Source organism: Agelaius phoeniceus, chromosome 11 (assembly GCF_051311805.1).
Source record: "Agelaius phoeniceus isolate bAgePho1 chromosome 11, bAgePho1.hap1, whole genome shotgun sequence".
NCBI lineage: Eukaryota > Metazoa > Chordata > Aves > Passeriformes > Icteridae > Agelaius > Agelaius phoeniceus.
The window spans coordinates 4,933,438-5,055,192 of record NC_135275.1 but is presented as its reverse complement, the minus strand read 5'-3'; the positions used below and the strand labels follow the sequence as shown (position 1 = coordinate 5,055,192).

The 121,755-nt window shown below is 41.4% G+C and overlaps 1 protein-coding gene across 11 annotated transcripts; it reads left to right on the top strand.

The window, feature by feature from the left end:
• The first annotated feature begins 1,921 nt into the window (after positions 1-1,921).
• On the top strand, positions 1,922-114,635 carry SLC6A11 (solute carrier family 6 member 11). 11 transcript variants are annotated; one of them, XR_013183814.1, is made up of 17 exons: positions 1,923-2,145; positions 2,573-2,803; positions 5,484-5,618; positions 5,794-5,934; positions 7,372-7,462; positions 29,428-29,560; positions 56,572-56,706; positions 90,702-90,805; positions 97,938-98,062; positions 99,873-99,985; positions 101,596-101,733; positions 105,376-105,478; positions 106,200-106,300; positions 107,558-107,728; positions 110,469-113,438; positions 113,562-113,602; positions 113,668-114,635. XR_013183814.1 is itself a non-coding variant. In XM_077184266.1 (15 exons), exons 2-15 carry the CDS (start codon positions 2,584-2,586, stop codon positions 110,619-110,621), a joined length of 1,863 nt encoding a protein of 620 aa, XP_077040381.1. In that variant the 5' UTR covers positions 1,922-2,253; positions 2,573-2,583; the 3' UTR covers positions 110,622-114,635. The 11 variants fall into 11 exon arrangements, 3 of the variants coding, with proteins under 3 accessions (XP_077040381.1, XP_054496002.1, XP_077040382.1); XR_013183808.1 differs by having other exon boundaries at positions 110,469-113,008; positions 113,270-114,635; XR_013183807.1 differs by having other exon boundaries at positions 110,469-113,008; positions 113,186-114,635.
• The last annotated feature ends 7,120 nt before the right edge of the window (positions 114,636-121,755 follow it).

The following is a 121,755-nucleotide window of genomic DNA, read 5'->3' as shown; positions in this document are numbered from 1 at the left end:
CTGCACAGGTGGCCAGGCAGGGGGAAAGGGCCCTGGAGCTGGAGGGTGAGAGGGAGAGGATTCCCATGGAACAAGACCTGACTGTCTCTGGGACATTTCCAGCAGAGAATCGTGGATTTAGGAGCTGTGAGTTCCAAAGTGCATCCCCTGGAGTCGCAGAGCAAAGCCTTGCTGATCATAACTGCAGCAGAGTGTGGAGCTGAGGAAGTTCTGAAGCAAGAACCTGGCTTGGGTGCTGCCATTTGCCAAGGAGAAGCTGCAGAGATGAAGCAAGAAGAGGTATTTAATTTGACTTTGGAAACTTAGGGTGAAAATGACTGACCTACAAAGAAATTTTAAGAAGGAGTGGGTTAGATAAAAAAAAATCTCTATTTGAAATATTTGATTCAACCTGAAACAAAACCATTTGTAATATTTTTTTCCCTCTTCTTGCCTCTTTTACAGCTTGAATTTTAAGCCAAGCCCCAGCCAGCAATGCCCACATGGGCTCCTTGCCTCTGCATTTCCCTGCTGGAACTCGAAAGCGCCCACATTGTTTCCACACTTCCCAAATGTTCCCCCTCCGTTTATTTTTTCATCCCGTCTGTCCCCCGGCTCTCCCCGCCGCCCTTTCCAGCTGAAGTTTGTGTCATCTGTTCCCACCGGGTTCCTTTTTTAACTTGCAGGGACCGTGCCAGCCCCCGAGTGCGGCAGGTGCGGGGCTGGGCCGGCGGTGCCAGCCCTGCCCGAGGGCTGCGGAGCAGGGATGGGACCGCCGGGGATGGGGATGGGAACACGGCTGCCAACCTGCCGGGCTCGGGGATACCAGGGATGGGACTGCCGGGGATGGGGATGGGAACACGGCTGCCGACCTGCCGGGCTCGGGGATACCAGGGATGGGACCGCCAGGGATGGGACCGCCAGGGATGGGGATGGGAACACGGCTGCCGACCTGCGGGGCTCGGGGATACCAGGGATGGGACCGCCGGGGATGGGGATGGGAACGCAGCTGCCAACCTGCCCGGCTCGGGGATACCAGGGATGGGACACGCTGGGGATGGGACCCGCCGGGGATGGGGATGTGGCTGCCAACCTGCGGGGCTGGCCCTGCCCGCGGTCCCGTCCCTGCGGGATGCAGAGGGATGCGGAGCAGGGATGGGACCGCCAGGGATGGGGATGCAGAGCACGGCTGCCAACCTGCCAGGCTTGGACCTGCCCGCGGCTCCATCCCTGCCCGAGGCTACGGAGCAGGGCTGGGACCGCCGGGGATGGGGATGTGGCTGCCAGCCTGCGGGGCTCGGCCTTGTCCGCGGTGCCAGCCCTGCCCGGGGGCTGCGGAGCAGGGATGGGATTGCCGGGGATGGGGATGCAGAACGCGGCTGCCAACCTGCCGGGCCCGAGGGATGCACAGCGGGGCCGGGACCCGCCGAGGGGGGGTTATGCGGGTGCTAACTTGCCCGGCTCGGCCCTGCCCTGCCCGCGGTCCCATCCCTGCAGAGAGATGCGGGGCAGGGATGGCACCCACCGGGGATGGGGATGTGGCTGCCAACCGGGCAGGCTCGGCCCTGCCCGCGGTCCCATCGCTGCCGAGGGATGCGCAGCAGGGATGGGACCCTCTGGGGAATGGGAATACGGCTGCCAGCCTGCCGGGCCCGCGGGTACCATCCCCGCCCGAGGGGATGGAGCAGGGCTGGGACTGCCGGGGATGGGGATGCAGAACGCGGCTGCCAACCTGGCCCTGGCCGCGGGCGGGGAGCGCAGCCGGGGATGCTCTGCTCTCTGCTCGCTGGTGATGCTCGGTGCTGATGCTGGGTGGAGGAGAAGGAGGAGGAGGAGGAGAAGGAAGAGAAGGAGGGGGGAGCTGGCGGGACAGCCTGAGGTGGGCGGAGGGGGGAGGCGGGTGTTAAACCATCGCTCCTGGGAGGGCTGAGCATTTGCAAATTCCGGCTCCATCCAGAGCGCGGGGAGCATCCTCCAACCCACGCCGGGCCGCCAGCAGCGGCAGGGCAGGACGAGGCTTCCCGGCTCCCGGGGATCCCGAACGCCTCCTCCCCTCCTCGCTGTGCCCTGCCCGCGCTGCCGGAGCCGCAGCATCGCCCGCAGGCAGCGCTCAGCACAGCCCGGCCCCTGTCCCCGGCGCGCAGGCAGGCACGGGCACAGCCCTGGGTGAGTAATCCCGGAGCTCCTGCGGGCAGGCCACAGCCATCCCGGCCCTTCTGCGCCGCCCTGAGCGCCCAGGTGTGCCCGGCAGGTGCGGCACAGCCCTGGCCTCTGGTAGGTCAGGCAGGATGGGATCCTTGCCTGGGGAGGGATTTTTGAAAGGCTTCCCTCTCTGCTAGCAAGTTACCTGTCACCACTTGGAATTGCTCCTTCCCTTGCACAGAACCTTCTCTCTCCCTCCCACCCCTTTCTTTTCCTCCCCCCCCCCGCCTTACAACTTTTCCAGCCTCGTGGAGTTGCCTCCCTCATTTTCAGCCCCAGATTTCCAGAGGTAACAAGGAGCCAGGGCCACCCTGGGCGATCTCAGTCGTTGAAGATCAGTGGCAGCAAGTGTCTTAACACACCTGTGTGCTCTTCTTTTGTTCTCCACTAGGCTGAAAAGTCATGACAGCTGAAAAGACTATTCCTATAATTAATGGCAAGCCAGAAGATGCTTTGGACCCAGAAGCCTCAAGTACCAACCTCGTCCACAGCAACGATAAGAAAGTTCATGAAAGAGGTCACTGGAACAATAAGGTTGAATTTGTGCTTTCTGTGGCAGGGGAGATTATTGGGCTGGGAAACGTCTGGAGATTCCCCTATCTTTGCTACAAGAATGGAGGAGGTAAGATGGCATCACGTGTGGATTTAGATGGGAATTAAACACGGGAATTAAACAGTTAAGAGTGCCTTGCTGTGATTTATTGCACTAGTAAGAGAGACGTGTTCAGGCTTTCAGTGCATGTGCAGACAGGGAAGCATTAACATCTGACAACTGAGAAAAATCGCTGTGTTTCTCTTTCCTTCTCTCCAAACAAACTGAGTGGTTTATTTTTACAAGTTGCTGCTATGTTAGTAATTTGACATATTTTTTGCAGGAGCATTTTTCATGCAGGAGAAGCCAGCGTTCAGTCATAGTAGTACACTCTGTCTTCTGCATGTGAATACACACCCAGGCATACTTAACTAAGTTTGTCTGACACAGAAAAGAAGGCAGCACTTCATTAGTCACAGCAGTGTACTTTGGAAAGGATGAATATTTTTTTTTCTAATAATGCCGCAAAGACTAAATTAATTTTCTTTGTCGCATGAAATTTTTTATACCTCCAAGTTCTTTTTTTTTTTCCCTCAGTACTTCCCCAATTCCTACAGCAAAGTAGGGAAAGATGTAAAACTAGAGATTACTGGGAAAGAGCAAGCCCTTATAAATACAACATATGAATGTTGTTTAGGAGAGAAGAGAGCAGACTCAACTTGTCCAGAGTGTAACATGTGGCACGTACTGGCCACAGCCAACTGTAAACTGTATAAGATCAATGACAGCTGAGAATAAGCACATCAGCTTGGGCAGCAGTGAAGAGAGGAAAGTAAATTACAAACTCAGTTTAGAATTCTGTGGACTGGGTTCAATATTCTTCCCACTTAAGGCCTGAGTCAGTGGCAGTGTAAACACAGAGGCTGGAAGAAAAATAGGATGTTGGGGGCTGATAAGCACTGATCTGCTCCTGGATGGGTTTGTTTGCTGTGCCAAATTTCTATTCCTTGTCCCTCCTTATCTGAACTCAGGGATGGTTTTTAGCCCATTTTGTGTGCTGTTCCTACAAGACAAATCCTGCTGTGCAGATTGTGTTTCTTGTTGGAAGTTCCTTTCTTTATGTCTCTGTATTTTGGCCAAACTTAGGTAACAAGAGTTCAGCTCTTTAGAGAGTGCTGCTACCAGATCCTGAATGTTAACATGCTGCACATCATATACACAAGCCTTTCTTGTTGGTGGTCAAAGTGTTCCCAGAGAACTTTTGGCAGAGGAAATGACAGGAATATATATTTGCTGTGTAGTTTTTTGGTTCCTACAGCTTTAGGTGCCCATTTGTGTGTGCCAGCTTGCTGTCATTTTAAAGGCTGTAACATGAGGTAGAAAGAATTTCCATCATTGTTTTGGGTGATTTGATGAAAAAGTAATTACTTAAATATCATATTTAATCACCACTGTGCTCTTTAAGAATAGAATAAATGGGTGTGCTTTAATTGCTCATGTCCTGGCACCACGGGACATTTGCCAGTGACCAGTTTTAGTCAATGGAGGCTCAGTCTGTGAGCTTGTGTAACCCCCTGCTGGAATTAGACCAGAGTTTGTTTTTAGTGCCTAAATGTGATGCATCCAACTCCTTGGTGCTAGGGGAAGACAGTGGTAAATATCTGAGCTAGTTGTGAAATAAATTGCTTGTTACAGAACAAATTTGGAGGCTGTAGTTTGGGACTCGTGAGGTGTGACCTCTCTGGCACTTACTGCAAGTCATAACAGGGAGTGTAGGAATAATCATCTGGAAGTTTGGGCTGTGGATGTTCAGGTTTTTGAGGAAAATTCATTTCTTTGTGCATTTAGAATGAGGTATTTTGTGGAACATGATCTTTTTGCAAGCTGGCCATCCTGATGTTTTCTAATGTTCCTGATGTATGCCTGTTGAAAAAAACCAAGCTGGTACTTTGGATGTCCACAAGTTGCACTGTTAAACTCGCTGTGATAGTGTGTGTGATGATACTGGCCAGTAAATTATCCAGAGAAGGATTCCATTCTTTGTGGAACCCCTATGGATTGCTTGAGAGGCACCTGGGATTCATCTCTAAGGAAATTTCTGGTTGAGGGAAGAGACTCCTGGTGATGAGATGAAGAAAACTCAGAGCAGGCGGATGCAGTTGTCCCAACTTTGTCACCAGGGTGACTGAAGCACAGCAGCTGTTGCAGGGTGAGGGTGTGCTGTGCTTGGGTTTGCTGTGGTTCACTACCTGGGCTGGAGTTCACTGTCAGCATCCAACCAAAATGTGGATTCTTTGTTATTTTCCTAGAATTTCACACCAATATTTCTGGCTGATAAGGCCAGGCCCTGCTTTCTTGTCCTTGGGAGTAGTTCTGAAGTTGTTTCCTCATTCCCTTTCTGCAATCCTTATCATATAAATAACATGAAAAGGATTTCTCAGATTTAATATCTGTAACACTTTCTCGCCCCTGAGAAAAGCAAGGAGGGTGCTGCTGGGCAGAGCAGAACTTGGAGCTGAGCATGGCTGGGATCTTTTCTGTGTTTGAGAGACTCCTGAGCTGACTTTAGGCTGAGGACCCTTGATCTGCTCTGTTTTAGCCCATGGCCCTGGCTTACAGGTTAACTTTGGATATTTGGGGCAGGATAAACCCTTCCTGCACTGCACTGATGGCTCCCAGCTGAAGATCCTTCCTTTAATGGGAAAATCCTCCCTGTGCTCCTGAGGAGCCCTGTTCATTCTAACCAACACCCCTCAATGTTCACCCCCAGGTGCTTTCCTCATCCCCTACGTGGTGTTTTTTATTTGCTGTGGAATCCCAGTATTTTTCTTGGAGACGGCCTTGGGACAGTTTACAAGTGAAGGAGGCATCACATGCTGGAGGAAAGTTTGCCCTCTCTTTGAAGGTAACAATTCTGTGTTCTACTGCAAAAGAAAGCTTTCAATTTGAAGTGAAATGAAATTATTGTATCAAGATTGAAGTTAAGATACGCTTAAGAGCAAGATTTTGTTTTTAAATTAAATACAGCCTGAAATGCAGAAGTTTTCTTTTGTTTCTCACATTTTCTTTTGCTCCTCCAGGCATTGGCTATGCTACCCAAGTTATAGAAGCACACCTAAATGTATATTACATCATCATTTTAGCATGGGCTATCTTCTATTTGTTCAACTGCTTTACTACAGAGCTTCCCTGGGCTTCCTGTGGCCACGAATGGAATACAGGTATGACCCCAGCAGAGATGACCACTATAAAATCCTCCCAAATGATTGATTATTATATTGAAATGTCCTGAACAAAGCTACTGGTGTAGCAAAATCTGTGCAAATGGGCCAATCTCATCCCACTACAGCAAAAAAAAAAGGAAACCTGGAGTGAAACTGCCTTGGACCTTTTTGGGTTAGGTTATTGTAAAGCATTTTCTCCTCCAGAAGAGAATGTCAGCAGAAAAAGACTATGGATTTGTTAATTCTGTAAGATCTTCTGGCTAAATCCCAAGACTCTCATTTGCAATCATATCTATTCTCCCTGAACACACTGAGTGAATTCTGCAGCACAGAATGACCTGATGACAGGTTGCAATCTTGCTCTTTCACTCTAATGAAGTCAGGAGGAGTCTGAATGGAGAGGGAAAAATATTAAATGTGGATCTTTGGAATTGCTCTTTTAAATGCCAGATGTTGAGGGATAATGTTCATCAAGCTACTTCTGGAAATGTAGTCTCATAAATAATCCTTGCTGCATGTAAAGTAGCCTCCTGCATGCAGGATGAGGTATGGATTCAGGAGGGTTTGCAGGGCAGGGCTCTGCATCTGTCTTCTCATTGATATAAAATATCTGTCATTCTCTGCTCTTTGAGTCTCTGGATCCCAAACATCCATGGGGAGGGTCTCATCCCACTGTCCTTGTTCCTGAAATTTTGCATTTATCCCTTATATACAGTCCAATTTCAAATCAAGTATACCCATCATGTTGTCTTTCATAGTTTTTATTAGCTGGGCATTTTTGGTGTTCTTTGAGCACACCTAGACTGCCTGAAATCTTAGTTTCTGAAATCTCAGGGAGGTAATTTTGGGCCCAGTAGATGTGAAAGGCTTTGGTATCAATTCTGGCAGCCCTGCCAAGGAGCTTGGCCAGTGTTATCAGTGCTCAAATGCTCCACAGTGCTGAGCTGCTTTGGCCTTTGTGTTAGAGATAATAACAATAATAATAATAATAATAATAATAATAATGATGATAATAGTGACAAGCCAGAGGAAATACCCACTTTCCTTACCAGGAAAAAGTGGCAGTTTAGGGCTGGCCATGTTCCCTTTGTAGCCATAAACCACTGAACCAGCAGCTGGAGTAGGAGCACGTTGTAATTTTAATTCCCAATCCATTGCCTCCATGTTTCTTTCTTCTGCCTGAGGTGATTTTTTGGCCCTATTCCTCTGGGAAGTGTTGTAGGAGAGTCCTCATGGATGTTTCTCTGGGTTATCACAACCTGGTGTTGCAGAATTAGCAGCTGTGGCCCTTAGTGCCCCCAAAAACCCTTAAACCCCACCCAGAAACGTGATGCAGAGTGGGGGCTTTCCAAGGTGCACAAAGTGAGACATGAACAATAACTGTACTTGCATACCAACATAGCAAACTCCTCTTTTTTTTTGGTTCTTTTCTAGAAAACTGTGTGGAATTTCAAAAACTCAACATGAGCAACTGCAGTCAGGTCTCTTTACAAAATGCCACCTCTCCAGTGATGGAATTCTGGGAGTAAGTGCACAAAAACTTTATATTTGAGCAGACTGTTCACTACCTTTGTATTTGATCAGACTGTTCACTACCTTTGTATTTGATCAGACTGTTCACTACCTTTATATTTGATCAGACTGTTCACTACCTTTATATTTGATCAGACTGTTCACTACCTTTGTATTTGAGCAGACTGTTCACTACCTTTATATTTGAGCAGACTGTTCACTACCTTTGTATTTGATCAGACTGTTCACTACATTTATATTTGAGCAGACTGTTCACTACCTTTATATTTGATCAGACTGTTCACTACCTTTGTATTTGAGCAGACTGTTCACTACCTTTATATTTGATCAGACTGTTCACTACCTTTATATTTGATCAGACTGTTCACTACCTTTATATTTGATCAGACTGTTCTCTACCTTTATATTAGACTGTTCACTACCTTTGTATTTGATCAGACTGTTCACTACCTTTATATTTGATCAGACTGTTCACTACCTTTATATTTGAGCAGACTGTTCTCTACCTTGCAATGATTTGACCATTTAGACCTCATAACCCTATAGCACTTAGGGATGTGAGTTCAGCTGGAAAGTTTCTTATCCTGCCATGGTTTTTGAGAGTTTTTAACTCTTTTTTAAGAGGATAGAAGGAAAGGAATTCCATATCCTGAAAGGACATAGAACAAAGTGTGCCACTTGCTCGGGAGCTTGGCTCCTGCTGCTGGAGGAAAGAGCCTCCAGCCCATACTAATGAGGAGGCAAAGGTGAAAGAAAGAAGATGATTTACAATATTCCTTTTTCCCCTCTTTTTTTTCCTTTTTTTTTCCCTCCTAAATGTTTCTTCCCTTAGGAGTTGGAGAGCTACATCCTCATCCTTGTTTCAGCTAACTAATACTCTGGCTTCTGGATCTCATTATTTTTTAAAGGACTGTGTAAGTGTTAGTTATTCAGCTAGAATAACAGCAGAGTTTAACTCTCTCCTCTCCCCCTGACTCTGATTTCTTGCTAGACTAAGGGAAGAAAATCAGCTGTTTGCAGAAGATGAGCTGCTTTTGTGGTGACACATTTTTTCTGACTATAAATATTTAATCAGTGCAGTGTAGCCTCCCATTTGTTCCTTGCAGGGTGTAGTGTGTGCTGAGCCAATCAGAGAAATGGAATGTTACTTTGAATTCTGAGTGATTTCACAATTCAAAGCCTGTTACACAATTCTGGGTTACTACCATTTCTTGAGGACCCATTAATTTTATTTTTAAGACAGAGCCTTATTCCGAGGCTGGTTTGTGTTCAGGACAGCAACAGCTACACTTTGAAGAACCAGGAATTAAAACTTCTTGAAGGGAAAACTCCAGATTGACATAATTTCCTTCAATCTTAGGATGTGCTATTGTCTGCCTGAATCTCTTTTTCTTGCTACATCAGTACACTTAGATTTCATGAGTTATTTCAACAAATAAAACTGTTTTATTTAAAAATAAAATACCTCTCCCCCAAATTAAATAAACCTGAATAACATGAGAGATGTATGAACTCTCTGGGTAAAACTGAAATTTTATTTTCTGTTAAAATTTTCAATAATCTGAACACCTGACATCTTAAATCAAAATATAACTACCCACAGATAATATTTCAGAATAAACAAGAGTTTCTCATGTGGCATCACTTAGTGCTACAGCTTTATTTTATTTTAGCAAAAATCTCCTATGGTTCTTTGGGATAATGAGAATTAAGACTTAACATCAGTGGAATAAATGAACAGTATATTTTCTCAAGTATTAGCCAATTTACCCTCTGCATTTAGATGATTTTTCAACAATATTCCCAGCTGTTCCAGTGATGGTAACTCTGGTTATCCAGAGAAGTAGGAAATGTTTAGTTCAATTCTATGGACAGCACAAAGTAAGTTTTGCACTCTCATATTTCTGTGGTTTTACACTCTCATCTTCCTATGGTTTTACACTCCCATATTCTCATATTTCTGTGGTTTTGCACTCTCATATTTCTGTGGTTTTGCACTCTCTTATTCCTATGGTTTTGCACTCCCATATTCTCATATTTCTGTGGTTTTACACTCTCATATTTCTGTGGTTTTGCACTCTCATATTTCTGTGGTTTTGTGGGTTTTGTGTCAGTGCTCATCTCTGGAGAGCCTCAATTCCTTGGTCAGTGTTATTTTGAAGCACACACAAATCCATTTTAAGGTTGTCCCTTCTCAGAGATCTCTGAAAATGAAGCCAAACCAGATTCTCCAGCTCCACTTGCAATCAGGTTGCAGTGGGTTTTAAACCCTTCAACTTCAGGGCATATTTCCCTACCTGATTTTGGCTAAATCAGGAATAAATTATGAAACCAGAAGAAAGAATCAGATTTAGCCTTTTCTCCAGCTGTTTTTACAGTCTTGTCAATAAAAAGTTGAAAATACACATTCCAAACCTTTTAAAATCACAAACACCAAGAAAAAAAAAAGGTAAATTAAATAATCTGTTATTTATTTGGAATGTCTTTCTTTATTGTGTCACACACAAACTTTTTGTAACACCAACAGTTTGCTGGCCAAAATAACTTAAGATATTAAACTTTTCTACTTTCTCTGTCCAAGTAAAACTGGAGTTGCATAGTTTTGCACAAGGAAATAAATGTACTCTCTTCCTGCTAAGGAAGGTGTTTGCCCTGTTTGAAATTTAGGTAGTTATGACGTTGCATGGCTTCAAAATTGAAAAAAAAACCACCATGAAAAACCAGTTTCAAAGTGGAAGAATGAGTTTTAATAAAAAATCAGGATTGATTTTGCCTTGAAATAACTAATTGGAATTAAGATTATAATTAAATTATGGCTTAAATCTCAAAGATAAAAGCAGAGCAGGGTCTTTCTGTATGAAGAGAAGATGACAGAGCAGTTAATATCACTAGAAGAGCTACTTTCTGTGGAGATAAGTGTTATCAGCAATGTTATTTCCCTCAGCTAGAGGTGGTGTTCTCGTGATGCTGCTTTATGATTTTGTAAATTCTGCTGCCAGGAGCCATAAACTCATTGTAAGCCTGTGGAAACAAATAGTGAAAGGGAGATTTGCTGGAGTAGGGAAAGGGGAGGCTCCAGGTTTTTTAGAACCTTCACCCTTTGCTCCCTGCAATGCCAAGGCTGCCATTGAACCTCCTCTGAGCTGTGGCCACATAAAGCCAATTTATTGTGTGAAGGGTTGGCTGTGGGGAGGAAAAATGGGGTTTTGTGGGATTTTTTTTTTAATTTTTATTTTTGGGGTGGCTTTATTTTTTGGTCTGTTGATTCAATCTGTGGATGAGAGTGGTAATTGTTGGGCCCAGTGATCCTGGTTGTTTTTTGTGAGTTTGTTCACATGTGAAATCCAGCCCTGTATTTACAAAGTGTCAGGCTGGTGCTGCAGCTCCCCTTTCCCAGCCATATCCCACAGCTTCTGCCATAATCCCACTCTCTTCAGATGGTTTTAACTAAGCCCAGCCTAACCAGAGGAGACTCAGCAGTTCCCCAGTGGCTTTGCAGTGCTCTGTGCTGCTCTCAAGCCCAGTGCTCCCAGTCTGAGAGCTCCTCATGCTGGGCAGGCCCAGGTTGCTGTTTCACACAGGATTTACGTTCTCTAAGTGCCAGCAGAGGCTGGCAGCAGGGGCACAAGTTGGATTTAAGTGTGTAAATGAATACACCAGGCCCAAACCATCTTCATTTCTGGCTTTGGAAAGGATTTTTTTCCCTTTTACCTGGTGCTGCTAAGTCTTTTCCTCCAGCTAGGCTGTAAGGCTCAGCCCTTATTCACTCATTTACTGGAAGTAAATCCAAATCCTCAGCTGGTTTGAGGACTGCAAACCCAAACTTCAGCCTCTCTGCTGAAATATTTGTAGCTTTTGCTGCTTCTGCAGCCTTGGCAAGCCCTAAAGCTGTGGCTGAAGTGGGCAGGGAGTGCAGGGGTGGCAGAGGACACCTGGCAGTGCCTTGAGGCTTTTCCATTTCCCTTCCTCAGGTGTGCCCAGCAAAGGGGATGCTGCTCCCTTAGCAGGAACACTCTGACTTTGAGAATTCATCTTCTCTCCCTGATTTGATAACTGCCTCACACAGAGGGTGAAAGTTTAATTTTTGTCTTGCATGGATTCTTTCTTTGTTAAAACAAAGCAAAAAAGGATTCAGAGAGAAATCCTGCAGCAGGTGCTAGGTGCTGTTTTCCTCCTGGTACACTCCAAAGAACCTCATTCAACTTCAAAACTTCAAATATTTTTGTGAGACTGTAATTGGTAACCACTTCCCTGGAGCTACACAGTGAAAACAGGCTGATCCTGCTGGAGGTGCAGCAAAACTTGGCAGTTTGGACAATCTTTTCTTTTTTTCCTGCTTAGAAATATCTATTTCTGTCAGTGTTTTAAGGCTTCATTTGAGTGAGCAGACACCACTGACAACTGATCAAAATTAGGGGATTAAAGGATTTGTTACTCCAGAAGGCCTTGCAAGCTGCAGCCTTGAGAAGTTCCAAATTCTGTGTGTACAGGGAAGCAGCTAAACTGATGAAAATTCACTTTTTATTCTTCAAACTCACTGCTGCTGTGTTCCAAAGGACAGACAAGAGCTTGAATTTCCACTTTTCCCTTCATACTTGTGCCAACATTCAGAGACTTGACCTGTTTTCTCCCATCTGTGGCCTTTCCCTCATCCCAGTGGTACAGTTTGTTGAAGGATTTTCTAAGAAAAAGCAATAATCCCACTTTCAAGGCGTGGCACGTAGAATTTTTGACATCCAAAATTAGAATAGTTAATACCGTTAACTGCTAATTACTGCTAAATTAGAGCAGGATATGAGAAATCCCCGTGGCTGTGGGTGAGGGTGCATTTACAGCCTGGCAAACAGAGGGGAGATGCTCTGCCCCATCCTTTTTCTGCTTTCCTAGGAGAGGAAATTGCCTGGCAGGTGTGGGGGCTGCAGCCATGCCCCTGTGCCCTTTTGGCTGCTGCTCCAGTCTGTGCCCAGGGGCAGGAATTGGAGCTTTCCAGAGCCTGGGAAGGAGCTGGACAGAAAGAGGAGCCACGGTTTTGTGGCTGATTCCACCTCAATGGTTTTTTATTGGCTGTGTAGCAACAAGTTGGTGCTCTGTTCAAGGAGGTCTGTCACTCTCTGGAGGGGGTGACACATCCCCAGCCTTTCCAAGTAAAGCCTAGTGAGAAAAAACATCGGTTTTGTCTGGCCTAAAAGAAAAGGGGCTGCTCTCAGCAAAAAGGAAAAGGCACAAACCCTTTCCTTGCAAAGTCAAAAAAGAGGTTTTATCCTGTTTCATTCAGGCTACAGACGAGTGCAGGAGTCACATTGTGGTTAATCCCCAGCACACTGAGAAGTCAGGGGTGAGCTGAGCCTGCTCAGTGCCCAGGGGATCCAGCAGCACCCCAAACCAGCCCCTTTGTGGGTGTTTTGTAGGACATTAAACAGAACCAGCCCCTTTGTGGGTGACTTGTAGGGCATTAAACATTAAACAGAACCAGCCCCTTTGTGGGTGTCTTGTAGGGCATTAAACAGAACCAGCCCCTTTGTGGGTGTCTTGTAAGACATTAAACATTAGACAGAACCAGCCCCTTTGTGGGTGTCTTGTAGGACATTAAACATTAAACAGAACCAGCCCCTTTGTGGGTGTCTTGTAGGACATTAAACATTAAACAGAACCAGCCCCTTTGTGGGTGTCTTGTAGGGCATTAAACAGAACCAGCCCCTTTGTGGGTGTCTTGTAGGGCATTAAACAGAACCAGCCCCTTTGTGGGTGTCTTGTAGGGCATTAAACAGAACCGGCCCCTTTGTGGGTGTCTTGTAGGGCATTAAACAGAACCAGGGCATTAAACAGAACCTTTGTAGGGCATTAAACAGTGGCAGCCCCTTTATGGGTGTCTTGTAGGACATTAAACAGTGCCAGCCCCTTTGTGGGTGTCTTGTAGGGCATTAAACAGAACCAGCCCCTTTGTGGGTGTCTTGTAGGGCATTAAACAGAACCAGCCCCTTTGTGGGTGACTTGTAGGGCATTAAACAGTGCCAGGCCCTTTGTGGGTGTCTTGTAGGGCATTAAACAGTGCCAGGCCCTCCCCTTGCTGCCCAGCTCATGAGGGGCCGTGTGAAAATCCCTTTTTCTTTGGAGCCTCGTGAGCTCTCCATCTGGGTTTGCCTCAAGATCACTGACTTTGCCTGACTTCAGCTGAAAAAAAGCAAATGGGATGGGTATCAAAATCCTGCCAGTTTTTCCTGCATTGAGATGAACTTCCATGGTTTTTGGTTTTTACATTTCCTGTCCAACAGTTATTCCTGTATTGAGGGCTGGACCCTAAACCAGGTGGATAAAGTTTCCATGGTTTTTGATTTTTACATTTCCTGTCCAACAGTTTTTTCTGTATTGAGAGCTGAACCATAAGTCAGGTGGATGAAGTTCTATAGTTTTGATTTTTACATTTCCTGTCCAAATGCTGCCAATTTTGCCTGTATTGAGGGCTGAACCCTAAGTCAGGTGGATGAACTTCTATGGTTTTTGATTTTTACATTTCCTGTCCAAATGCTGCCAATTTTTCCTGTATTGAGGGCTGGACCCTAAACCAGGTGGATAAAGTTTCCATGGTTTTTGATTTTTACATTTCCTGTCCAACAGTTTTTCCTGTATTGAGGGCTGGACCCTAAGTCAGGTGGATGAACTTCCATGGGTTTTGATTTTTACACTTCCTGTTGTACATAACACTTTCGCTGTGGATGATGAAAAAATGACCTTCCAGTTTGCAAATTCTCCTGACTTTGTACTGCTTTGGGAATTTGTAGCATTTGGTTGGTTCTTGTGTTAATGCACAGTCAAGTTTGAGCTTGCAGTGGTGTCAAAACCAGAAATTAAATTTTTGTAGCAAAGGTCATACATGAGCTACTTAAAATATCCCTTAATTGCACAATTGTTAAAGTTCTAAAAATGCTATTATTGCTACTAATGGTTGGTAAACATGCACAAAAACTGAGTGAGGTGCTTAAAGTTATGATCTTTAGAAGCTGCTGGCTTAGATATCCAATTTTACTGAAAAATGGTAAATCTGTTTTATTTGTAAGCAATAAGGGCATTTTCACTGTTGGGGTTAAGATAGGAATGTGTGTTCAGACTTGTACATCTATATATGCACTTGCTGTTGAAGGGAAAGAATTACATGAGAGAAGCACATTTTGCTTGAAGGGGTGAAATTAATATAAAGTGAAAGGTCTAAAACAGCAAAACCTCAGTGGTGCCATGATGGGCTTGGCCAAACCAGCCCAGAGCAGCATGAGCCAAAATAACCAGGAGTGTTTCTTCTGCCTTTGCCAGGGGTTCATTGGTTTCTCATAACTTGTTGGGTTGCTGGTTTTTTGTGTGGGGTTTTTAATTTTTTTTTTGTTCGTTATTTTTAAAAATTTAATTAATTAAATTTAGTATTTTTATTTTTCAAAAATTTTAAATTAGTTTTTTATTAAAGCTCTTCCATTGAAAGGCCTTCCTTCAGCTATATCTGGTTTTATGCAATTATAAAACCAGCTCATCCCATTTTCCTGAGTTATTTTGTACAGCCTCCTACAAATATCTACAGAAACTTTTAAATCTTCTAGGAAAGTGAAAGTAGGAAGTGTTTACACAAACATTTAAATTTGGAAAACTGAAAGTAGGAAGTATCTAGAATTGAAATTAGGAACTGTCTAGGTAAACTTCTAAATTTGAAAAACTGAAAGCAGGATACTTCTTTATTATGTACATTCTTCTTTATTACGTACAGCCTCCTACAAATATCTACAGAAACTTTTCAATCTTCTAGAAAACTGAAAGTAGAAAGTGTCTGCACAAACTTTTAAAATTTGGAAAACTGAAAGTAGGAAGTATCTACACAAACTTTAAAATCTTCTAGAAAACTGACAATAGGAAGTGTCTACACAAACTTTTAAATCTTCTAGAAAACTGAAAGTAGGAAGGGTCTGCACAAAATTTTAAAATTTGGAAAACTGAAAGTAGGAAGTGTCTACACAAACTTAAAAACCTTCTATACAATAGGAAATGTCTACACAAACTTTTAAATCTAGAAAAGTGAAAGTAGGAAGTGTCTACACAAACATTTAAATCTGGAAAACTCAAAGTAGGAAGTATCTAGAACTGAAATTAGGAACTGTCTAGATAAACTTTTAAATCTGAAAAACTGAAAGTAGGCTACTTCTTCTTTATTATGTACAGCCTCCTACAAATATCTACAGAAACTTTTAAATCTTCTAGAAAAGTGAAAGTAGGAAGTGTCTACACAAACTTTTAAATCTAGAAAAGTGAAAGTAGGAAGTGTCTACACAAACATTTAAATTTGGAAAACTAGGAAAATTCAATTTGGAAAGTAGGAAGTATCTAGAACTGAAATTAGGAACTGTCTAGATAAACTTTTAAATTTGAAAAACTGAAAGTAGGATACTGCTGGTGCCATTTGCTGTCTGAAAGAAATTTGTCCCCTCCAGTAGCTCCCCACAGGACAAGCTGAAAAGTCCCATCCATGTTTGACCAAGTTGCCCACTCCAGGAATTATTTTCTTGACTGGTTGACCACAGGAAAGAGATGTTCAGGACTGGAAGTGCCAACAAACCACATGGAGCTCTTCCAAGGCATATTTTTCATATCTCTGTAATCCCTTAAATATCCAAGCAAAGAAGAGACTTTTATTTCCAACTGTTCAGGAATGTGTCCAGTACGTTTATTCCCTGCCTTGGACTTGGGAATGGGCAGGGCTCTGCTGAGAGGGATTTTAGGGATGCACAAGTAACTGAAAACATCATTTAACAGGAGTCACATTCCTCTGGTTTTTTGCTATCTCAGCATGGACACCATGTAAAGGACAGATTTCCATGCAATTCATCAAGCCTCTGTCTGCTTTTGGCTCTTGGAAAAATATCATCATGAGAAAAATCAAATGTTTAGACACTTTTTAAGAGTATTTCCCAAATATGGCTTTGTGGATTCAGGATGTTAACAGAAAGGGTGGTTGCTTGGGATTTTAAATCAAATTAAATGCTCAAAGGAGAGGTGTTTTTACTGTGCAAAAATTATAATGAGCACAGGCTGGAAGAAACAAAACAAATTATTATTATTATTATTATTATTATTATTATTATTATTATTATTTCACTGCTTTGCACTATATTCTTATATGGCAGCAAAATTGCTTTGCTGTGTCAGGAGGACTTTCTGAGGAAGTTCATTAAATATTGCCCTGGAATTCCTGGAAATGCTCCAGGACACCAATCAGTGCAGGTCTTCAAACATCACTATGGGCACTGCTGTCCTCTGGGGGCAAAGGAAATCACTGAAATCCCCCCCAGATCCCTTCAACAGCTCTTCTTTAATTATTCCATAGCTGGTGTCCATAGGTGTTAGTTCATACATGAAAAATTGATCCAGTAGAATGAATCTGGATTTAATCAATAATCTGTAATTTGGGAGTGCTACAGCAGTGATATTTTATGAAGACCCAGCAGCTGCAAATGTGGACAAACCATTGAGACCTGCCCAAAAAAATCATGTTCAATTGCAGCTTTTTTTCCCTTTTGGGCTCTAAGTTATTTTTTATTCCTCATGCCCCTGCTCCTTTTCACATCTTAGGGGTTTTTTTGTGACTAGAGTTTAAGGCCAGTGAGATAAGAAATATGTTGACAGAGGAATTTTTTCAATTTTAAAAATTTTTTTGCCGGTTGGGTAATGGTTTTCTTTTGGCCTGTTCTGTGAGGAAGAGATAAGAGCTTATCACCATTCATTTGTTACATGAATTTGTAGCCAAAAACTCACAGTGAAGGTCTGTTTTACAAGATCATGCAGTACTCAATATTTTGTGCTCAGTAGTTCTCATTTGATGAACATTTAATTAATAGTGAAAAGCTGAGTACAACTGTACAGGTTTTCTAAAAGGCTCCACACAAATCCTGAGAGGCATCAGCTTGACTTGATTTCTTCTGGGTGCTTTCAGTTCACAGCTGGTGCTGTGTGCTGAGCTAATTTACACCACTCAAGGTGAATAAAAAGGGAGATTTTTGTTGCTGGATGACTTCTTCAGAGAGGAGAAGAGGGAAAATTACAAGAAAAAATGCCTGAAGGAGTCATTGGGTACATTGAGCAAAGAGACTGTAGAGCAGAGGTGAGTGGAGCAGCACAAAAAGTGATTTAACAGGATTAAACCCTTGGGGTTGGTTAAGGAGAAGTTGCCATGACTTCAGTGAAAGAAGGGTGAGGAAAATAGGTCAGGAAGGGGATGTTCTGTGTTTATCTCTCACTGTCTCAGTGTGAGAGATACACACATGTAAAAATGAAAAAATTAATATATTTGTACATTATTATTATTATTATACATATATATATACAATTATACATGATATTATTATTTATACAGTCAGCCTGTGCTGACCTTAATGAGCCAGGGGTTCACACAAGAAATGTGTCTCTTTTCATGTTTTGCAAGCTGTAGTAGAAATTTGTAGAAATTTTGCAAGCTGTAGAGAAAATTTATTGTATTTGCTGGGAAATGTCCCAGTGAAGGCAGGAATGATGAATCTGACTCCATGTTCTCAGAAGGCTAATTTATTATTTTATGATACTACATTATATTAAAGAATACTATACTAAACTATACTAAAGATTATACAGTGAGGATACTTATAGAATGCCAAAAGATAATAATGAAAACTGGTGAGTGTTTCCAGAGTCCTGACACAGCTTGGCCCTGATTGGCCAAAGAGTGAAAACAACTCCCAGCAGAATGCAATGGAACAATCACCTGTGGGTGAACAATCTCCAAACACATTCCACATGTGAGCACAACACAGGAGAAGCAAATGAGATCAGAATTGTTTTCCTTTTCCTTGAGGCCTCTCACTGCCTTTCAGCTTCCCAGGAGAAAAACCCTGGGTGAAGGAATCATGTTCAGGGAATGTGAATGCCCCATGAATCCTCCCCACTCAGGTGATTCCTTGTGCAGCACCTCACACCCAGCCAGGAGGGTGTGTAACACCCAGCAAGTGTCTGAGGGGAAAGCTGGAAATTCAGGATAAATTTCCTTCCTAGATATATTCAGGATATATCCTGGAAATTCAGGATAAATTTCCTTCCTGACCTCAGCCTACCTCAAAATTGTATTTGCTGGGAATGTCCTGATGAATGTAGGAATGATGAATCTGACTCTATGCTTTTAGAAGGCTAATTTATTATTTTTTTATACTACATTATATTAAAGAATACTAAACTATACTAAAGAATACAGCAAGAACACTTAGTGAATGCTAAAAAGATAATAATGAAAACTCCTGACTCTCTCCAGAGTCCTGACACAGCTTGGCCCTGATTGGCCAAAGAGTGAAAACAACTCCCAGCAGAATGCAATGGAACAATCACCTGTGGGTGAACAATCTCCAAACACATTCCACAGGAGCACAACACAGGAGAAGCAAATGAGATCAGAATTGTTTTCCTTTTCTCTGAGGGTCCTCAGCTTCCCAGGAGAAAATCCTGGGCCAAGGGATTTGTTCAGAGAATGTGAATGCTCCAAAAATTCTGCAGAGGAAAGCCTAATTTCACTTTTAAACTGGAGGTGTGTAGAAATGGGTAATGAATGGAACAATGTTCAACCCTGGCAGGAATTTAAGGAGAAGGAGCTGGATAGCAGCAAGTGTGGCTCAGCCAGGAAGGATTCATTCTGTTCTGTGTCATTCACACTGGATCTGCTGGCAGAAGTAAATATTTCAGAATAATGCTGTAGCTGAGGGATTCTTGCTAATGTGACCACAGGGAATTGTCTGTCTGCTGCTTTGAGAAACAAGCCAAGTATGGAATTTGATGGATTTCCAGAAATGAAGTCTTACACTTCAAAGAATTTCCAATAAATTTCTCTCAATCTATAACCCATGGATTATCTTCTAGAAGCTGAACTTCTTCTTTCTAATCCTTGAGCGCTGATGGTCGGGGAGTACATGTGGGTATCCAGCAATATCTGTCAAGGGCCTTTTTAAGCTCTTTTAGAAACCTGTGGGTATATTTCCTATTTTAGAGTTTCCAGTAAACCCTCAGAAAAGAGGTTTGGACACTACACAGAGCCTGGAGCTCTTATTCTGGATATTCCAGAAAAGCCATGTTTACCTGCAGGGAGACTTTGTCATCCAGACTCTCTCTCTTGATTTTAAACACTTTTAGTGACGAAATGTGCAAAAAATTCCACTGGGATTTATTTAATTTTACAGTTGTAGCTGTGCTTGTTCTGGAGGTGTTTCAGTGATTACCACAGCACTGCCCTGGGAAAACACCTGGCACAACCAGCCCATGTTTACTTTCCAAAATATCAGACTCTAGAGGGGGAATACAAAGTCTAAAAGGAATAATTTCTTTTTAAGGCATTATCTCTGTCAGATATTTCCCATCTGTAGGGTGTTAATGCTGTCACTGTGCCACTCTTGCCCATGTCACCATCCCTGAGCTCCTCAGGGCAGCAAGACAGAGCAGGGTCAGGCAGTGCCCAGTGTGTCTCTGCTCCTCCTCCTCTCCTGCATTGTAGGATTTGGGTGGAAGGAAGGTCAGAACCGATTGAGTGCAGCCTGAGGGGTGTCCTGCTGAATTCTGAATGCTGACAGTGATTCAGGATGTGCTCTGTGTGGTGTCAAGCCCTGGGGAGGCTCCAGGATGAGCAGAGGATGGAGCAGCTCTGCTGGGAGGAAAGGCTGGCACAGCTGGGAGTGTTCACCTGCACAGGAGAAGCTTTGGGCTCACTGAATTGTGGCCTTGCAGGGCCTGCAGGGGCTGCAGGGAAGATGGAGAGATGTGGGAAATGGATTTATAGCAAAAATTTAAAATTTGATAGAAGGTTTATATAGTGTGTGCTTGTATGTAAACTTTGAGAGAAGAAATGTTGATTTAGAAATGTTATAGAATAGGATAGATATTGTTGGGAGAGAAATGGAACTAGAAACAAGAGAGACTTTGGACAAGGGCATGGAGTGCCAGGAAAAGTGGGAATAGCTCCAGGCTGACAGAGATTGGGGTCGGATGGGATATGGGGAGGGAATTCCTCCCTGGGAGGGTGGGCAGGCCTGGCACAGGTGCCCAGAGCAGCTGGGGCTGCCCCTGCATCCCTGGCAGTGCCCAAGGCCAGGCTGGACAGGGCTGGGAGCCCCCTGGGACAGTAGAAAATGTCCCTGCCCAGGGCAGGGGGGTGGCACTTGGTGATTTTTTGAGGTTCCTCCCAACCCAAACCATTCTCTGGGTCAAAGCTCATAAAGGTTATCACTGCTCAAATATGTGCTCTCCTCCTGGAAAAGGGAGAGATCTCCCACACATTTTTGCTCAAGTCCCTCATCAGAGGTATGTGATCTTCCAGCTGTTACTTTTTGTTTATGCAATGAAACTCAAAAGTCTCTAATCTGACAGTTATCATCTTTTGCAGTCCTGTAATGTACAGAAGAGGATTTAGGTGTTAAAGCTGAGAAATGTTTCCCAGCTTTGATGTTTCCAGGACATAGAATGTTCTATACCTGTTCTCTAAGACAAGACTGCACCATTCTTTACATTTTCAGTGTCAAAAGATAAACCACACCAGAGAAGAGAAACCTTGCAAACCAGCACATGAAATCCACTAATGAATTGACTGAACAATTAAAAACACTCTTTTTAGATTACTTTTATTGAAGGATATATTTTTTTACCTTGATCTATGTAAAACATGTTTATCTTAGCTAAAAAAATCCAAGAATTTCACAAAGTAAGCTGCCAGCCTTTTGGTTTCACAGTTTTATATTTAGCATTCAGCATAGATTTTTTTTAAGTTTATCGGTATCATTTTCCAAAGTTGTCATCTAAGCAGATAAGTCAGTGGAGAATATCTCAAATCTTTAATATCTCGTGTTCTCTGGTTCTTGCAAAACAACTTGTTCCTTCTCAGCTATTTCTTTTCCACCTTGGAGTTCTGCAGTCTGGATGCATGGATCTGCCTCTCTAAATCAGACAGCAATTAGCTCAGATTAGACAGCCACAGGGAAATGTTCCACTTTCCTGACAGGTATTTTGGCAGGGAAAAGCTCCTGGCACTTCAAGATCCACAGAGGATTTTGGTGCCTGGAATTGGAATAGTGAATTTTCAGAGTTCAGTAATATCTGCTCAAGTTTCTGAGTCAGAAACTCTGTATTTGCACAGGATACCTGAATGCATTTGGGCATGAATTATTCAAAGCAATACATTTTCACAGAAATAAATGAATATTAATTGCACGAAGTGCAATGAGAGAAAGAAAGATGTGAGTTAAGGAAATATCTAGATAGAAACTTAGATTTACTTTCACACAGGAATAAAGGGTGTCTAAAAGATCTCAATCTTTTCCCCCTAAACTGGTGAGAAATCTGCACACCCTCAGAGATGTTCTGATTTTTGAAGAAGGAGCTCATTGACAATGTTCACAAGGTAAATATGGGCTGGGTTTGACAGCTGCAGGGATAAAAGTGCACCAAAATATAAAATATATAAAATATAAAAGAAATATAAAATAAGAAGGGTCCTGTAGAGGGGCACTGCATGGTTTTGTTGTTTTTATGCCCCCAGGATGCTCTGAGGGCAGAGGCTGGCCCCGGGTAAGGGGAGCTTTGCCCCTGAGCTCCTGGCTGGGCACATCCCCATGGACGGGGCTCCTCAAGGGGCTCCTCTCCTTGGCTGCTGCTTGCTGTTGGGTTTTTAAAGCCAAGTGCCCTGGAAGCTGCTCCAAATGGAAGTGGGAACATGAAGGGACCCTCCTCAAATAGATTGGAGCTATTCTTCAGCTTCCCAAATCATGAAATGACTCAAGAAGTACCCCAGGACATTCCTTTCAACGCTGTGCTGGCAGCTGTTAATCCTCTTGCTGCTCAAGAGCCTGTTCCAGCTCCTCCAACTTTATTAAAGACATTCTTTCCCAGGAAAATCCAGTGTTCCCACAGCCAATAAACAGTGTGTCAGCTTTCAGAAGGTTTGTTTGCAAATTTGGGTGGAAAGGTTGCTTTCAGTTATCTCATAACCATCCCCTCTCCAGCAATTCCAGCAGAGGAGCCCTTCTTCCTCTCCATGCACTGATGCACCAAATTGAAATGTGTTTTAGTACTTGCTCAAAGAAATTAGTCCCATTTTCAGTAGGTAAAATAATCTTGTTATTTCTTGTTGAAATCACCTCCCAGTGGGATTTTATCTGGGTAAATTTTGTGTAAATTTTGCACATGCAGTGATGTGAAGTGAGGGAACAGAGGTAACCCTTGGCAATGGGGAGCACCAGGTCCTTGTATGAGGTCTAATTTCTTCCTGGGATTATTATTTTATTATTTTATGTGTAATGAAAATAGGCTGAAATTTTTCTTTATATAGTTCTAACCATTTAGATAGTTCCTGACTATCCATTTTTATTTCCTTTTTAATCCACATTTATATTTAGATTCAGATAAGTTTGAAGCCAGGCTTGAAACTCATTGAAATGTGTTTTAGTACTTTCTTAAACAAATTAGTCCCATTTTCAATAGGTACTTGTTGAAATCATCTCCCAGTGGGATTTTATTGGGTAAATTTTGTGTAAATTTTGCACATGCAGTGATGTAAATTGAAGGAACAGAGGTAACCCTTGGCAATGGGGAGCACCAGGTCCTTGTATGAGGTCTAACTTCTTCCTGGGTTTATTATTTTATTCTTTTATGTAGCATAAAAATATGCTGAATTTTTTCTTTATATAGTTCTAACTATTTAGATAGTTCCTAACTATCCATTTTTATTTCCTTTTTAATCCACATTTATATTTACATTCAAGTGAGATTTAAGCCAGGCTTACAATATTTGTTAGTCTAAGTGGAATTAATCTACACTGTAATAATTTTGTCATGATTTTGTTCAGCCCAACTGCACAGACCCTTGTTACCAGACCTCAGCATTTCTGACATTTCGTTACCAGACCTGAGCATTTCTCCCCTTGGAGAGGTGCCCTATTATTCCCCCCAAATTTATCTTTTTATCATCAGATTCCTGGAACTTTTGCTACTTTTATTCTGTTTTATTTCCAGGAAGAAATGTAAGAACCTTCACTAACATTTACCCAATTGAAATGTGTGTGATCAGAGGCAATGAAACCTCCAGGCCCAGTGTGAGACACCCCAAATCCACTCTGCCTGGGGTTTAATATTCTACTTACAAGCAAGATATGCTGGGGAGAATTAATATTTGCTACTGCTGACTGAAATCCTTGCCCTGGTTTGAGTTAACCTTTGATTCCAGGCTCCCCCCAGGCCAGTGGAGAGTGTTTCCCTCAATTTTCTGCCCAAGAAGCTCAAGTGCCACCAATCCCTTGGCCTCTCTCCCAGGCTCTGGGTGGGTTCAAGGGGCTGAAGTGCTGAATATTTTCACACAACAAAACAACACCCCCCTCAAACAGCTACAACAGCAAAACAAGCTCAATACCTACAATAAATACTTTCCAACTCTCATCACTTGCTGTTTTCAATGAGATCCAACAGTAATTAATGATTTGTGTCTTCAGTGCAGGAGAAATCTTTCTCACAGAAAAGTTTCACGCAGCCTGAAGCTGTTGCCAGCAAATTCTGCTTAAACTGGCTTGTACCAAGCTACTCTGGTCTCCCAGGTTCTTGGGCTTTTATCTGTCAAGAAATGTTGTTGATCATAATTTCTTCAAATAAAGAAGTGGCAGCAGTGAATTCTAGTGAGAAAGAGTCCAACAATTGCAATGAAATATCTGTTATTTCTCATTTGATTTGAGAGGGTTTTAAAGATGCTCAGCTTCAACAAATCCTAAATTAAAGAAAAAAAATTAGTAAAAATTTAGGATAAAATTATTTCTTTCTTTTTACCCAAGTGTGATGCAAAGCAGCTGAGCTATAGACTCACTACAGAACTTTTCAAACATTTGCTCCTTCAGATCAGAGGGGAGCACATTGCTGATTTTACTGCTTGTTTCTGTGTTCTGGGCATGAAGAGTTGACAAGAACCAAGCAGTGCAGGGCTCTTGCTGTAAGAGAAGAGGAGGAAGGACTGGAAGAAGCTACACAATCTTTTTATTGTTGTTGTTGTTGTTTTCAGTGATTTATGGCAGGTTTTAGGTAGAAGCTGCACTGGTGACCCCTGAATATCAACCTCATGTCTCAGACACAGGGGGCAACCATATATTTTCAAAATGCTTCCCCTTTTCTGATTATTTCAGTCGAATAATAAAAGAATAGGGGTAGATATGACTGAACTGAGGCTCTGTGAGAAGAATTTAATGCTCTGATTTCTCCCTCCTATCAAAACTTCATCCCCTGCTGCTGTTGAGATGGTTCCAGCAGCAGAATTTAGGGCTGGCTTTAGGGAGAGCTGTGAGGGATTTCCCCTCCTCGGATCCATTCTTTGCATCCATTCCATGTTACAGATTAATTATCACTTCTGGACTTGCTGCTGCTCCCTTTCTGAGGGAAACTCCAACCCTTTGTTCTGCCGGAACAAAGGAAATCCAAAGCCTTGACAGCCTTTTGGGGTAATTAACTCCTCATTATGGCGCTGACAGCTCCCCTTGATTGGCAGCACGCGTCTGTTTTCAATAGGACCGCGGGGATAATTAATTGTGGCGATCCCATTAATTTGCCATTGTGACATTTGACAAAAGCATCTGGCCAGGGTGAAGGAGATGTCTCTGCCCTTTGGGACTTGAGAGCATCCAGAAAACTCTGAGCTCGTTCTGCCCCCAGGAATTGATTGCTTTTAACAATCTTCACCTTAAGCCTTTATTAAAAATTGTAACGCCATCTTTTGGTGGGTGAAATATTTCAAGCAGGAGAGAGAGAGAACATTTATTTATGAAGTTGCTTTGCAGATAGGGAAGAAGAGTGTAGGAATTGAAGTGACTTGCACACCCATCGTGGGAAAGGAACCTTACTCATGTTTATGTTCACATGTACAGAAATAAATCCAAATAGCCATAAAAAGTGTGTTTTGATTAAAACATAAGGATTTTTTTTCATTATTAGTTCACAGTGAAAATATAGCTAAATGAAAAATGTTTCCATTTCACTATTATTGTGGCCCAACCATAAATATTTTCTCTCAGATTTCACCTTAAAAATGTACTGCTTGAAAAGGCCTTTTAGTATTTATTGCCCTACATTATTTATTCCTTTTCTGATCATATTATGCCAATTTTTGTCCTGGTTCTCTTGCAATTAATTCCTCTTCTGAGCGATCTAAAAATTCAAGGACTTCATTTGGGATTTGATGAGAATTTAAGGAGGGTGGACTCCATCCTCGGTAAAATTCCACCTTCATCTGTCAAAAAGCTTAGAAGAATTTGAATTTTAAGGATGCATTTCATCACCTCTCGGTGTAATTATGTCTCAGTGATGTTGTGTGCAGGTATCAATTATGTCCTTCCTCTTCTTGATTAAAATAACCCCTCATTAAAATCCACCTCTCTTCATTTGGGTGCATTTTGATGAGAGAACTTCAGGCACTTTGCAGGTCTTGGCCAACTGAGGGTGCTCCGTGCTGGATCACTTCTCCCCCAAATTAACTGGTCAAGATTTGAATCATCAAGATTTGAATCACCAAGATTTGAATCATAAAGATTTGAATCATAAAGATTTGAATCATAAAGTTTAGGAGAATTAAGATTTAAAGAATAAAGATTTGAAGAATAAAGATTTAAAAAATAAAGATCTGAAGAGTAAAACCAGTTCCTGGATGGGGAGGAGATGTGGATGAGGTGGCAGGAATTTTAATTTAAGTAAATAATTCTCAAAAAGTTCGTGTTGACTTCCTGCCCCTTTCATTTTTGAGTGAGAGGATCTGTCTTTATTGATTGGGAATTACGGAGATAAAATCTGTGATTTTGGGTTTTAATTGTGGGTTTTGTTTACCCTGTTAATTCTGTCATTCCCCAGCTAAAGAGGGAATTTTAAATCATATTTTATGAGTGGCTGCCTCCATCAGGAGCAGCATTTGCAGCTCTGGAGGTGTGGAACCTGCCCAGGCGCTGCTTCAATATTTCCATTTTTCCATCTCCAGCCTCCCACTCTATCACTCCAGGAATTTCCCTTCACAGAATCCTCCTTTTTTTTTCACTTTTAAAATTTCCTTTTATTTCATTTAAATATTTCTATCTGCTATAAATATTATATTTTTCATATAAATATATTCTATATCATTTAACTGTTATGTTTTGTTAGCTTGGAATTACAGGATCAGACTTTATATCCCTAAATTTATTGACTCAGACAATAACTCAACCAAATACAACAGGAAGAATTCTTTTATATATTTAACTGTGGTTTGCTTGGTTTGATTTAATACTTAACCTTTCTACTAAATTGTAATTAAATTATGTGTATTCCTGTGTAGACATTAATTATATAATCAATTGAAACCCGTGGAAATCAATTAATTTCTTTTCACTCACAATGTGGAAGGAGAGGAATACAAGTCTGAGGTTGTAATAATTTGTAATTTATATTTATTTATTAACTTATAACTTTAACTTTATTAATTTAATAACTTATTATTTATTAACTTGAAATATAGATTTTAAAGATTTTATAAATTTTCTTCTCAGGATGGTTTATTTCAGGTTGAGTGTTAAGAAACTTTTGTGTGAATGTCTTTATGTGTGCATTTGTTGCTTTAAGTTGCTTCAAAATGTTGAGGTTTAGAAAAGAAATATTTTAATGTTATAGTTCCAATTACAAAAGGAAATGGATGAAATTTAAGGATAACAGGTAAAAATAAAGGTTAGAAATGGTTTTCAGGAAAAGAAATCAAATTGAAAAACCATTTATTTAGGAAGTGTTTTATTTTTAGCTCATATATGTTGGTAACTAATAAAAATAATTTCTTTTTCTTTGACTTTAAAGAAAAGTTGTTCTAAAGTTAAAATTTTGTCACTGGCTTGAAAAAGTGAAACATTTGTTCATTTATAACCAGATACAAAATACCTGGAATATTCTGTTTTTATCTCTCTTTCTACTGTAGCACAGGGTATTTTCAGTAGTGAGTAAAGAGCAGTCATTTAATCAAATTAATTCAGTTTTAACCCATTGTTTCACAAGTAATGCTGGTTTTCCTCAAATATTATAATCTTTTTTTTTGTAATTAATTCAGTTTTATCCCAGCATTTCGCACATAGTGCTGTGTTACCTCAATATTCTAAATTTTGTAATTATTTCAATTTTATCTTGGGTTTTCATATGTAATGCTATTTTCTTCAATATTATAATCTTCTATTTTGTAATTAATTTCATTTTATCCCAGTATTTCACATGTAGCACCGTTTTACCTCAATATTCTAATGTATTTTTGTAATTAATTCAGTTTTATCCCAGTATTCCATATGCAATGTTGTTTTCTTCAATAGTATAATCTCTTTTATTTTGTAATTAATTCAGTTTTATCCCAGCATTTCACATGTAGTGCTGTTTTACCTCAATATTAGAATTTTTTTTGTAATTAATTCACTTTAATCCCAGCATTTCACATGTAGTGCTGTTTTAGTGCAATGTTAAATTTTTTTAATAAATAATTCAGTTTTATCCCTGCATTCAATATATAAGGTTGTTTTCTTCTGTATTATCATCTTTTTTTGTAATTAATTCACTTTTATCCCAGCATTTCACACGTAGCACCGTTTTAGCTCAATATTACAATTTTTTTTGGTAATTAATGGACTTTTATCCCAGTATTTCCCTTGTAGTGCTGTTTTAGCTCAATATTATATTTTTTTTGTAATTAATTCAGTTTTTTCCCAGTATTCCATATACAATGTTATTTTCTTCGCTGTTATAATCTTTTTTTTGTAATGAATTCAGCTTTATCCCAGCATTTCACATGTAGCACTGTTTTAGCTCAATATTCTAATTTTTTTGTAACTAATTCAGTTTTATCCTGATTTTTCATATGTAATGCTGTTTTCTTCAATATTATAATCTTTTTTTTGTAATTAATTCACTTTTATCCCAATATTTCACATGTAGAGCTGTTTTAGCTCAATATTCTAATTTTTTCATAATTAATTCAGTTTTATCCCAGTATTCCATATACAATGCTGTTTTCTTCAATATTATAATCTTTTTTTGGTAGTGAATTCAGTTTTATCCCAGTATTTCCCATGTAGTGCTGTTTTAGCTCAATATCCTATCTTTTTTGTAATTAATTAGCTTTTTATCCCAGCATTTCACATGTAGCACTGTTTTAGCTCAATATCCTATTTTTTTTTGTAATGAATTAGTTTTTTATCCCAGCATTTCACATGTAGCACTGTTTTAGCTCAATATCCTATTTTTTTTGTAATTAATTCACTTTAATCCCAGTATTTCCCATGCAGTGCTGTTTTAGCTCAATATTCTAATTTTTTTGTAATTAATTCACTTTTATCCCAGTATTCCATATACAATGTTATTTTCTTCAATATTATAATCTTTTTTGGTAGTGAATTCAGTTTTATCCCAGCATTTCCCATGTAGTGCTGTTTTAGCTCAGTATTCTATTTTTTTTTGTAATTAATTATCTTTTTATCCCAGCATTTCACATGTAGCACCGTTTTAGCATAATATTCTAATTTTTTGTAATTAATTAGCTTTTTATCCCAGCATTTCACACGTAGCACCGTTTTAGCTCAATATTCTATTTTTTTTCTAATTAATTCACTATTATCCCACCATATTTCCCATGTAGTGCTGTTTTAGCTCAATATTCTGATTTTTTTTTGTAATTAATTCACTTCTATCCCATTGTATTTCCCATGTAGTGCTGTTTTAGCTCAATATTCTAATTTTTTTTGTAATTAATTCACTTCTATCCCATTGTATTTCCCATGTAGTGCTGTTTTAGCTCAATATTCTAATTTTTTTTTTTGTAATTAATTCACTTCTATCCCAGTATTTCCCATGTGGTGCTTTTTTAGCTCAATATTCTGATTTTTTCCCCCTCTTTTTTCCCCATGGAAGACGGAGGGTGCTGGCAATTTCCGATGGGATTGAGCACATTGGGAACCTGCGCTGGGAGCTCGCCCTGTGCCTCCTGGCTGCTTGGACTATTTGCTATTTCTGCATCTGGAAAGGCACCAAATCCACTGGAAAGGTGAGCCTGAAATATTTATTTCCACCAGAACAGGAGAATTTCACACGTGTGAAGATCTGAAATTAAGATTTGTTTGCAGTTTTTTGTTCCTTTTGGTTTCGTTATTTGCTTTTTTCTCTAATTCTCTTAGGTGAGGCTGGGTGGTTTTGTTTTCTTGTTGTTAATTTAGCAATGAGATTTATTGGAAAGAAACCAGATTGTGTTGATTTCTGTGCAAAAATTCTGCAAAATTTGGATTTTGCCCCAAACTGTCAGGATTCGAAACTCTCAGTCCCACGAGAGAGTCACTGAGAGTTTTAATGCACATAAAAAGAGAATTTAAAAATACAGATTGAACACAAAAAGCAGAAATAATGAAAGCACTCAGAGAGGGACCAAGACAGGAATATTATGGGGAAAAATAAAAATATTTAGCAGTTTTTGAGTGAATTCCACTCAGTCCTGGGAGCAGGGAGAGGGAGAAGCTGCTCCTGGAGTGGTGTCAGCCTCAGCTCTGAGTAGAATCTGGGAATAATCAGCTACACTGAGAGAGAAAAAGAGACACAGATCTGGAGGGAGGATCTAAAAAAATCACTGGTTTCTTATGTTGGAACCAAAGGAAACCAGGAACAAAATTGCTGCATTGAAATATCTGATTTTCAATTGTTTCTTACGTAGTTTGGGTTGTGGGTGAGGATATTTTTATTTCTGTTTTAGTGACCTCTGTTTATAAATGAAATATTTGACACGTAGGGGAGTTTTGAAATTGAAAAAACACCAGAGTGAAATTTTTCAGCTGTGCCAACTGCACACATCCTTGATACAGCAACATTTTGGCTGTTCCCAGTTGCTGATTCTGGGTGTGTTTGCCAACTGTGCCACTCAAGCTGCTGCTGCATTTCCCAAGAAATTTCCACATGCATAAGAAGAATTTCCACACACACACACACAGAGATTCCTGCAGCCCCACCTTCATCAGTGCAGGGAAAATCACTGCTGAGAAACCCTGACAGGGACAGGGAGTGATGCCTTGTGCAGGCTGACCTGCAACAGAGGCTGGGCAGAGCTAAAATAAAGCAGGGATTGATTCAAAGGATCTCCTCAATGGATGCACCTTGGGCAGCACAAGAGCCCTGACAGGGCTGCAGCCAAAATGAACCAAAATGGTCCCAAAATGAACCCAAGGTGGACCAAAATGGTCACAAAATGAACCCAAGGTGGACCAAAATGGTCACAAAATGAACCCAAGATGAACCAAAATGGTCCCAAAATGAACCCAAGGGGACCAAAATGGTCATAAAATGAACCCAAGGTGGACCAAAATGGTCCCAAAATGAACCCAAGGTGGACTAAAATGGTCACAAAATGAACCCAAGATGAACCAAAATGGTCCCAAAATGAACCCAAGGGGACCAAAATGGTCCCAAAATGAACCCAAGGTCAACCAAAATGGCCCCAAAATGCACAGCCAGGCACGGGGTCTCTCCCTTGGATCAGTTCTGCTCCATTTGCACCTTGCAGTTCATTGTCCCATCCCAGCTTTAGCCCCTGCAGTCCCATCCTTGTTTTTCTCTCTCCAGCCCACGGGGTTTGTGCTCCTGGGCTGAGATTTGGATCATTTGTCCTTGGTGCCCAGCTGGAGCAGGAATTGTTTTGTGTCCCTGCTCTGTGCCCAGAGCTCAGCATCCCCTGATGTGAACCCAGACCCACACACTAAAGCAGCACAGAACCTGAAAATATAAAAGCCAAAACCTGAGGCATGAGGATGAGAATGAATGGTTTAGAGGCAGGGGAAACATCCTAAAGAGAGGAATCTGGAGAAGCCAAAGTGATCCAAGGGAGTGACAAGATAAATGTCCTCACGCCTTTGACGTGGGCTCAGGGAGGTGCACGAGCACTTTGGAGTTTCCTGAGGGGCTGCAGCTGAGAGGAAGAAATGAAACTGAGCAGAACTGGGGTTTTTTTCCATCAGAAGGAATTTCTGAGGATGGAAATGTATTCTAGCATGGTCTAATCTGCCCCAGGGGGCAGGGAATCGCTCTGTGGCTGCAGGTGTGTGCACGCACGCGAGGCTGGCCCAGAGGCACTCACAGGCAGAGCAGTGGGAGCAGCCCTGGGCTCAGACACGACTGAAGTGACTTTAGAAAGGATTTATTTTACATTTCTGGAGTTTACCTCTAGGATTTTATTGTTCTTCCATTCTTTCAGTTTATCCCATTTCCCCAGAAGCAGATCTTGTGCTTTGGAGGTGGATAACCTGTCTGACCTTTCCTTTTTTCTTTTTCTGATGGCGTAGCTAAACCCTCAGCTTTAGCTAGGTGGAATAAATTGATTTTATTTCAGTGTGATTTGGATAACCACCTCTCTGATGAGGTCAGCCTGGGAGAGAACAGCCTATCTTGGGCACAAGAAAGGGATAATAAACTCTTCAACAAGCAGAAATAACTTCTAGTCTTGCAACAGAGGTGCAAAGGGAAGGGAATTCATGCCCAATATTCAGCTTTATATTATAGGTCTCAAGCTTAAAACATTTAGGCCAGGGTTCTGTAAGAGGCAGACTCATGGTGTACTTGCAGTATTTAAATCAGTTTGCCATGAGCAGCTGTTCTGTTTCCAGAATCCTGAGGAATTCCTTAGGACTGGTGAATTCCCACATTTCTCAGGACACCCTGTGGTACCCATGAACTCTGCCCTTCCACAGAGTCCCTGACTCTCAGGAGGGATCTGTCCTAGCCAATATTGCTATTGATAATTCAGTATCATACTGATAATCAATATGATATAATATTGATAATTCCTTTTTCCAGCTCTATTTCTGCAGGGCAGGTTTTCCCCCTGGGCATACATTTACTATTTTTAATTTTTTTTAATGCACTGTTTATTCAATATTCTTCCACTTGCCACTTTTTCCAGCCTAATCTCTGGAAATCTGAGCTGTGGCATTGTCTTCCCAGAGCAGCAAAATTCCCAGTTTAAAAACAAAGGCAGCACTCAGGTGTTGGGGGTGCTATAAATGGATTAAATATAAATTCTGAAATATAAATGATGTAATAGATTTCTCAGCTGAAGTTTCCATTTCAAATCTAATGCCATTTCTAAAATTCATATTCAAGCTCATCCATAAGCCTTCCCACTAAATTGAATTTATTATATGCTCATTTCCAGGAAACATTTAAAATTGATTTCTGGGTTTTTCATGATAATGATATAACAGTCTGTTAAATTTATGACATACTTTAATTGGATTGGATAATTTCAACGAAAAAATACATTTATTCAAAGCAAAAACCTGCCTAAAGTTTTATCACCTTTGAAACTGTTTCAAAGGGAGCTGTGTGTGGGACAGGAGAGTGGAGAGAAAAAGGACAGGGGAACAGAGGTGAGGTGGAGAAGGTGTGTCCTCTGCACACTCTTGTGCTCTGTGAAATATTCAGGAGGTTGGTTCACCCTTTTCCTCTTTTTTACTCTGCATTCTAATGCATGGTGGAAAAAGAATCCAAGCCTTAAAAGCTGTTATAAAATAACCCCATCATTCTCCAACCAGCACTACCACAGATCATGAATATTTAATATTTCAGGATATTAAATATATTAAGACTAACATCAAGTTTAACTCCAGAGGAAGTGCCTCTTACACTGTTAACAGGATGTTCCAAACTTTCCCATTACTGTTCTTGAAATTCATCACTTTCTCACAAAGCATTCCCATTTTCCCTTCCAACATTTATGAAATGGCAAAATAAATCCAGGTGGTTCTGACAGCTCTCAGGTGAAATAGATTTGTGCCCTTTCAGGGCTCCTTGGCCTTAATTATTCAAGATTTTCTTGCCCTGAATTATCCAGTCTTAGATCTGAAGGTATTTGTGTGCCAGCTTTCACATTTTAAACGTTGCAAATATGCAAAATGTAGGATCCTTCAATGAGAAACTCAAAATCAGGAGAAAAATTTGCCTGTGCAGTTAATTTGATGTGTATTTTGAAACTTGCTTGTTAATCTCTGATCTCCACCTCATGGAGAGGACCTTTCAGTACCTGAGATCAAATGCTTCCAAAGATGAGGTAAGAACTATCTAGAAGACTGAAGAAAGTTAATTTTTTTCACATTTAAATTATCATTCCAGTGTCTGATCATTAGGTTTGGTTTAGTATCTGATTTTTACAAAATACTTTTGATTTCTGTTTATAGCAATTCTGAGTTTTTCTATATTGTACACAGAGCTGCTGAGTCTCCCTAAGTTTTTTTTATCTTCCTATTTCATTAATGAAATCTTGAGGAAGAAGGGAACCTGTTCTTTTATGGATCTTGATTATCCATTTATTAATTTAACTCAATATCCTCGTGCTTTAAGCTTTGAAAGAGCCACACCAGTAGCTGCCAATGTACTTTTCCTATATTGCTGAAGGCAGTACCCCTAATATTTTCCTTTTTATTTTCTATTTTCATGGCAATTTTTGCAAACAAAGCCTTCCACTGAGCTCAGTTGTGTCTCTCTGCAACTTCTGCCCAATTCCTTTTGAAGGGTGGAGCCTGCTGGACTCAAAGTTACAAAAAGCATTTTAAGTTTTCTTTCCTGCTCTTGGTTAATTTTTGGGTGCATCAACACATCCCTGTCCTGTGCTGATACCCCTGGTCTGAAACCCTGGCTGGGACGTGGAGTTATAAAAATGGAAAAGTTGGGAGGGACCTTGGAATGTCTCTGGTGAAACTTCTTGGTCCAAGAAGGTTGGAACTGTTGTCTTGGTGTTTGGCTGCTTCTTAAAAACCTTTAAGGTTTTTAAGGGATTGCTCATGTCTTGGTAAAACCTCTTCCAATTCTTAATTTCCCTCCATTAATCAATTGTTCCCTACATGTTGCTTCAGTACAATATTTAATTTTGTTTAAAAATGATTTCGTTTTTATTACCTTGTTACATTTCTGTTATCCAGCCCAAATCAAAGCTTATTTTTTTGTATCATCTGTGTCACTACAGAGCGTGGGTTTGAGTGTCTCCAATTACTGATTTGAAAAGACTTCTGTATTAATAATCTAAATTAATAGACTCAAAAAACAATCCAGCTTTCCTGCCTGGATCACTTGAGTGGGAATGAGAGCAAACCAGCGCTGAGGTCCTTCAGGATTTTGCGCTGTAGATGAGGAGAAGCTGAATCAAAAGTATTAAAACCCCCACAGCCTTTCTATCATTTTTAATTTATTGATATCAGAACATTTTACCCCACCTGCAGCACATTAATTAAACTGTGGATGAGCTTTTGTAATGTATGACTCAACACCAAGGCAGCATTTTCTGATGGGAAGTGTTACAGTATTCTCCCTCCAGGATTTTACTGAATATTAGAATATCACACTGATTGTATGAACACTGAATTCTCATATATTTGGGGTCTTTTTCAATGGGTTCTTGTTAAAAGAATGCAAATATTCTTTTGCCAGAGCTAAATTCAAATAGTTCTTGCTCAGTGATTTTTACTTCTGCACTAGTTACTGGTTAATAAGTGATGAGAAATCCTTCTCATTGTGCAGAACCAGCTGCAAGAGAGAAAAATCTCCCAGGAATCCTTTCTTCAACATTTCCTGGAACTCCTCTACATGCCATAATCACTGAATATTATTCTGTCGGATTCTGACTTCTGAATATTTTGATCCTTCCCTTCTCTTTGTGCTCAGTTCCCTGAATTTCCACTTCCTGCTGATGTTAGAAGGTGCTGAATTTAAGCTGCCTCTCAGTATTTTATATTTGAAATACAGAGAGCTGGGAGCAGGGATGCTGTAGCCCCAGAGCCAAGAGGGTCTAAATTAAATTTGCTTGGCTTTTCAGGTCATAATTCAATTTGCAGGCTCTCATCAAGCCTTGGATAATACTGGGGCTCTGTCAGACACTTTTTACCCCTTTCCACCCTGCAGAATCTGCTCCCCACAGCCCAGAGAGCTGTGCTGGGAGGGTTTGCTGTGCCACAGGAGTAAACTCTGATGTGGCTCCTCTCTCTGCAGAAACACGAGCGAAGATGCTGCATTAAATACTCCTGTGAGCCAAAAAAATAGCAGATTCATGAGTGCACAGGATTCTTATCTGATTTATCCCTGGGAATGCACTGCTCACTTTGCAGCTCACTGTTGGAAACCCTGAGAAATGACCTGGCAGCATTTGGAGCTGTTGAGTATAAACATAAAAGGACAAAGGGCTCTGATACCGTCCTTGCCCCCTCATTATTCATTAAAATCTTCCACTTTCTACACAACCCCACTGGAAAAGCTACAAGCACCAGAGCAAAGCAGAGAAGTTTTTATTTTCTCAAAGGAGCAGCTCTGCTGCTGTAGGTACCACAAGAAGCAGAATTTGGGGTTGAATATGTGCAAATGAGGGCATCATTTCTTGTTTTGCTCTTTTGCTTGTGATTTTTTTTTCTCTTTTCCCTGTGACTGTGCTTATTGTAATGTTCTCCAAAAGTTCCATTTAGAAAAATTAGTTACATTCCATTCCAAGCCCCAGATATTTCCTGCTTTTGAGCATTTAATTTCACCTTTACACACAAAACTGAGACCTGAGTCCTGCAGAGGCTGCTGAGTGCATTTTCAAGCTCTGATCAGTTTGAGGGGTTTAAGATGAATTTCTGAGGGATCTGGGCATGTCCAGCCTGGAGAAAAGGAGGCTTAGGGAAGACCTTATTGCTCTAAAATGATCTGGCAGGAGGGGTCAGGCTCTGCCCCCAGGGAACAAGGGACAGCATGAGAGGAGGTGGCCTTGGGTTCCAACAGGTTTGGGTTGGATATTGGGAAAAATTTCTCCTGAAGGAACAAGAGGAACAAAAAGTAAGAAAAGGAACAAAAAGGAACAAAAGGAATGTCCAGCCTGGAGAAGGGGAGGCTCAAGGAGGACATTATTGCTCTAAAATGAAGGTGCAGCCAGGTGGGGTCAGGCTCTGCCCCCAGGGAGATATTGAGATATTGCGTTGGATATTGGGAAAAATTTCTCCCAAAGGAACAAAAAGTAACAAAAAGAATGTGCAGCCTGGAGAAAAGGAGGCTCAAGGAGGACATTATTGCTCTAAAATGATCTGGCAGGAGGGGTCAGGCTCTGCCCCCAGGGAACAAGGGACAGCATGAGAGGAGCTGGCCTTGGGTTCCAGCAGGTTTGGGTTGGATATTGGGAAAAATGTCTCCAAAAGGAACAAAAGGAATGTTCAGCTTGGAGAAAAGGAGGCTCAGGGAGGACCTTATTGCTCTAAAATGATCCAGCAGGAGGGTCAGGCTCTGCCCCCAGGGAACAAGGGACAGCATGAGAGGAGCTGGCCTTGATTTCCAGCAGGTTTGGGTTGGATATTGGGAAAAATATCTCTAAAAGGAACAATGGGAACAAAAAGGAACAAAAGGAATGTCCAGCCTGGAGAAGGGAAGGCTCAAGGAGGACATTATTGCTCTAAAATGAAGGTGCAGCCAGGTGGGGTCAGGCTCTGCCCCCAGGGAACAAGGGACAGCATGAGAGGATGTGACCTCGGGTTGAAGCAAGTTTGGGTTGGATATTGGGAAAAATTTCTCCAAAAGGAAAAAAAGGAATGTTCAGCTTGGAGAAAAGGAGGCTCAGGGAGGACATTATTGCTCTAAGATGATCCAGCAGGAGGGTCAGGCTCTCCCCCCAGGGAACAAGGGACAACATGAGAGGAGCTGGCCTTGGGTTCCAGCAGGTTTGGGTTGGATATTGGGATATTGGGAAAACTTTCTCCTGAAGGAACAAGAGGAACAAAAAGTAAGAAAAGGAATGTCCAGCCTGAAGAAAAGGAGGCTCAAGGAGGACATTATTGCTCTAAAATGATCTGGCAGGTGGGTCAGGCTCTGCCCCCAGGGAACAAGGGACAGGATGGATAAGAGGAGGTGGCCTCGGCTTCCAGCAAGTTTAGGTTGGATATTGGGAAAAATTTCTGCCCTGGGAAGGTGCTGAGGCACAGGAAGAGGCTCCCAGGGCATGGTTTAATCACCATCCCTGGGAGCATTCACAGGACACGTGGATGTGGCACCTGGGGACAGTGGTGGCTTTGGCAGAGCTGGGTTTAGGGTTGGTTTTTCCAGCCTTAATTATTCTGTGATTCCCTGATATTCATTTTCTGACTGCACAGGTGCTGTCCTTTGCAGTGCTGCACTGCTCCTCACGGGGTAATTAGTGCCATGGATCCCTTGGTAATTAGTGCCAGGGATCCCTTGGTAATTAGTGCCATGGATCCCTTGGTAATTAGTGCCAGGGCTCCCTTGGTAATTAGTGCCATGGATCCCTCGGTAATTAGTGCCATGGACCCCTTGGTAATTAGTGCCATGGATCATTTGGTAATTAGTGCCATGGACCCCTTGGTAATTAGTGCCATGGATCCCTTGGTAATTAGTGCCATGGATCCCTTGGTAATTAGTGCCATGGATCCCTTGGTAATTAGTGCCAGGGCTCCCTTGGTAATTAGTGCCATGGATCCCTTGGTAATTAGTGCCATGGATCCCTTGGTAATTAGTGCTATGGATCCCTTGGTAATTAGTGCCAGGGCTCCCTTGGTAATTAGTGCCATGGATCCCTTGGTAATTAGTGCCAGGGATCCCTTGGTAATTAGTGCCATGGATCCCTTGGTAATTAGTGCCAGGGCTCCCTTGGTAATTAGTGCCATGGATCCCTTGGTAATTAGTGCCATGGACCCCTTGGTAATTAGTGCCATGGATCCCTCGGTAATTAGTGCCATGGATCCCTTGGTAATTAGTACCATGGACCCCTTGGTAATTAGTACCATAGATAATTTGTTAATTAGTGCCATGGATCCCTTTGATTTGCTGGGCTGGAGCCCCTGAAGGGCTGGTGAAGTGTCAGGGCGTTTTTGCAAGTCTGTGTTAATGAAATCTGTCCAAAGCCCAGAGCTGAAAGAGAACAGGTACAGCCTGTTTGCAGGGACATCTTGACACAGAATCCTGTTAACAACAACTGAAAAATGTCCTGAAAAGGGTTTTGACATTATTGTTAATCTGTGAAGGGCAGGAAATAGAAAACTGGAATGAATCATTGAGGTGGCCAAGGAAATGTAATAAAAGATCCTTAATTCACACCCACATTTTAACATTTTAACATTTTAGGTGTTACTAAAGGTAGAGATCTCTGGTTTTTTTTATTTTATGATGGTTTTGTGTGGTGGTGTTCACAGGGGTCCCAGGACGAGGGAAGAGATGAGAATCTTGACTCCATGGTTCAGAAGGCTGATTTATTATTGTATGATATATTATTATTATTTTATAATTATTATTTTATGATATATTAAAAACTATACTAAAAGAATTTCATCAGAAGGCTGGCAAGGAATAGAAAGAAATGATAAATAAAATCTTGTGACTAAAAGAATTTCATCAGAAGGCTGGCAAGGAATAGAAAGAAATGATAAATAAAATCTTGGACCAGAGAGTCCAAGCCAGCTGACTGTGATTGGCCATTAATTAGAAACAACCCCATGAGCCCAATCCCAGATGCACCTGTTGCATTCCACAGCAGCAGATAACCATTGGGTACATTTTGTTCCTGAGCCCTCTCAGCTTCTCAGGAGAAAAAAATCCTAAGGAAAGGATTTTCCATAAAATATCATGGCTACAGTTTTGAGGACCACCTGTCCTAGGCTGCAGTTCTGAATAATTCAATATAAAATAGACACCTGACCTGTTGGGAATTTATTCCAACAAATTAGGCTCTACACTGTGCACTACTAAATTAAATATATAAAATAAAGCTGCAACTGTAGTTAACTTTTGGTTATAATTTATTTTTCATTTTACTGTTGGGGAAAATACCCAGAATTTTTGTGAACAATTTAAAATAGGATCTCCCAGGCCCTGCTGGCTGAGTGTGGTGTCACCTCTCACTACTGAACTTCAAATATTCCCCCTTAGCTCTGTTTTTATGGTTCTGCTCCCTCTTCCACCTGGAGGGAGCAGGGGATGGCTCATGGATGCACATCCCCAGAAAACTTCGTTATCCAAAGATAATAAGTTATTTTTGCACCCCCCACACACACTTCCAGCTCATATTTCTTTTTGGTTTGTGAATGATTTCTGTCACTCTCAGAACTTTGAAGGGTTTTTTTTTCCCAAGGTTTTTTGTCCTGGTTCTGAGGTGAATTTTAGCTCTCTTGGCTGAACTGAGCTTTGGTGGCTTTGAAATAATCTATGTAACAACATAATGTGCCCCCCAATTATGTTCAATCTTATTGTTATTAATAATATTTTGATAATAAAAAACCCCTATAAAATGTAATGAGAACAAAATAACTCAGCCCTATATCTGTTCTTTCCAAATGTGATCTTTTATTCCTGCCTAAGACAAAAAATTTCAAATACAAAGCAGTAAGTTTCAGTGGTTTCTCTAGAGAACAGCATCTTTTTGAAGCTTAAAGCTGGTTAATTTTAATTGTTTACCTCTCTGCAAGGCTTGGAGTCTCTCTATTCTGCCCAAAGGTTTGCAGCCAGGCTGAAACAGCAGCCAGAAAAAGTCACAGAATTTCTGGAGCTGTCTCCAGTCCCTGTGTCACAAAGCAGAAAAAACCCCTAATAAGGGGGGCTAATATGTCTTTGGCTACTTCTGGGATATAAGCTGAGGAAGAAAATCAAGTGAGATTTGGATTTCTGTTTCTGCATGCACAAGCACTAGATTTACACTTATGGAGCTGGGCTAACAATTCAGTGATGGAAAACAATAAAAAAAAATTAAAATATTTTTTAAAAATAGGCTTGACCAAAAAATATTTGCCTGGGGGTAATTTTGTGTTAATTGAGGACCTCTCTTATAGCAGAGCCTCTCTTGAGGCCTTGTCATTTCCAGTGCACAAAAATCACTCACTAAAATAAGAGAATATATTCATCTGCTGGGAAATACCAGCAGAAAGGGAGCTCAGTGTGTCAAGATTAATGCATGAGAGAAGTGGGAAAATTCCTGGCATGAGGTGATTCCTTTTCCTTGAGGAGCAAGGCTCTGCTGGGTCACCAGTGTGCTTGAAGAGCCCAGACTCTCAGAAATAGTTTTTTCTATATTTTACCCATCATTTTCCCTCCCCTCAGGAGTTAAAGCCTTGCATGCCAGCAGTTAAGACTCAGTCACTAGTCCCAAAGAAAATTTATTTCTCAATAGCAGCCCATCTAAAGGCCTTAATGGATTCAATGAGGCAGAAAGAAGGAGCAAAAGGACAGAAACAAAAAAATTAAAAAAAAAAAAAAAGAGAGAAAGATGTGTGGAAGGAAAAAAAAAATAAATAAAAAGAAAAAAAAGAAAGAACTAGGGCCCATTGTAAGAGCCCAGGAAAAGGAACTGGGCAGCAAGGATTGTATCTGCTGAAGTGTCTTTTGTCTCAGGCTGAAGTAACAGCAAAGAATGGCCCTTCATGGTGAGGCTTTGGCCAAGGCTGATGTCTGCATTCAAAGGGGGAAAGTAGAACATTCATGAGATGCATGCAGAGTTCCTGCTCTCCTCCTCCTCTCCCTGAGGTTTCTAAACTCATTTTTTCTCCACTCTCCTGTGCTCTGAGCATTTAAGGACACCTTGGGTTTGTTAAAAAAAAAAAAAAATTGATTTTTGTGCTTTTTGTTGGTTTTCCCGACCTGTTTGGCTGCTGGGGAAGGTTTCAAGTATAGGAAACGTCAATAAAAATTGTGTTTTTATGATTTCAGTCCTTCCCAGCTGCACCCTAGGGGGGAAATCCACTTTTATATGAATATTTAGGGTGGGTCTAAGCCCTGCTCCACAGCTGAAGAGAATAAAAAGTGTTTGAGGGCACTGAGGGGCAGCTCAGGGCACAGGCAGGTGGGACAGGTTTTGGGCAGAGAAATCACCTGGGCTGTGAACTTAAAGCAGAAGGGGCAGGGGGTGGAAAGCCAGCTGGGATATTTGCTGTGGCAATGCAGGGAAAGTTCAAGGGAAAGCCACAGATGAGCACAGCAATCCCTGGAGGAAAAATGCCCTGGTTGGCTAAAGGGAACACATTCAGCTTCTTTTACCATTGAGGCTCCTTATCCAAATTACACTGACCCAGCAAAGAGGCTTTAGAAATGTGACAGTTGCACTCATTTATTCAGAGCATATATTTATTATATTGATTTAAACAAATATAGAAATAATTAATAAATAAATATAGATTATTAATATATACTTGTTAATATATATTTATTCAGAGTATGATGTCTTCATGGTTCAGAACCTGCCCTTCCTTACCCATCCTCTTCCCCAAAATTTATAGCCAAAATAGAACATTTCTGTTTATTATCATTGTTGATGCACATGTCAGGGTTCAAATATTATTCCTCCACTGCTGCTGGCTGGGATTTACAACTGAGAGGTTTCCAAAGCTGCCCTTCCCAAAATTGTGGTTGCCACATCCTGGTCTGTATGAGTGCACAGAAATTGCAATGAATATTGCTTCTCTTCAGTCTTGCTTTGTGTATTTGGAATATTATTTGCACCTTTTCTTCTGCAGGAGCACACACAGGGATACACAAACATTTACAGCTCTGACTTTGCTAATGCTGCTCCAATTTCATATTTTTCCCCATGAAACAGAAGAGCTCCAATTCCCTATTCCCACACAGGTTGTTTGTCCTCAGCTCCTGCTGATCTCTCCAGCTTTAGGGCTGGCTCCTTAACTGCAATTTTAGCTCTCCATTCCCATACCCTGTATGCCAGGGCTATATTAACCCAAATTCCTGCCAGGCTCTGCTTGCTGCAGCCAGCCAAGCCCACATTTCTGGCTCTATCTGCAGTGTGAAGATGTCTTTGTAGTACAAGTTTTGTTTACAAGGCTGTTCTTGTGAGATTTACAAACTCAAGTCCTGTATCCCACCCCAGTGTCAGCTCCTGTGGCTCGGATCCAAACTCACTCCCAAGAATGGCAAAGCTTAATGAAATAAATAAATGAATAAAGTGCCTCAGGAGCAGCAAAGGCAGCTTCAGGCAGCTGCTGGTGCTGGGCTGGGAACTCAAACACATCCCCAGGAGGGAGCTGGCTGCTGTGCACCTGCTATTCACTCTGCTGATGGAAAAAAACCTGTGAGCTCCAAAAAAAGAGAGGAAGAAACTCAAAACATCCTGTGCAAGCTGGATTGGGTCATGGAAAGCAGACACTTTGGACAATTAGTAGATAGGGGTGGTGTGGAAAGTGTAAGGCACTGCTCTTAATTAAGTTAATTTAAAAAAAACTAGGCCTGAACAGTGCTTTTATTTCTGACATGGGTAACTCTGTGTTTGTTGAGGACCTCTCTCATTGTAGAGCCTCTCTTGAGGCCTTGGCATTTCCAGTTGTGCAAAAATCCCTGGCATGTGGCCCTAAAATAAGAGAATATGTTCATCTGCTGGGAAATAGAAGCAGAAAGAGTAAAAAATTCTGGGTTCTTTCCTGTGGGTGTAAAATGTGGTTGGGGGAATTGCAGCGCTCGAGGTCAGGGGGGATTTTTGTGCTTTGGTTTGTGTGTCCCTTGCTCAGGGTGGAATCTCAGTGCTCCAAGTGTGGGATTGTCAGGAAAATTAACCCACAAACACCAGAGATTTGTGTCCAAAAAAGAAGAAAGAGGAGTTCTTTTTTGGCTTTATTCCAATAAAGGGAGAGGCCATGGGGCATCCCCTGGGGTCTCTCACATTTTTGGAGGACACAGCCTCCTTTCAATCCCAATTTTCCATTTCCCTTCTCTCTTTCCCCCTTGGCTGAGGTACTTGAGAGGTTCAGACTTCCCAGAACACCTGATACCAGAGATTTCTCTCTAATGTATAACCCTCCCTTTTCATTTTTAATTTTTGTGGAATTTAGGGGGTTTTCTTCCCCGTTGTTTCTTTCATTTTTCAATTTTTCATTTATCAGCAAACCTACAGTTTATTTGTTAAGGCAAATATCTTTTTCCATTCATCAATCAGTGAAATCCTTCCTATTGTTTCTTTTATCTCTCAGTGCTGGTTTTATCCCCCAGCAGACCCACAGCTGGTTTGGAAAGACAAATCCACTATTCCTGTGAGGGTGAGCACAGGGAGAGTTCTGTGCTCCCCAGGGAGAGCCCCTTACATCCCCAGAGCAGCCACTTGGGGATCTCTGCTGAGCTGAGGGCTTGAAGGGAGAGCTGAGAGATCAAAGCCTTTCCTTGAGAGAGAAAATCAGGAGAAAATCAGACTGTGGCAGTCACAGACCCCTCACTCAGCCTCTCTTCAGGGTTTTATGGTGTGATCCCTCATTTTCCCTATGCATCACATCACCTTTTCTTCTCCAACCCACAAATTAATCGCAGCACTGCCAGACTGGTGTCCTACAAGGCAGCCTTGAGGTGATTGAGCAGCAGCACTGAGAGGCTGCTTGGAGGGGAAGCTTTAGAGAGCAATAAACCCTCAGCAAGGTGTGACTAACTGCTTTAGGGGGTGGAGTACCCACAGGGAAGGGAAATGTGGAGAATCAGGGTCAGGATGATAAGGATGCTTGTTAGTCTGAGTGCTGAGGCTCTTTATTGTACTTTTACCAATTGTTATTATATTTAATGCACAAGGAGTGCTGTAAATGCTTCGTGGTGCATCCATCTCCCAGCTGTCACCATGGAGATAGGAGCTCCTGTGGCTCAGGGGCTGGCAGGAGCTGGGCTGTCGTGCTGGGGGCACACAAACACACCTGTCCCCAAAGAAATGGGAGCTCTTTCTTCTCCTGCAAAAGTCCTGGACTCCCAATAGGATCACAGAATCACTTTTTCACTCTGAGGATGCTCAGATGCTGGAACAGGTGCCCAGAGAGGTTACAGAGTTTTTGTATTTGGAGATACTCCAAATTCAGCCAGTCCTGATCTTTTCCTTCTGATTTGAGCAGTGAAATGCTCTATATGCCATTCAAATGCCTTTCCTATAATTCACAACCTGAATTATACTAAATTTCCATGCCCTATAATCATTACAGAGAAATAGAACATTCCAAGACAGGCCCTGTCAGTTTAACAGATTTATTGGCACAGACACATTTTATGAAAAATCCTTTCCTTAGGATTTTCTATCCTGAGAAGCTGAGAGGCCTCAGGAACAGAATGTAACCAATGGTTATCTGCTGCTGTGGAATGCCACAGGTGGATCAAGTAGATCTTTGATGTTGGTTGTTTCTAATTAATGGCCAATCACAGTCTAATTAATGGCCAATCTAATTAATGGCCCATGTTGGTTGTTTCTAATTAATGGCCATCACAGTCAGCTGGCTTGGACAGAGAGTCTGAACCACAAGCCTTTGTTATCATTCTTTCTTTTTCTATTCTTAGCCAGCCTTCTGATGAAATCATTTCTTCTATTCCTTTAGTATAGTTTTAATATAATATATATCATAAAATAATAAATCAGCCTTTGAAACATGGAGTCAGATCCTCGTCTCTCCCCTCATCCTGGGACCCCTGTGAGCACTGTCCCAATTTATCACCCAGGAAAAGATCAAGGTCTGCCAGGTATGGTTTTTGTGGCTTGGTTGGAGGGGACAGGACAGTCCATGGAATCAGGGAATATCCTGAGTTAGGAGAGGCCCCCAGGGATCATCCAGCCCCACTCCTGGCCCTGCACAGACCCCCAGCAATCCCACCCTGGGCAGCCCTGGCAGCGCTGGCCAAACTCTCCTGGAGCTCTGGCAGCCTGGGCAATGTCACCATTCCCTGGGGACCTGGGCAGTGCCAGCACCCTCTAGGGCAGAACCTTCCCCTGAGTGCCACCCTGACCCCCCAGGCCAGCCCCAGCCCCTCCCTGGCTCCTGTCCCATTCCCAGAGAGCAGAAACCAGAGCAGAAATCTCCCCTAACCCTAACCCTGACCCTAACCCTGACCCTGACCCTAACCCTAACCATAACCCTAACCCTGACCCTTTTCCTTCAACATCTTGATTACAAAAACCATCAAAAGACAAAAAAGTGAGGCTGTGCTATAAAATATCTTCGCCTGTCAGTTTACAAATCTTTTTTTCCCCCAGCTTTTACTGCACAAATAAATAAATAGTTTACATTATTTACAGTGTAACACATTAAATAGTGCTGTGGTGCCCAGAAAACTGCAGAAGTGACTGCTAGATTTAGAGATGGCCATTACCAAACCTGCTGGAGTTCTTGGAGGATTGATAGGATCATTTTCAAACAAAATCTCACCTATGATTCATTTTGGTGCAAAATTCTAGGGAAAAATGTTCTTACTATTGAATTAATGTTCTGTATTTTTAATATTTGCAATTATTTGAAATGTCATGCATTTATTTGGTGACAGCAGAGTCTGGCTGACATATTGATCTTTTCCAGCTGGCACCTTTTCCCTTTTGAGGTCACCTTTTTTACCTTTCTCTGGCTGGAAAACCTCCCCTACCACCCTTTGGTCATAGCATTGCCTCCACTTCCCAGATTTCATCCAGCATTATTTTTTACCTCAGTGCTAATTTTCATTTGGGAGTGTGGTTTTGTGCTGTTTGTTTTGGGTTTTTTTGAATTTTTTTTTTTAAAGAAGGTGAGGAAATCAAGCAGAAATCTAAGCTGGAGATGATAAGGAATGCTCAGGGAAATCCTGATTTTATTGGAAAATGTGGATTCACTGAAACAAATCATTTAAGGGAACCCATGATATAATATAATAATATTATATATATTTATATATATATATAAAATATTATATATTTTTATATATAATATAATATATATACTTATATATATAATATATATACTTATATATAAGATATATATATCTTTATATCTTTATATATAATTATATCTACTATATATAATTATATATAAAAATATATTATAAAATACATAAATTATAATTTATAAATTTATAGACTTTATAATTTATAATTTAATAAATTATATCTTATTAATATATTAATTAGATATAATGTATTATATCTAATTAATATGTTGATTAGATATAATGTATTATAAATTATATTATAAACATATATAAATATGTATTATATATAAATATATATTATATACATAATTGAATCTATATAATTATATATACAATTACATATAATTATATATAATTATATATATAAAATCATATATATAAAATTTATATATATATAAATTTTATATATATATAAAATTATCATATAAAATCCATGATATAATCCATAATAATTCCATGAGGAGGACAACACTCCTTCAGGAAACTCAGTTTTATGTTTTGCAGGAAGAGTCAGAGAGCAAACAAATCCTGAATCAGGAGAAGGAGTTGGACAAAAATCTTGAGTCCATTCCAATGCACATTTAAGATCTTACAGATTTTGAAGTGACAGGAAAAATCACCTCCTGCTCTGCATCTCTAGCTAAAGGTTAAACATTTCAGCTGAAGGTTAAACAATTTTATGATGGGTCAGGACCTGAGGAGTGAGAACTGGCAGGTCTGTCTAGAATAAGTCAAAATTCCAATTCATTTAATGCCTTATTGACTCCCTATTTCTGCCTGTGTAAAATCAATTACACAGCTGGAAATTCAGGTGCTGCTGTGGGATAATTCTGAATTATTTTCATAGAAATGGGGGTGCTATGAGGAATAGTCATCCCATAGTACATATTTTTTTTAAGCAAAATGCAAACTTCTGGGTATATGTGTAAGTCACAGTATCAGGTTTGTCTGCAAAGGTAAACTAGGTGGCATTGAGAGCTCTGAAAATCCTAGAAGGTTCTGGAAAGGAGCAGCTTTGTTTTAGAAAAGCTTGTACATTTTAAACACCTTTACAAAATGGGAAAAAAACCACCCAACCCTCAGTTGATTAATTAGTCCTAATTTATATTTAAAATTCTTCCTGATTGATTCTTAAAGCTGACTTTTACTTGATTAAACAGAAGTCTTTAATTCTGAGATATTTGTGGCTCTGCAAATTCCCTCCTTGATGGGAGCTCTACATAAACACTTGGCTTGCAGTGATGAGCTCAGCCAAGATGCTGAAATTTGCTTCCTCCCCATCAGTCTTCCTCTCCCTGCCCACAACCAGAGCAGGGGGCAGCTCTTCCTCTTTGTGCCCCTGAATGTTGAACAAAAAAATCACATTATAGCTATAGGATGCCATTATTCCATTGGCTTATCAGCACCATTAATGCTGGAGATAAAATAATAAACTTCAGTCAAGAGTTAAAGTAATAAACGTCAATCAGTCTTCTTGTCTGGGTAAAAACCCCACAAAACCCAAAACATCCATGGCTTTTAAAGAAAGATATGCCCTTGAATTAAAACAAAAAATGAATATACACTTATAGAATGTTGTTATTGCACTGGTTTATCAGAACCAGTTATGGTGGAGATAAAATAATAAACTTCAATCAGTTTTCTTTTCTGGGTAAAAACCCCACAAAACCCAAAACATCCACTGCTTTTAGAGAAAGATGTGCCCTTGAATTAAAACAAAAAATGCATATACACTTATAGGATGCTGTTATTGCACTGGTTTATCAGAACCAGTTATGGTGGAGATAAAATAATAAACTTCAATCAGTTTTCCTGTCTGGGTAAAAACCTCACAAAACCCAAAACATCCACTGCTTTTAAAGAAAAAACCTCCACCAAGGATATTCCAGGTGCCAGGGACAATAACAGCACGATTTTAGCACTGGGATTCTGCTTTTGTATTTCCACTGGGAGAGCTGGGTCTGCTGGCCAGATTGTAGTGCTTGTTTTGTGTTTGAGAAATTCCAGCACAGACCTTCCCCACAAGCAGGGGGCAGGTGTTCCTCTTTGTGCCCTTGAATGTTGCACAAAAAAATCCCATTATAGCTATAGGATGCCATTATTTCACTGGTTTATCATTTATGGTGGAGATAAAATAATAAACTTCAGTCAAGAGCTAAAGTAATAAACTTCAATCAATCTTCTTTTCTGGGTAAAAACCCCACAAAACTCAAAACATCCACGGCTTTTAAAGATGTGCCCTTGAATTAAAACAAAAAATGAATATACACTTATAGGATGCTGTTATTGCACTGGTTTAGCAGAACCAGTTATGGTGGAGATAAAATAATAAACTTCAATCAATCTTCTTGTCTGGGTAAAAACCCCACAAAACCCAAAACATCCAGGGCTTTTAAAGAAAGATGTGCCCTTGAATTAAAACTAAAAATGAATAGGATGCTGTTATTGCACTGGTTTACCAGAACCACTTATGGTGGAGATAAAATAATAAACTTCAGTCAAGAGCTAAGTAATAAACTTCTTCAATCAATCTTCTTTTCTGGGTAAAAACCCCACAAAACCCAAACATCCACTGCTTTTAAAGAAAGATGTGCCCTTGAATTAAAACAAAAAATGAATATACACTTATAGGATGCTGTTATTGCACTGGTTTACCAGAACCAGTTATGGCGGAGATAAAATAATAAACTTCAATCAGTTTTCTTTTCTGGGTAAAAACCTCACAAAACCCAAAACATCCACTGCTTTTAAAGAAAAAACCTCCACCAAGGATATTCCAGGTGCCAGAGACAATAACAGCACGATTTTAGCACTGGGATTCTGCTTTTGTATTTCCACTGGGAGAGCTGTGTCTGCTGGCCAGATTGTAGTGCTTGTTTTGTGTTTGAGAAATTCCAGCACAGACCTCCCCCACAACCTGGGGGCAGGTGTTCCTCTTTGTGCCCTTGAATGTTGCACAAAAAAATCCCATTATAGCTATAGGATGCCATTATTTCACTGGTTTATCATTTATGGTGGAGATAAAATAATAAACTTCAGTCAAGAGTTAAAGTAATAAACTTCAATCAATCTTCTTTTCTGGGTAAAAACCTCACAAAACCCAAAACATCCAGGGCTTTTAAAGAAAGATGTGCCCTTGAATTAAAACAAAAAATGAATATACACTTATAGGGTGCTGTTATTGCACTGGTTTATCATAACCAGTTATGGTGGAGATAAAATAATAAACTTCAATCAATCTTCTTGTCTGGGTAAAAACCCCACAAAACCCAAAACATCCACTGCTTTTAAAGCAAGCTATTCCAGGTGCCAGGGACAATAACACCACGGTTTCAGCAATGGAATCTGCTTTTGTATTTCCACTGGGAGAGCTGGGTCTGCTTGCCAAGTGGAAGGGCTCGTTTTGCTCAAGGTTTTCTGCAACTTTCTGCCTTTGAGAAATTCCAGCACAGCACCTCCCCACAACCAGAGGGCAGCTCTTCCTCTTTGTGCCCCTGAACGTTAAGGAAAAAATCAAATTACAGTTAGAGGATGCCATTGTTTCACTGATTTATCAGCACCATTAATGGTGGAGATAAAATAATAAACTTCAATCAAGAATTTTTTTCTGGGTAAATACTCCTCCAACCCCAAAACAGCCACTGCTTTTTTTAAGAAAAAACCCACTCTAACAAAGACATTCTAGGTCTTTGGAAAATATTAGGGACAATAACACCACCATTTTAGCATTGGGATTCTGCTTTTGTATTTCCACTGGGAAATTGCCAAATGGTAGAGCTCCTTTATGCTCACGGATTTCTGCCTTTGAGAAATTCCAGGCCAGCCCTTCCCCTGCTTCCCAGAGCTATTTTGGGCAGGGTTTACAACTGTTGGGGTTTTTGTCACAGCACTGTGCTGACAGCACGTTCTCAACGTGAGGAACACGCTTCCCAACACATGGAGAGAACAGTTTTGGGACTGTTGGTGTTGAGGCTTGCTGCAGCCTTCAGTTTTTTCATCATAACTCTTCTAAGAACAGTTGGTGAGTGGAGGATTAATGTTGAATGTGGGAAATGTAATTTTGGAGCTTGAGGAAGCACTGGGAGAGGGCACCGAGCTCCTGAGTTGTATTTACTGTAGATATCGATCCATGAAACAGATAAATGCTTTTCTTTCTCGAATTTAATGGCAGCAAAAATGCAATAACATGAAAGAAACATTTTCATCTCGTTTGAAATTCCATTTCAAATGAAACATTTAGTGCAGGCTGATCCTTTTTAGTGTGGATTCACTAGTGAACGTGTAAAAACCCTTCAGAGCAGTCACCACAATCTGAACTGATTTGTTCAATGTGTAAATTTTAATTCTATGAACTTGCCCAAGGCTTATTCAGGCTGGAATGAATCCTTGAAATAAAAGGAATTGTGACTTCAAGTCATTTTTTCAGGATCCAGCCCATTATTTATGATCACTCCCCCTTTTTTTGAAGTGGTTGGCACATTATTTGTCACTGATTAGGCTGTGCATATATCAAGAATTAATCTGGTTATCTGCATGTGCCATTATTTATTTATTTATTTATTTATTCTTAATAATTTATTATTAATAAACTTATTTGCCGTTACTATTTATTTATTTTAAAATTCAATTTATTACGGTGTTTAAATGCAGGTGCTCATATAAATGATTCCAATAATGGGATAAAGTTCACTGCTTCTACATTTTCTATGGGTACTTTTGTGTGTCCTGCTGTCCATGACTGGGATTTTTGACTGCATATTCTGTTCTTGGTAGTCTTAAAAATGACTGTTTTGAGGCAGAATCTGGTAATAAGAGAATTTTTACTCAAATAGCAGGAAATCTGATATTTTTTCTTATTAAGTAGGAGATCTGTAGACCTCATCAAAAGAACTACCAAGCCTGAAGAGCAACTTTAGCAGAAAGAAGACAGATCTTGATTTTAATGCTCCTGGGCAAGCTGGAAGCAAACCCAGCTGTTGGAAGGAGCTGGGAAATTACACATATTTAGAAAACTTGCTGCTGCTTTAGGAATATTTATGGGGAGCAGGAGCTCATCATGGAAGAGAATTGTTCACTCAATTCAGCTGGGAAAATGAGCTGCTGCTGTGCATGGATATTGTCTGCCCTTGGTTCCCAATTTTAGCTGCATGCCTGGGTTTCCAATCGAGCATTTTGGATTCAGCCTTCCACCATAACTTCTCTTTCTTTGGGAACTTTGGGCCACAGGCAGGCGGTTTCATGAAAACAGAATATTTGAAATGGAATTTGGGAAGCGCTGAAAAGTCTCTAAAGTCAGACCCAATGTAAAGAATAATTTGTGCTGTAAAATATATGGAAAATAGGTTTTTTCACCCATTTTTTAATGTGGGATTAAGGCTTTTAAATAACAACTTGGGCTTGTTAAAGCATTTTTAATTCAAGAGAGAACTTCCTTCTGCCCATTCAGTTAAAAGAATGCCAAAGCAAAATTAAGCAGAACATTTTGATTTGGTTTTTTGCTTTTTGGTTGTTTGGTTTTTTTTATTGACTCAATGAATTTTGGAGTGAAGTTTTCATTTAATTGTGAAGGAAACCATTCCAGCAGGGCTCAGACTTTCATTTATTTATTTATTGCCTTCACCACCGTGTGGGAAAAAATATCTGGGCTTGCACAGCTCTGCCAGGTAGTGATTTTTCTGTGTCCCAGGCAATGACCTCAGTGTGCTGTGGTGCTGGAATTATTCCTTTCTGCACTTATTATTTCATGTGGAAACTTCTGCTTCCTGTGATCACTCAGCTTCTCCCATCCCTTCACCCCGTGTCCTCTCCTGGCCCCTCTTTTCTCATCTCGTTGAATTTTCATTCCCAATGGATTTTGACTTTTGGATCCTTATTTCTCAGACCTCAAACCTCATTACATTTTCTTAGCTGTTGGGGTTTGAATTTATTCCTGCTCTCACACATGATTCAGGGGTAATTTAGAAGGAATTCTGCAGTTCATAGGCAATCTGGTTAAGGTCGGTTTACCAGAATGATTCTGGTGCAAGATTCCCTCTGTGGATAAACCAAGATGACAAACAGAAGATAATCCTGAATAAATCCATGAAACACACAGGGAAAATGGAAAAATCAGCCATTGTGCTGATTCTAACCCCTCCCCTCATTCCACTTACTCAAATCCACTTACCTGCTGTTCTTTTGGGTTTTTGGGGGTGTTTCTTTGAAATGAAATATATGAAATTTTACCTTTAAAATGTCGGTGGACGTCGAATGTTTTCTCCCTTTTGACATCCTTTTAAAAACCTTGTGAATCTGCTGTCATTCCTTTATGCCATTTTACTTGTAAATCCAATTAATGTGGAAAATCTCCCTTTTCAGTTGTAGCTCTATAGATGCTGTACAGTCAGATGAACAAAAGCCTTTTTTCCCAACAATGCTGCATGAAATATTTCACACTATCCCATGGCAGTTGAAAAAGAGAATCTTTTATCTTGTTTATCATCTAGGTATGCTGGTACCATCCAGGAAATCAGAATTTGTGAAACTGGCAAATATCAGTGAGGCCAATTCTGGTTTGACTTGTGGCTTGTGGGACCATTTAAAAACTTTTTTTAAAAAATCTTTTGATGGAATTCCTGCCCAAATTGCTGGTTCCTGGGTGTGGCTACTCAGCAGAGCTGCCAGACAGGGGTATGATAATTATATTTCTCTATTTGTGCCAATTTGTTCCCCTGGATAAAAAATGACTCTTTTCCTTCTTGCATCACTGGGTGAAATTTTGGATCCTGAGCAGTTTCTCCACTCAGGGGTGTAGGGCAGTGTGGGCACAGTTGGGGTTTCACTCTGGTTCTCCATGCTCATGGTTTCAAATAAATAAATGAATAAATAAAGTTAAATTACACCAGAATTAAAACACTCTGTGAAAAATAAGGATGAGCAGGGCATGGGGGCAGATCTGGTTTTCCATAAACATTTAAATGGCAAGTTCTGGCAAATCTCTGGCAATTCCTGCATTGATATTCTTCATGTTTCTTCATGTTTCTTCATTACTAGCAAGCCAGTAATCTCCTGCAGCATCAAGATAAATTTCATCCCATTTATAAAACACTTGCAGTTCCTTATAGTGCAAACAAGAACATTGCAGCGTGCAGGGGAGAATTCCATCACCTTCCTGGCCTCCAATGATATTTAGTTCAGGAATTCTGGTGATGTGTCCTTAACAAGAGCCCAGCAAAGGGGGAAGGTTCACAGCTTCAGGCTGCTGTGGTCTGCAGGAGTTTTGGCCAAAGAAATCTGATTTGGGGCTTGGAGATCTCCACTGGGGCTCCACCATTTCACTGCATGGAAATCTTCCTCCTTATTCTCAGCAGGGTTATCCTCAATGTCTCCTACTTATCCTCAACATCTCCTACTTATCCTCAAATCCAGATCCCCTCACCCTGCAGCATGGTGTGCCTGCAGTGCTCCCAAAAACACCTTTTCATTTAGGACAAGAAGTTCAGCAGTCCCAGGGACAAATTGGAGCACAGGCACACATCTGTGCTGTTGAGATATTCGGGTATGAAAAGATAAAACTGAAATCCAGCTCAGTTCTCAAAATCTTTATGGTGCCTCACTCATGAAATGATTTCATAGGTACCTGACTATCTATATATTAACCTTGAGTGACATCTAAACCTCTTTAAGGTTTTGGTATTTAAATTTCCAGTCCTTGCTACTCAATTTATTTCCTATTCTTTGATACTTAAAGCTCGTGGCAGCCAATAAAATATCAATTTTCAGGATCTTTGGTTCCAATGTACTTTCAGTTAAGCACCCAAGGGTAGTTCAGAGTTATTGGGTGCATCTCCACCTACTTGTATGTCTAAATATCATTGTCAATTTTTCTTTCAAGCACATTGTGAGAGGAGAACTTGGTGCAAAAACTCGCCTGCCAGAAATTTTTATTTTGTTTCCAACTGCTTAAACATTGGCATGGCTCTGACAAGGGTTTAAAAAAAGCATTTTGAGCATTGGGATGCAAATTAACATCGCAAGCAATTAAAGTCAATTAAAACAGGATGTGGTGTAATTAGAAACAGTTGTGTTCACATTGATATTCAGAGAGGTTCGATGTGTTGAAAGAAAAGAAAACAATTTGGGAAACTTTTAATGCCCCACAGATGTGATGATGATGCTAATAGTGGCACTGATTCCTAAATTCCCCATCCTGCCTCACCTCAGGAGCTCCTGGGGAAGGGCACAAAATGGGAATTAATGGCTCTCTCTGGGCACAGTGCACTCCCTGCTGAAGTAAAGGAGTTCCTCCATTTTTGAGGGTACCTGATAAGGCACATGAGATCAGTGCATGTTTGGAGTTAAATAGGCTGAAAATCCAATTTCTGTTCATTAATTACAAAAATAAGTCTGAGAATCCTTTCACGGGTCATTCTTTGATGTCTCCCTTTCATTTCCATAGGAGACAGACATTGGACTCCTCAGTTTAAAACACACATTTTTGGATGTTGTATTTTTTCACCAAATGATTTTTTTCCCATTCAGCAGCTGAACTGATTTTGACAGATGTGTTGATGATGATGATGCCAATAGTGGAATCAACTGATTCCTAAATTCCCCATCCTGCCTCACCTCAGGAGCTCCTGGGGAAGGGCACAAAATGGGAATTAATGGCTCTCTCTGGGCACAGTGCACTCCCTGCTGAAGTAAAGGAGTTCCTCCATTTTTGAGGGTACCTGATAAGGCACATGAGGTCAGTTCATGTTTGGAGTTAAATAGGCTGAAAATCCAATTTCTGTTCATTAATTACAAAAATAAGTCTGAGAATCCTGTCACAGGTCATTCTTTGATGTCTCCCTTTCATTTCCATAGGAGACAAATATTGGACTCCTCAGTTTAAAACACACATTTTTTGAGGTTGTATTTTTCACCAAATGATTTTTTTCCCATTCTTGCAGCTGAACTGATTTTGACTGATGCATGGCAGGTGTAAGAGGAACACAGGTGGAAATGGCCACAGGAAATTATGTAGAGTTAAATATATAGAGAGATGGTTATCACATAAGGAAAATATTGATAGTGGAATGGAATTTATGATTTAATCCTTCTCTGAGTTTGAGGAGCCATGTGCTGCTCTCAGGTTGAGATTGTGGAACAGGACCAATTCTGCTCCATTTTTCCTTTGGAAAATGTGACTTCTTGCAGATTTCCTGTTTCCCCCCATGCAGAGAACAAATTGGTTTCTGGAAAAAAGAATGTGTGGCCATGTATGTGAAAACAGAAATTGCGGGGGTTCAGCACCTCAGACATTTTGCCTGAAGGTTCTTTGTAAGATAAGGGTTGTCTATCAAATCCCAAGGAGATATGGATAGAATTTAACCTTTGGGTTTGATGAAATGCTTATTCCTGAAACCCAGACATGCAGGCAGAGCAGTCTGAAGGGAAATCAGTTTAGTAATTCTGGGGTGACTGATAACCCATTGCTTGTATTGTTATAAAAGATGTAATTAATTACTTGTTATCATGTGTTTGGAAATACACTTACAGAGAACTTAATTCTCTACAAAAAAGTGCTGACATCTCCCACAAACCCTGAGGAGTTTAGAAGGGAATGTGGTTGGGGGACAAAAATTGTCAGGACCCAGGACATCCCCCCTCTGGCTGTCCTGGAGGGCTCAAACCCTGCCAGGGGTCCCAGAGACCCTGGCAAAGAGCTCAAAATGCCCCTGTGGGTTTGATTGTGACCCGTGGAGCAAATTACCAACCTTAGATGAAGATCTGCAAGCCATGACAAATTCGGTAGAATGACAGTGAATTTATCACAAGATGAAAAAGTAGATTTTGGGGTTTTTAGAATGGGGGTTCAGGGGAGCAAGATGGAGGGATCTGGGTGTGTCCAGCCTTTCTCCTTCTCCTTCTTCTTGGCCTCCATCTTCTGCTGTGATGGTGGCACTTTGGGATTGGTTTAGATTAGAAGCTCACTGTCTAACATAGATGACAGGTATTGGGAAGTTATTGTAAATATTGTATGTGTAATTTTTAGTGTAAAAAGATAACACCACCCCAGGGGCAGGCAGAGTGCCTCTGTCTGTCCTGCTGAATGGACCTCGTCAGGGCAGGAGAAAGAATTTTATAGATAAGAAACAATAAACAACCTTGAGACCGAGAACTGAAGAGCTCTGACTCCTTCTTCAAGGGAAGAAGGGAAAAGAGACTTTTAACATCTCTTGGGGTCACTGTGAGCAGCTGGAGACCCCGACACGACACCACCTGCACAAAGGCACCCAAAGCACTTTTCCTCCCGTGGATGTGAAAAGAAGCTGGTTTTGCTGCAGCTGGAAGAAACTTCACAGAGCTGCCAGAATTCACACCATCCTTTTGTGCTGTTTGTTCCCTCCCCAGGTGGTGTATGTGACAGCCACGTTCCCCTACATCATGCTGATGATCCTCCTGATCCGGGGCGTGACGTTACCCGGCGCCTCCGAGGGCATCAAGTTCTACCTTTACCCCGACATCTCCCGGCTCTCCGACCCACAGGTAGGACATGGCTGCATCTCTGTCTGCCTTTCTGCCTGGGAAAATCTGCAGGAGCCCTTGGGTTTGAAGTCTGAACACAGGGGAGTGCCGGGGGATTGCACAGATCCCTTTGGGAAATGAATTTGTTGGGGATTCTCCAAGCCTGGCAGAATGTGTGCACAGTGTGTGCATCTGTGTGCAAACCTGGAGATAAGAGATGCTGACTGAGAAGTGCCATGGAGCAGGACAGATAGTGCTGAGAGACAAATGGAACTAGAAACAAGTTTCAAAGAATGGCCTTGCAAATTAAACTGGATACTTTGGAGAAATAGAACTGTGAAAGATGCATTGTAGTGGGACCCAATGGGGCAATTTTAGATTATTGGCTTTAAGGCATCTACAGCATGGTGTGGCAAAAAGCTGATAGCCAAGAAATGCTTACAGTGTTTTGTAACTAAGAAATAGCTTCTGATTGTGATGGTGTGGATTATAACACCTGTATTATAATATCTGTACTATAATATCTGCCTCACCCTTCTCATAAGACTGACAATGGAATAAAAGTTCTTTAAACACCTCTCAGTTTCTGGCTCAGAAAAGAGCTTAATCCAACCCCTCTCTTAGCCTGGCCTCCCTTGGCTGCAGAAATGAATGGTGTTGGCTGTTATTTGATGGAGATGAGGGAGGAAATGCTCCCAGCACAGCCTGGGAAGGAATCTGCCTCTGCCACATCCCAGTGTCTGCTCAGGTAGAACGTTCCAGACACGTGGGATGTGCAGGAAGCAGTGGGTGTGCTGCACAGCAGTGTACAGAAGGAAGGAAATGCAAGGAGATATTGCAGATACTCAGGTGCAAGGCCTTCAGTGCCATCACATGGATGTGTCTGCTGACTGCCCTCTGCTAAATGCAACTTTTGATTTGAAAAAAGGAGGAAAAAATAGCTGGCAAAGAATAAAATAAATGACAACCATTAGCTGGCTACTCCATCCTTTCCACCCAATTTAAGGCTCAGAGCAGGACCGTGTCCATCCCATGAGTTTATTTTTTTAATTGATTAGAACAAGGAGGAAAAAATAGTTGGCAAAGAAGTAAATCAATGAAAGTTACCCAGCTCCTCACTGGAGATGTGGAATTTGGGATAGGGCTGTAAAGCCATGCTGTGTGCTGGAACAGATCAGTTTTTAAATTGGAAATACTTTGGTTGAGAAATGAGGATTTGCAGAGCCTGTTGCAGTTGCCACTGAGGGACAAGAGCGTTGTCACCAGTTCAGGGGGAATGAATTTAACTGGGATTTAGCCATTTTTTGGTTCTTTGCTCCTTCCAAATCTAAATCTCAGGCAGAATTGACAGAGAAATTATTCATTCAGATGATTGCTGTCTTTACAGCAGAATATGTAACCAAGGAGGAATGAAGTGCTCAAACCAGGAAATCTGCCTGGTTTGTTGTTTCCAACGTAGAGCAGAACATGGAAATCATGGATTAAGTTTGTGCTTTTTTAAAAAAAAAATTCCAGTGACAGAGGATTACAATAGAACAGTTATTGTCCATCATTTGTGTGATGTTGAAGGGGCAAAGTGACACAATCTCTGTAGAACCTGACAGGTTGCAGACAGCATTTTACTGATCTGCTTTGGCACTGTAAAAGACATTGTACAGTGTTTCTCCTGAGGCTATTACATTATTAAATGGATCCTGAGAAGCAGACAGAAAGGAATTTGGGAATATTTGTCAAAATGAATTTTTTTAAATCTGCTTACTGAAGATGTGGCAGCATAATTTTTTAAAATCTCTGCTTACTTAAGACATGTTTTTGTTTAAATAAAAAATAAAATAAAATTAAATATAAGACAATAGAGGGGCTCCTTCAGGGAATTTCCTCGGGGCATCTGAAATATTTGTGATGTTTGCTTTAAAAAAGTAATATTTCTACAGGAAAAAAAAACTCAAAAAAACCAAAAAACAAACAAACAAAACCCCAAAAAACAAAAAAAAGCAAAAGAAAAAAACCCAAACCAACCAACCAACCAAAAAAAAACACACCATAAAGAAACCAAAAAAACTCCATTAAAAAACCCAAACAGGCAGAAAACCAAACCAAACAAAAAAAAAAAAAAAAGAAAAATATTCTTTTAAAAGATTGAAAATTTTAGATGACAATTTGATCATGTGGTGTCTTCAATGTTTGTGTTGTGTGTCAGCAGGGGTGGAAGTGGAAGGGCTGTGGCAGTGCTGGCAGTGCTGGCTGCAGGATTCCACCTGCACCTGCAGCAGGGCTGGCCCCAGGTCAGCAGAGAAATGAGCCCTGGCACTGAGGGAAGGGCAGGATTCTCCCAGAGGTTTGTTAGCACCTCCCAACAGGCCCAGCCTGCAGTGAATCCAGAATCCAGCCTGGCTCCAGCCTAAGCCCCCGGTGCCCAAACTCATCTGGCCAGCACAGGGAATTGTGTGCTGTGTTTATTGTGCCATTGCTTTGTTCTGCCCGGTTTGAGCTGGTGTTTCACCCCTGGCTGTGGGGCTGCAGCTGCAGGTGCCCCCTGCCTGCCCCAGCAGTGCCCTGGTGCTGTGGCACCTGCAGTGTCTGCATGGAGCATGGGGTGCTTGGGATCTGCAGATCACCCAGTGCCACCCCTGCCATGGCAGGGACACCTCCCACTGTCCTGGGGTGCTCCGAGCCCTGTCCAGCTGATGTCCTCCTGCCAAAGGTGCACATAAAAATTTCATGTTGTCCTTCTCGTATTTCCTGAGCATTTGTAATTTTAAACTTATTGGTTTCACAGTCAATGGATCCAGATCCCCCTTCTGGTTTTTCTTCCCATAGCAGAAAAAAAAACCCTGAACTGATGCCTTGTGCAGGCTGATCTATAACAGAGGCTGGGCAGAGTTACAGAATAAAGCAGGGATTTATTCAAAGCATCTCCTCAATGGGTGCACCTTGGGCAGCACAAGAGCCCAGCCAGGGCTGCACCCAAGATGAACCAAAATGGCCCCAAAATGGCCCCAAAATGCACAACCAGGCACGGGGTCTGTCCCTGGGATCAGTTCTGCTCCATTTGCATCTTGCAGTTCATTGTCCCATCCCAGCTTTAGCCCCTGCAGTCCCATCCTTGTTTTTCTCTCTCCAGCCCACAGTGTTTGTGCTCCTGGGCTGAGATTTGGATCATTTGTCCTTGGTGCCCAGCTGGAGCAGGAATTGTTTTGTGTCCCTGCTCTGTGCACAGAGCTCAGCATCCCCTGATATGAACCCAGACCCACAGACTAAAGCAGCACAGAACCTGAAAATATAAAAGCCAAAACCTGAGGCATCACAACCTGACCTTGGACACTTCCAAAGGTGGGGCAGCCACAGCTGCTCTGGACACCCTGTGCCAGGGCTCACCTCCCTCACAGGCAAGAATTCCTCCCCAATATCCCATCCAACCCTGCCTCCTGTCTATGTGAATCCATCTCCTCTGCTCCTGTCTCTCCATCTCTTGGCAAAAGTCTCTCTCCATATTTTCTGCAGCCCCTCCAGGCCCTGCAAGGCCACAATTCAGTCACCCCAAACTTCTCCTGTGCATGGGAGCAATGCCAGCTGTGCCAGCAGAGCTGAGCTCTCTCTGTATGAGCAGGGCTCAGTGCTGCTCTTCAGGAACTGCTTCCTTCCCTTGCCCAGTGCTTTTCTAGAGGCTCCTAACAGGATTTTGCCCTGCCTGTGGATTTCCCACGTGCCACTGACACCCTCGCTAGTGTTCCTCATTGAGGGAGGGCACGCCAGCTTAAGGGACATTATTGCCAGTTTAAGGGACATTATTGCCAGTTTAAGGGACATTATTGCCAGCTTTAGGGACATGATTGCCAGCTCCAGGGAGAGTTTACATGCTCATTTACTCTCCTGGTGCCACTTGTAAAGAAATTCGTGTTGCCATGACAATCTGCAAAGCTCATGGGTTGGTGGGAGCAGCCTGGGAAGCACTGAGGGCTTGGGCTGTGTCTGTCTGTCCCTCATATCTGGGGCTGGAATTCCTTTTGGGAATGCTTCAAGGAGACAATTCCTCCTCAGGCTCAGGGAGACTTTCCCTGACAAGTTCTTGTTCTTCAGTTGGATTTTAAACACCTTTTAGTAGGAAAAAATGTGCCATAAAAGAGATGGTGAACACCAAAGCAGGGAATTGAAATGTAGTGTTTGTTGGTTTTAGAAAATTAGCTTTGTCTTGGAAAAAACTGTCATTCCACCCAAATTGAAATATGTTGAAAATTGAAAAAATGCACCATAACAGAGATGGTGAACACCAAAGCAGGTAATTGAAATGTAATGTTTGTTGGTTTTAGAAAATTAGCTTTGTCTTGGAAAAAACTGTCATTCCACCCAAATTGAAATATGTTGAAAATTGAAAAAATGCACCATAACAGAGATGGTGAACACCAAAGCAGGTAATTGAAATGTAGTGTTTGTTGGTTTTAGAAAATTAGCTTTGTGTTGGAAAAAACTTTCATTCCACCAAAATTGAAATAGGTTGAAAATTGAAAAAATGCACCATAACAGAGATGGTGAACACCAATGCAGGTAATTCAAATATAGTGTTTGTTGGTTTTAGAAAATTATTTTTGTGTTGGAAAAAAATGTCATTCCACCCAAATTGAAATAGGTTGTTGAGAATTATTAATTCAATACTTGAAGAAAGCTTTCAGACTAATAGGTGCAATCTTTAGTCCCTTCTCAAGAAACAGAGGAAGCTTAGTTCTTCAGACTTAAAACTAGAATTTGGCACAACTAGTTTTATTTAAAAATAGATTTTGGTCCAGCTTTAGTGCAACTTTTAATGGTAATAAGATGGATTTAGAGGCACTTCTGATTGTGATGGTGTGGATTATAATATCTGTATTATAATATCTGTATTATAATGTATATATATATATATATATAGATATAGATAATGCATCTCCATTTTATGGAAATGCATAATATATATAATATATATAATATATATTATATATATTATTTTATTATATATATATTTTTTTTTATATATATATATATAATATATATTATGCCTCTCCATTTTATGGAAATGCAGAATTCAGTGTTCAAACCCATAGATATCAGGAGAATCTCCCCCACTCCATAAACCTCTTGCAAATTGGTTCTGGAGCTTTTTGCCAAGGAGCACAACTGACACTACCTGGAGATTCCTGTTCCCAGTTTCCATGTTTACTCATTTCAGTGGATTTACTCCCTAATGCCAGAACATAAATCATGTTGACCAGCAGAATTTGTTTTCCTCTTTAGTTGCAGGCCTGTTTCAATAATATTTCAGGGAGGGTGCAGGGTCTGCATGAGGAGAGAGGGAGGTATTTGAGCCCCACAGCCAGCTATGTTTACTGGGCATTAAATAAATGAAATTTCTCTTCAAGGCTCACTTCAGCCCAAAGTTCTGGACTCTTTTGTCTTTGTGCAATTTGCATTCCATGGTGGGTTAAAGCTTTGTGAGCAGCTATTCATCTTTGCAGCCCCCTTCAGCTTCCAAGGCCTTTGGTCTCCATTTCATTTTTATTTTCTGTCTTTCCAGCAGACCCAATCCTCTCACTCTGAAAATGCCATTTTTTTGTCATGTGTACAGCTCATTCCAATCACTTTGTGCTGCAGCAGTGGAAGCTGCAGCAGTCTGGAGCTCTGTTTAAGCCTCAGAAATGTTTTCCTTCATCAACAGAAAGGTCTCAATAATCTTCATGCTCAAATTGGCTTGAAATAGATCCCTGTGTCCTAATCTGGGGGATACAGGTGCTGGTTATAGCTGAAATAAGGGATCTTTGCTGGGTTATAACTCACACAAAAGCAGTGCTTCAGCAAGTTAATGGGATTGTTATGGGCTCTGTGTGCAAGCCTGACTCAGAATATGGTTCTGCTTGTCCCTGCACAGATTTAAGGTGATTGTCATTGTGTGTGCTGCTCACTGAGCCCTTCTGGGCTAAACATTTGGGGTTTTGTAAGAGGATTTTGCAAACATTTGTGCCTGGAAGAAGTTTAGGGAGGGGCAGATGTGGCAGTTTGATGGGTCAGGCAGTACCAGGATGGATAATTTTATGGAAAATCCCATCAATTTAACCCCTGCAGTAACAGTAGGTTGTTAAAAAGGGGAGGAAAATAAGAATAAAGCTGTCTTCTCCATTGTATGCATGCTAAAAATTGGCCAAGTTGCTGCCTTGTTTTATTGTTTTTAATTTTAAAGTTGAGAATTGTTTAAATGAACATATTCATGAGGGCATCTATCAACACAGCCACAATTGCACTGAACAGCTGATTTCCAAAATCTTGGAGAAATTTCCATTTCTCTGTGGGAACAATACAGGTTGTAGCTCATCTCTCATAAACTCCTGTGAATGTTGAGCTTGAGGAACAAAGCCAAAATAATCAGGAAAATCAGAGCCATGACAGGTAAATCAGTTTTAGCTTTCTCAGGTCTTTTATTTGCAGTGGGGGGAAAAAAAAATTGCAATAAACTTTGTGGTGGCAGAAATATTCCTGCAATTCTTTGGTAGCTCAGCCAGGAGAATTCCCTCTTAGGCAGCTGGGATGGGCAGGTGATGACTGGGAGGTGCCTTCCAGGAGGATTTGCCCATCAATTTCCTTGGCATTGAGTCTTGGCTGGCTGGCTTGAAGCCCACTGGATTTTCCTGCTTGAAAATGAGCACCAAAATATGAGTGCAGAGCAATGAGCATCAGCTTAATAACCTGATAACCAACTTACTCTGGGTAGATTTTACACTGCTGACATCCCTCTCTTCCTTCCATTGCCCTCTGGATCAAAAAATGCTCTTTCCTTTGTGGCATTTATGCTGTTTTCGTGTATAGTTGTAGAGAAATCAAGCATTTTATTACATCTCTTTCAGAGAAAACCCTTTTTTTCTGCTAGAAAGTCACTCTAAAATAAATGCACATTGTTTATTTTCCCCCCTGGGAATCGTAATTTTTCATTAGATTTCCTTAATTTTTATATTAGCATGAGTTAATTGTGGTGGTTTTTTTCCCTCCTTAACATGATATTAATCTGTTTCAGCAAATAAATAACGATATTATTTTAAAAAGGTGCTGCTCACCAAAACTGCCAACAATTGCTTTCCAATCAGTCTAATTATATTATACATCCAGATGAGAGAAATTTGGGAATACTGGATCAGTGTGGAGGTGATATTTCCTTAAATCCTGATCTGAAAACCCAAACTGCAAAAGCATTTGAGAATTTCTCTTCCCTTAACTTTTTATTTCCAAGATTTAGGGGGGCTGAGTTGCTCTAGGAAGAAGAAATGAGGAGATTGAATCAATTTTAGGATTTGCAGCCCTGGAATCCACAATTCTGTCGCCACCTCGAGGCCAGGGAAGCCTTTTTGCCAGGCAGAGGAAAATCCTCATTTTTGCCTCTGAGATTTGAGCAAACTGCTGCATTCAAACCTCAAAGTTAGAGCTCTGCTTTCCTTCAAAAAGAAAAGGTTGCAAAAGAAATTTGGATTTCATTTTTTGGGTGCTTTCATGCTCAGAAAATCCGGGTTGCTGAGCAGTGATTTCAGACCTGTCCTGCATTTAAACCTTAAACAATGGAAACTTTGGGATTTTTCAGATGTTGGCAATGAAATCATCTCTGATTGCTGAAGAATTTTTGGATGCTTTTTAAATTTTTTTTGAAATGTGACAGATAACAACCTTAGAGGTCTTTTCCAAACTTAATAATTCCATGATTCCCTAAGGGAAAAACTTGCAGTGGAATGAGAAACTGCTCCATAGGATATCTTCAGTACTGGTTGGTGAGTTTTTAAGTGTAGTGCTTGGAAAGATGCTTCAGAGACAGGTCAGGCATCCTGAATCTTACCAGAATTTTGGAACCAATAAGTTAGAAAACCCTTCAGTGATTTACTGCATTTTTTGCTTTTATAAGAGCTTTTATAAGAGTCTCGGCAGCAATTAAAAAAAAAAAAAATAAATTAACTGGGAAAAAAGGCAAAATTAGTAGCAATGAGAGGAGGAAGATGTCCAGCTCCCATTGCACTTGTGCAGTTCTGCTGAGGGGGTGGAATTTACTCTTTTCCTCCCACTTTCTTCCCATTCTCTGGATTGTTCCCCTCAGCAGGTATTCACAGTCTGAACCAGGTGTGAGTTGCAGTAAATTAAAACAAGAGTGGAAGTCAGGAATCCATGCAAAGGCTGCAAGGATGGAAAACCTCAGCCAAATTTATTATCTGTATAACTGCAACTCCCCATTTAGCTGGACCTTTGAACAAGCAATAATCTGAATTTCAAAGTCTTCTCTCAGTGGAAGGAGGAAGCCTTGCTGCTGGAGGTGAGGTTCTTGTGATGCTCTTAGGTAGGAATCCCCTATCAAATTTAAACTTTAAATTTTCAAATTTTAATCTGGGAAAAGAACGAATTCTTCTCCAGGACTGCTGTTTGCACATTACAAATTCCTGATGTTTGAAATTGTAAGGAATTAAATTCAAGGCTACAGCCCAGTGTGATGCTCAGAGATATTTTCCCTACAGTGCAGTTTATAACCTCCCCAATGAGGAATAATTTCATTTAATATGTCCTGCAGATTTTGCACTATGGATTATGTGGCTTTAAAGAGTAGAGAGAGCAACAACTCCCACATGCAGAGAAAGGGCAGAGGTGTTGAGAAGGGCAGAAATCCCTCCTGGGGTGGATTCCCCATTTCCCCAAATCAAGGGAATGAATTTCCCCAAATGAAGGGCCAGCCTGGGAGCACATTGCATTTGCCCTGCTCCAAGGCAGCTGCATCCCATTCTCTGCCCACATCCCAAAAGGATGGGATGGAGACACCCAGGGGCTTCTCCTGGGGCAGAAAAGAACTCCCTGTGCTGCCTGGGGTGTTGGTTTGCTCACCACGTTAGGTTTTATGTGGGGCAAATGCTTTGGGAATGCTTAAGTGCTAAAGTTTTGTGTACATTGAAGTGGGAGAGTTTTTTGTGCATTTAAGTGCAAAGGTTTTGGGTAAATTTCAGCATTCTGTGGGAAGGGCTCAGTATAAATTCCACCCACAAAACTTTTGGGGTGTGTCAGTGAATATAAATCTCCTTTTGACAGCTCCCCACACAACTCTGGTTTATTCAGCAGCATCATGTTGTGACTGTTCATTTTATGTGCCAGATGTGCTTTCTGCACTCCAGTAATGGCTCTGGGCTGTTGTTTCAAGCCCTGAACAAATGATTTGCCTCCTTCTCCCCATAGTTTCTCCCTGTGGTTTTTGTTCTTGCTGCTCAAGCTGAGCAGGTTTGGGCAGTGGGAAGAGGCTTGTTGGAAGAATGGGCTCATTTTGGGATTTCTCTGGGATTTCTGGGCCACGTGGAAACTCCTCCAGCTGTCCCTGCAGCCCCTTAGCAAGCTTGGCAGTGGGGAGGCATCATCTGAGTGTCAGAGAGGCTTGAATTGCAATTTAATATCAGAATTTATGGCTGGTGCAGTTGCCACTGGAGGGAGACAGGATCCACACATTAACTCAGAGTATGGGCATGACAGCCAGATTTCCCTCTGCTTTCATGATGGAACCTGAGAAGAAATACAAGAGAAACTTGGAGGGCCTTTTTTTGCATAAATTTGAACATTTAAAGGATTACAAATAACATCAATGACTTCACTCTTTCAGCTACTTTAGAAGTCCAGCCTTGTAGCAGAGAAAAGCTGTTAAAAGTACAAATTTCAGATGAAGTTCAGAATTGGTAAAATAAAATGCTGAATGACAGATGGATATTAATGAGGAAATAATAACAAGGGAGCTTGCACACAATGGGGGGGTCAGGAAGTGAAGCAGATGAATATTCCATGTTATTTCTGTGCTGCAAGTGGATTTATGATACCATATAAATAGAGGCACTGGAAATACAGAGCTATTTTAAGGATTGCTAGTAGGATTCTTAATCCCATTATTCCAGAGGAATGAGAGAAAAAAGGAAAAGATAAGATGACTGCACTGGTGGAATGATGTGCTGCTTGCAGAAAATCTGGAATTTGCTCTTTACAAAGTTGTGTGCTCCTGAAGATTATTCTTTCAAGACCTGTACAACAAAATGCTTTCTAATCCCCCTGGCTTTTCTGAAACTCTTTTGGTTTCTACCCTGGAACTGGAGTAACAGCCGAACTCTCAAAATAAATCAACTAAAAAAGGGCTGGGTAAAAATGCAGAAAAGTGGAGTGTGCACCCCAAAGGTGCCCTGGGAGAGGAGCCTGCTCTGGGGTGGCTGTGGGGCTGCAAGTGCTTCCCTCCCCATCCTCTGCCAAGGTTTTGGTGTCCTCTGAGATCTGTGGGACATTTCTGATAAATGTGGGATTTACTGCATTGCTGCCTCTTCCTTCCTTATGGATGAAGTTACTGTGTTGGTGTAGGGTTGGCTTAGGCTTGTTGGAATTCAGGACATTCCTCTGGCTGGCCTGGATTGCCAGGACCCTGCCAGGGGGCTCAGAGACCCTGGCACAGAGCCCAAGGCCCCTGTGCCTGTGATTGTGACCCATGGAAAAAGTTACCAACCTTATGTGAGGATCTGCAAGCCATGAAAGTCTAAGTAGAATAATAATCAGTTTGTCACAGGGTGAAAAATAGATTTTTGGGGTTTTTAGAATGGGGGTTCAGGGGGCAAGATGGAGGGATCTGGGTGTGTCCAGCCTTTCTCCTTCTTCTTCTTGGCCTCCATCTTCTGCTGTGATGGTGGCACTTTTAGATTGGTTTAGAGTAGAAGCTCACTGTCTAACAGAGGTGATGGGTATTGGGAAGTAATTGTAAATATTGTACAGGTAGTTTTTAGTATAAAAGGATAACACCACCCTGAGGGCGGTCAGTGTGCCTCTGTCTGTCCTGACCTCAGCAGGCCAGAGAAAGAATTTTATAGATAAGAAACAATAAACAACCTTGAGACTGAGAACTGAAGAGCTCTGACTCCTCCTTTGACCACCAGGCTGGGAAAAGAGACTTTAACACATGTCAGAGTCACTGTGAGCAGCAGAAGTCCCAAGGAGACTGTTGAATTATCTGTTGGATTATTGTCCCAAATTTAATCTTTACCTCCCATTGCAGAGTTGTTTCTCCCTCTGCTTGATAACACACACAGCCACACATTCACACTGATGTGGTATCACCAAAGTGCCTGTGAGGGTGAGTGACAGCATGGGAAATCAGCATTTCCCCATTTCCCATTTGGCTGTGGTGCACTCTGTGACTTCATGGTCTCTCCTCTGAGAGGAGTCTTTAAAGAGATAAATTGTCATGTGTTAACATTAAATCCCAGAAAACTTTGTAATACAGGAATTCCCATAAAGATCATGGATATTTTAAGGAAAACCTTCCTTAGCTGTGTGCACAGTCTCAGTTTCCACATGTAAATGGACTTTCCAATGTGGATTTTTATAGGCAGCTGCTTTAAAAACTGAGGCTCAATAAAATGAGTTTTCCCCAGAATTCTCTCCAGAACCCTGGCCGCAGGAACAGCTTCTGATGCCACTGGGGAACAGAAATAAATAAAAGAATAAAATGGGCTTTGTCCCAGCAGGACCGACCCCACCGTGCTGCTGCAATTAAGGAAAAATTGTAAAATTGCAATAATTGTAAAATTGTTTGTAAATAAGGAAAAGAGAAGAAAATTTTGGGGTGTTACAAGCAGAGAGGGATTGAAATGCAGAGAGGGAATGAAATGCATTGAGAAAATGTGTTACAAATTTGGCAGGAAATCTGCAGATATTGCTGCAGTTTGGGGTAAGGGTTCACTGATTTCTCACTTGTTTTTGGTCAATTCCAGAGAATACTTGAATCAAAAAGTGCAGCTGAATCCCTGAAAATGGGAAATGGGATCCTGTTTTTGGTGATTCTGCATTCAAGTTCTGTTTGCACACTGATATTTTAGCAGAATAAACAGAAAACATTTCACACAGACCAGAGCTTTAAAAATTATTTTTATTTTAAACATTTGAATTCTTTACTTTTACTTATTACTACATTTTGAAACAAAATCTTGTTTAGGAATTAAAAAGCAAATGCTTAATTAAAAAAATGGAGCAACAACATTTGGCTTCTCAAATAACCTTCCAGTTTTTGGCTTTTATGTTTCATACAAATTTGCAAATAAAATTAAATTGAAGATTCATTTTTATGCAAAATTAACCATTTGATCAAAGTCAGTACTACATTTAATAGGCCAAATGTCAAGAAGTAAGGTCCTGAATATGGTTTCTAAATGGCATTTTTTTATCCTAGCACTTTTTTTTTTGTCCTTATCTGAGTTTTACTTTATGTTTCTGCCAGCTCTGTGGCATAAATGCAAGGTTTTCCACTGCCCAGCTCTCTTGAAAAAGGCCCAGGCTCACAGCAGAATTCCAGTGAAGGTTGAGTGGCTTGTTTACTAAAATTCACCACTTGGGTACACAGCTCCTGCCACTCTAAAAACAACTCAGGCTTTTAAAATGCTCCAAATCCCTCTGTGCAAAATAATAAAACAACATGGGCGCTCTGGGGGATGCTCACAAAAAGCTCCTGGTACTTTCCCAGCCCGGGGGGCTCAGGGAATTTGTTTATCCAGCCATGAAAGGGAGCACAACAGAGGTGGGGAATGATGGCAGCACCAAAAAATCCACTGGGGAGAAGCAGCCCTCGGTGAGCTCCTGGTTATGAGGGCAGGAAAAGCGCCAGAGGAGGATGGATCCCAAATTTAAATTGGCTGTTTGGTAATTTGATCTTGGCAACAAAGTGGGTGAGGTGGTTCAGGGTCATGGTATTGAACAGGGGAGGGGAAAGTGTGGTTTGGCTCTATAAATCATCAATCCCAGAAATTCCTCTTTGCCCTGGTCCTGTGGAGCCCTTGGAATGCCCAAGAGCCAGAGCAGAGATGCCTCAGCTTGAGTGAATCAGGCAGAAATTAAATAACACAGGGCTTAATTGACTGCCTTGTGCATTTTGAAACTGAGCAGACAGTGATTTCCAGTACAGGTATATTGCTGGTAAATGTATTTTTGTATTTCTAGAACTCCACTTACCTGCAGATTGTTGTTTAGTTTTTAAGTAGTTTAGATGGTTCTTTAGGGTTTTTTTTGTTTGGGTTTGTTTTGGGGTTGTTTTTTTTTTTATTTTGTTTCTGTTTTCGTTTTGTTTGTTTGGTGATTTGTTTGTTTGTTTTTTAAATTTTATGCTCTGGCTTACATTTTTACTTCAGTTCCATGGTCAAGTAAAAGTAAGAGCTGAGTGCATATTTCCAAAATATAGAGTTGAAGAAGGCAACACGAAATGAGCTGGCAGCAAGTGAGAAAGGGAAAGAGAGAAACCAAGCCAAGGTCCCTTTTTGTCTTTTTCCACTCTGTGTAGGGAGTGCTGTAGGTTGGAGGGACCAGAGGGAAGCCAAAGGTCCTTCCCATGCAGGGGGAGCATGCAAGGAGTGATTCTGAGGGACAGACACTGCACCAGGGATGGTTTTGGGGTGGAACCACCCCTAAGCCACTCTTTGAACACTTCAGATGAGCCTTTACACCAAGCCCAGGACATCGGCAGTGCTTTGTTTGTTTGCTTAATTAACTTCACCCAGACAAATCTGTCACAGGGCAGAGAACACAAGCTTGTGCCTGAAGGTCTAAAAACCAAATTTGCTTTATTGTTTTGTCTTTTTTGATCCCTCCCTGTATTTATTTATAAAATTACTTGGGGAGCTCATTCTGATTTTTCTGCCTGGGTGCTGTCAGTAGCTCCTTAAATTCCCAAAATTGGCAGGGGGACTCTCAGTGCCTTGTAACTGAGAGAAACCACAAATCCCAAACGCCCCTTTAAAAAAGAAATTAGTTCTTAAAATCAGAGATTGGTTGGACAAATTGTTGCTCTGAGCTGGCTGGAGTAATCTCAGAGATTCTTGGCACATAATCCTGGGTGGGTGCCAAGCTCTTGGTTTGGTTCCAAGCAAATTCCAGCCACCATTCAGCAGCAATTAACTCTGAGGCAGAGGCAGCTGGGCCACCCTGAGTTATCATCTCTGCCCTGGCAGTCCCAGAGCTGGGCTCGTGCTCATTCAGCTGCAGAATCTGAGCTTCTCCTCAGTGCCACCCCAAATTCCTTCCTGGGGTTTGTGGTCCCACACCCTCTGTAGCTGTGCTTGTGGAATTCCCACCCTAAAAGCTGGGGAGAGATGGATCTAAACTTAATTTAGTTATTCTACAATTCTGTATAATGACAAAGTTAGTGACTGTTGCTTGCTCAGCACTTTAATTGGTGGAATTTGAGGGTGAGGCTATAGGGAAAAAAAAAAAAAGAGAGCAGAGTGTGTGTTTGTATCAATTCAGGATGACCCCAATGTAGGGAATGATGTGCTCTGACTCCATGATTCAGGAGGCTGAACAAAGGCTTTATTAAGCTATACCATTTTACACTAATACTATATTAAATTGCATACTAGAGAAACATTCTACTAAAAAAACTTAAGAATACTAAAGAAAAACCCATGTCTGAGACAGGCAGGACACAGTTTTGACCCAATTGGCCAAGGAAGCAAAACAACCTTTACTGGTGTCCAATTGCCAAATCACTTTGGGTGAACAATCTCCATAACACATTCCACATGTGCCAAACAGCAGGAGCAGTGAACAGAGATAAGAATTGAATTCTCTTCTTCTCTCTGTGCTTCTCCAGGAACAATCCTGGGAGAGAGAATGATGTCTCTCTCTGTTCAGAGAATGGGAATACCGCACGGTGGTGACTGTGGAGTTTTGAGGCTGCAGTAAATAAATTTATGAGGTTTTGTGACCGACATTTCAGAGGAGGTCACTGCAATGGATTCTGGCAACAATAAAAAAAGGACAGTGTGTGACCTCTGCGCTGGCTGAACACATTTTTCTGTATTTATAGCTAATGAGTATCCCTTGCAAAAGTGAAACCAGCAAGTGACAATAGTTTCATTTTTGCCAGTTTTGCTACTTTTGCTAGTATCACTAGCAAAGGTGAAAAAACAGTTTTATTTCCATGTCTTGATAGTGATTTCCATCCTTTCCATTCTATTAAATCTTGTTAAACAGAAAATGATGGCTCTCAAATGAAAAAGGATGTTTTAATAAAGTGGTTAATGCTCTAGGTTAGCTTTATGGATTTTCACAGATTTCTGGGCCAATTTTTGCTGAGTTAGCATGGGATTATCCACATCAGTAGCTCTGAGTGACTGAAATGGCATTAAATTAGAATAAAATTAAATACTTCCTTGTCTGTCCTTTTGGATTGTTGACCCATATTGTCACTGCCAGTATTTAAAGCAATGTATTGCCCCAGATTTAATTTCTTTGTTTTGAGGTTACTTTGGAAAACATAATTAACTTTTAATTGTCTCTTTAGTATTTATTCTGCCTAAGCACTCAGTTTTTATTCTGCTTATGAAGGGCAATATTTAGACTGTTCTGTGGGCAGCAGGAAATCAATGCTGTCTTCAATTAAGTTTTTCTTTGTGTGACACAATGGTGGGTCAGAAGTTGTCACTTGGCCTTTTTAATGGGTTTATTAAACACTGAGTTTAGCTGAGGGATTTGCTAGAGACATTTCTGTTGAATTAAAAACATTTTCCCTTTTTTCCTTTTGGTCTTTAGGCAATAAATCTGTTGTTTTTTTTTTTTTAATAAATCAAATTATAATAGAGTTACTTAGTGGATAATAACTGGAAGCCAGGCCACGGTTTTGGTGTTATTGTAGAAAATTGAGTATTTGGAGTGGCTGTTCAGAGATTTGTATTTATTTGTGATGCTCATTAAATAGCAGTGTAGGACACTATACACCCAGCAGTCACTGGTGGCTTTTTTCTGTGAAAAGGCAAAAAAAAAGAAAAAAAAAAAAGAGAAAAAGCTTTTACACACTGTCAAACCTGGAAATGGAGCTCAGCCCTCCTGGTTCCACAGCCAAGGCACCATTCCCTCTTTGGGTGGCACCCAGCCAGGAACTCAGGAGGTCCTCCTGGAGCCCTGCCTTGGCTTTGGCAAAAGTCTATAAAAATGGAGATGTAGTGGGTTTAGAAAAATACAAAAGAATGTGCTTTTTCACACAATGAATGACTAAATGGTGGAACTCCCTGCTGGAGGATGTGGGAGGCTGAAAGTATCAATTAATTCAATTAATTACAGATGGGCCAATTGTGAACTGTTAAACACAAGAGTCCAGATTTAGCTCGGGGTCCTGGCTGGTTTCTGTGCAGCTTTTATTGGGAGGTTCCCTGTCCTGGGGAGTCCACCCTGCTGGGGCAGTCTCAGTGTCCCTGCTGCAAAAAAAAAAGTGTAAATTAAAGTGAAGCAAAATGGCAGCAGGTCAGAAAATTCCTGTTTGAATAGAGCCCCCCAAAGCAGGTTCAACCAGAACAAGCCCAGGATCACTTGGGTTGGAAAAGACCTTTAAATCCATCAAATCCAACCCTAAACCCAGCACTGCAAACCCCAGCAAAGTCCACACCTGTGGTTTTCTCATGTCCTCTAAACAGAGAGAGACAGAATTCTCTCCCTCAAGTTTTTTCCTGGAGAAGCACAGAGAGAAAACAACTTTTATCTCTACTTGCTGCTCCTAATGTTTTGCAGATGTAGAATGTGTTAAAAGATTGTTTATCTGAATGAATTGAGTAATTAGATTCCAGTAGAGATTGTTTCTATTAATTAACCTATCAAGTCCAAGCTGTGTAGACTGTCAGTCTACAGAGAGTACAAGTTTTTCAATAGTTAATAGTAAGTATTCTTTAGTATTCTTAATAATATAAATAGAGTATAGATAAATATAATGTATATTTATATTATATATATACTATATATATACCATAGTATATATATTATATATACACTATATTTATAAATCTAGTATATGTAAATATAATGTAATATAATACAGTTCTAATAAAATGAGTATTCAACATTCCAAAACCTTAAAGTCAGATCCCAATCATTCCCTGGACCTGAGAGCCTCAATTTCCAACCCACATCCAGTCAGGTTCTGGGCTCTCCAAGGGTGTTCCCTCAGGGCACCCTCTTCCACGGTTTTCCCACTCTCTCCACAAGTTTTTCTTAAATTTAAGTGGGATTTGCTGTGTTTCAGTTTGTGCCTCTTGTCCCTCTGTCAGCACCTCTGAGAAGGCACTGATTCCCTGTCCTTTACTCCCTGCCAGGGGTTTATCACTTGGTTCCATTCCCCATGAACTGGGATCCCAGCACTGAATTTGTGGTGTCTGGCAGAGGAAAGGGATCACCCACCTCCCTCAGGGTGCTGGTAACTCCTCCTCATCCTCATCCTCATCATCCTCAGCCCAGGGGCTGCTGTTCTTTGCTCCAGGGCACACTGCTGGCTCATGATCAGCCCGTCCCCTGGCACCTTCCAGGGGGTTGTTCCCCAGAGATTTCTCCAGCAGTGACTTTCTTAAACCACAATTGCTCAAGTTTCTAAAGAGCTTTTAGTGACAGATTTTTCCAAAGTGATTTTGAATATAAACCCAGGCTTCCTTCACCTTCAACCACATGGTTGCTGACCACTTAAAAAAACCCTTTAGGAACAATAATTTCTCCTGGGGGGGAGTTTATCTTTTTTGTTTGCACTTTCTAAGCTTTACCAGCAGCTTCTGTGCTGGTTCCAATTCCAAGTATAGAAGGCACAGAAGGTGCAGGCTGTGCAGAGAGAGCGAGGTGAATTCTGCTCTGGTGGTGCTATAGAAACCCCATGGGTTTCTTCATTTTCAGAATGCAGCTGCCAGTGGCACCATTCCAGCAGCTGGGCCAGGCTCCAGCGTGGAGGTGCCCACCCAGGGCACTGTGCCAGCCTAGCTGAGAATGGAAATCTGTTCTTGCCCTCCAGGCAGGGCCACGCTGCCAAATCCAGCTCTGTTTGCCTCTGGGCTTGGGTTGCTCTTGGTGCTCTGGGGAGGGTTCCTGTGCTCTGGGGAGGGCTCCTGTGCTTTGGGGAGGGTTCCTGTGCTCTGGGGAGGGTTCCTGTGCTCTGGGGAGGGTTCCTGTGCTTTGGGGAGGGTCCCTGTGTTCTGGGGAGGGTCCCTGTGTTCTGGGGAGGGTTCCTGTGCTCTGGGGAGGGCTCCCGTGCTCTGGGGAGGGTTCCTGTGCTTTGGGGAGGGCTCCTGTGCTCTGGGGAGGGTTCCTGTGCTTTGGGGAGGGCTCCTGTGCTCTGGGGAGGGTTCCTGTGCTCTGGGGAGGGCTCCTGTGCTCTGGGGAGGGTTCCTGTGCTCTGGGGAGGGCTCCTGTGCTCTGGGGAGGGCTCCTCTGCTTTCCAGGGAGGCAGGAGGAAGAGATTTCCTCACCATCACCTGCTGGCTGCAGGCTCTGGCAGCAGAGGTGTGAGAGCACAAACCGCAGGCAGGAAAAGCAGAACTCAGCATCAATGACATCTTCCCCAACATGGAGGAATCACAGAATGACCAGGTTGGAAGAGACCTTCAAGATCATGGAGTCCAACCTAGCCCCAACACCTCAACCAAACCCTGGCACCCAGTGCCACATCCAGGCTGTGTTAAACACACCCAGGGATGGGGACTCCACCACCTCCCTGGGCAGCCATTCCAGAACTTTATCACCCTTTCTATAAAAAAACCTTTTTCCTGCTCTCCAGCCTGTATTATCCTTGGTGCAGCTTGGTTTTTTCCTGATATTCAACTTGTATTTCCCTTGGTGCACTTTGAGGCTCTGTCCTCTCATTCTCAGTTTCTGTCTGAAGAAGGAGACCAACACCCCCTGGCTACAGCCACCTTTCAGGGAGCTGTAGAGTGACAAGGTCACCTCTGAGTTTCCTTTTCTCCAGGCAAAACAACCCCAGTGCCCCCAAACCCTATGAGGAGCTACTGAAGGGAGGGTTTTGATCTGATCTGAGAAAGTGGGAATGGAATTTTTCCTGCCCCAAACAGCCTTTAGTGCTGGAGCTGCTGCTGTAGAACATGTGAGGACAAACAAACAAGAAAAAAAATGTATAACCATGCAGGGTGATGCCTCAGGTTTTAGCTTTGTAGTTTTTTTTTTCAGATTCTGTGCTGCTTTAGTGTGTAGGTCTAAGCTTCAAAGAATACATTTCCATCCTCAGAGATTCCTTCTGATGGAGAAAAAACCCCAGTTCTGCTCAGTTTCATTTCTCCCTCTCAGCTGCAGCCCCTCAGGAAACTCCAAAGTGCTCGTGCACCTCCCTGAGCCCACGTCAAAGGTGTGGGGACATTTATCTTGTCACTCCCTTGGATCACTTTGGCTTCTCCAGATTCCTCTCTTTAGGATGTTTCCCCTGCCTCTAAACCATTCATTCTCATCCTCATGCCTCAGGTTTTGGCTTTATATTTTCAGGTTCTGTGCTGCTTTAGTGTGTGGGTCTGGGCTTTGTATCAGGGGATGCTGAGCTCTGTGCACAGAGCAGGGAGACAAAACAATTCCTGCTCCAGCTGGGCACCAAGGACAAATGATCCAAATCTCAGCCCAGGAGCACAAACCCCGTGGGCTGGAGAGAGAAAAACAAGGATGGGACTGCAGGGGCTAAAGCTGGAATGGGACAATGAACTGCAAGATGCAAATGGAGCAGAACTGATCCCAGGGACAGACCCCGTGCCTGGTTGTGCATTTTGGGACCATTTTGGTTCATCTTGGGTTCATTTTGTGACCATTTTGGTCCACCTTGGGTTCATTTCGTGACCATTTTGGTTCACCTTGGGTTCATTTTGTGACCATTTTGGTCCATCTTAGGTTCATTTTGTGACCATTTTTGTCCATCTTGGGTGCAGCCCTGGCTGGGCTCTTGTGCTGCCCAAGGTGCATCCATGGAGGAGATGCTTTGAATCAATCCCTGCTTTATTCTTTATCTCTGCCCAGCCTCTGTTCCAGGTCAGCCTGCACAAGGCATCCAGGGCACATTTTAGGGGAGCTGTTTCCACCAGGACTGGGCTCCCCCTGGATTGCTGGTGCCTGTCACATCCTCATCCCAGGAATTAAGCAGAATTGTCAGAGCTCACTGCAGGATCCAACCCAGGAAAATAAACCTGTATTATTGGTATGCAAAACCAACCCACTCTCAGCTAGCCCTTGACAAATCTGTCCAGTTGAAGAAAGTTCTTTATATCAGGAGTTATGAGGGGTTTGTTAAAGTCACAATTGACACCTTGGGTGACCCAAGGTCATGCAGGGACCTTGGCAGGGAAGTTCTCTGTCTTTGGGACAGTTTATCCAAGGGGACAGTCTCTGGATAAGTTTATTTTTCCCTATTTTCTCCAACTGGCCTCATACCCCACTGCCACCTTCAGGGCTCCTTTGAAGTTTTGTCCTCTAAGGGATTTCTGAGGGAAACAAAGCTCCAATGAACACAGTTAAACTTAGGTGAGACAAACTTTGATTTACTGCTTAGAAAATTAGAATATATTCCTGCAGGCTGTTTTTTTAATTTAGATGAGTATTTATAGCACACATTGATTATTCCAACCCAGCTCAATTTTAAGGTCTTTATAATGTAAGGGATGAGCTTTTGTTTTTTTCATTTTTACTCTGCATATTGTGTCCTCAAGCCCATCATTTGCCAAATGCTACACTGGAGTAGTAGAATATATTTATATATTAACTCTTCACACATTTAATTTAGCTTAAGAAATATTTCTGCAAGAAAAAGAAGCTGATAAATCAGACTTTTAATTGCATTTCTTGTTTTCATGGATTCTAATTCTGCAGAATCCAGCAAGGTAAAATCCAGGCTCCTGGAAACTGATGAGAAAATTTCCTTCGAATTTTGTGCCCTAACATGGCAGAAGCTTCACCTACTTGAGATGCAAAAATGCACAATTTTCAAGCATTCAGTGGTGAGGCAGCAGATTCTTTATTTTCTGAGCACCCTTTTTCTCTATTTTTTAAAACTGCACAGTGCTAAATGTAAATTCACCTTACACAGAGACATTTGCATGTGATGAATTATGGAAAGAGGTGAAATATGGACCTGGAAGTGCTCTGGGATCTTCAGGGCTCCCTGAAAATCCTTGGGGATTCCTGAAGAGCAGGAAAAACCCCAGTGGAGTGGTTTTCATTCCTCATACAAGAAACAGAGAAAATGGGCTCCTCTGAAGGAGGGAACTGCAGAGTTTTGGGGAAAAACAATGATTTTGGTGTCTGACCTTCTGTGGGGGCGCATGGGCTTTGTTCTGCAGGCAGCAGTTCTGTCTTCCCAACAGAAACTGAACCCACTCTGGGAGGATCTTTTGGGGTCAGATATTTACACAAGGCTTAGGCTGCTTTCAAGAAAAAGAAAAAAATAAGATCAAACTCTCCACAGCTTTTGTAACTGCATTTTCTTCTGTTTTGAACAGGGTTTTTAGATCCTTTGTGAGGAGTTCAGTTTATAGAGGAGTATTCTTCAGGTGGCTTAAAAAGAATCCTTGAGAATTATTATTTTTAAAGAAGTTGGATTAAAAACATTTCACCTGAAGTTACATAACCCAAGTACAGCTCCCTCCTCATTTCTGAATGAAGATGAACTCTGTGAATAATGATCAGAACCAAAATATCAATTCTGTGAATAATGATCATAACCAAAATATCAATTCTGTGAATAATGATCATAACCAAAAGTATCAATTCTGTGAATAATGATCACGACCAAAGCATTTCCCCTTTGCAAATACTTCAAATATCAGGGCTGGATGCTGTGGTTGGCATCTCCAGTATTCCTCAGGATGCTTCAAGGATGGTAAAAACCTAAAGAGAGTATGAGAAATTAATAAAAAACCCCTGGAAAAGGTTTTTTGTCAATGGGATATTGTAATTGAGCAGATCTGTAATAAAAATTGGATATTTTGAAGTGATCAGCATGGTGAGAGGAGATGAACCCCACTGCCTTTGCTGAATCTCCTGCATCCCCCTGAAAAGCCAAAAGCCAAACCCACCCCAGAGCTCTGCTTTCTGGTCAATGTAACACAAATAGAATATTTGAATAAAAAACACCTTAAAACCATCTTGGTTTGGATTCAGAGCGGTGCAGAAATTACTCAGGGTCACCTCTCCCATCAATGCCTCAGCTGAATTAAGGGTAAATATTTTGAAACCCCTGTGAGTGCATTCTGGTGGGTGTGGGAGCTGCCAAATCTCTCATCCTGAGAGCACTTGTTGGTATTTTTTCAGTAAAGTGGATCTCTAATCAACACCCTCATTTTAAAAAATTACTTGACTGCACTTCCTGCATTTATTTTAAAAAATTGAGCATCTTTATTTATCATTTATAGGAAATGACATTAACAGGCTGCCTAAAAGACCTGGTAAATTCTGGTGTCTCTGGGGCTGAAAAGATATGAAATATACACGGAAATATATGAAATATGAAAAGAGAAAGAAAGGCAATGATTATTCTTTGTGCTTTTTCCATACCATCTACAGAATGAAAAAAAATTCTTTTATTTCCAAATGCCTGAAGCTTTATAGAGTGTAGAAGGGAGAACTTTTGATGCTCTTAAGGCAAGAGGGCTCCCCATGGGGATGCTCAGCAGTCAGGGATTTTACCTTCCCCAGGGTGGGATGGTTTTCCATACCCAAAACAGCCCAGAACAATAATGCAGAGCATCCTCCTGCCCTGACCCTTTGCACTTCAGAGAAATGAAGAAGTGAAGAAAAAGGTGCTGCTCCCAAGAGATATTGGGATTTAATGATCCTCTTATCCATCCCTTTTAAAAGGAGATATTGTGATTAAATATCAATACCTTTCTACAAATGTTTCCAGCTTGCCATTTTCTCAAAAATAATGTTATCATAAAGATATCAATGATTTTTATGAATAATATCTCTGGGATATTCTGTGTACTTAACACTGGAAGGTATCTGCTTCCATATCTGCTTCAAACAATTATTCTCTCTCTTTCTGTAGCCATTGTTTATAGATGTGGTTCTCTAAAATGTGATATTCATCGTTGTAGTGTGAGAGAAGATTGCTAAAGGCCAATCAGGTTTTAGTCCACCATTTTTTCTATCAGAACAAAATTGTTCCAGGTACCTTTTCCCCCCCCCCCCCCAAAATCATGTTATCATAAGGATATCAATGATTTTTATGAATAATATCTCTGGGATATTCTGTGTACTTAACACTGGCAGGTATCTGCTTCCATATGCTCCAGAATTAAAGTAATGGAAAGCTGATTTATATTTCAAGGGATTTGAATCCTGTCCTCAGAAAATGCTGACAGGGAAATGAATTCAAAGCCTTTGGATTTCCCTGTCTCCTGTTGTGCCAGGCTGAGGGAGGGAACTTTGAGGATGAAAATGAATCAAAGAGAATGCCAGGCTCAGGAGAGTGAAAGTGGAAATCAAAGACGCTTCAGATCCCTCAGGATGCTGCTCTGGGTTGGGTTCTGCCCTTCCCACAGGCACTCACTCACCCCTGCTCTCTGGAGGGAGCATTCCAGCCCCTCTTTGCTCAGCCAGCACTCTGTACCAGAGAGGGACCTTTGGATAAATATATTCATTCTTTTCTAAATTTATTGATTCTTTTTTTAACCTAGGCCCAGTCACAGAAGGGTTTGGGTTGGAAAGGATCTTACAGATCATCCAGTGCCACCCCCTGTCATGGGCAAGACACTTTCCACTGTCCCAGGCTGCTCCAAAACTCCATCCAGCCTGGCCTTGGGCACTTCCAGGGATCCAGGGGCAGCTCTGGGCACCTGTGCCAGGATTTTCTGCCCCCTCCTCTCTGTGAACACCTGTAATAATTACATATCCTCTGAACAGAGAGAGACAGGCTTCTCCCAGGAAAATCCTGGCAAGCTGTGTAAAAGTTGTAAGAAACTCAGAGGAAAGAATTCAAACAATTATTCTCTCTCTTTCTGTAAGCATAGTTTATAGGTATGGTTCTCTAAAGTGTGATATTCATAGTTGTAGTGTGAGAGAAGATTGCTAAATCAGGTTTTAGTCCACCAGTTTTTCTATCAGAACTTTCTATAAGGGATCTTAGCAGGGAAGTTCTCTGTCTTTGGGACAGTTTATCTGTAGATTTCTAATAACAAGGTGTCTTTTCACACCTTCTGGTGATGGAGTCGCTGTGTCACCTTTGGCTGTCCCCTAAAGGTGGACAGCTTTAGTAACTGCATTACAAAAGCTAAAGGGGACAGCTAAAGGTGTCTAATGAGGGTAGACAGTGATAAACTTCAGTGATAAACTTCAGTGATAAACTTCAGTGATAAACTTCAGTGACAAACACCCTCATGGTTTCCTCAGGGGAGTACAACTGCACCTTGGGGCTGTTCCTCCTGCAATCACACCAAGCCAACCAAGATACCCCGAAATTTTAGATTAAGGAGTGTAGGAATATTTTACTCATGAAAAGCAATGAGAGGAACGAAAAGAGTTGCTTTTCCTCAAAGTCTGCTTTGCTCCAGCACTCGATTTTCCAAATTGGATGCTGCCACAGGAACATGCAACTGGTGTGGCTCCAGTATGGAGGAAGGTGCTGCCCCATTTGAACTGGGTGCTCCCTGGCTGACAACACCCCCCGGGAAATTAGCATTTCAATGGCTGGAAAGTGATCCCAGCTATAGTGCTGGCCTCCAAAGGCAGTGATGAATAAACAAAACTCCGAGTATTTAGGTCCTTCTTCTCCCGAGTTTCCATTCTCCCAATGAATTTGCTGTATTCAGCCCTCTGGAAGTGACATTAGCAGAAGGTAGCAGAGAGAGTGCCTAGCAACCCACAGAAACCCCAAAGAGAGGTGGAAAGGAAGTGATTTTCATGTAATTATTCACCCCTACAAAAGCTGCTGTCAGGTAGACACTAGAAACATAGCTGTCTTATTCTTCCCCTAACCTACTTTGGATCTTTTGAGAATCACTACCATTAAAGAGAGGGAAAAAAGAGCTTAATTCAGCCATTTTCTGCCTGGCCGTTTAAGTGCTGTTTTCCTGCTCTAATGAAGGCTCTGCTTTCAGAAGCTGTGTTGTTTAGAAAGCCCTGGGTAGTAAACTTCAGCCACAAACTCACTCCTGCATCCAAAACTCACCATTTCTGTTGCTGCTTCCCCACAATGCACAGCTCATATTTTGTTTGGGTTTAATTCCCCATTTAATGGCATTTCCCACTGAGTTGGGAGAGATAAATTAATTTTTTTTTTTTTCCAAGAAGGCATTTGGGGACAGGAGGCAGGGGCTAAAGAGTTTAATTTATTTTAGGTAACGTGGCTGGTGCCAGGCTGCTTGGATGGATCCAGTGGGTTTTTAAACTTTATTTTCTCCAGCCAGGCACCCCAGCTTTGCCCTCAGCCACAACTCCTTGGAGCTGAGGCTGCTTGCAGATAACTGAGGGATATTTTTGTGCTTTTCTTGCCATCTGGAGGAGCCTGGAGGAGCTGAGCTTCACTTGGCCAACATGACAGCAAACACTCCTGCGTGGATGGCTCTCACAATGCTGCCACTTCCAGCAGCCCCAGGCACATCTTCGGTGGATAGTCTGATTTACAGCCTCACTTTTCCACATTCACACTCCTAGCAGAGGTTCAATAAATGCAGAGAGGGTAAAAGATGTTGAAAGCTGACTTTTCAAGGGCTATATCCATTGGAAAAGAAATATATCAGAAGTAAGTTTTGTCAGAGATTGTGTTTGTTGAGGCAGTGACATCCAGAGTTGTTTATGGTGAAGAGCATCCTAAAAATTCTCAGGGCTTTAACCTGTGTCTGTAGCTGAAGTAATATTCTGCTTTGAAATTGTATTATAACAGTCTGTTTTACTGACTGTGTGTTTCAAGATTCTAGTTCTGTGTTTTCATACTCAGCAAAAAGCTTTTCATTGGGACCCCAGGGATTAACTGGTTTAATTTTATGAAATAACTTCTTTTGTCCGATTTTTAAAAACAAAATGTCTCTGAAATTAACTCTGTTCAGAAGATTTGTGGTATTTTTTTTTTTAATTAAACATATATTAAAGCTATTTTATAGTCAAATCATAGATAATTTTTTAGTCAAATATAATAAACTATAACTAAACTATACAGGTACAACAACTGTGCTGACAATGTGGGAAAATGAAGATAATAAAGTTTCTTCTTCCCTGTTGGATTTTGCCTGCAGGATTGGTAGGAATGAGATAAAATCAGTGTGCTGCTAGTCAGGGAACAGAGGATGCATGCAAGGAATGGATTCATTCCCTCTGAATGTCTGCATCCCCCGAGTGTTTGGGTTCTTTTGTGAATAGAACAGAGCCTTGACCTCTGCATTCTGAATTTTGGCAGCTGCACAGCCCAGACACTCAGCTGATTTCTGTGTTCGCTGCTATTTAAGAAGAAATTTCCCCTGATGGCAGGAGAGTGACTGGAGAGTAAATGCAAACTGCTCGGGTTCCTTTCCCTGCCTCTGCCCAGGGATTGGTGTTGCTGGCAGGGAATCGTGGTTTGAATGCACAGGTGCTGCACCCTCCTGCTCAGCTGGGCAGATGTGGTGCCCCAGCCTCTCCTCCTTCCCTTTCACCAGCACTGAAAACACCCAGGCTGCGTCTCTGCCTGCCTTCCTGGGGCTGTCCTGGCAATACAGAACATTTTCCAGCCTGAGGAACAGGGAAGTGTTAAAGGCAGCAGCCAGGTGTAGATCTGTGCTCTCCCTCCCAGTGTGGGCAGCTCCCTCTCTGCACACCAGGCCCAACAGAGGAGGCTGGGATGTGGTTGGGTGTGAAAAAGCCAAAAAAAAAAATCACTTTATTGGAAAAAAAAAAAACAGAGGTAAAATGCTGATTCATCCTCTGCTATCTATTTTAGTATTATTCCTGAAAATATATTGATATATATACATAAATGTATTTATATATATGCATAAAGATGGGACTTGTAGCAGAGGAGTGTAATAAAAGGCAATTTAGGGAATGGTTCTTTTCCTTGCACATTACAGCAGAACAACTCTGAGTTCCCTGGTGTCACCAAAAGTTCAGCTTGGGGATAAAATTGTCCTTTATTGGAGAGCCCTGGGATGTAAGACTGGAAAAAGGAGTGCTGTAAATAGGAAATATTAAAGCTCACTGTGGGGGCAATTTCAGCAAGGGCAGAACTGCTTCTCCATGTGAGTGAACTCTGAATTTTTGGGGAGGTTCTCAGCACAAGCAGCCCATGTTTTCTGTGGGGTGACAACAGCAATTCATAAAAAACCCTGGTTTTTAATGCCAGCTTCACAGTCAGGTGCTCCAGCTGGGCACTGAAAGCAGCTCCAATGATCCACGGATGGAAAAGAACTTCCCAGGATGCTGCAGATGAAAGCACAGGCTGGAATTGGAATTTTGTCTTCTTCCCAAAGCTATTAGAAATTGCTTTTTATTTTTCCTAATTTTTTTTTTTTTTTAGCATTTACTTTGGGGGTTTCCTATGGTTTATGTCAGAAATTGTTCTGAGCTCTTCCAGCAGTGCTTGGAGCTGAACTTCTCCCACCTCATTCCAGAGGAGGGGAAGGAAGCTTTTGTTAGGGAGAGCTTTAGCAGGCACTTTTGAAATGCTGTGATTCTCCAAAAGCTTCTGTTAGTGCTCTTAATTAACACTGTGCTAATTGCCCCGTGTCTGCTGGGGTCACTCTTTAGGTGCAGGTGATACCTCAAGGTCAAAACTTCACATTTTGCTGGTTTCCTACAGTTCTGCCACACTTCAACCTATCTGGCAACAGGTTGTTTTATTCAGGCATTTGTGATAAAATTCTGCAGTTATTCCATGCCCTAACCTTGAAATTTCATTTATTATCTCCTGACAGCCACGGCTTTATTTTTAAAATTCTCCTTTGAAACTGAAGGCAAATTGCTTTTTAAAATACAAACATTGCAGAGGTTCATCAAAAAGTAATGAATAATTTAAATGAAAAGAAAACCTGGAGTGATTGCTTGTTCTCTGATAACAAAATGGGAAATAAATGACTGTCAACATTTGGAACATCATGTTTTAAAGAGAAAGCACAGGTTTTAACTGGTCTGTGAGCTCTCCCATGTTCTCAGGCAGTGCTTCGTGATGGGATTGCCATTTACACTCTGGAATTAAGGATACTTTCAGCTTTGGTGTTCAACCTCACTGTTAAGAATGAGGGGGAAAAAAAGTGGATATTTGTGCAGATAAATAGTGCTTGGGCTTCAATGTGAAATGAATACCTTTGATTTTGACAGGAATTCTCAAGGGAGCAAACAGAGCTGTGTGGGCTGTAGGAAAGGCCAGGGGCAGAGAGAAAACCCAAATATTGATTTTATTTACTGGGAGAAGCCTCCTGTTGCTGTCCACATGGGGACCCTTGGGTGTGGCAGCTCCCTCAGCCCAGCCCTGGAACCCCAGATTTCACCTGAGCAGCGTCCCAGGCATCTCTGAAAGGGAATTTCCCAGAAACCTGGGAACTGGAATTTGAAATGCTGCCAAAAGAGAAGGGGGATGTGTGTGCTGCTGTACCCCCACGGGAGCAGCTGCACATCAGCCCCTGGGCTGTAAAATGAACCTTCTCAGGTGACCACAGAATGCATTTTAGTTTATTAAAAAAGCCCTGCCTATCTTTTGGGAGGATCAGACTGAAAGCAGCTGCCTGATTTGCCCGTGTTGCCCAGACATGGAACAATTTTACACAAATTTTTTTCGACACAAGTACAAAAAAATGGAGTTATTGAGCTGTTTGTCATGGAGGAAGAGCCAGTTACAGTCAGAGTGTCCTGGGAGATGCTTCCTGCATCCACACAGAGATTTCAGAACAGCTGCACTGCAGCTTCCTTAAAATATATCCAGAGAGCACAGAAAATAAAGGGAAGGTACAAAGTTGGAGAAAACCCTGGAATTTGAGATATTGTGGTTTTTATTCCATGATTTTGGGTTTTTTTCCAAAACAAACAACAATTCCATAAATTGTTTTTTATTCCATCTGAAGGAATTGCTTTTTATTCCATGATTTGGGGTTTTTTTCCAAAAGAAACAACAATTCCATGAATTGTATTTTATTCCACCTGAAGGAATTGCTTTTTATTCCACTATTTTGTTTTTTTCCAGAAGAAACAACAATTCCATCGATTGTATTTTATTCCATCTGAAGGAATTGCTTTTTATTCCATGATTTTGGTTTTTTTTCCAGAAGAAGCAACAATTCCATTGATTGTATTTTATTCCATCTGAAGGAATTGCTTTTTATTCCATGATTTTGTTTTTTTCCAGAATAAACAACAATTCCATGAACTGTTTTTTATTCCACCTGAAGTAATTGCTTTTTATTCCATGATTTTAGGTTTTTTTTCCAAAAGAAACAACAATTCCATGAATTGTTTTTTATTCCATCTGAAGGAATTGCTTTTTATTCTATGGTTTTGGTTTTTTTCTCCAAAAGAAACAACAATTCCATGAATTGCTTTTTATTCCATGATTTTGTTTTTTTCCAAAAGAAACAACAATTCCATGAACTGTTTTTTATTCCACCTGAAGGAATTGCTTTTTATTCCATGATTTTCTTTTTTTTCCAAAAGAAACAACAATTCCATGAATTGTATTTTATTCCACCTGAAGGAATTGCTTTTTATTCCATGCATGATGGAAATAATCAACACCAACACGTCCCAGGCTGTCCCTGAGGTCTCTGCTTTGCTCAGGCACTGAGCTCAGCTCAGGACAGTTATGCAATATTTTGTTTTATCCCTCTCACCCCTTGCTTGGCCCTCTAAATTCACTGCATAAGGCTTGATCATCACAAAAAAACCGGCTCAGCCTTGCAAAGGGAATTATTTCTGCACTGCCCATGTGCTTCAGACACCTCATTTATTTTATTTTCAGTGTATGGCATGACCCCATCTTAGTGACAGAAAGACATTTATATTGAGGCTAAAATGAGGGGCTGTCACTCTTCTGGGGATTTTCAGTTTGCTTTGTTAAACTGGGGGGTTTTTTAGTTGTTCCAAAAGTGACTTTAATTCACTTTATCTGCAGCAATAACTTTCTCCTTTGCTTTGGACACCCTTTAGGGCACAGCCAAGTCAAGGAGCATGTGAGAAAAGCTTGCTTGGAGTGATTTATGGACATAACATCCCATAGAAGCTTTATGGCAGGGACATGAAAAGAGCCCAATTCTCCAGAGCAGGGCTCTGTTGTCTGCACTACAGCACATCCCCCTCCTTTCTTCCTTCTCCTGCTTTCATGGCAGGAGCTGCAGAGGAGGCAGGGCATCCTCAGACAGCAGCATCCTGTGTTTGGCCAGCCCCATTCATCTCCCTGGGCACAGGAAACACCCATGCAAATGGAGATTGTGTCCCAGACCTGCCACAAGAAGGCCAAACTGAGGTTACCCACACAGATTTAAAATGGGGGCCTTGCCAGACTCAAGGGTTGGATGTTGCACAGCAGCACGTTCCATTTTTAGTAGAAAATGCTCCTGTTTATTGTTTTGTAAGGTTCTGTCCTTTGAAATTGGGATTTTTTAAATATTAGGGTTAGTTATCAAAGTTTTTGAGTTTAATTTTAATCTTGTTTGGGCATGGCAACTTTTAATATGACTTGAATAAAGCTAAAAAAGTTATTTACTTCCCTTAAGGTAGGAGCTGATGGAAACTAGAAAACTGTTCCAATCCCAAGTTTGTGAGGGCTAAATTGAATTTATTATCACTGACCTAAGGGTGTTCAAGGTCCAAATTCCATGAAGAACCCACAGGGTGTTCTCTGGTGTTCTCAGGTCCTTTCCTCATGGCAGAGAAGCATTGAGCTGTGTCACCTTTCAGACAAACGCCCTCTTTGGTCTGCCCCAGGTCCTCCTCTGGGTCCCTGCCCTTCAGAATGTCATTGCTCTGCATGGAAAAGAGAACAGCTCCTGGTTTAAGGCAGGCTCAGCACTCAGAAATATCCCATCGTGGTTTTGTGGCTGTGGGCTGGGTGGGTGGCACCTGGATTTGGGATTGGTGTCTGCAGGAGCCCATCAAGCTGGAATGGGAACAACTTCCCTGAGGTGCCTTTGGGAAGGGACACAGGCTAATGAACAATCAGACTAATGAACAATCAGACTAATGAACAATCACACTAATGAACAATTGGAGACCTCACCAAATCCTCCTGCCACGAACTGAGCGCTGCAGCCTGAGGCTAAATGTCAGCTGGTCCCTGCTGTAGGGGAAGGAGATGGAGAACTGATCTGAAATGTCATTTTCAGGGCTTTGAAGGGCTGGTGTGTCTGGCAGTTTACACCAGGGTTACTCCAGCTCTTGTGGGTTTTCAGCCACAGAAAATCTACCTGTGGGTTCTAAATGGATGTTCCTGTTTGCCACTTTTCTGATCACTTCTGGCCATTTTAGAAAGCTGAAAGGGTTAAATGACACTTGTCCTCTGAGCATCCAACCCAAAAGAAGCCATACAGATTCTGTTATTCCATTCAGTAAATAAAACTGCTTCTCCATTCCTATTTAAACATCAGCTCTAAGTTCGGAGGGAATTTCTAGACTGATGTCAAAGAGTGCAACAAAACCTCTCCTCAGTCTGATCCCAGCTTTAGAGAATATGTGAATGTTTCCTTGCAGAAGGGGTTTCTCAGAGTGTTTGCCACTTTTTAGGCTGACTCCCTGTGGGATGTGATGGTTTTTTTTTTTCCTTTGAAGGACAGAGCAGCACTTGTGATGCTCCTCTCAGTGCCCTGCCCTGCAGCTGGGGGAGGGCAGGGAGGGAAGGGAAAAGGGAAAAGGGAAAAGGGAAAAGGGAAAAGGGAAAAGGGAAAGGAAAAGGGAAAAGGGAAAGGAAAAAGGGAAAAGGGAAAAGGGAAAAGGGAAAAGGGAAAAGGGAAAAGAAAAGGGAAAGGGAAAAGGGAAAAGGGAAAAGGGAAAAGGGAAAGGGAAAAGGGAAAGGAAAAAGGGAAAAGGGAAAAGGGAAAGGGAAAAGGGAAAGGGAAAAGGGAAAAGGGAAAAGGGAAAAGGGAAAATGGAAAGGGAAAAGGGAAAAGGGAAAGGAAAAAGGGAAAAGGGAAAGGGAAAAGGGAAAAGGGAAAAGGGAAAGGAAAAAGGGAAAAGGGAAAGGGAAAAGGGAAAGGAAAAAGGGAAGGGAAAGGAGAAAGAAGAAAGGGGAAAGGGAAAGGGGAAAGGGAAAGGGAAAGGGAAAAGGGAATGGAAAGGGGAAGTGGAAAAGGTTAGGGTTAGGGAAAGGGGAAAGGGAAAGGGAAAGGGAAAGGGAAAGGGGAAAGGGAAAGGGGAAAGGGGAAGGGGAAAGGGGAAGGGGAAAGGGAAAGGGGAAAGAGAAAGGAAGGATCCGTGTGCTGATCCAGTTTCCCAGCTTTTGTGTGGGCCCCAGCAGAAGGAGCATTTCAGCTGACCCACGCTCCTCACAGCTTTTTGGGAGCTTCCACTCTTGTTGAAGAGCCTGTCTGTCAGAGGGCTCTCTGTGTGCAGCTTCTCCTGCTGAGGCTCTGGGATGTAACCAGCTGTGTCTTATTCGGGGTGACAGCAACGAAACCCTTTAAGCCTCTGATGTAAATCAAATGTGATCTTAATGTTATTTCTAAACAGAAACACTCAACAGCTCCAGAGAGCGAGGTCTCACTTGATCACTGTAAAACAAACACATCCCCTTTGTGTGTTCAGGAGGATTTGATGGCTGTTATTAGTACTGAAATCATTCCTGTGCTCCCCCTTCCCTGGCTCCAGCTCCAGCAGGGCATGGCTGCACAGCCACTGCCTCTGAGCACCACTCAGGCTTTGGTGTTCTGGTTGCTCTGATGTAATGAAGAATTTAAAGAGATCATTTATCCCAGGAAAACAGGATTTTTATTGGATGGCAGCTCTGTGGGTTTGGGTTCTCCATATCTCCATATCCAGGACTTCAAGGGGTACCTTCACCTCCAGTGGGAGCACACCCACACTGCTCAGGGGGAATAAATGGCTTTATTGCAATACTGTTAAAGCAAAATGAACCTGCTCAACAATGTTCTGAGGTTGCTCTGAGGAGAAGAACCTCACTGTGGCAACTCAGGCTTCCTTTGCTCTGATTTCAAATTGTTTGCATCACTTTAGGATACAAATGTTCCCACAATGGCATTACAGAGCTACTGACTCGTTCAGCTCTGCAGAACATTTATTTGTTGATTGTACAGTGACCAGAGCTGTAATTTTGTGCCTGTTGGATCCATTAAATTTTGCTGAAAACATCCTTTTTCTGGAAAAGACATCCCTTCTTTCCCCAGCTTAATTTATGTCTTATCTGTATTTATGAATTATATTATTATAACTAATATAGATAAAAATACATATTAATATATAATCTATATATATTAATTATAATAATATAATTAATTGGAATAATATAATTAATTATAATAATAAATATAATTATATATAAATATATATAAATAAATATATTTAAATATATAATAATAAATATATAATATTTATATAAATTATATATTAATATATAATTTATATATATTAATTATAATAATATAATTAATTCTAATAATAAATATAAATTTTATATATTAATTATAATAGTATAATTCATAAATATAGATAATAGATAAATATTATATATTTATGTATTATCTGTATTATATTATTATATAATACAGATAATATATTTATGTGCTACAGGAATAGCACATTAATGTATTATCTGTATTATAATAATTTATTATTATATAGTATTATAATATATAATTATTATATATTTATTATATATAATAAAAATATATTATTGTATATTATATATACAACATATTATATATTTATGTGCCTTAGGAATAGCACATTTTGTCTTTAGAGCAATTATTCACACTAAAGTTTTAAATTTGAGTAAATAACTGTCCAACAGGAGTGAGATAAATGCAGGTGATTCCATCTAGGCTGCAATTACTAAAACTATCTAAAAGCAATTAATGAATGTAATGGGTGAGGTTCTTCTCTAGGAATTCTGTCTCCCTTTCCACTTCAGGCTGAGCCTGTAAAGACCAGCAGGGATGGGGAGGGGAATTTCCCTCTCACCACGTTATTTTTTTTTCAATTTATGATTTGTAAAAGCTTTGCCAGACCCTCTCCACCTGCAGAGCCGCGTGTGCAGGTTTGCAGGCCGCGTTTGGCAGGAGGGGGATTTCTCCTGGCTGCTCTCTGAAGCTCTCCCTGCTCTGTGTCTCCAGGTGTGGGTGGATGCTGGCACCCAGATCTTCTTCTCCTACGCCATCTGCTTGGGGTGCCTGACAGCCCTGGGGAGTTACAACAACTACAACAACAACTGCTACAGGTAACAGCCTGCAGCCTGCAGCTCTGCTCTTGGGGGGACACCTGGAGCCACTGCCCTTCCCCTTTTATTCCATGGATAACCAGAAGCACACATGGTTTTGTGGGACAGAGATCTGTAATGTTCCTTGGAATGGCTCCAGAGGAACTCTGCTCTAAAATGTGGTGTTTTCATCCCTTTTGGTCAAATCTGAGCCTTCCACAACCCCTCAGCACACACAGAGATAGGAATTTCATGTAAAAATGCAGGATTTCAGGCAGGTATCATTGAATAACTCACTTCCTCTCAAACCACGACACTGTGTGCATTACTTCAGCTGCTTTTTGAAAAGGGCTACCAGAAATTGTCATTAAAAATCACCTCAGTTTGGTCCATGCTCTGACTGCCACTTTTCTCCATTTTTGGGAAGTTTGCAGCCCCCAACCCAGAGGGAATGGGGGGCATTTCATGGTTTATCTCTGTATTCCCATAACCACACATGGTTTTGTGGGGCAGAGATCTGTAATGTTCCTTGGAATGGCTCCAGAGGAACTCTGCTCTAAAATGTGGTGTTTTCATCCCTTTTGGTCAAATCTGAGCTTTCCACAGCCCCTCAGCACACACAGAGATAGAAATTTCATGTAAAAATGCAGCATTTCAGGCAGGTATCACTGAATGCATGTTCATTACTTCAGCTGCTCTTTGCAAAGTGCTACCAGAAATTGTCATTAAAAACCACCTCAGTTTGGTCCATGCTCTGAGTGCCACTTTTCCCCATTTTTTTGGGAAGTTTTCTGCCCCCAACCCAAAGGGAATGGGGGGCATTTCATGGTTTATCTCTGTATTCCCATAAGCACACATGGTTTTGTAGAACAGAGATCTGGAACTGCCCCAGAGGAACTCTGCTCTAAAATGTGGTGTTTTCATCCCTTTTGGTCAAATCTGAGCTTTCCACAGCCCCTCAGCACACACAGAGATAGGAATTTCATGTAAAAATACAGGATATCATTGAATGTGTGTGCATTACTTCAGCTGCTTTTTGCAAAGTGCTACCAGAAATTGTCATTAAAAACCACCTCAGTTTGGTCCATGCTCTGACTGCCACTTTTCCCCATTTTTGGGAAGTTTGCAGTCCCCAACCCAAAGGGAATGGGGGGCATTTCATGGTTTATCTCTGTATTCCCATAAGCACACACAGGTGGTTTTGTAGGACAGAGATCTGTAATGCTCCTTGGAACTGCCCCAGAGGAACCCTGATACAAAATGTGGTGTTTTCATCCCTTTTGGTCAAATCTGAGCCTTCCACAGCCCCTCAGCACACACAGAGATAGGAATTTCATGTAAAAATGCAGGATTTCATTGAATGCGTGTGCATTACTTCAGCTGCTTCTTGAAAAGTGCTACCAGAAATTGTCATTAAAAATCACCTCAGTTTGGTCCATGCTCTGACTGCCACTTTTCCCCATTTTTGGGAAGTTTTCTGTCCCCAACAAAGAGGGAATGGGGGGCATTTCATGCTTTATCTCTGTATTCCTAAGGAGGGAATTCTCAATGACTTCAGGAGGTTTTTCATCTCTCCTGAGTCAATGGCCAAAGGATTGATTTGCACAAAATCCCCCCTGTTCCACATTTCTGGCATGGGCAGCACTATGAGCACTGGTCTTTTCTTCTGGAATTCATGGTTATTGAATTAGTTCTCCTAAAATTCCTACAAGGACAGTTTGGTTATAGTGACTCCATTGAGATCTCCAGACAGAGAATTAATATTTCATTTTTCCATGAGGGAAATAACACAGTCCAAAAGTGAAAGGATCCTAAACAAACCACCCCCAAACCCCCAAATTTATTTAAATTCTTCATTATTCAGTTTTATTTGGAGACCTCAGGAGGCAGTTTTAAGAAATCCTCCTTCTTTCCATGTCTTAGCAAGACAAAATGTTTTGCTGCAGGAAGTGGTGTGAGTCCCCTAAAACCTCCAGAACTGCTGCTAATGAACATTTCCCCTAATTAGCACAAGCTTTAGCAAAGACATCACTCCACTCCTATCTTATTCAGTTTTATTTATATTTATTTATATTTCTTTCCAGTTGTACCCCAGCTAGAAACAGTCAGTGCCTCAAGGAGTGCAGGAAAGCTTCTCCTGAGTTTTTTGGGGTTTTTTTTACAAAAAGCAGGAGTTTTTGGATTTATGGAATTTTCTTTCCTTCTCCCTGACCCTGGGGCTCAGCTGGTAAAACTCTGTCTGAAGCTCCAGAGCAGGATGCTGCAGCCAAACACCTTTTACTCCATCCAGGCTCCAAAATTCCCCTCACAAAACATTTCCCAAATTTCCCAGCTAGGGAATAGATGTTAATGTGTCCTGACATGTGATTTTTAATGAGTCTGAGGAAAGGGGGAGGGCAGCAGTGAAGAGCAGAACGTGGCCAAGCTGGGCAGGGCAAGACATAAACAGAGCTCTGATGTGAAAATGACAATTTTGTATCCTAACCAGCACTTTAAAATAATAAAATCAAGCTGGGGGGTTTTTCTCCTGCAATTCTCACAGTCTGATTGTAACATCAACATTTTCTGTCATTTTTTACTCCATTTTATTTTTTCCCTAAGGAAAATAATGGCAAGAGGTATTTCAGTGGGAAATGGGAAAGTCTGAACTGCACGAGGGCCTTGTGAATGTAAAGATTTTAATTTAAATAATTTAAAGATAGAAACCTGATTGAATTCATTCACATGGTAAATGAATTGCAAAAATCACTTTGTGTCTTTAAATGGGAAATGAATTTTGATCATCTTTAGGTATCTTTGATTGAAAAACATTGAAACTGCTCCTTCCTGGGTGTCCCAGAGTGTGGATCCCAAGGGACCCCTCTGAGAAGGTGAAACCCTGGCAGAGTTTCCCCACAGGGATCACACACAGGTGTTCTGGTGTTTCCTCTGATCTGTATCCACCTCAAAATCCCAAATCCATGCCCAGGTATGAGTCCAGGGTCAGCTCCCCTGTTCCCACTGTGGAGCAGGAGATAAAGGAGGGATTTCACACATGGACAAAACTTTTAGGACCTGAAAATTTGTCCTTTGTCCAGCTTCTGGTCTAGGAGGAAAAGAGAAATGGGAATTTCTCCATTGGGTCTTGAGGAACCCATAAAGGCAAGGAAGGGACTGGAGGGATGCCAGGGGCTCTGTGGGCTCAGAGAGGCTCCTCAGGAAGGCAGGATGAATTTTCAGAATTCAGAATTTTCCTGTCAGGCAGGGAGAGGAGAAGTGATGCACATCTTGAATTATTCAGGTGATTGCCAGGAGTTTAATTTGGAAGAATGTGAAGTTTTCATAAAAATTTGAAGTTTTCCTTTCACTTGAAATCAGTCTGGGCTTCAGTCAGGCTCTGATGTCCTCCTGCCAAGGGTGCACATAAAAAATTCATGTTGCCCTTCCCATGGTTCCTGAGCATTTGTGTTTTAAAACTCATTGGTTTCACAATCAGTGGATCCAGATCCCCCTTCTGGTTTTTCTTCCCATAGCAGAAAAGAATCCCTGAACTACAGGGTCCTTCTGCCTATGGGATAAAATCCAGGAGCTGAGGGGTTGGTGGAACTGCTGCAAAGCCAAGGGAAGGGAAACTGGAGGTTGTATTTTTATGAGAGAAGCTGTGCTCAGTCTGTAACTGCCTCCCTGGCATGGAACCTTTCAGCTGGGGTGGTGTTATCTGAAATGAACAGGAACTCACTGCCTGGGGAGGATGAAAATCCCCTTTTTCCCATTTTCTTGGAGAATTATCCTGCAGATAATTGGTACCATGCTGCTGTGGTTTGCCAGAGTTCCCTGAGAGAGGAGATCCCTGGGATCCTCTTGTTCTGTGGGGTTGTCCAGCTGGACTCTGCCCCACTTTAGGGGCTGATGCTTTGAGAAGGCTGCCCTAGAACAGAATAAAGAGAATAAAGCAGGGTGTGATGGTGTTCACAGGGGTCTTAGGATGAGGGAAGAGATGAGGATTTGACTCCATTTGACTCCATGTTTCAGAAGGCTGATTTATTATTTTATGATATATATTACATTAAAACTATACTAAAATAATAGAAGAAAGGATTTCATCAGAAGGCTGGCTAAGAATAGAAAAAGAAAGAATGGTAACAAAGGCTTGTGGCTCAGACTCTCTGTCCAAGTTAGCTGGGCTTTGATTGGCCATTAATTAGAAACAACCCCATGAGCCCAATCCCAGATGCACCTGTAGCATTCCACAGCAGCAGATAACCATTGCCTACATTTTGTTCCTGAGGCCTCTCAGCTTCTCAGGAGGAAAAATCCTAAGGAAAGGATTTTCCATAAAATGTGTCTGTGACAGCAGGGATTTATTCAAAGCATCTCCTCCATGGGTGCACCTTGGGCAGCACAAGAGCCCAGCCAGGGCTGCGCCCAAGATGAACCAAAATGGCTCCAAAATGAACCCAAGGTGAACCAAAATGGTAACAAAATGAACCCAAGGTGAACCAAAATGGTCACAAAATGAACCCAAAATGAACCAAAATGGTCACAAAATGAACCCAAGATGAACCAAAATGGCCCCAAAATGGCCCCAAAATGCACAACCAGGCACGGGGTCTCTCCCTGGGATCAGTTCTGCTCCATTTGCATCTTGCACTTCATTGTCCCATTCCAGCTTTAGCCCCTGCAGTCCCATCCTTGTTTTTCTCTCTCCAGCCCACGGGGTTTGTGCTCTTGGGCTGAGATTTGGATCATTTGTCCTTGGTGCCCAGCTGGAGCAGGAATTGTTTTGTCTCCCTGCTCTGTGCACAGAGCTCAGCATCCCCTGATATGAACCCAGACCCACACACTAAAGCAGCACAGAACCTGAAAATATAAAAGCCAAAACCTGAGGCATCGTTGCCAGGGGCTTCAGCCTTTATCTCCCACTGAGGAACCAGCAGCTCTCCAGTACCCTGTGCCACAGCATTCCTCAGCAGGAAATATCTTGTTCAGACTGCATTTGAAGCAGGGAATTATCTAAAGCAAATCTTATCTGAAGGAAACAGCCCGTGCCCAGTGGAGGCATCATCTGGCTGCATCCCCCCAAAGCAGGAGCTCGCTTTTTCCTCCAAAGGATTGTAAAATTCATCTTTCTGACCTCTCTTATCATCAGGGTTTCATCACACTCAGCTGCAATTTCTTGGTGTTGAACTCACCAGGTCCTGAGGTGAGAGAGGTGGGGTGAGAGTCCCTCCAGAGCTCTTCAGAGCTGAAATTCGCTGAGAAGGTCAAGAAGGGGCTGATTTTCCTTTTTTTTTCTTTTTTTTTTTTTGTATCTCTGCTAAACACAACGGCCTCTGTGCTCCTCAGTCCTTTATTTTGTATTGCTATTTTGCTTAAAATGTCCAAAGTGTAGAACTGGCCTGGCTGGGCATAACTACAGGGAGAATTTCATATGAAAAGCAAATAAATAAAGGTTAGAATTGTATTTTCAGCAAGTATTTCACTGCAAATGAACAGTGTGAGAGTGTCCAGGCATGAAGGAAGTGTGAACATCACTTGTCCATGTCTGACTCTCCAGTACAAATAGGAATATTCATTCTTTTTTATTGCTGGGCACATTTTAACAATTTCTAGATGTTGTGCCACGGAGATTATTTTTACTCTGAAATTGTTGTGAAAACATAAAACCTTCCCAAAATAATAATTCAATGAAGTGTAGGTGAGGTGATGAGAGGGAAGGCAAAGCCTCCATGGCCCAGAGGCTGAGCTGGTCCTTGGCTTTGCAGCTCAGGGATGTGCAGGTGCTCCCTGCCAGGGGAATGGTTGTGCCTGGTGCCTCAGAAGAGCTTTGGGCACATCTGGGAGCCACTGCAGGGCTCATCAGTGAAGGAACAAGCTGCTGGAACTGCTCACCTCACTTTGAGCTCCAAAAATGGATGAGATGTTGTTAAAAATACTAAATGAGACAAATATTTAGTAGGGAGATCAGCAGAGAAGTTTGGAGGAAAGAATTGCCAAGACTTTGAAGGAGGAATGGTCTCTCATTCTCAACAGCAAATCTGTGACAAAGATGTGATCCTGTACTGAATTATTGAAGCTGTGAATTAGGAATCTGCTGGATTTTACAGGGTGCTTTCTTCTTATTGATAACTTGCACAAAAATTTGCTTCAGAGCCACAGTGGGATGGGGATGAAGCAGATTAGGGGTGGGCTTGAGACAGCCCTGGGCTTGCCTTGTGTTTCAGGGGGTTAGAACCCTAACTGACCCCAGACATGCAGGGTGGATTGTGACTTTCTCAGCACACAGCTGTCTCTGCAAGCAGCCTCCAAGGAGGGACTGTCAGCATCAGTCATCTGCCCCTCCTGGAGAGCTGTCAGAGCAGCAGGAGCAGCAAGATTTCCCTGGGCTCTGGGGGAAATCACACTTTTCTGCAGGAGGATCTTCCTTTTCTGTCAAGTGATTTACTCTGGTGACATTTGCAGCCCAGGTGAATTCTCCTTCACCTTGGCCTTGTCCTTGTCGTGGTTTGAAGTGTGGGATGTGTTTGTCTGAGACATCTCTGGCCCTGCACTGCCTTTGCCTCTTTTTAGACACCTCTGTAGGCATGCACACACTTCCAGATTATGCACAGCGCTTTTCATTTCTTAAATTTGTCCAGCAACCAAGCTGCATGGATATATTTTGCCAATATATTGCATGGATATATTTTTCCAATGTTCTTTAACAGGGATAGAAGGAGCTAAGATCTGACCACAAGGTTTTGGTTTTTTTCCCCAGCAAACAAACATTACCATTTAATAGAGTTTATTCATGAGTTCATACCCTCTGGAATCTATTGGTATAATTATTATGGAGAAATTGTTCTTAACAATTATTACAATTGTTCTTAACAATTAATATTATGTTTGACATAGGTTTTACATGTTTTTTAAAGATTTTACTGGAATACTGCGAATGACTTGCAACAAGTCAACTGCAGCAGTTACAACACAAGCAAGGATATTCTGATGGTGTTCTCCTAATTCATGATTGCTCTCAGGAATCATCTGAGTTGGGACCTGACTGTTAATGAACAACACTGTTAATGAACTTTCCATTCCTGCAGCCCAGGGTTCTGTCAGTCCTCTGGCTGAGTGGATGGGAGGAACCCCAGCTCTGGAGATCAACTGCAGTGTTTTTTATTTATATTTTCAGAGACTGCATCATGCTCTGCTGCTTGAACAGTGGCACAAGCTTTGTTGCTGGTTTTGCTATCTTTTCAGTTCTTGGATTTATGGCTTATGAACAAGGCGTGCCCATTGCAGAAGTTGCAGAATCAGGTGAGTTCCAAAGCAGATTTCTGAGTTAACAAGAAATGCCCAGAGGCTGAGGCCAGAGTTCACAGTCTGTGCCATGGCCTGTGGAGGAGATGACTCAATGGAAGAACTGCTGCAGGAAGAGTTCTGATCTATTTTTGTGGCCATACATTTGTGTGTGAAAAAGATGAATGTTGCTGTGCATAGAACCAAATTCAGGAATTCAGGGAGTCACAAACTACACAAACTTTCTCCAGCTGAGCATCCAGAATGTTGTTTAGCAGACATAAACTCAGTTGAGAGTGTTAATCCTCCTCATTTGCATTCCACCCTCTTTCAATGAGACAGACTGAAATCCACAAATATTTATTCCTTCTGGAAAAAAAAAAATAAATGTAAAAGGATATTAAAGAAAAGAAGCTGCAGCTGTTAAAAGAAATCAGAAGGGCACACAAAACCAGATTTATGAAAAATTAACCATCCACAACCATCATTGGAGCTGGGCATGCAATGGAAGTTACTCCACACCTTTGTGGCTGTAACATCTTCAAGCAGAAGGAAAAGAACAGGAGGCTGCATCCCCAAAAAAACCCCACCCAAAACAAAAACCTCCAAAAAACCAAAAAAACAAACAAAAAACCCAAAAAAACCCAACCAACCAAAAAAAAAAAAAACCAACAAAAAACCCCAAACAAACCAATGTAATGCTGAGCTGTTGAGGAGGAAAAATTACAGAGGAAAAATGACTCTCATGGAGTTAATCCCAGGAAAACTGCAAAACAAGCAGGGCTTCACTGATGCTCTCATGGAAAACATTTATCTTTTCCTCAAATCCATACAACTGGTTTCCACTTCATTATAGGAGCTTGTAAATGCTGCTTTAATTGAAGAAGCAGCAGAGTGTGACAGATCTGCACTGAAGTTACTGCAGCAGGAGCACAGAGTTCTCCTGTAGTGGCTGGGCTCATAAAAAGCAGCTGATAAATAAAACCAGAAAAACATGAGCAGGGTGAGAAGCTATCTTAGCAGATATGAGAAGTTATCAGTTACAAAAATGTTCTATTTTGAAGATTTCTCTAAATATGTAGCCAATGTCACACAGCAGCAGCACCCCAAACCACAGAGCAGGATGGCAACCAACCTTTGCATGCACCAGGTTAGGAGAAAACTAATAATATATGTTTATTGTGAAAACATAAAACCTTCCCAAAATAAAGACTCCAGGAGATGTTCCTAAGTTATAGATGAAGACTCCAGGAGATGTTCCTAAGTTATAGATGAAGACTCCAGGAGATGTTCCTAGGTTATGTAAGGCAATCACAGGAGCACAGCTATGATTTATTCAGGGATGTTTGCAGAGCTGCACAGCCACACAAGAAAGAGGAACAGAAAGCACTGGGATGTCTGAAGAGAAGCTGAGCATCCTTTGGCCAGGATGCAGCCTTTGTGCCATTTCTGATAAGCCTCATCAGCAGTTGTTTAGACTGTGAGAGATGCAGAGTTTGTCGAGGAGTTCAGCCTTGGTTTAGCTCCTGTTATCTGCCATGGCAGAAGAATGAGGTTCTCATGGGCTGACCCTGAGCAGCAGCTGGGCATCCTCACTGCTGCTCACTCTTCCACAGGGGATGGGGAAGGCAGCAGGAAGAGTGACCAAATGGGTGTATCCAGATAAAACAGTCTGAAAAGTGATGCTGAGTGAGGCCTGCTCAGCCAGAGCCACACTTGTGGTGTCAGCAGTGCTGTTCTCCCACAGCTCAGGCTGCTCTGGAGGAGCTGAACTCCATCCCAAACACCCACACAAGAATAAACTTTTCATTTCTTTTCTCCTTTTCAGGACCAGGGCTTGCATTCATTGCTTACCCTAAAGCTGTCACCATGATGCCTCTGTCTCCTCTGTGGGCAGCTCTGTTCTTCATGATGCTCATTTTCCTGGGTCTGGACAGTCAGGTATGAAACAAACCCCACTGCAATGAGCTTCAGCTTTTTGGTCCACCTAAATCACCCCTAAACAGCATCAGCCTGATCAAAGACTGAACCCTAACTTGATTCTCTGCTATTTTAAATCTTGGTTGTGATGCTGGATATTCCTTCATGATTCCCTGCAAAGGCTGGTTCAGCCTTACTCCAGCTCTCATTATTAACAGAGAAATCAGTCTGAACATCAACAGGGCTGATTAAAATTCACGCTTCAGTAAAATACCAGCCCATTCTTAAAGCACTTGGCAATGAATTTTGAAGCTGAATATCAGATAGGGATAATGTAATTTTCCATGGTGTATTTTTACTGCAAGATACCACGGCAAGGAATGTGCAGTCATATCCTGCAGCAAAGGGGCAGCACAGAAGTCGTTGTCCTTGTGTGACTGTAAAAATTACAGGAGCTGCTCAAAGAAAAATGTGAAGTGCCTGAGATTTTTAGCATGCAGCTCAGCCCTTGGCATGACTGGGTGCAGAAAGTTTATGATTCTACAGCTCAGCAGTGCTCATTCTGCATGACATTTCCAATCCTTAAATTTAATATTTTAATAACTGCTCTTTTAAATGCTCTAACAAGTTCTTTAAAGTCTTTTTTTTTTTTTTTTAAGAGAGCAGTTCCTGGATTTTGCTCTTGACTATTCCAATGTCTATTTTGGGGAGTTAATTTGGTTTTTTTCAGGCATATATGTTTAAAAGCTGATGTAAATTCATACATATATATATATATATATATATATATATATATATATATAGTAAATTTCCAGGTGGTGATACTAAGAGGGCTTCTATTTTAAGGATACTGTTACTGTCTATATGATGATTAATGGGAATAATTCTTTATAAGGGAATAAGTTTCAGGGATATGTTGCTAGTAACCAGATAGGTTGTTCTGGTTCCATTTCCATTGTCTAAGAAGAACACTGTATTTTTTGACTTTTCATAGACCTCTGACTAGGTCAGAATTAGCCTGTTTTAGAAACCTGGCTCCAGAGCCCTGAGTCAGAGGCTCAGGCCTTTTGCTCTTTTTGATGTTTAAAGACACTGAACGTGTTCCTGCCCTCCTTTGTTAGGGGTGCCTGCCTTGGGCACTCAACTTTTCTCTTCTGGTAAATGCAGAGTACTTCCCCCAAACCCTGCTGCTCCTTTAGCAGGTTGGAGCATGCATGGCAAAATGGGCAAAAGTGCCAGTTTTTGGCACATGATCCCAATGAAGGCTTTGTACATTATTTATTCCATTCAAGCCACTAATTTTCATTTAGTCCACCTGCTACAGAGCAAATGCAGTCTGAGATAATATTAGAGGATATATTATATTATATATATTATAATATTAGAGGATATATTATATTATATATATTATAGTATTAGAGAATCCAACTGTTTGAATTTGGTGGAAATCCATAACTTTGGACTCTTTAATTTGGAGATGTTCCTCTCAGCTTGAGCTTGGAGCATGGCCAGGGATCACCCACCCTGTGTGATGAAAACACAGGAGGATATTTAAAGTGTTAGGTGGTAAATCCCAGTGCCAGCAGCAGAGGAGACAGATGTGACTGGACCTTGGCTGTCCTTTGTTGCAGTTTGTGTGTGTGGAAAGCATCGTGACAGCCGTGGTGGACATGTACCCCAAGGTGTTCCGCAGGGGCTACAGGAGGGAGCTGCTCATCCTCGGCCTCTCCGTCGTCTCCTACTTCCTCGGCCTCATCATGTTAACTGAGGTGAGAGCTGCCCTGCCCAGAGGGATGCACAGCCTCTGAACCTGAGAGGAGCACAGAAAAGAGTGATCAAAACAATCCTTGTCTCGTTTGCTGTGCCTGTGTTGTGCCAAAGTGGAATGCAGTGTGGAGGTTGCTTACCGAAAGTGATGGGGTTTGGTTTGCTTGGCCTCTCGGGGCCAGGTCTGTGTGTGTGTGTTGGGATTGTTGGCTCACAGTCACAGGATTCTGTGCAGTTGAGATGAGCTGGGTGCTTGTGCAAACTGAGTTTAGATGTAGTGTAATATAATATGGAATAATATAGTGTATATAAAAACTCAGTTTAGATGTAGTGTAATATAATATAGAATAATATAGTGTACATAAAAACTCAGTTTAGATGTAGTGTAATATAATATAGAATAATATAGCGTACATAAAAACTCAGTTTAGATGTAGTGTAATATAATATGGAATAATATAGCGTACATAAGAACTCAGTTTAGATGTAGTGTAATATAATATGGAATAATATAGTGTATATAAAAACTCAGTTTAGATGTAGTGTAATATAATATAGAATAATATAGTGTATATAAAACCTCAGTTTAGATGTAGTGTAATATAATATAGAATAATATAGTGTATATAAAAACTCAGTTTAGATGTAGTGTAATATAATATGGAATAATATAGTGTACATAAAAACTCAGTTTAGATGTAGTGTAATATAATATGGAATAATATAGTGTATATAAAAACTCAGTTTAGATGTAGTGTAATATAATATGGAATAATATAGTGTATATAAAAACTCAGTTTAGATATAGTGTAATATAATATAGAATAATATAGTGTATATAAAAACTCAGTTTAGATGTAGTGTAATATAATATAGAATAATATAGTGTATATAAAAACTCAGTTTAGATGTAGTGTAATATAATATAGAATAATATAGTGTATATAAAAACTCAGTTTAGATGTAGTGTAATATAATATGGAATAATATAGTGTACATAAAAACTCAGTTTAGATGTAGTGTAATATAATATGGAATAATATAGTGTACATAAAAACTCAGTTTAGATGTAGTGTAATATAATATGGAATAATATAGTGTATATAAAAACTCAGTTTAGATGTGGTGTAATATAATATGGAATAATATAGTGTACATAAAAACTCAGTTTAGATGTAGTGTAATATAATATAGAATAATATAGCGTACATAAAAACTCAGTTTAGATGTAGTGTAATATAATATAGAATAATATAGCGTATATAAAAACTCAGTTTAGATGTAGTGTAATATAATATAGAATAATATAGTCTAATAAAGTGTGGTGGTGTTCACAGGGGTCCCAGGACGAGGGAAGAGATGAGGATCTGACTCCATGTTTCAGAAGGCTGATTTATTAGTTTATGATATATATTATATTAAAAGAAAATTATATATTAAAACTGTACTAAAAGAATAGAAGAAAGGATTTCATCAGAAGGCTAGCAAGGAATGGAATGGCATGATAATAAAATCTTGTGATTCTGAGAGAGTCTGAGCCAGCTGACTGTGATTGGCCATTAATTAGAAGCAACCAACATGGGCCACCCAAAAAGATGCACCTGTTGCATTCCACAGCAGCAGATAATTATTGATTTTTTTTTTCCTCTGAGGCTTCTCAGGAGAAAATCCTGGCAAAGGGATTTTTCAGAAAATATCATGGTGACAATAAAGTAATTAATTAGCCTTTTGATATCACTGGAATCAGATGCAGCCCTTTCTCCCCATCACTTTCTCCCCCACTTTTTCCCCTGCTTTTCCTGTACTGCTCAGAGGGAAAGAACTTGTGATTATAACCACCACAGATAAAGCACAAAAACCTTTGCCACAGACACAATTCCCTGTCAGGAATGTGGCAACAAAATACTTGAGAGACTGTTCTCAGCTCCTGTGTGACAACTGAAAGGGGAGAAGTGGCCTTGTTTTATCAGCTGAGCTCAGGAGATGTTTTAATCAGAAACACAGAGCCCAGCCAAGGAAATTCCATCTCCAAGGAAATTCCATCTGCTTTGCACCAGCCAGCCACACACACTGATTGTGGCTCCTGCTTGCTCACCCTGGGCAGGAACAGCCACATTTTGGATGGAAAGAGCAATAAAGATGAAGTGAAAAGAGAAAATGAAACCATCCTTGTTTTCCAGATCACCAGGCCATGTCAATCAGTGCAGCTGACTGACACATTGATCATGGGTTCTGCTTGCTCACCCTGGGCAGGAACAGCCACATTTTGGGTGGAAAGAGCAATAAAGATGAAGTGAAAAGAGAAAATCAAACTATCTTTGGTTTCCAGATCATCAGCCATGTCAATCAGTGCAGCCAATCTCTGAGCAGAAATTTTGTGTCCCTTCCAACTTGGAATCATCTGTAATTTGCAACATTAATATTTAATTACCCTAATCAAAAATCTCCCTCTCTGATAAGAGATATGATGCTCTGTGTGGAATAATGCATTGAACAGCAATTTTATCTACTTATTGATTTTATATTTACCTGTAAATCATTCTTATTGTCAGTGAAATAAATCATCTTTGCTATGCAAAATAGGAAATCTTGGAATAACCTCTCCACAGGGCACATGCTGAACAGAGCACTGAGAGATACGAAGATACACAGGCTAAAAGAAATATGAACTTGAGGAGTGAAAGGGAAGCAAGTTGTGCAAACTGCAGGAATATCCATGCAGGGGTTTTGTTTTACTGTCTTAGTTGGTTGATTTCTAAATTTGCATTTTGCTCAGGGATTTGCTGAGCCTCACCATGATGACTTTGCTGAAGAAATTTCATTTTTTCCCCTCTTTTTAGGATTCTCTTCCACCTGCAGAAAGTTGTCTGATGTAATGGATCACATGAGCTCCCCAAAAAATATTTCATTCCAGCTGAGGAGCTCATCAATTCCCTCTTTCATTCCTTGGAATTCCTTTCCCTTGAAATGCTCTCTTGTGAATTCCTCCTTCTCATTTTTTCAATATTAAATACAGATGTGATAAATGATTGTGTCTCACATAAAAAGTGTAATATTATCCATATAATTTTAATTCTTTTAACCCTAATGTTATTGATTGGATGATTCTTATTTCTTTTTCTTTGTGACAAATCATAAAGACTTGTTTCAGTCATGTGGCTTCAAGTCTGTGAGCTGCATTCACACTTTTTAGGTCACTTTACTCCTTTTCTAGTCCCTACACCATCAGAGAAGGATTTTGGTAGCTACAGATTTTACCTTCTTTCCCCACATTTTAATTAATTATTTTACATATTAATAACACAGACACAGAACCAGGGTCTGGAGGTCAGAATCACCTGGGAATTTCTACAGCTTGATGTGATAAAAAAACCACAGAGGTAAAAGTAGGGAGGTGGGAGAGCATTTTTGGAAAAAAAAAATCAAATTTACTTCTCTCACTCCAAATTTACCACTCTGAAAGAAGTGCAGAGTAAAAAAACAAACCAAGAAATGAATATTCTTTCTTCAAGAAGGAACCAACTTGAACAGGAAGCTTGCCAGGGAGCCAACAGCTTGACAGTGTAATTAAAAGAGATTTGCTATGGAATATTCCCCCTGCTGCCAACCCAAGTTTTCTTTCCCTTTCCTATTTTCTCTTCCAGGGTGGGATGTATGTGTTCCAGCTCTTTGACTCCTATGCAGCCAGTGGGATGTGCCTGCTCTTTGTGGCCATATTTGAGTGTGTCTGCATAGGCTGGGTGTATGGTGAGTGATGAAAATTGCTCTGCTTTTCTTATCAACATTTTCTATTTGCATAAAAGCAAAGTGAGAGCCTTGCACCCTTATGGAATGGGATCTTCCACATTCCCATTCCCCAAAAAAAAAAATCATAAATGGCTTTTTGTCCACAAAAATGCTCACTCTGGATAATTTCAATTTGTAAAGCACCATAGAACTGCAGATCACATGTGCTCAGCTATCCTTGGGTTCACACATGAGCATCTAAATATATTTACACATATAAATTATATTTATATTTATGTATAAAATAGATACTCTTTGACTGGGGTTGTTTACAGCCTGATCCCACAACAAAGAGAATAAACCAACTAAGCAGAATATATTAGGTTTATACTTGCTCTGAAGGAAAGCCAAACTCAAGGTGTGGAGGAAAAAGGAGAGTAATACCAAACAAAATGTTCATATTTTTGTGACAGCTTGTGCCACACTAATGAAATCTCCCTCTCTCATAAGAGATACAATGATCTGTGTGAAATAAAACTTTTACAGCACCAGAAGTTTTATGGCAGCAGGAATTGCAGATCAACCCCTGCCATGAGCACAGGGCAGATGGCAGGGAGGAGTTTTCCAGGGAAAGAGGAGCAGCTTCAGCCTTCCCCTGTCTGTCTTTCCCTGCTTTACATCCTGACCTGGACAACCCCTTCCATGTGCACTCTACATCTGCTTTTCCTTTGGTTTTGGGCAGGCAGCAATCGCTTTTATGAGAACATTGAAGACATGATTGGGTACAAGCCTGTGTCGTTGATTAAGTGGTGCTGGATGGTCCTAACTCCAGGTATTTGTGCAGTAAGTACAGAATGTCCAAAACACTTGTTTTAGATATAAAGAGGGGGTTCTGGATTTTTTTTTTCTATTTTTGCTGCTGCCAATAATTGAGAGAAATGCTTATTGATTTGTAGCATGTATTTCAAATAAAAAACGCTCTGCAGGACCTGTAAAATTGTTAAAGATCTGTAAAATTGTTCAATATTCAGTGAAAAACCTTCGTATGTACAATCATAGGGACAAAAATAATGCCAGGGCCCTAAATGAACATTTGCCAGAACAAGAGATGTTTTTCTCTGTACTTGGTGCACTTTGTGTGCCAACACACAGCCCAAGCTCCTCCAGGCTTGTGCTGGGTCCTTTGCTGCTTTCTCCTCCCTTCTCCTTTCTCTTTGGGGGCAGTGGACATTTTTTACTTTTAAAAGTGCTAGGAGAGGCCAAAAGCCCATCCCATGGGCATAAAGGAGGGCAAGGAAGCTGGTGCCAGCTCTGCAGAGCTGTGGCAGCGTCACAGGGACAAAGTTCCAAAAGCAGCATGAGCTGATTGCCCTTAAAATTGAGGATGAGATGCCAAAAGCCCTTCCAGCTGTGTAACCCTCCAGTGATGGCAACTGCAAACCACAGCAGCTGGGGCACCTCGAGACCCAGGCTCCCATTTGCAAACTTAGGAACGTTTCTGACCCATTTGCACCAAATCTGAAATGACCTCTGTACCAGTTGCTCTTGTGCACTCGTTTCACCACTTTGGAGAAAATTACATGGTAACTTTTCTCTATTTCATACATTGAAATGGTCCAAGCTGCTTGATTAGAGATTGAGACAGATTTTTTAGGGGTTTTTGGCAGGATGAAAGCATTGGAACTGCAGATACACACACTGGATTAAAGCAACTTCAAAAATTTTGGCTTTCATTTTTCATCCTGACAGGTTGGAGAGAACCCAGCTCATGTTATTTAATCACAGCTGGTTCACTGTAGCAAAACTTAATCTTTCCTGCCCAGGTGCTGTTTGCCATCAAAGTGCTGGGTTTATTGTCATCAAGAGGTAAATAGGATTAAACTTGAAAGGTTGCTCGTTTCTGCAGGGGCCTCTGAGATGTGTTATTTAAGCTGTACAGAAAAGAGGATGTTGCTGGTGGGTTTTTTGCTGTGAGTGAAGAGCTTCCCTCTGCTCTCCCTCCTTAGGGAGCCTGGCCTGGCCTAAAAACTCAGCCAAATCCTTGTTACACACGCAGGGTTTGCCCAAATACCTCTGACAAAATATCTCTGCCTGTTTCAGGGAATCTTCATCTTTTTCCTGGTGAAATACAAGCCCCTGAAGTACAACAATGTGTACATCTACCCTGACTGGGGCTACGGCATCGGGTGGATGATGGCGCTCTCCTCCATGGTCTGCATCCCGCTGTGGATCTGCATCAAGCTCTGGAAGACAGAGGGCACCTTCATGGAGGTGAGAGAGAGCTGCAGAGCAGTGATGCTGCAGAAGGAGCTGGGAAGGGGCTGGGACTCCTCACCTCTCAGAAGTTCTGCTGCTCACAGTGACTCTGAGATGTGTTAAAGTCTCTTTTCCCAGCCCGGCGGTCAAAGGAGTCAGAACTCTTCATTTCTTGGTCTCAAGGTTGTTTATGGTTTCTTATCTATAAAATTCTTTCAGCAGGTCAGACAGAGGCACACAGATCACCCTCAGGGCAGTGTTATCTTTTTATACTTTATACTTTTTATGTACAATGACTTCCCAATACCTGTCACCTATGTTAGACACTGAGCTTCTACTCTAAACCAATCCCAAAGTGCCACCATCACAACAGAAGATGGAGGCCAAGAAGAAGAAGGAGAAAGGCTGGACACACCCAGATCCCTCCATCTTGCCCCCTGAACCCCCATTCTAAAAACCCCAAAAATCTATTTTTCACCCTGTGACAAACTGATTATTATTCTACTTAGACTTTTGTGGCTTGTAATCCTTCATATAAGGTTGGTAATTTTTTCCATGGGTCAAGATCAAAGGCACAGGGGTCTTGGGCTCTGTGCCAGGGTCTCTGAGCCCCCTGGCAGGGCTTTGAGCCACCCAGGCCAGCCAGAGGAATGTCCTGAGTTCCAACACTCACCTGCATCCTTTAATCACAACAGCAGTGCCACATCCCTGTTCCCTGCCTTAGGGCTCTCAGCCACTGCTGGAAAGAGAATTCTAAACATTCTCTGCTTTGTTCTGAATTCCTGTTGGGTTTTTGCTGCCATTGGTAAACCAACCAATTTAAGGTGCTCTGTCCCAGCACAATTTGTAGCTTAAAATGTCTGTAACACCACCCAAATCCCTCAAGGTTTGTACCAGCCATTCTCTTTTTCCATGGTTTTCATTTGTGCTGCCAGGATTTTCTCCAAGAGCTGCATTGCCCACATTCCCATTTTCTGGACTGTTTTCCTAATTTCAGCTCTCTAGATGAGAAACTCAGGCAAATAAAGAGATTCAGTGGAATTTTATGACATTTGGTGTCAGGTTAGCTCAGGTCTAGGCTGAGGTTATTATCAAATATAAGCTTGGATGTTGCTCATTTCTGTGGGAGCTCCAAAGAAAGGCAGTGAAGGAAGCAATAGTGGAAGAAACAAAACTACAAAGCTTTTCCAGCCATTTGGGATTCCAACATTGCAGAAAAGCTTCATTTTGTCCACACTGCAGACTCTGCTCAGCTGATTAAACACAGCCTGGAGACTGCCTATCACCCAAATCCCTCAAGGTTTGTACCAGCCATTCCCTTTTTCCATGGTTTTCATTTGTGCTGCCAGGATTTTTTCCAAGAGCTGCATTGCCCACATTCCCATTTTCTGGACAGTTTTCCTAATTTCAGCTCTCTAAATGAGAAACTCAGGCAAATAAAGAGATTTGGTGGAATTTTCTGACATTTGGTGTCAGGTTAGCTCAGGTCTAGGCTGAGGTTATTATCAAATGTAAGCTTGGATGTTGCTTATTTCTGTGGGAGCTCCAAAGAAAGGCAGTGAAGGAAGCAATAGTGGCTACAAACCTTTTTCAGCCATTTGGGATTCCAACATTGCCAGAAAAGCCTTGTTTTGTCCACATTGCAGACTCTGCTCAGCTGATTAAACACAGCCTGGAGACTGCCCATCACCCAAATCCCTCAAGGTTTGTACCAGCCATTCCCTTTTTCCATGGTTTTCATTTGTGCTACCAGGATTTTCTCCAAGAGCTGCGTTGCCCACATTCCCATTTTCTGGACAGTTTTCCTAATTTCAGTTCTCTAAATGAGAAACTCAAGCAAATAAAGAGATTCAGTGGAATTTTCTGACATTTGGTGTCAAGTTAGCTCAGGTCTAGGCTGAGGTTATTATCAAATTTAAGCTTGGAAGTTGCTCGTTTTTGTGGGAGCTCCAAAGAAAGGCAGTGAAGGAGGCAATAGTGGAAGAAACAAAACTACAAACCTTTTCCAGCCATTTGGGATTCCAACATTGCAGAAAAGCTTCATTTTGTCCACACTGCAGACTCTGCTCAGCTGATTAAACACAGCCTGGAGAGCCTAGGAAATCTTCACTGGGTATATAAACTAAAACTGAATTGTCCATCATTAAGTTGTCTCAGAGAGGCAAAAAAGGAAGTCTGCACAAATCTAAACATTCAATATTTCCTCAATTCACCTGTCCCTGCTGGTGAGCAGACTCTGCTGGAGCTGCAGCACTGCAGACAGGTCGTTATCTTTTCCCTGCCAGGATGACAAGAGGATTCTTTGAATCACAGCTGGAAGCTTCTTGAGGAGCCAACTTCCTGCTGTGAGCAGCAACCTTGCTGTGGATGTCATTGCTAGAAAAGTGAAAGGAGATTTTGCTCCAGCACAGCTCAATACACCATAGCTGTCTCAGGTCTATTTGTTTTTCCCAGCGGACATCATTGATGACAAAATGAGAAGGAAAATGTACCTGTAGAACAGACACAGTGCTGAGAGTCTTCATGAAAGGGGATTGTTAAATCAGCATAAAAATTCACTTTGGTTTGAGCTTTGCCTTCTTTGCTCTGTCAGGATTTATCCAGAATTGTGCAGCCTGCAGGTGTGAGGGTGTGCCCACAGCAGGGAAATAAATGAGAAAAGCAGGAGAAAAGACTTTTGGAATGGATCTGTTAAAGAGAGGTGGGTCTGTGGCCAAGAAAAACATAATGATTTCCAATTTCTCCAATTTTCTAGAAATTCAGGAAGCTGATTACACCCAGCTCAGACCTGAAAATGCGGGGCAAGCTCGGAGGAGGAGCCTACATTGCAGCAATAAATGACTGCGATGCCAAACTGAAAGGAGATGGCACCATTTCCACCATCACAGAAAAGGAGACACATTTCTGAAAGAACTTTTTTTTTTCCTTGTTTTATTTTTTTTTGTATAAAGAAATAAATAAATTCACTTAATTATAGAGGCTGGCTTGTTTTGCACAGAATTTTATTAACCAGTTAATTTTAAAGTGAAAATTGTATACTTGTTTAAAAAGTGATTTTTTTAAATTACTCTATCCATAATGATTCTGTAAAAGAAAAAGAAATAGTATTATATGGTCTGTTAGTGATGACTTCTTGTAATATGGTGATTCCAGTCAATGGTTTTTTTTTTTTTAGACTTTAGAGGGACCTGTATAATGTGCTGTAAAACTTTTCTACTTTGATTTGTGGCAGGTGTAATGTTGTATAGACCTTCTAACCTGTAAGCATTTCAGCCCATTTCAGCTGTCCATGTGTGTATATAAAGGGGACCAGCCTGTCCTGTGGTTTGCTTGGGAAGAAATCTCCTTTTCAGGGCGAGTTTGGTGATGCTGACAGCGCCTCAGCTGCTCCCATCTCCTTCCCTCCACCCTCCACTGGCTTCAGCAGGGCTGGAATGTGGAATGGGCCCATCCTGAGCCACTGTTTTCCTGAAGATTGGATAGAGGCTGGTTCTGAAGGGCTCTGAATTTTGCTGCTGTAAGTTCCTGGTCTCTGTCAGGGTGTGCTCCCAAACATTTTCCATTTTCCTCCATGGGTGGCTCCTCCTGAAGTTTGGCCAGCACTTCCCACTCCTTGGAGTGACCTGTGTTTGTGCGTGTGCTCCTCCAACAGGAGATCAAGGTTATTTCAAAGAGCTGCAGATGTCCTGAGGGGAAAAGAACAGGTTTAGGGGCAGGTTTAGGGCTCTCTCTGTCTGTACAACTCATTCCCCTGCACAGGAATCCAGGATCCTACAGTGCAGCCCTACCCAGCTCCTCTGCTGGCACAGGGTGGGCTTTGGGGTGTCCTGTGCAGGGCCAGCAGCTGGGCTGGACAATCCTTGCAATTCAGGGGGTTCTCATTCCTCTTCAAGGCCCTTCCCAGGTCCCCTCAGATCAAGCACTGCTTCCTCTGCCCTGCTGGGATGGAGATTGAAGTCAGAGCAGGGATTTCTTTAGCAGGAGTTGGGGTGATGTCCTGGATGCATGGAGGAGCCCCAGGAGGGGTCATTCCTGTGTGGTGCAGGGAGGGGACTCACCCAGGGCTCCTGTGAGCCCTCGGTGGCACAGAGGGAGCAGCACTGGGTGTGTCAGTCAGGCCCTGCTCTGGGCTGACTCCCTGGCTTTGAAGCTGGTTTTGTACGTGGATCCAGCTGCTGGATGGTTGTTCCAGGAGGTGTGCAGATGCCCCAGTATGAAAACTCCTCAACTCTGTCTTAGGATGTGGGGTTTTTTTACCTGATAATATTCCAAACATGGTTATTTGTTCTGGACTATTTTTTCTTGGCTTGTTTTTGTTGTTTGATGGTTGTGTGAGAAACCTGTGGAGGAACAGCATCCTGCACTGCACAGGATTTGGGAACAGAGACAAGAGACAGCCCAGAAGAAATGTCATAAAACCTGCTGCCTTCTCTGCAACTCCAACCCACTGGAGCTCAGACACAGCACCTGGAGTTGCAAGCAACAGAAATGGCTCCTGACCTTCTCCCAAGGAAATATTTCCCTAGAAATCACTAAATATCTCTTAATATTGGCTAGAACTGTACCTGCAGTCAGCACTTCTCTGAGCTCTTGCTGTTACTTCTTAAAAAAAAAGCATTTTTATGGAACTGCTTTGTCTCAAGTCACTTCATTAAACCTAATAGAGCCATTTCATTTTTACTTTATCTTATTTGTAGGGGTTTATTTTGTGTGTGGCAAGGTGGAAGCCTAGCAGAGGACTTCAAATCCTCTAAGTCTTGTTTGCATGTCTCCATTGTGAGGTGCTTGGGGCAGGACATTTGGAAGAAACCTGCATTTAGGAAGGCACAGAACCATCATTTTGTGCCTCCCTCAGAGGGAGCTAAAACTCAGTCCCATGGGAAAACTGGGCGAGAAACGTTCCCAGAATTGAACTCACACATTGATTTATATCCAATGAAAAAACTGAATTGACATTGACACTCTAAAATCTAGGAATTCACATTTTTGGAAGTCCCAACAAGTCAGGAATATTTGTGACCCAGTCTCTCTTCCTGGGCTTTCTCTCCACCCACCCAGGCTGCAGAACCAAGGCCCCAAAGCCACACCTGGGCCCTGGGGTGGGTCATGGTCCTTCCCAGGGAGAATGTGAAGATATTTTCTGATCAGTGAAGGGAGATGCACCTTTGGGTAGTGCTCAGCCTGAATTTCAGAACTCCTGAGAAGCTTTAGGTTGTGCTTAGCCTGGATTTCAGGACTCCTGAACACCTTTAGGTTGTGTTTGACCTGGATTTTGGGACTCCTGAACACCTTTAGGTTGTGCTCAGGCCTGGATTTCAGACTCCTGAGAACCTTTAGGTTATGCTGGGCCTTGATTTTGGGACTCCTCAGAACATTTACATTGTTTTTAGGACTCCTGAACATCTTTAGGTTGTGCTCGGCCTGGATTTCAGGCCAAGAAATGAGAACCTGAGAGAACTTGAGAAGCTTTAGGTTGTGTTTGGCCTGGATTTCAGGACTCCTGAACACCTTTAGGTTGTGCTCAGCCTGGATTTCAGGAGACCTGAACACCTTTAGGTTGTGTTTGGCCTGGATTTGGGACTCCTAAGAACCTTTAGGTTGTGCTCAGCCTGGATTTCAGGCTCCTGAGGACCTTTGGGTGGATTCTGCTCAGCCTGGATTTCAGACTCCTGAACACCTTTAGGTTGTGCTCAGCCTGGATTTCAGGAGACCTGAACACCTTTAGGTTGTGTTTAGCCTGGATTTGGGACTCCTGAGAACCTTCAGGTTGTGCTGGGCCTGGATTTGGGACTCCTGAGAACCTTTAGGTTGTGTTTGGCGTGGATTTCAGACTCCTGAACACCTTTAGGTTGTGTTTGGCCTGGATTTGGGACTCCTGAGAACCTTTAAGTTATGCTGGGCCTGGACTTCAGGACAAGAAATGAGAACCTGAGAGAGAACCTGAGAACCTTTAGGTTGTGCTCAGCCTGGATTTCAGGCTCCTGAGAACCTTTAGGCTGTGTTTGGCCTGGATTTCAGGACTCCTAAGAATCTTTATTAAAGCCTTTATTAAAGGGGATTGATGAAAGCCTTCAGCAGGCACAGCTGGGGCAGCCACAGCCTCCAGAGGCTGCAGCCAAGGGGGGCCATGGGCACGAGTTTGTCCCACCATGATCAGTTTGGCCATTCACACATCAGGGGTTAATGCTCCAATTAGAACTACAGGTAATGAAGGCATTCACCCTCAGTTTGCTCCTCCCAGCTCATTTTTATTTCTCCTTTTTGGGGCCTGAGACAGTGAGGTGTCCTTGAGTTCCAGGCCCAGAGAGGAATTGTTGGGTCTGACCAAAATGTGGAGGCAGTAACCAGCCCTCTGTATGGAGTTTAGATCATGCACTAATGCAGCACAGGAATTGAAAAATAAAAAAGCTAAAACCCTAAAGGATGGCTGGGATCAGGATAAACACTGCTGTGGGACAAAAAGGGTTCCCTGTGCTTTGTGTGAGTGCAGGAGGTTTGTGCTGTGCCCAGGAGCCGCTGTGAACATTTCACCTGTGCTCTAAAGCATCCCTGGTGTTACTGCTGTGCTCTGTGTGCTCCTAAGTGCTGATTTGTTTAACACTTTACTGATTTAAAAAAAAAACCAACAGATTTTTTTTTCTTTTTGTGGGGAGGGAAGTGGGAGGGTAAACTTCCTAATTTTTGAAATTATATGAGGGGGAAATGTAAAACACCCAGCTCTGTGTTTACCCAGCTCTTTTTTATCTGCCCTTTTCTGAAATATCTGCAGAATTGTTGAAAATAATACAATAAAAATGAACAACCACTAAGGTTTATGTAACATTTTACAAAAAGAAATTTGTGTTTCTGTTTGGTTTCGAAGGGCACAAGATTTTGTCTACTGACTTTGTTCTCAAAAATTAAAGGAAATGGGCAAACCCCATTCTGTGTATTTTAGTTTATATCCATGTACTGGACATGACACTCCCCTGATGAATTAAACAATCTCAGCTACCCTGGCAAAGCAAACAAATGTCCCTTGATGTGAACTGGGGAAAGGAGAAACAAGAGGAGATTTAGCAACTTGTTATATTTATTTATATAAATAGATATATATATTTAGATTTAAACATATATATATATTTAGATAGCTATATAAATATCTAAATATGTAATCAATATATAAAATAGTTATATCTATACATAAATAGATATATTAATATAGACATATCTAAATATCTATATAAAATATAGATATAAATAAATATAGATATAGAGGGAACTTCAGTTTCTCTCAGCCATATATATTATATTATATATATTATTATATATATTTATACATTATTATACATGATTATATATTATTATATTATATTATATTATATTATATTATATTATATTATATTATATTTTTATTAATAAATCTAGCTATAAAATATATCTATATTTATTTATATCTAAATATAGAAAATATAGATATAAATAAATATGGATAAAAATAAAGCAAAAGTAAATATAAATAGGAAGATTATACATATAAATTATAATATAGAATATAAATTTAAAAATTAAAAAAATATTTTTAAATTTGTAAAAATTTAAAATATAAATTATAAATGTGTATAATAAGTGTAAATATAAATGATATAAATATAAAATATATAAATATGAATATACTATAAATAAAAATATAAATATATCTAAAATATAAAAATTATATAAATATATAAATATAAAATTATAATTATAAATAGAAATATAACTACAGCTATAAATATATAGTGGGAGGGGTCCCTGCCATGGCAGGGGTGGCACTGAGTGAGTTTTAAGGTCCCCTCCAAGCCAAATTTTTCTATGACCCTTTCATATATCTCTGGCCCACATGTAGGGAGAAATTCTTACTTTAACACACAACACACTCATGAAAAATTCTGCTCTTGCCCCTGAGGCACCCTCTTATACAGCCTGCAAGACAGGAAATGAAATTCTTTTCTTAAAGGCTCTTTCTCATCTTGACTACCCAAGCCTGGCTCTAATAAGGAAAATGTGCTATGGATTTTGACATAAACTTTCCACTCCTCTCTGACTGTGCCACTCCTGTGCTTCTGTGCTGTTTTGCTCTGTGCCAGAAGACACAGCCAGGCCCCTGTTTCTCTCAAGGTGCTGCTATCAGCTGCTAGAGAGGCTCCTTTCACACTGTGATGAGCTCCATGGCTTTACATTTCTATTTATTTATATTTCTATATATTTATATTTATATTTATATTTATAGGTATATTTATATTTGTATTTATAGATATATTTCTATTTATAGGTGTATTTCTATTTATATTTATATGAGCTCCATGGCTTTGAGAATTATGGAATACCATCCTTGTGTTATTCCAATTAAACAAGAAGAGAATCCTAAGGATAGTCAAGAATTCCTTGCTAGCAGTGGTTCATGACAAAGTATTGCAGTGTGCTGGTTAATCCAGCCCCTCAATCCCCCCTCCATTCCACTCTGGAAGAGGCACAGCACTTTTCCTTCAATATTGCTGTAAAACATCTTCTGAGGAGCACTGAGAGCTGGGGCTGACACCATCCCCTTCCCTCCCCTGCTCTCCAGGATGAATCATCCCTGCCCTCTTGCCACAGGGTGGAATCTGTCTGCAGCTGAGGCATGCCATGCTCAGGGGAGCAAACAGCAGCTATTTGGGCAGACAGCTCCAGGGCCAGGGCTAAGTTTGGCAGCAGCAGTGACGTGGGACTGCTCAGCACTGGTGTCACAGGGCAGGGGACAGGGGCACAGCCAAGCCACGGCCCCTCGTGCCTTCAGCAGGGCTCAGGAGGGAAGGGATGAGAGAGATCTGGCTTTGAAAACAAGCTGGTAAATAAAACTGGGGACTGAGAAGTGGAAGAAACAATGGGAAAGATTCCACAGATCCATGAAAGGAATGAGAGAGATCTGGCTGTACAAACAAACTGGGGGTCTGGTAAATAAAACTGGGGACTGAGAGGTGGAAGAAACAATGGGAAAGATTCCACAGATCCATGAAAGGAATGAGAGAGATCTGGCTTTAAAAACAAGCTGGGGGTCTGCTGGTAAATAAAGCTGGGTACTGAGAGGTGGAAGAAACAATGGGGAGGATTCCACTGATCAGTGAAAGGAATGAGAGAGATCTGTCTGTACAAACAAGCTGGGGATCTGGTAAATAAAACTGGGGACTGAGAGGTGAAAGAAACAATGGGAAAGATTCCACAGATCCATGAAAGGAATGAGAGAGATCTGGCTGTACAAACAAACTGGGGGTCTGGTAAATAAAACTGGGGACTGAGAAGTGGAAGAAACAATGGGAAAGATTCCACAGATCCATGAAAGGAATGAGAGAGATCTGGCTTTAAAAACAAGCTGGGGGTCTGCTGGTAAATAAAATTAGGTATTGAGAGGTGGAAGAAACAATGGGGAGGATTCCACTGATCCATGAAAGGAATGAGAGAGATCTGGCTGTACAAACAAACTGGGGGTCTGCTGGTAAATAAAGCTGGGTACTGAGAGGTGGAAGAAACAATGGGAAGGATTCCACTGATCAATGAAAGGAATGAGAGAGATCTGGCTTTAAAAACAAACTGGGGGTCTGGTAAATAAAACTGAGTACTGAGAGGTGGAAGAAACAATGGGGAGGATTCCACAGATCCATGAAAGGAATGAGAGAGATCTGTCTGTACAAACAAGCTGGGGGTCTGCTAGTAAATAAAATTAGGTACTGAGAGGTGGAAGAAACAGTGGGAAGGATTCCACTGATCAATGGAAGGAATGAGAGAGATCTGGCTGTACAAACAAACTGTGGGCAAAGCTGGCTGCTGAGAGATGAATGAAGCAATGGGAGGAAGCAGAAATTCCTTAGGGAAAGAAAAAGGGGGGATACATTGGAAGGGGTCTGTATTAGGTGATTTGGGAAGTCTGTACCTGTCACGTGTGTCAGCCAATGTGGAAAGAGAGAGGGAAATGCAGCCAGGAAATTGGGATGTAAAGGAGGCTGCATCCTTTAACAAATGGAGAGACCCCATAGGAAATGCTCCATGGCCTCTCCCTTTATTAACATCAAGTTGCTGGACTCCTCTGCCTCCTTTTTGGACACAAACCTCTGGTGGTTGAGGATTAATTTTCCTGACAAGAGCAGGCTTTCTGTGGGTTATTCCCTGGTGCCAGGGGGGTCAGGCTGTGTTTGTGCTCCCAGCCCTCTGTGGAGCAGCAGGAGCTGAGCTCTGCCTGCTCTGGAGACACCCAGGTCTCCTCCCAGCCTGTGCCCCCATCACTTTTGAACAACAAATATGTAAACTCCAACAGAAACCTGCCCAGGAATTCTTCTGATGCCTGATTTTGGTTTCCTTTCCCAGTGAAATCAGCTTTTTTGGCTGGGTTGAAATGCAGGCAAAAATCACAGGTTAAAGACCTTGGAAACTAAAATTCAGCCCAGAAAACCAGAAAAAAACAACTCAGAAAACAGTAATAAGAGCAGAATAGGCCATTAAGATCAACCAGGAACAGGATGTTTGTGGGGATGAAAGCATGATGTGGTACAAGGGACACTCAAATCAGCTTTTCATTTCTCCCACTTATCCTTAGATTCCCAGAAAACCAGCCCAGGTTATACTTAAAAGTCTCTGCATGTTTTCCAAGCTCTTTCCTGAGACTTCACAGAAAACTTTTTGGGTTCCTGGGGCACAGATTCCTCCTTTCCACCTCCTGTAGGCACCACTTTTGTCCTTCTGTACATCTGAGCTTCACTTTGAACATCTTCAGCTGCCCCTGCAGCCTCTGCTCCTGGAGCAAAGGGGAAGGGTTGTTGGAGCTATTTGCTAACTGGATTAATTAAAATTAATTAATTAACTGGATGACCATGACTGGGGAAGGAGAGTGAAGTGATAGGGAGAGAAGGCAGGAGGAAGTTGGATTTTTGGGATGAAGTGTGGTCTCTCCTTTCCTTGATCACGCACCAAGGAGGGGTGGCAGCTTTGTTTTTCAGCTAGTTTTCTAGGGTTGTTACTTCTGGAGTTTTTGGGGTTTTTCATGTGTTTCTGGGTGTTTTCAGAGGCCTTTTTGTGATCCAAATTGAGGGTTTTTTTCAGGTTTTAGATTCATTGAATGTGCAAGTTTTTCCTTAATTATTCCTGCTCTTGGCAAGCTCAGCCTCCTCAAACCCCTGTTTTATCCACCCCACCCCTGCAGGTTGAATTGTAACCCTGCTCTGTGTAGTACAGTGCTGTTGCTAATTAAAAAATCCTAATTATTTGTCTAATTCATGGAAAGTGGTTTAAAATTGTTGGAATTAAAGGTTTTTCGGTTTTTTTTCAGCAGATATTGACAAAGCCATGTTTGGTGTTTTTGGGAAATGTAACACATGGTCTGGACTAATCCTATTGTGTATCCTAAGTGTCCTTTGAGTTGTTGTAGCAAGGTGAAATAAATTTTTATCTATTCAGCTGCAGGAGTTGAATTTACCTGTGTTTTTATAGAGTTTGGGGGTTTTTTGTGAAATGATCCAATCTGTGGGATGCTGTGTTGGTGGCTCTGTTTTGGGGAGGAGTCTGCAGGCAGGATGGAGTGAAGAGGCAGCACTGGGGGCTGGAAATGTGGTTCTGCTTCTCTGGGCTTGTTATTAAATAAATGTGGATATTTCATGGGCTGCTAGAACTGTCTGAGGAACCCTGAAACTCAGGGAACTCTGCACACTGGGATTCTGCATCCTGCAGCAGCCACCACTCTGCATCCACGTGCAATTATCCAAGACTGATTATTTCTTCTTATCAAGGACATAGTGAGTGAGATCTGACTCAAAAATCGCAGCTGGGAGTCCCATTTCAGAACAGGAATTGTAGGAAGTCCCATTTCAGAACAGGGAAGGGGTTGTAGGAAGTCCCATTTCAGAACAGGGAAGGGGTTGTAGGAAGTCCCATTTCAGAACAGGGAAGGGGTTGTAGGAAGTCCCATTTCAGAACAGGAATTGTAGGAAGCTGCTGGTTCAGTGTGCCCTGTGCAGTGCAGGAGGCAGCAGCTGCCTGGGGAAGGTTCCTGTGCTGCTCTGAGGGGCAGGGTGACCTCAGCCCGGGCTGCAGGTGCTCCACAAAGAGCCTTGGCCAGGATTTCTGTGGTGCTGTGGGGACACCTTTTGGTTAGAAAGCACTCTGAACCCGGGTTTGGATCCCATCCCCACCTCACACCCAGTTCTACCCTCAGTTTTTCACACATGGATGTGCTCTTCCCTGTTCCAGGTGATAAAATTTACACATCCCTTCTGTAGCTGCTTTTTCTTTTTCATTTTTGCTTTTTTTTTAATGCAGTTCTGAGATTTTTCCTTCCAAAGTCTTGGTTTCCATATCATTAGGTGGCAGCACATGCCAACACAAAATCTGTTTGTGCCCAGAACTGGAAGACAGAAGGTCAGGAGAGGTTTGCTTGGATCTGAATAATGATGCAAAAAAAATACAGTGAGTCTTTATAAGAAGATAAAATGGAACTTCTTTTTTAAATATCCATAAATCTTCAGGCTGGAGCTGCCCCTGAGAGTGGATAGATTTTTGAATTATGAGGAATAACATGTGGTTTGAGGGAAAAATGATGACAAGACATCCTGTGGGAAAGGCCACTCCCATAAATTTCACGTCTGGGTTTGTTGTTCAGGTCAGGTTACATGAACCTGGAAACTTAAAATCAAATTTGACTTTTTTTTTTCCTCTCCTCACTTTAATTCTTGCCCTGTCTGAACCCTGCCCAATATTTCTGAAGAACATCTCAAGACATCCAGTCTGCACACATCAAATGTGCCCCATCCTCAGCCAGGGTTCTGAAGTTCCTCATTGAATATCTGGGAATCAGAGCATCAACAGATGAAGCAAACCTCCCATTTAATTAGCAGCAGGTGTAATTAACACCCACAGTTTTGGATCCAGGTGTGAGGTGATGAGGTGCAGGTGAAAATCAGCATAGGAAGGGCAAAGGAAAACCAGAAAAGGCAAAGGAAAATGGCAACAATTTTTATTTAATTGTGTTTGTGCTTGCATTTTAAGCAAAGCCTTCCTTATCTCCATGTGTTCTTTGTGACCAGAGCTTTGTGAGAGGAAAAAACCACCTGAGATGGGCCAGGACGTGGCTGAAAGGGGGAAAATGAGGAATAATTCACACTGAGGCTTCAACTTGGAGACCAGCATGGTTACTGGGAGGTTTTTCATTTTTGAGGCCCTTCAGCTCGAATTTCTGGGAATTCTTTGAAAATCCCAGCTTGGACCCTCAGGGTTTGCCCTGGCAATTCTGGGATGTATTGCTGAGTTTCTGGCAATAGCAGTGAAAATTCTGCTTTCTCAAAGCCCTTCTCTTCCCAAACCTTGTTAATGCTTCCAAGTCTAGTCTTGGATTGGAGCCCTGAACATCCTCAAATAATCTGATTTTTCCTGTCACCTCTGACAGGGATATTTCTTCTTCAGACAGGAATAAATATGTATCTCTTACAATTTCATGTGAAAAGTAAATTCCTACAGCACAGTTCTGAACACAGAGCCTGATTTACAATCCTCAGGTGGCCTTGCTTCCATAAATACTAATAATACTATTATTATTGTTGTTGGTTTTAATGAAGGAATGGGATTATTTTTAGGTAAAGAATGATTTATTGTTCAGATAAATATTAATTTTAGAGGTTGTGAGATTTTAAAGGAGGAAGTAATTGGTTATAGGTTGAGAGTAGTTACAAGTTTCTTTGTTATAAGGCAATATAAAACTTTCTAAACTAATAGATAATTGTTATGGGGATTATTTTTTCTGTGTGATTTTTTACCTTTGCTTAAATTTTTGTATTGTGGATATTATGTATTATTTATTATATATTATTTATAATATAAAATAATATTTATATATAAAAATCGATCAATAATAATAAAACATAATATAATATAACTAATACAATTATTTATATATTGATATATATTATAATATATATATTTATATATTAAATTATATAAAATATATATTATATAAATAATATTAAGTATATATAATATAGTATATATATTATACATAATATATA

Coding starts and splice junctions, on each gene's coding strand:
- SLC6A11 (XM_077184266.1), top strand. CDS start 2,584: ATGACAGCTGAAAAGACTATTCCTATAATTAATGGCAAGCCAGAAGAT. Junction 2,804..5,483: donor TTGCTACAAGAATGGAGGAG/GTAAGATGGCAT, acceptor GTTCACCCCCAG/GTGCTTTCCTCATCCCCTAC. Junction 5,935..7,371: donor TGGCCACGAATGGAATACAG/GTATGACCCCAG, acceptor GTTCTTTTCTAG/AAAACTGTGTGGAATTTCAA.